The 144179-nt window shown below is 48.7% G+C and overlaps 1 protein-coding gene and 1 pseudogene across 1 annotated transcript; one reads left to right on the top strand and one right to left on the bottom strand.

The window, feature by feature from the left end:
• Positions 1-11886: 11886 nt before the first annotated feature.
• Positions 11887-91011, top strand: NSMF (NMDA receptor synaptonuclear signaling and neuronal migration factor; the record flags this gene model as incomplete). Its single annotated transcript, XM_077836223.1, has 16 exons — positions 11887-12128; positions 26813-26874; positions 43112-43582; positions 56664-56739; positions 65130-65135; positions 65897-65965; positions 72667-72719; positions 75605-75694; positions 77788-77909; positions 79581-79664; positions 81155-81188; positions 81535-81605; positions 83656-83735; positions 84901-85003; positions 86725-86800; positions 90914-91011. Coding segments are annotated over 16 exons (1737 nt in total), but the record flags the coding sequence as incomplete, so codon positions are not given.
• Positions 91012-142392: 51381 nt separating this feature from the next.
• Positions 142393-144179, bottom strand: part of LOC144276317 (28S ribosomal RNA) — a 2794-nt pseudogene continuing 1007 nt past the window's right edge.

A 144179-nucleotide genomic window follows, 5' to 3' on the forward strand; every position in this document is an offset into this window, starting at 1 on the left:
CTCCTTGTTCTGTCATCTGCTACCACGGAGAACAGTCTAAATCCATCCTCTTTGGAACCCCCTTTCAGGTAGTTGAAAGCAGCTATCAAATCCCCCCTCATTCTTCTCTTCTGCAGACTAAACAATCCCAGTTCCCTCAGCCTCTCCTCATAAGTCATGTGTTCCAGTCCCCTAATCATTTTTGTTGCCCTCTGCTGCACATTTTCCAGTTTTTTCACATCCTTCTTGTAGTGTGGGGCCCAAAACTGGACACAGTACTCCAGATGAGGCCTCACCAATGTCAAATAGAGAGGAACGATCATGTCCCTCCATCTGCTGGCAATGCCCCTACTTATACATCCCAAAATGCCATTGGCCTTCTTGGCAACAAGGGCACACTGTTGACTCATATCCAGCTTCTCATCCACTTTAACCCCTAGGTTCTTTTTTGCAGAACTGTGGCCCTACTTTAGCCTTTTTCCAGTCGTCCGGGACCTCCCCCGATCGCCATGAGTTTTCAAAGATAATGGCCAATGGCTCTGCAATCACATCTGCCAACTCCTTTTAGCACTCTCGGATGCAGTGCATCTGGCCCCATGGATTTGTGCTCGTCCAGCTTTTCTAAATAGTCCCGAACCACTTCTTTCTCCACAGAGGACTGGTCACCTCCTCCCCATGCTGTGCTGCCCAGTGGGTCTGGTAGCTGACCTTGTTCGTGAAGACAGAGGCAAAAAAAGCATTGAGTACATTAGCTTTTTCCACATCCTCTGTCACTAGGTTGCCTCCCTCATTCAGTAAGGGGCCCACACTTTCCTTGACTTTCTTCTTGTTGCTAACATACCTGAAAAAACCCTTCTTGTTACTCTTAACATCTCTTGCTAGCTGCAACTCCAAGTGTGATTTGGCCTTCCGGATTTCACTCCTGCACACCTGAGCAATATTTTTATACTCTTCCCTGGTCATTTGTCCAATCTTCCACTTCTTGTAAGCTTTAGTGGCTCCTTCACGGAGCTGTGAGCACGGACGTGTTTTTTCGCAGTTCACCCCCATCCCAGATACTTGCTCTTTTTGGAACGTGAGGGAAACCCTGGCACACGTATATTTAGAGTGTGCCAGTCTGCAGCCCCTTTTCTGGCTCCTCATGAATATTTTATTACGCTTTTGGCTACATTTTTCCCCTCACCTTTTCATTTACACACTGCCCATCCGTGGCCCCACAAAGTCACGGGATCTCCTGGTTAACCTCCTCCTAGCCCTAGCTGAAACAGCCATCTATAAAACCAGAGAGAGGAGGTTGGCCGATGAAGCTTCCTGCAACTGTAGGGCCATTTTCCGATCCTCAGTACACTCACTTATCCGGGCAGAGTTCCTCTGGTCGGCGTCCACCGACTCCCTTGACGCCTTCGAGGAGCGGTGGGCGCTGTTCGAGGTTCTCTGCTCAGTGACCCCATCCGGTTCCCTCCGTCTGACCCTTTGATTGAGGGGAAGAGTGAGAGACCCCAGCCCCAGCCATTGCTGCTGTGGATACCATCATCACCATCACCTAGGAGGGGTCCTCTCACAGGGGGGTGCACACCACCCCCCTACTGCCCATCCCGCAGCCCTGCCCATCTTGTTGGTCACTCTCAGGAGAGGAATAGTTGGTGACACTGGGCGTGGCACTAGGTAACTCAGGAGGGTGGAAGAGCATGAGTGTCGAGGAAGCCCCCCCGCTCTGGGCCCAGGCAAGCTTGAACACTTCTCTCCCCTGAAGCCTGCTGTGTTATACATTGCGTTTGTTTTTGTTTTGTTGCATAGTTTTGTTTTATCTTCTTTGGTGATTTGTGTAAGTGTGTTACGCAAATAATTTTTTTTCTGCTTAAAAAAAAACAAAACAACTTCTTGTAAGCTTCTTTTTTGTGTTTAAGATCCGCAAGGATTTCACTGTTAAGCCAAGCGGTTGCCTGCCATATTTACTATTTACTATTGCTCTGCCCTTAGTTGCTTCCTCCAGCACTTGCACCAGGAAATTGTCCCCTACACTTTCCAAAAATTTCCTGGATTGTCTGTGCACCGCTGTATTGCTCTCCCAGAAGATATCAGGGTCTCCCATGAGAACCAGGGCCTGTGATCTAGTAACTTCCGTTAGTTGCCGGAAGAAAGCCTCGTCCACCTCATCCCCCTGGTCCGGTGGTCTATAGCAGACTCCCACCACGACATCACCCTTGTTGCTCACACTTCTAAACTTAATCCAGAGACACTCAGGTTTTTCTGCAGTTTCATACTTGAGCTCTGAGCAGTCATACTGCTCCCTTACATACAGTGCAACTCCCCCACCTTTTCTGCCCTGTCTGTCCTTCCTGAACAGCTTATATCCATCCATGACAGTACTCCAGTCATGTGAGTTATCCCACCAAGTCTCTGTTATTCCAATCACATCATAATTCCTTGACTTTGCCAGGATTTCCAGTTCTCCCTGCTTGTTTCCCAGGCTTCTTGCATTTGTGTATAGGCACTTGAGATAACTTGGTGATTGTCCCTCTTTCTCAGTATGAGGCAGGAGCCCTTGCCTCTAGTGCTCTCCTGCTCGTGCTTCCTCCCGGTATCCCACTTCCCCACTTACCTCAGGGCTTTGGTCTCCTGCCCCTGGTGAACCTAGTTTAAAGCCCTCCTCACTAGGTTAGCCAGCCTGCTTGCGAAGATGCTCTTCCCTCTCTTCGTTAGGTGGAGCCCGTCTCTGCCTAGCACTCCTCCTTCTTGGAACACCATCCCACAGTCAAAGAATCCAAAGCCTTCTCTCCAACACCACCTGCGTAGCCATTCATTGACTTCCACGATTAGACGGTCTCTACCCAGGCCTTTTCCTTCCACGGAGGGGATGGATGAGAAGACCACTTGTGCATCAAACTCCTTTATCCTTCTTCCCAGAGCCACATAGTCTGCAGTGATCCGCTCAAGGTCATTCTTGGCAGTATCATTGGTGCCCACGTGGAGAAGCAGGAAGGGGTAGCGATCCAAGGGCTTGATGAGTCTCGGCAGTCTCTCCGTCACATCGTGAATCCTAGCTCCTGGCAAGCAGCAGACGTCTCGGTTTTCCTGGTCGGGGCGGCAAATAGATGACTCAGTCCCCCTGAGGAGAGAGTCCCCGAGCACCACCACCCTCCTCCTTCTCTTGGGAGATAGAATAGGTTGTAGATCCTTGATGATGCGTTGGAGAGGTTTTAGTTGGGGGCTGAAGGTGATGGCTAGTGGCATTCTGTTATTTTCTTCGTTGGGCCTGTCCTGTAGTAGGTGACTTCTGGGTACTCTTCTGGCTCTGTCAATCTGTTTCTTCACTTCAGCAGGTGGGTTTTGTAGTTGTAAGAATGCTTGATAAACAGACTCCAACGAGAGACTGCTGAATTGGAATTAATTTGCAAACTGGATACAATTAACTTAGGCTTGAATAGAGACTGGGAGTGGATGGGTCATTACACAAAGTAAAACTATTTCCCCATGTTTATTCCCCCCCTTCACTCCCCACTGTTCCTCAGACGTTCTTGTCAACTGCTGGAAATGGCTCACCTTGATTATCACTACAAAAGGGTCCCCCCCCTGCCCCCCTGCTCTCCTGCTGGTAATAGCTCACCTTACCTGATCACTCTGGTTACACTGTGTATGGTAAGACCCATTGTTTCATGATCTCTATGTATATAAATCTCCCCACTGTATTTTCCACTGAATGCATCCGATGAAGTGAGCTGTAGCTCACGAAAGCTTATGCTCAAATAAATTTGTTAGTCTCTAAGGTGCCACAAGTCCTCCTTTTCTTCATCCCTCGGACAGTGCATCTCATGCCTTCCAATCGGCGGAGTCTCCTTCTGCTCCCTTCCCTCAGACGTATCATCTAGTCCACTCTCCGCATTGGTACCTGTGGAGAGAACATGAAAACGGTTGCTTACCTGTATCTGCGTTGCTGGTACATGGACTCTCCCCTTTCTTCTTCTGGAGGTCACATGCTGCCAAATTTCTTCACCGTCCTCCTGTCCCCACTGCGCAGCCTGCTCTGAATCTTCAGAACGTTGTGTCCGTAGAAGCATATCCTGATGTCTGTCCGGGAAATCTTCAGTTTCTGTTATGCAACGCAGGGTCGATACCTGTTGCTCCAGACCTTGAACCTTCTCTTCCAATATGGAGACCAGCTTGCACTTTGTACAGACAAAGTCGCTTCTGTCCTGTGGAAGAAAGACAAACATGGCACATCCAGTGCAGGTCACAACAGCTGAACACCCCCCATCCATATTACCTTCCTTCTACGAGCTCACTCAGGAGTTGTAGTAACTACTCAGAGAAGCCGGCAAGATGTAAGCCTCGGTGGGCTCTTCCCGGGCGAACTCCCTCTGTTTCACTCTCTGCTGTTTGCCGCTCAGCTGGTTCGCAGCTGACTGGCTTTTTATAACAGTGAGGGCCACTCGAGGCTCGCCTGGAACGAAGCACTCCCAGTTCCCGCCCTTTTCAAACCACCAACCAAGCACACGGTCAAACTGTGCCCGCAACAGACACTTTATCTAACCTGCTCTTAAAAATATCTAGTGATGGAGATTCCACAACCCCCTGAGGCAATTTATTCCCGTGCTTCACCACCCTGACAGTTAGGAAGTTTTTCCTAATGTCCAGCTTAAACCTCCCTTGCTGCAATTTAAGCCCACTGCTTCTTGTCCTAGCCTCAGAGGGTAAGAAGAACAATTCTTTTCCCTCCTCCTTCCAACAACCTTTTATGTACTTGGAAACGGTCATGTCCCCTCTCAGTCTTTTCTTTTTCAGACTAAATAAACCCAACTTTTTCAATCTTCCCTCATAGGTTGTATTTTCTAGACCTTTAATAATTTTGGTTGCTCTTCTCTGGACTTCCTCCAATTCGCTCACATCTTTCCTGCAATGTGGCACCCAGAACTGGACATGCTATTCCAGCTGAGGCCTAATCAGCGTGGAGGAGAGCGGAAGAATTACTTCTCGTGTCTTGCTTACAACACTCCTGCTAATGCATCCCAGAATGATGTTTGCTATTTTTGCAACAATGTTACACCGTTGACTCATATTTAGCTTGTGGTCCACTATGGCCCCAGATCCCTTTCTGCAGTACTCCTTCCTCGACAGTCATTCCCCATTTTGTATGTGTGCAACTGATTGTTCCTTCCTAAATAGAGTAGAGTCGGGCCTTGATTTACATGGTGGTTATGCTCTTGAAAAAACACCGTGTAAATAGAAATCATGTAAAAAGGTACCATGGGTCTATAGGAAATAAGGGTTTAGGTTCCCGGTTCACAAGTTGATCTCCCTAATTTATCCAATATGGGGGAGTGGGGGGAGATCCAGTGATGGAGAACCACATATCTAATGTGATCTCCTGCAGATCACAGGCCTTAGAATTTCACCAAGTGCTTCCTACAGCAGAGAGAACTCACGTTCCCTGCTATATAAGTGCCACTATTGAGCCCAGTAATTTGTGGTTTGAACTAGAAAACAGCAGAAAAATCCTCAGCGGTCCAGCACACCACTATCATTTGTATTATCTGTGTGCCATGCACTTTACAGATTGGCAGGAATAGTGGGAGGTGTTCTGCTATGTGCCACGGCAGCGTACAGGGGCTTTAAATGCCCCTTTGCCAGGTGAGAATTCCCTGGCACAAGCCTTATGTAGGACAGCTGTGCAGGGCCCTCAATTTGGGAGGGCATGGGGCTGGGCATAGGTGCTGGAACTAGGGGTGCTGCTGCACCCCCTGGCTTGAAGTGGTTTCCATCCCATACAGGATTTACAGTTTGGTTCAATGGCTCTGAGTACCCCCACTATATATGTTGTCCCAGCACCCCTGGGGCTGGGAGCAGGAGGAGACAGAGCTGGGGACTAGCCCAAAGAAGGCAAGGGAGTGGTGGGGGTGGAAGTGGTAAAATAGAGCAGCTCCTGACTGTGCTATGCTATGCTGAGGGTTGCCTTGGACCATGGAGCAGCCCAGAATAGGAGACGACTCAAGAGTGGTTTAAAGCCACTTGTGCCTTCCCCGGGCTGCGCCTTTCTGTACTGAACCTCCTGGAGGCACAGCACAGCATCTCTGCCAGGGTGCCTGCCCTGGGGACTTTGATCTAAATAGACAGCATGCACATGAAGGGACAGGGCAGCAATGAAACCAGAGTGATGGAAAGGAGATGCGCAGTATTGCCAACTCTTCCTGTTTTATTGTAAGTCTTGGGATGTTTGAATTTTCTGAAAGCCCATCTCCTGGAAGATGGTGATTATGACAGAATCTCAGCTTTTCGTTTTAAAAAAGAACACATTTCTAGCCCTCATGGTTGCAGAGAAGAGCTGGGAAAGACAACCTGAGTAGCTTAATGGCTCAGTAAATAACAGATGAATAAAAAGAACACGAAATTTATTACTTTTGAAAAATCCAATGATTTTTAACCAGTCTCATGATTTTCTGGTGCCTGACTCCTAATTTCTGATCATCTGGGGCCGGCAGCGCTCGAAGTTGTGCTTCACTCAGCCTTTAACTAGTTGGATGTTTTAAAGTTTTTAAATATTTTTATAAACTATTACGTGTAAATACAACCATACTTTGATTTTATAAAGCAGGAACCCTATGGGGCACAAGTCTGTACAATGAGGGTGAGGTGTTGAGTTTTGTAAATAAGAACCAGAATGGGTGCTCCACAACCCTGTGTGCAGGAAGGGGTATGATGCTTTGGTATTATGTTGGATTGTGTTTGCTTTTTTAACAGTGATGCCAAGTTTCTGAATCATTTTTGGATGTTCCAGTGTGCGACTGGTAGGAAACAGGCCAGAGTGGTGAAGGCCAGCAGTTCTTTTGGTTTTGGTGTTATCAGCATTTCAAAGGAAGCAAAATATTAAAGCACAGAGATAAATCACAGGCAGGTGGTTTTGCTTAAAAATTATTTTTAAATGTCTTAAATATCTTGTACAATTTGGGAAATTGCACAGTCTTCAAAATTGTCCAGTGAAGGATCACTCGACCCTTCCTTTAAAAATCCTCAAAGGTTCTTTTATAATCTCTTGCTTGGCTTGGCTGTATCTGTATCTCCATAATCTGTGTCTGTGTTTCTCTGCATAACATGAAGAAAGACTGACGATTCCTGCTCAGCTTCACCATAGCTATGCCATGCATCAGCTATCTATTTGTTTCCAACAAACAGAGAGAAATGGTCCATGTCTTGATATCTAATCTCAACACAGATTGTTGGGTGTGTACAATGCTTCAAAACCCGTCATCAGGTAGTTAAACACAGAGACAGGGAACAATAAATAATACCCAAAAGGAAAAAAGAGGTTTGTGATGCTGCATAGACCCCTAATCATCACAAGAGAACGACCCATATCAAGAGAAAAGGCGAAGCAGTGCAATAAGTGGGAGGAGCAGGAGTGGCTAGCTAGAGGCACTGAGTTGCTCCAAATGTAACTCTGTATGCAGCCCTCCATGGGGGTGGCCAGAATGGAACAAAGTGCTAAGGGGAAATCTCTACTCCTGAGGGAATTCTGCGCTGCTGCACAATGCAGAATTTGGCAGAAATTAACGCCGCGCGTGCAGAATTTCCTTTCCCCCACAGAAATTGGCTGCAGCGCTGCTAGCTGCCACTGAACCTGACAGAGCGCAGTTTGCACAGAGAAGTCATTGCTGGGCGGAGAGGGAGAGGGAGCCTGAGGATTCCTGGCAGCTGCTGTTCCCAGCATGTCCTCAGGAAAGGAGAGGGTGGTGCACAGGAAACTCCATGCAAGGCTGGGACCAAGCATGAGGCTGTATCTCCCTCTGGATCCCTGGGCTCTAAGGAGGAAGGGGGTGCGGGTATCTGGGCCAGGGGGCCCCCATGGCTGGGATCTGGAGGGGAGGAGGTGCGGGTATCTGGGCAAGTGGGGGACCCATGGCTAGGCTTTGGGGGGGGGAGGGGGAAGGGTCTCTGGGTTGGGGGGTCCCATGGGTGGGCTCTAGGGAGGAAGGGGGTGTGGGTATCTGGGCCAGGGGGGCCTGTGGCTGGGCTCAGGGGGAGGAGGGAATGCAGGTATTTGGAACTGGGGCCCCCCATGGCTGGGCTCTTGAGGGGAGAGGGTTGGGGTGTATTGGCTGGGATGGGCCTCATGGCTGGGCTCTGAGGGCGAGGGATTTTGGGTGTCTGGCCACCTGACTGGGCCCGGGGCGGGGGGGGGGGGGGGGAAGGAGGCAAAGAAACAGGTCTGGGTTGTCATAGGGTTGTTTTTAACTCTCTACTCTTGGGGGAATTTTTGTGTGTGTTTGTATTGTTACAGACATACTTGCTGACAGGTATTTTGAAATAAATTACCAAAATAACTGAAACTGGCATGATTATGTAGTGTTATTTTGACAAATAAAATTTGCAGAATTTTGCAAAATTTTAAAATATTGTGGGCAGAATTTTAATATTTTTGGCACAGAATGCCCCCACGAGTAAATCTCACCAGCCTTTCAGGGGCCAGATCAGAGAGATGCAAATGCAACACAAATGGGCTGAAACGCTGACAAAAGCTTAACTAAAACAGTGACACCTAGTGGATAGTTAAATTGGCTACAATTGGTTTTGTGGGTGCCCAGCATGTTGTCAAATCAAGCCCATTTTTGTTTCTTAGATGGAGATAACAAAATTTACCCAGGCATCACAGCTTGGGGGTGTGAGAATTAATGACAGATATTAATGTTTGTAAAGAGCCCTTCAGAAATGTAGATGATATAAAGATTCATAGAACTTAAGGCCAGAAGGAATTTTTCTGATAATTTAATCTGACCTGCTGGAGGCCATGGGATTTCACCCAGAAATTCCTGCAATGGAGGGAAATATTCTTCCCTACTATGTAAGTGACTGCTACTGAACTAGCTCATAGAAATATGCTGCAGAAGGGCATAATATCGATTTATTTACACCCCCAAGACTTGAAGCCATTACTGCCTGTGGGTAAATTCATGTGCAGAAGCTGATATTTTTCTGAAAATTCATGAATTACAGCCGAGGGTAAAGGGTTGCCATTTCCTTCAAGTGAAATAAATGTTTTTATGGCAATAATTATTGATTTTGTAGAGAAATTTTGCAGTTTTTGCAACAAACACGGCCATTTTGCAGGAGAAAAATGCTGAAGTGGTTTCCCACCATTGAGCCTGATGTTCCTCGCACTTACAGTGGATTAAAGAGAGAGAAACTCCATTAACACCAGCAGAGTTTCACAAGTATAAAACTGGTGGGAGTGAATGGAGAATCAGATTAGTTGCATGGAGAAACTGCCGTTAATTTGTATGAAGAATTTCAGGCAGGAATGGAAAATGATTTGCCTTTTTGTGGGCAGATAAACAGGTGATGTTTTTAACAGCGAGCATGTGTTCTTTTCTTTGTGATTGTGTCATAATAATGCAAATTACAGAAAAATGTGCATACCCCAAGGTGCTTATCTTGTAGGTGCGTGAAGGGTGTGGCCTGGGGGGCACAGAGAGCAGGAGGTCCTGGGTTAGAAGTCTGGATGGCAATTAGAATCTCTCTGTATGGTTTTCACCTTTTCATTCTTATACAGTTAATGGACACATCGATTTATTTCTGTTTCGTGTGGATGAGGCTAAGCTGTGACATTTGCACCCAGGGATTTGGTTTGGGCCCAACTCTACTATTTAAATGAGGCTTGCTGCGCAAGGATAATTGGCAGAATTTGGGAGTGAGGACTGTTTGAGGAACACACAACCAGACCAAAGACACAGCCAAAGCAGTGATTATTAGACACATAGATATTGGGATACGGTGCAGAACTTGGGGGCCAGACAGACCCTTCCTAAATATGATAATTTGGATCTACATGCCACTTTTACAATAACTTCCTACTGAAAACTCTCCACCAGCACTCCGAGACCTTATGGCAGCTCCTGGTTTTGAGCAGTGATAGGCTAATGTGTTTACAGAGGTAACTGGTTGGCAGTTAGGGCCTTGCATGAAAAGAGGCAGGGAAGGTGACTCAGGAGGCTGGAGGATCTGGGAGCCATTCTTGTGAAGTGGTGGTTCCCTTCTTAGGGTCTGAGTGTGTCTCTCTCTGCCCCTAATACAACAAAGAGTTCAACTCGGGAAGATTCTGTGCCCAGCTGAGATCCCTTTATGCTATTGTGGGGCCAGAAGTGCTCCCTGGCATCGGTATCCCTACACTGTCTCACACACACAGGACCCTTGTGTGTGGTGGTATAAGGGAGTGCTGGGGGAATGGCTGAGGTGGGAGGGGGCATGGAACAGCTGAAGGGTGACTGTGAGGAAGCCACCATTAGCTCAGCCCCTTGTCCAGGAAAGTCTCACACACTTCCCCTTGCGCTGCTGGGAGCCCTTAGCTGTCATTGGACTTAATGGGAGTTGACAGCACTGAATGCTGTCCTTGTGGTATGTCTATACTGCAAAAAAGAAAAAGAAAAAAAGAAGCCAACTTGAGTTCAAATAGTAATGAAGACACAAAACTCCATTTTTAAATCTGAATTAGCAGCTCAGGTCAGAGCCGAAAGCTAACCCAGGTAAGAACACGCCTCTGTTTGCAACTGCATTCACTTCACGGGAAGTGGTGGTGCGACTCGTGCAGGCACACACATCTGTGCTAGCACAGGTCACACAAGTAGTGTAGACAGACCTGGCAACAGGGACTCCAGGCTAGCAATGAGAGTACGACCGGCTGGAGGCCCTGCCTATGTACTGTGGTTGCCAGGCCGCCACATGGCCAGCGCTACTGTTCGATCACATCACCCCTTGCAGAGCGGACGTACCCTTAGAGAGCACCAGGAGTAAGGTGGTTGGAGGCTGGCATGGGGCAGGTGCAGCTTGCGACTGTGACAGTCACTGGGCGAAGGTGAATTCCCCCGTGGGACCGAAGAGGTGCAGCTGCAGAAAGAGGCAGCAGGATAGGTTAGAATATTAACGGTGTTTCAGTGGCTTGTTTGTGAAAACCCCTTGTGCTCCGTCTGTAGCTCCCTCACCCCCTTCTCCTCAAGGCCAGGGGCTGGCTCTCAGGACTGAGTGTGGAGCTGGATGGCCCACTCCGACTGGGACCTGCAGGTTGGGAAAAGGCTGGCGATGGAGGCCTGGCCCCAGGCAGCAGCCGGACCACCTGCTCTGCTCTGCTCCGCAGGCCACTTTGACTTGGGGATGACTTCAGCACGACTTTAAAAAGGGGGTTGTTTAAAGATAAGGGATGAGTGGAACACCCCAAGCCTGCTCCTGGGGGGAATCAGGCAGGGCTCTCACCCCTTTCAAAGGCCCTGCACGCAGCGAGAAACACGCGGGGAGAGCTGGGGGCAGATTTCACACCTGGCCCCGGCTTTCTAATGGGCTGATTGAAACCCCTGCTCCAGCCACCCACTGCCAAGCCCCAGCTTCGAGGCCCAGGGCCCCGTCCACGGCAGCGCGCGGAGCCCCGGCCGGGCAGCGAGCGCCCCCGCCCCGTCCTGGGCAGGCGCGCGGCCCCAGGCGCCTGGAGCTCGCGCCGCGAAGTGAGACGCGCGGCGGCCGGGGTCGCGGCAGGTGCCCTGGCTGCGCCGCTTCCCGAGCCGCGTCCTTCTCTCCCGGAGCCGGTCTTCCAGCTTCCCTTTCTCCCGCTCGCGCCGCGGGGCGCCCCTTCCCCTGGAGGCGAGCCCCCGTCTCCCCTCCTTCCCATGCCGTCCGTGATGTCAGCACGGGGGGCGTGCGGGGGGAGCCTGCACGGCATATAGAGGGAGCGCCCTTGAACCTCCCATTCCCCGGCTCCCTGCAGCCATCCCTGCGCAGGCAGCCGGCGGGGAGCCAGGCAGCGGGTTTGCGGAAGCGTTTTACTAGCGAGAGCCGGGTCTGTTGTGCGTCTGTCTCCTCCAGGCTGCCAGGAGATGAATGGCGGGAGGCAGTACGGATACGGTGCCATGGCGGGGCTTGGCCCCTTGACTGCCAGCCTGGGATCCTAGTGCACATGGCTCCGCGGCAGGAGGAATAAAGCAGCGGATCGGGGCACGCTGCAGGACTTCGTGCCGTCTCTTTGTTACCGTTATTTCCCCTCCGCGTTATGGGCGGAGGTTTTGTGCAATGAATGTTGCCTCCAAAGCTTTTCTCCCAGCGAATATGGGCACAGCTGTATCCAAAAGGAAGACTCTGAGGAATGATGCTATGTCTTCTGTAGCAGCTAAAGTCAGGTGAGTGATAACCTCCGCCTAGACAAGTTACGGCAGGGGTGGGATAAAAATAACTACCCAAGAAGATTCTGGCCATGCTGGGAAGAAAACAATGCCTTGCTAAACGAAATGCTAACGCAAATGCAATGTGATGCATGGGGTGTGCAGTCTAAACGTTGGGCTAACTGCATTACAATATCAGCATAGAAGAAACTGGGGCATTTGCAGAGGGCAGGGTGTGTGTGTGTGTGGGGGGGGGGCATAATGAGACTCAGTATTGCAGGTGTTTGCATTTGCCTCCTCTCTTTCCTTCTGGTGAAATTCACTAGGCGAGTGGTGCTTGAACGTGCAAATATTTTAGATGCCTCGTTGTTTTTCCAGACACACACAGTATTATCTCTGCAAAGCAAACTAAACTGACAAGACAATCAGGCTTGTTTGTGTGGGCTGGGAGAGAATGTGATGCTGGTTTCTTTGGTCCCTTTATCTTCGGCTGACCTGCAAGCTCCAGTGGAGAATACTGCTTATTTATTTTTAGTTTTATTCTGGCTTTACAGTGGGTTTAAATAGCAAATGACATGAGGTGTAAGGAACCATCTGCCTAGCGGGAGGCCTGTCAAAAAAAATCACTCATGGGGACACACAAACAAACCTCAAGTAATTAATGGCACTGATTTGCAATCAGGAAATCACATTTGGTATATGAACTTTACATATATAATGACATAACTTTTTGTGTTCCTCAGAAACACCCTGTATGGCAAAATCTTGTACTGTCCCTTTGGTTAATGTATGTGTGAGTGAGTACCTCAAGGACTAATGAACAGTGCAGTTCACACTGCATTTAGTAAGGGTACATTAAGCTAATAGAAATAATGTGTCTCTCTCAACAATCCTTCTGTAGGGAATGGTTTCAGAGTAGCAGCCCTGTTAGTCTGTAACCACAAAAAGAAAAGGAGGACTTGTGGCACCTTAGAGACTAACACATTTATTTGAGCATAAGCTTTTGTGAGCTACAGCTCACTTCATCGGATGAAGTGAGCTGTAGCTCACAAAAGCTTATGCTCAAATAAATGTGTGAGTCTCTAAGGTTCCACAAGTCCTCCTTTTCTTTCTGTAGGGAATGTAACTAATGGCTACTTAGAGTAGGAACATTGTTCAATAGAAACTACATTGTACCTCTGCATTCTAGAAATGCTGACACACACAGTACCTATAGCCATATGGCAAATATTTGAAAAATGTCTAATATATGATAAATATTTGCTTATACTGTGCAAAACAGAAAGTTCACTTCTAAATGTCTGACATGCCAGCACATAAGATTGTACCATGCAGTTCTCTCAAGTGTCATATAACTGTTTTCAAATGAACAACCTTCAAAGAGTTAATTCATCTGTGAAGGTTGTACCCAGGGCATATTCCCCAGCTCTGCTGGCATCATCAATTGGTATTGCTCAATATGCCCTGTGCCAAATGCCCACCCCACCGAGGCAGGGGTTTAATGTTTTAATGAGCTAGTCATCAGAGTGGATCCTTTCAGTCCTTGTAAATGGCAAATACTTTGAGTTTGCCTGGTTTGGTTTGCATCATGCAAGCATAGACGATCGAGATACAAAAGGAGCACTTAAAGACGATAAAGTCATCGCGGAGAAAGTAAATAAATTCTTTGCTTCAGTCTTCACGGCTGAGGATGTTAGGGAGATTCCCAAACCTGAGCTGTCTTTTGTAGGTGACAAATCTGAGGAATTGTCACAGATAGAAGTGTCACAAGAGGAGGTTTGGGAACTGAGAAACTTAACAGTAACAAGTCACCGGGACCGGATGTCATTCACTCAAGAGTTCTGAAAGAACTCAAAAGTGAAATTGCGAAACTATTAACTATAGTTTTTAACCTGTCCTTTAAATCAGCTACTGCACCCAATGACTGGAAGATAGCTACTGTAACGCCAATATTTAAGAAGGGCTCTAGAGGTGATCCTGGCAATTACAGACCGGTAAGTCTAACATCAAATTAGTTGAAACAATAGTAAAGAATAAAATTGTCAGACACATAGAAGAACATAAATTGTTGCGCAAAAGTCAGCATGGTTTCTGAAAAAGGAGATCATGTCTTACTAATCTATTAGAGTTCTTTTTGGAGCGGGGTAAACAACCATGTGGACAAGGGGGATCCAGTGGACATAGTGTACTTAGATTTCCAGAAAGCCTTTGACAAGGTCCCTCACCAAAGTTTCTTATGTAAATTAAGTTGTCATGGGATAAGAGGGAAGATCCTTTCATGGCTTGAGAACTGGTTAAAAGACAGGGAACAAAGGGTAGGAATACATGGTAAATTTTCAGAATGGAGAGGGGTAACTAGTGGTGTTCCCCAAGGGTCAGCTCTAGGACTAATCCTATTCAACTTATTCATAAATGATCTGGAGAAAGGGGTAAACAGTGAGGTGGCAAAGTTTGAAGATGATACTAAACTGCTCAAGATAGTTAAGACCAAAGCAGACTGTGAAGAACTTGGAAAAGATCTCACAAAACTAAGTGATTGGGCAACAAAATGGCAAATGAAATTTAATGTGGATAAATGTAAAGTAATGCACATCAGGAAAAAATAACCCCAACTATACATACAATATGATGGGGGGCTAATTTAGCTACAACTAATCAGGAGAAAGATCTTGGAATCATCGTGGATAGTTCTCTGAAGACGTCCATGTAGTGTACAGCGGCAGTCAAAAAAGCAAACGGGATGTTAGGAATCATTAAAAAAGGGACAGAGAATAAGACGGAGAATATCTTATTGCCCTTATATAAATCCATGGTACACCCACATCTTGAATACTGCGTACAGATGTGGTCCCCTCATCTCAAAAAAGATATACTGGTATTAGAAAAGGTTCAGAAAAGGGCAACGAAAATGATTAGGGGTTTGGAACGGGTCCCATATGAGGAGCGATTAAAGAGGCTAGGACTTTTCATCTTGGAAAAGAGGAGACTAAGGGGGGATATGTTAGAGGTCTATAAAATCATAGAATCATAGAATATCAGGGTTGGAAGGGACCTCAGGAGGTCATCTAGTCCAACCCTCTGCTCAAAGCAGGACCGATCCCCGACTAAATCATCCCAGCCAGGGCTTTGTGAAGCCTGACCTTAAAAACTTCTAGGGAAGGAGATTCCACCACCTCCCTAGGTAACGCATTCCAGTGTTTCACCACCCTCCTAGTGAAAAAGTTTTTCCTAATATCCAACCGAAACCTCCCCCAACTGCAACTTGAGACCATTACTCCTTGTTCTGTCATCTGCTACCACTGAGAATAGTCTAGATCCATCCTCTTTGGAACCCCCTTTCAGGTAGTTGAAAGCAGCTATCAAATCCCCCCTCATTCTTCTCTTCCATAGACTAAACATCCCCAGTTCCCTCATCCTCTCCTCAGAAGTCATGAGTTCCAGTCCCCTAATCATTTTTGTTGCCCTCCGCTGGACTCTTTCTAATTTTTCCACATCCTTCTTGTAGTGTGGGGCCCAAAACTGGACACAGTACTCCAATGTCGAATAGAGGGGAACGATCACGTCCCTCGATCTGCTGACAATGCCCCTACTTATACATCCCAAAATGCCATTGGCCTCCTTGGCAACAAGGGCACACTGTTGACTCATATCCAACTTCTCATCCACTGTAACCCCTAGGTCCTTTTCTGCAGAACTGCTGCCGAGCCATTCGGTCCCTAGTCGGTAGCGGTGCAAATCATGAGTGGTGTGGAGAAAGTGAATAAGGAAAAGTTATTTACTTGTTCCCATAATCTAAGAACGAGGGGCCACCCAATGAAATTAATGGGCAGCAGGTTTAAAACAAATAAAAGGACGTTCTTCTTCACACAGCGCACAGTCAACCTGTGGAACTCCTTGCCTGAGGAGGTTGTGAAGGCTAGGACTATAACAGGGTTTAAAAGAGAACTGGATACATTCATGGAGGTTAAGTCCATTAATGGCTATTAGCCAGGATGGGTAAGGAATGGTGTCCTTAGCCTCTGTTTGTCAGAGGGTGGAGATGGATGGCAGGAGAGAGATCACTTGATCATTACCTGTTAGGTTAACTCCCTCTGGGGCACCGGCATTGGCCACTGTCAGAAGACAGGACACTGGGCTGGATGGACCTTTGGTCTGACCCCGTATGGCCATTCTTATGTTCTTATCTGCACATCTGACCACACGGCTGGTGGTAGCTTTCCCAGTGAGGTGATCTTCAATTCCCCCTGTAATAAAAACGCCATCCTGTGAAAAGCCAAACCTACCAAGTATCTCCATTTATTGGAATGTCTCAGGCCATTACATTTACCCTTTGAAAGGTTTTCTTTTCATGGTACTTGGCAGGGCCAACTCCAGGCACCAGCGAACCAAGCAGGTGCCTGGGGCGGCAAATGTAAAGGAGCGGCAGGACGTCGGGCTCTGGGGCAGCAATGTGCCTTCGGCAGCCACTCCATCACAGCGTATTTTGAGCTCGACGGCAATTCAGCAGCGGGGACGCTACTCTTCTTCGGTCACCAGTGGCAATTCGGCGCCTGCACCATCACTCCGCCTCTGTGTTTGGCGGCAAGGGTTTGGTTTTTTTTGCCACTTGGAGCCACAAAAACACTGGAGCCGGCCCTGGTACTTGGTCCATGCTATAGAATTTGGGTGTGTATTGCCCATCCCTGTTACCTTTTAATATGATAGACTTATGAGGAAAGATTAATAAAACTGGGAATTTTCAGTTTGGAAAAGATGACTGGGGGGAATATGATAGAGGTCTATAAAATCATGACTGGAGTGGAGAAAGTAAATAAGGAAGTGTTATTTACTCCTCCTCATAACACAAGAACTAGGAGTTGCCAAATGAAATTAATAGGCAGCACATTTAAAACAAACAAAAGGAAGTATTTCTTCACACAGTGCAGTCAACCTGTGGAACTCCTTGCCAGAGGATGTTGTGAAGGCCAAGAGTATAACAGGGCTCAAAAAAGACCTAGATAAGTTCATGGAGGATAGGTCCATCAATGGTTATGAACCAGGATGGGCAGGGAGAGCCTCTGTTTGCCAGAAGCTGGGAATGAGCGACAGGGGATAGATCTCTTGATGATTCCCTGTTCTGTTCATCCCCTCTGAAGCACCTGGCCCTGGCCACTGTCAGAAGACAGGACACTTCGGTCTGACCCAGTGTGGCCTTTCTTATGGCTCCTGGGAGATCCTGAAAAACGTCTCTGTTGCTTGATGGGACTTGGGATTTAAAAAAAAATATAGATGAGCTTCACATCTTACACTGACTGTGGAACATTGGCCATGACGATGGCAGAGAGCTGGCTCCATCCCTGCTGTGCCGCAAGCTGCAGCCCTCTCGAGATATTTGCCTTTTGTTTCTTGGTGGCTGCTGGGCTGATATTATGTGGACAATCATAAAGGGAATAGGTCCATTAGTAGCACTGGCTGCTTCCCCAGTCGTAGCCGTTCACAAGCAGATTGGAGGAAGTGAACTTTTCATAGGAGCCCGGGGGGCTCTTTTTGCTAGAAAAAATTACAGCAGACTTCTCTGTAGAGCCCAGTCGAGACTGTGCTGACAAATCGACTTAAGGCATCTTGTCACTCTGAAGCTCTAAGGCACAGCTTTAAATCCCGGTGATAGTGGGGTAAGAAGAGAGGAAGTGATGTGGTTAGAAATGGACAGTGCAAAAGGCAATATAGTTCAGATTATTTTAGGGCTGTCAAGCAATTAAAAAAATTAATCACTATTAATCACACTGTTAATAATAGAATACCATTTATTTAAATATTTTTGGATGTTTTCTACATTTTCAAATATATTGATTTCAGTTATAACACAGAATAAAAAGTGTACAGTGCTCACTTTATTTTTTATTACAAATATCCACTGTAAAAAAACCAAAAAAAATAGTATTTTTCAATTCACTTCATACAAGTGCTGTAGGGCAATCCTTTTATAATGAAAGTTGAACTTACAAATGTAGAATTATATACAAAAAATAACTGCATTCAAAAACAAAACAATGTAAAACTTTAGTGCCTGCGAGTCCACTCAGTCCTACTTCTTGTCCAGCCAATTGCTCGGACAAAGAAGTTTGGTTACAATTTGCAGGAGATAATGCTGCCTGATTCTTGTTTACAATGTCACCTGAAAGTGAGAACAGGTGTTTTCATGGCACTGTTGTAGCCAGCGTCACAAGATATTTACGTGCCAGATGCGCTAAAGATTCATGTGTCCCTTCATGCTTCAACCGCCATTCCAGAGGACATGCATCCAATGCTGATGATGGGTTCTGCTCAATAACAATCCAAAGCAGAGCGGACCGACGCATGCTCATTTTCATCATCTGAGTCAGATGCCACCAGTAGAAGGTTGATTTTCTTTTTTGGTGGCTCGGGTTCTGTAGTTTCTGCATCAGAGTGTTGCTCTTTTAACATTTCTGAAAGCATGCTCCACACCTCGCCCCTCTCAGATTTTTGGAAGGCACTTCAGATTCTTAAACCTTGAGTCGAGTGCTGTAGTTATCTTTAGAAATCTCACATTGGTACCTTCTTTACGTTTTGTCAAATCTGCTGTGAAAATGTTCTTAAAACAAACAACATGTGCTGGGTCATCACCCGAGACTTCTAGAACATGAACTATATGGCAGAATGCGGGTAAAGCAGAACAGGAGACGTACAGTTCTCCCCCAAGGAGTTCAGTCACAATTTTAATGAACATTCATTTAAAAAAAAATGCATCACCAGCATGGACGCATGGCCCATGGAATGGTGGTCGAAGCTTGAAGGGGCACATGAATCTTTAGCGCATCTGGCCTATAAATGTCTTGTGACACTGGCTACAACAGTGCCATGCAAACACCTGTTCTCACTTTCAGGTGACACTGTAAATAAGAAGCAGGCAGCAGTACCTCTCATAAATGTAAACAGACTTGTTTGTCTTTGCGATTGGCTGACCAAGAAGTAGGACTGAGTGGACTTGTAGGCGCTAAAGTTTTACATTGTTTTGTTTTTGAGTGCAGTTACTGGGCAAAAAAATCTACATTTGGAAGCTACACTTTCCAAATAAAGAGATTGCACTACAGTACTTGTAGAGGTGAACTAAAAATACTATTTCTTTTGTTTATCATTTTACAATGAAAATATTTGTAATAAAAATAATATAAAGTGAGCAATGTACACTTTGTATTCTGTGTTGTAATAGAAATCAGTATATTTAAAAATTTAGAAAAACATCCAAAATATTTAATAAATTTCAATTGGTAGTCTATTGTTTAACAGTGCGATTAATTGTGATTGATTTTTTTGAGTTAATCGCGTGACTTAACTGCGATTAATCAACAGCCCTAATTATTTTAGTTTATAAAGAAATCTGTCCATCAAAGCTTTCAATGCATCAGGGCCTTGGCAGATTTCTGGAATGTCTGCCCACAGTATGAGGCTAAATTGCACAGTGAATACTTTTTAAATATACATACTCTATAAAGAAAATGAAATTCTCTTCAGCATATAACAGCCCTGTGAGTTTAGCAAGAGGAAGGAAGCTGGAGTGTAGATGTCTTACTGTGGAAAATACAACTTTGGTCGTAGAATCTCAGGGTTGGAAGGGACCTCAGGAGGTCATCTAGTCCAACCCACTGCTCAAAGCAGGACCAATCCCCAATTTTTGCCCCAGATCCCTAAATGGCCTCCTTAAGGATTGAGCTCACAACCCTGGGTTTAGCAGGCCAACGCTCAAACCACTGAGCTATCCCTCCCCACAAATGGTTCAGATGATGGCATGGATTTTTGACAGATGGCTAATGCTGGGTGTATGGGAATCATTTTGGGGTGCCACTGTATGTGACTTCATGTCTGGAGGAGATAGGAGTTACCCAAATAATACAGGTGTCAGAGTAGCAGCCGTGTTAGTCAGTGTCCGCAAAAAGAAAAGGAGAACTTGTGGCACCTTACAGACTAACCAATTTATTTGAGCATAAGCTTTCGTGAGCTACAGCTCACTTCATCGGATGCATTATGCTCAAATGAATTTGTGAGTCTCTAAGGTGCCACAAGTTCTCCTTTTCTTTTTTCCAAATAATACAAATACTGTGGAATCCAGGATCGGGCCAAGAGACTCTTGCTCACTTTGGCACCTGCTGTATAGGTATGACAAGATGCTGTGGTGATTCTTATGTAGGAACTCTTTGATGCCCCTTGATCAGTTCCAGTTCACATGCTGGGATCAGGAAGCATAGCTGACTGGGCCTGTGCTGGGTGTTCAGCCAGTCAGGTCACAGCACTGGCTGTTCGTAGCTGTGGCCCGTGGACTGCCCCTACTGCAGAGATGCCAAACTGAAGGCATACGTGTGGGGAGGGAGGGCAGAAAACCTCCTGACAATCCCCCTGCAGAATCCTTCCTGAACTGCTCCATGGGGGGGAGGCGTGTTCTGTGTGGCAGTGGTTCTGCCCCCAAATCCTTTGGAACCAATCACCAATAGCGGGGGGCCTCTATTCCTCTGCCCTGGTTCTGTGGTTCTCTGACAGTGTAACGGGGGTTTCCACAGCAAGTGCTGCCCCCTGGATTTCTGCAGCATGGAGGGGCAAGGAAGTGAAAATTCAGCTCCCAGTTTCATTTCATGCTGCCACCTTTTCCACAGGGCTTTAGGGGAGGATGATGCTTGGTTCGCCAGCTCCATCATTGGCCCCTGCCCATACTCTCTTTATCTAGGGCGAGGCCTCTGCAGGGCAGGAGATGGGCCCCAGTAGTGGATTGTACTGTCCTCCACACAGAGAGGAGGAGACTCTGCATGTGGGCCTCCAGTCTCCTATGATTTTATGTATCGTAGAGTCATAGAATATCAGAATTTGTTTACTGTTGTGTGACAAGCATGATAATGTGGTCTCAGCAACAGGTCTGAAACCCCTGCAATCCCTTGAACCGTAAATTCAAATCCCAGCAGGTTTGACTCCGTGCTTCAGCTTTCCCAGATGGATTCATTAACTTCCATGCAATTTACTGCATGTTGGATCTTTTAAACAAGTATTTAAAAACCAAGGCCCTATCTGCTCTTCATGGACATCACCAGTACCTTGATAAGAACAGATGGTTGCCCTGGCATTCTTGGTCAACATTACCTCCTCTTCCGATGCAGTTGTAGTATAGGGTGTAATGATCCGGTGCGTTGCTCAGACTTATAATGTATGAAATATCTTGTATAAGTGTAACATAGAATCATTAGTATATTGCTCTATTCCTTGTTAGAGCAGTGAGTGGGAATAAAGTCTTCCCATGCCATGTCTTGGTGCATACAGTACCATGGCATATGGCCTTTCAGTACATATGAACAGAATGGAGGGATTTATGTTGCATGGCAGGTGGCCTCAGATGATTATTCTTAATGTGGACGGTGGCTCCCACGCCCAGCTCTCGTGTCCTTCACTTGCCATACAGCAGACCCACCTGCTCAGCTTGCTGTTGTGCTGCAAGTGAAGTCTTCACAATATACCAGTTTCTGCGGGTTCATGGATCTCATGATGTTTTCTTACAAATTTCCCCACTAAAACTGTGTCAATTCGATGAGCTTATGGCACAATACATATGAACATCCCTTTGCTGCCTCTACACAACTGCTGGCATGCACACTGGATACCTTCTCCCATGCTCAAGACCCCTTTTATGAGGTTACATGAGATACAATATCCTATAGTATAAAGTCCTTCCAGATTCACCGTATTGTACAGCATGCCAGCTTCTTGCCAACTGCTGAACCTGTCTAAATCTCCTATATTGTTTTGAACATTTCAATGTCTCTTTTAAAGAGCTGAGTCCAGTGCTGGTACCTATAATAACAAATAGCTGCAATAAGGAATCTGTTTTAACCAGCCAAAGGAAGCAGTGACAGACTTTGTATGAGTTCTGCCCTTGTCAATCTAGGCTAGGTGGAGGAAAATCTGAAGGAGTCTGTTGCTCTTGGACATTGATAGTACCCTGGCTACGCCTTCTGACACCTCTGAGTTGGGGCAACATGTTTAGGCTCTTTGCAGTCACATTATGTACCTGAGGCAAGTTTCCTTTTTTCATACTTGACAGTTAAATGCATATCCCTTGCTCTCTGTGCTCCAAGGTGTCCACCACTGCAAAGGGTTTTCTGTCCAGGTCATGGACAATTTTGGTGGGTTTGGAACCACGTTGGCTGTGTTCATAGTGCCAGAATTGAGGGGTGGGGGAAGTGGGGCAAACAAGATTTATTAATAATAAATGTTGCTAATAAAACTTTATTGTTTTTTTTGTTTGAATTACAAAATTAGAGCATGAGAACCCTGTAGCTGCCATGTGCTTGATTTTAGTAAAGTATTCAGTAGTGTCTTATGAAACTGTTATGATTTTAAATTGGCTTAGGTAGGAAAACTACCATGTATAATTGCGCATTGGTCACAGACTCTAAATAAAGAAAGGGTTATGATAAACTGCAGTGTATTGAGGAGTGGGCTGCCTGCGGCAGAGACTGGTGGTAGGTCTGGTTTAATTTAACTTCCCCATTAACAGTCTGAAGGAGGGAGTACCCAGTGCATAAGTGGCATTTGCAGATGGTGCTAAACTGCAATAGCTGTGAAAACTGGTGAGGGCAGAGAAATAACACAAAGGGTATGGCATAGATAAATTACACATAAGCTACACGAAATGGAGCTTGGCAAACTGCAAGCTAATACACCTGGGGAAAATATCTGAAACTCTCTGAGACAATGAGAAGGGATTTGATACCAGAAAGCAGGAATGCAGAAGGAGACCAATGTGTTAGTGTGGACAGCAAATTAGACAGGAATTTGAAATGGAATTGGCTGCAATGTATGCATATAAATGGTTGAATATTGTACTGATACTGTGCTAGTCTCACTGGTCGATAATCTGGTGATGGACAATGGTCAAGTGTCCATGCTGATCTTTTAGGTCAGTCCAAAGTGCTTGATACCATGGACGGTGACATTTTGTTGACATGTCTGCAGACCCAGCCCAGAGTGGACAGCAACATTCTTGAGTGAGGTTTTGAGTAATTCATTCAGAGGGGGTTTTTGAGTAATCACGCATGTGCCCTGATCACTCTCTCATGTGAGATACCATGGGGTCTATCCTGTTGCCTCTTCTGTTCCTGCTGGGGAAGATAGTGAGATGTTTGAGGTGAGGTCTTTGGAGCACAGCACAGGGACGGTTCCCCAGATTGGCCCCACGCAACAGCAGGGGCGGGGAGGTTCTTATTCATCTCTCAGCAGCTGTGCAGGGGCTGCTCACAATTTGGGCCTTAAGGAATGATGGAGATGAATTTGTCTAGACTGTAATTGACAAGTGAAGAGGTAAAATTCCAGGATATTCCCACATGTGGCATTCAGCATATAGTATGCAAATTCTTCAAAAAATAAAGAATGGGACCAGCTCAGATTTTAGGGCAGATGGACAATCCATACTGGGCATCAGCAGAGATTTCTGGGACACTGATTGGATTGAGGTGCACTTACATCTTTGGAACAAATTGGAAACGAAAGTTAATCGAAATAATTCCAAATTCTTTATTTATATAAAACCCCATGCACACGTAGCATAACAACAACTGGTGTGAGAGCTGACAAGCTCTTATTTCTCCACATAGATAATTTACATGGAATGAGGCAGAGGAAGAATTTCTGACACACACCAAACCAACCAATCCTGCAGTCTCTTCATTTCATGCATGTGGAAGGCTCATTATGTGTATACAAAGGAATGGCACCCTAGGGGCCTGACCCTGCAAATCCTTACTCGCACAAGTAGCCCTTGCTTATGTGAGTTACCCATTGACACCATGTGAACAAGGACTGCCTGTACAAGTAAGGATTCCTGGGATCAGGCCCCTAAGTTTGGACTTGTATAATGCAAGGGCCGTATTGTGGCTGACATCTGGATGGGTGCACAAGGGGGTGGGAGGGCACAAGGAGCCTTCACCCTGGTTGTGTTAAAAAAAGAACTAGATACATTCATGGCGGATAGGTCCATCAATGGCTATTAGTCAGGATGGGCAGGAATGGTTTGCCAGAAGCCTCTGTTTTGCCAGAAGCTGGGAATGGGCGACAGGGGATGGGTCACTTGGTGATGACCTGTTCTGTTCATTCCCTCGGGGGCACTTGGCATTGGCCACTGTCAGACGACAGGACACTGGGCTAGATGGACCTTTGGCCTGACCCAGTAGGGCTGTTCTTATGTTCTGATGCAGAGGTGAAAGCGGGCCGGTAAGGCGTACTGGTAGGAAGTGACTGCCGGTACGGGCCTGTACATAGCCGAAGTTCAAGCTTTAACGTCTTTGCCCCTTCCCCTCCTTCCCCCCCCACCCCGGTTGGTGGCCCTGCTGGTAGGTTTTAACATCTCTGCCCCTTCCTCCCCGCCCCCCAGGGCCACCAGTGGAGGGGCGGGGGCAAAAGGGGCAGCTGCGTCAGGGCCCAGTGATTTAAAAGGGCCTGGGGCTCCTGGCCACCATTACTGCAGCAGCGGACGGAGCCCCAGGCCCTTTTAAATCACTACCAGAGCCCCAGGTGGTGCGGGCTGGGCAGCATGGAAGGGCTGGCTGCGGGAGGCTGGTCCCCCAGCCCCACCACTCCTGCCTGAGGCCCGGTCCCTTCTGGGGGCCTGGAGCAGGGCCCCCGTACCAATAAGCCTTTTATGATACTTTCACCCCTGTCCTGAGGCACGGGTGAGTCACAGTAGCATCCCCTACATCCTCCTAAATTTTCAAGCTAGACAAATTCAGACAGGAAATAAGGCATAATTTTTTAACAGTCAGAGTAATTAACTACTGGAACCACATAGAATCATAGAATGTCAGGGTTGGAAGGGACCTCAGGAGGTCATCTAATCCAAAGCAGGACCAATCCCCAACTAAATCATCCCAGCCAGGGCTTTGTCAAGCCTGACCTTAAAAACCTCTACCTCATTCATACCAAGGATCGTGGTGGATTCTCCATCACTGACCATTTTTAAATCAAGACTGGATGTCTTTCTAAAAGATCTACTCTAGGAACAATTCTGGGGCAGGTCTCTGGCCTGTGCCATACTGAAGGTCAGCCCAGATGATCACAATCGTCCCTTCAGCCTTGAAATCTAGGAATATCCCAAGTGCAAGGGTGGCTTCCTGCTGGTGCCCCTTGGGGGGCTACCCTGACAATGGGGTGGGACTCTAGCTCTGCCCCTCCCCACCCCACACTGTAACAAAGGCACAGGGGAGAGAGCATGCTGCCCCCAAAACAAGCCTGTCTCAAAGGAACATTCTATCTTTGGACTGGACATGTGGGATGCATGACAATATCAAAGCCTTAGCACGCTACGTTTGCTATGTGTAGCTAAGCAGAGAACTAACCAAAGCCCTGCTGCTTTCACAAGTGGAATCAGCTCTCCAGCTCAATACATTTTGCATCCTGCAATGGTAAAGTTATTAATCCTTGGGAAATCAGATCACTTCCCTTCTTTATTGCTCTGATAGTCTCCATTTCCAGTGTCATATTGTTTGCAGCTCACAAATGGGCCTTTCATTCTTACCTATGCCAGGCACACTCGTGAATACGCTCTGGGGAGATAGTGTATATGTGCAGCGAGGAAAACTCCTGACTGCATGGGTGAAGGGCTGCTGCACTGTCTTGTCCATCAAATGGCAGAATAGAAGGGAAGTCAGGAGCTGAGAGTAAGTGTAAATTTGAGTACAAGTGCTGTTGCTTTCATAAGCAGCCTCTCATGGCAGCTTCACCTTGAGAGCCAGAGAGGCTTACTCTGAGGTCAAGCACTTTGAAGGAGAAAGATAGCAAAAGTACTCCAGCAGCGAGAGAGAGCTGTCCCCATTGCAGCTCACCTTCCTGCTGTGCTACCTACTTGTTGTAAATGTAATTATTGTCATGAGCGTGTTTGTTTATTTTTACTGGTCTTAATGACCTCTTAAACAATCTTGTTCCGTAGCACCAGGGGGAGTGTAATGGGTGCCCCATAGCTTGGGGTAAGGTGAATGGATGGCTATTCATATTGTAGGAGCTGGGGCTGCTAACATGCTGGAACATAAAGAAAAAGGATCAGAAGGTTGGTTGGGACTGGAATGTAGAGGCTCTCTTCACTAGGCTGCCACTCTGAATTTGACCCAAGCTGGTAGCTGTTACCATGTCAGGGCCATTTGGCAGCTCTCGGAAATGAGGCAGTGCAGCCCAGTTCCAAGTGGTCAAGTTTCCAAGTCATAAAAAACAAGGCCATATTGTACAACAGTTGGTTCCCTTGTTTGCAGTCTCACCAGAGAGGCCAAAGGCTGAACAAACCATGGAGCTGCACTTCCATCTCACTCCTAGAGATGTTCCAGTCCGATACAAGTTGAGGCACCCTTAGCCATCATAATGACAGGTTTCAGAGTAACAGCCGTGTTAGTCTGTATTCGCAAAAAGTGTATGCATCCGATGAAGTGAGTTGTAGCTCATGAAAGCTCATGCTCAAATAAATTGGTTAGTCTCTAAGGTGCCACAAGTCCTCCTTTTCTTTTAGCCATCATAGTGTACTTGTGTTGGCATCAGCTGGAAGTAGAAGGAGGAACAAGGGGACTTCTGGGAAATAACACTCATTAAAATGCTCTTTGTGATTGCAAATAGCTGTTCCAACACTAACCTTTACTCCTCTCTTTTTGTATCTGCTGCTGTGTGTTCCCTGGCATTTGGATTTTCAGGGCAGCAAGGGCTTTTGGAGAGTATCTTTCACAAAACCACCCTGAGGGCAGAAACGGCTCAGGTAAGAGAAATCTTGTGTGTCCTTTATCCTGATGTGTGGATGGTGCTCATGTGTCACAGTGGACTTGGTAAGAATAGGGCAAGTTGTAGTGTTAACCACATTAGTTGGTTGAGATAAGCTCGCTCCTCGGGTTTACCTTCACCAACGTGTTAAAATTACAGTTACCTACTCTCCACTAGGATTTTAGCATGTTAGCTAATGTGTTAAAATAAAAAGACACCTGTGTAGTGTAGACACCCCTAGAGGTGGTCCCTTGTAAGCGTGTAGATGGGTGTGGTTCTCCTTCGCGGTCGGTCTCTGAGGGAGGCCACGCCCCTTTGCTACAGTATTACAGATCAGTGTTGAGGCATTTTGATGGGAGAAGCTTGCCCGGCTGTTCCCTAGGGTGTCCCTGTTCTGTAGAGAAAGACAAGAGGCTCCAGAGCTGCAGATACAAAACATTTCACTCGCAGCGCAGCCATTAAAAGCCCCCATGAAGACATCAGGCTCCTCTGCAGGGGAGGAAGTTTTTAATGGGACGTAAAGGCCTACGGACATAAAGGCCTACAGAAGTAGGACGTAAAGCCCTAGGACGTAAAGCCCTAGCATTTGCAATTTGGGGCCTCAGAAACACAGCTGACGTTTTGCACGTGTGGGGAACTATCTTTTGTCCCCAATGTATGAAATAATACATCCGCTTTTGCCAGACAGTCAGGTAACTCCCTGCTTAGCCAATGCTGACAACCTACAGAACTGGCTGGCCTGCTGAAGTGCTGGTAAGAAGTGTGATGTCCCTTTGCATTTGTTAGGTATGATAGTCTCAGACAAAATAATGGCTCTGGAGTGCCGATGATTCATAGGTACCATTGTGATCAGTGTCTGCTTCGGGGCTGCATGCTACGGAGAACAGGCAAGTGCCTTCAGCACAGTTGCCCTGACACTGAGCTAGCAGGAACAACAAGCAGTGATGGTGTTAGTATCCTCAGCATCACTGCACGTGGGGGAAAACGGAACCAATGGAGGCTCCTTATTCTCAGAACCTGTAACACGTATATGTGTACTTACAGTGGTGCATGTTCTTGGATCCATATTAGCCTTGAGGGGAAAAATCTGAGTGCTTGTGAACCTAAGTATCTGTCTGTGGGCACAGATCAGACAGTGAAAGGGTCAAATAAATGTACTTGTGCCTGCGGCCCTTATGGGAAAACCTTAGAGAACTGAATAGGATCTAAATCAATAGGGTTCAATAGAAATTGGTCTAAAAGCCCGTAGAATATAATAGAGAAGGGTGGCCAGCTTGAGCCTGAGAAGGAGCCAGAATTTACCAATGCACACTGCCAAAGAGCCACAGTAATACGTCAGCAGCCCCCCATCAGCTCCCCCACCCGCACTCCCAGCACCTCCCTCCCACCGGCAGCCCCGTCGATCAGCACCTCCCCCTCCCGATCAGCAGTTTCGTGGCATGCAGGAGGCTCGGGTGGGGGGGAGCGAGAGTACAAAAGGCTCAGGGCAGGGGGCAGGAAGGGGTGGAGTGGGGGCAGGGCCTGTGGCAGAGCCAGGGGTTGAGCAGTGAGCACAATGGAAAGTTGGCACCTGTAGCTCCAGCCCCGGAGTCGGTGCCTAGACAAGGAGCCACATATTAACTTCTGAGCATGTGTCTCCGGAGCCCTAGGTTGGCCACCCCTGTAATAGAGAATACAATCTTTTCCATAGATTTGTTAATCGTCTTATGAAATTCTATATAATTTTAGCATATTCTGTAGGATATGATGGAGCAAAAATCATTACAGTAGGAAGGTTATTCTGTTAAATTCAATAGGGTTTTGTGGGTGCAAAATGTGGCCACAGGTTTCCGTTGTCCCCACAAGCAGAGAGGTCAGATATCAGCCTTTCCGCAAATGTTCTCCATTCTATGGGTTTGATCCTTGAGCACTCTGAGGGCTTTGCTGGATTAAAGCCAAACTGTGTGCTTAACTTTAAGATAATGAGTATTCTCTTTGACTTCAATGGAATAAATTAAATGCTAAAAGTGAAGCACATAGAATCATAGAAGATTAGGGTTGGAAGAGACCTCAGGAGGTCATCTGGTCCAACCGCCTGCTCAGAGCATAACCAACATCAACTAAATCATCCCAGCCAGGGCTTTGTCAAGCCTGACCTTGAAAACCTCTAAGGAAGGAGATTCCACCACCTCCCTAGGTAACCCATTCCAGTGCTTCATCACCCTCCCAGTGAAATAGTGTTTCCTAATATCCATCCTAGACCTCCCTGCACTGCAACTTGAGACCATTACTCCTTGTTCTGTCATCTGCTATCACTGAGAATAGCCGAACTCCATCCTCTTTGGAACCCCCTTTCAGGTAGTTGAAGGTTGCTATCAAATCCCCCCTCACTCTTCTCCTCTGCAGACTAAACAATCCCAGTTCCCTCAGCCTCTCCTCATAAGTCATGTGCCCCAGCCCATACTTTATTGCTTTGCTGGGTTGGGTCCAGAGTGCTCATCATCTTGCAGGATTGAGCCTCATGTGTATGTGAATGCACAGCGTGTGTGTGTGCACTAGGTGTGTGGCTGTGTCGTATATGTATTGGCACACCGAGAGTCTTCACTTGGTGAGACCTGCAGGCTTTGTAGTGTGAAAACCAGGGTTCTAAAAAGGGACCATAGGCAGCTCTTTATATTGTTGACTATTTATACTGGGATAGTATAGGAAACCTCAGTCAGAATCGAGGCGCAGTGTGCTAGGCACTTCACAAATGCCTAGTGAAAGACAGTCCCTAACTTAGAGTCTACGGACAAAATAAGTGTGGGAAAGGGGGTAGGGAGGACCAGTATGGCAGTGGTAGAAACACCTGGCTACGTAGACTAGCTGTGCGTGCAGCGTCACCACTTAACTTCCAACACTGCTGTTATGATGAGAGAAGCCATGGTGGGGAGAATTTATATTCTATTTCCTTGAAGTGACAGTAGTCAGCATTGCTGTTGTTTACACTCCTTCACTCATTGGGACATGACTGATTTGGAATTATAAGAGAGGCCACATGTATGATAAATCCTCAATTTAGAGAAACTGTTTCACAAAACTCCTACTCTCGCCCCATTGTATGAATCCACCCGGGTAGCCCTTCAAAAAGGGGACTCACACAGCCATGCACATGCTGCTGGATAGATGTTTTAGTAGCACAGTGCTAGGTTGAGATAGAGCTGAGGCAGCTCTTTCAACCCTTGCTTAACAGAATAGGAGAATCCTTCTCATCATCCATTGAAATCCCAACCAAGTCAATTACAGATTTTTTTTCAGCTGTGTTGAGGGGTCTCCCTGCACAGCAGAACTCTCCTGAGCACCCTGACTCATTCTCCTGGATGGGAGTGCCTAAGTATGTCTTGGCTTTGGAGGTAGATAGATTTATTTATTTATTTATTTATTGCCATCTGCAAACCATACTCCTCACTTGTTTCCTCTGGTGGGAATTTGGCAGCTTCTTTCTGCAGGAGAGAAAGTTTTCAATGCCCTCCTGCCTATACGTTCTTCCAAATACAGCCCACGTCTCACCCTTAAGGCATGAACTCCAACAGTCCATGCTCTTTGAAGAGCGCTTGCGAAACTCTAACACATTTTGCCATCTTTCATCCATTCTCCTGAAACAGCTGTGTGGTTGGTCTCTGCTCCCTTTCTCATGAGTGCTGATTACTAGGATTGTGTGTTGATTTGTTTGTGGTTACTGAGATTGTTGTGTTTGATCAGAAACTGCCTCCTTTCTCGCTAGCCTGCTCCTATTGTCTAGTGCCAGAGCCTATGACACAGCAGTCACTTTGTGGGCATGGTTGTGACATCTAGGCTGTTCTCAATGGTAGCAGATGACAGAACAAGGAGTAATGGTCTCAAGTTGCAGCGGGGGAGGTTTAGGTTGGATATTAGGAAAAACTTTTTCACAAGGAGGGTGGTGGAACACTGGAATGCGTTACCTAGGGAGGTGGTGGAATCTCCTTCCTTAGAAGTTTTTAAGGTCAGGCTTGACAAAGTCCTGGCTGGGATGATTTAGTTGGGGATTGGCCATGCTTTGAGCAGGGGGTTGGACTAAATGACCTCCTGAGGTCCCTTCCAACCCTGATATTCTGTGACATCACAGAATGGATCAGATGAAGGCTAAACTGGAGTTTATTTGCAGGACTTGAAGTATTTGCAGTATTTGAAATACGCGTTCATGTTTCATATATATGTCAGGAACCCTGTTAGAGACAGCATTGGCTCCTGACAGCTATAGGAAACATGAATGTGTATTTCACTGCAATATTTTGGGTCTAGATTTTCTATAGATTTATATTTTTCACTTATTGTGTCACCTGAATTTCCTTTTCTTCCTCTTCTCTCTTGTAATTCACCCTGTTTTTATTGTTCTGCCTGCCGGACTCTTGGGTTTTAACTGCCCCCCTTTCTTCAGTCTAAATTGCTCCTCTGTCACCTTCCTCCTATGTTCCACCTTTACACCCACTCCAATCGGCCCTGCTTTCTCTCTCCTAAATTCACTCCCCTCTACCCTGGCTGGAGTCCCAGGAGGGCAGAGGGAGACGATAGGAGCAAGAAAATGTCCCTAGGATCAGATTAGTCCTGCCCTTTCCCACTAGAGTCAGGGGGAGCCAGAGGCACTCAGATACAGCAGTGATAAAAGCCTTCCTGGGTAGACACGTGGATAGCAGGAACCTCCTCTCCCCTAGAAGCACTGTGGACAGGGTTTCCTCTTGCTCTGAGGGAGGAAGCGCTGGCAATGGTGCAGACTTCATGCTGAAGGGCAAGCAAATAGGAGTCTTCCAGCCAGGACACCTCTTCCTTTGCCAGGTGCAGCTAAGCCTTCAACTCTGAGGCAGAAGGCGGGAGCCCCAGAGACTCCCCATCCAGACACGAGCTCCTCCCCTGAGATGCCAGCAGCACTGACACCCTCTGAATTCATCCCACCCCACGGTCTGACTGACACTTCCTTTTGGTTTTGTGTTGACGGAGCCTGGGGCGGGAAAGCGGCTGAACCTGTGGCTTTGGCGGTTCCAAACTGTTGCTTCGTGTTGCACCAGTGACCTGATAATCTATTGTCTTTCAGAGGTAGCTTCTGCCTTTGGCGTGTGTGTGTGTGTTCACGTGCGTGTGTCTGGAGAGTGTGAGTGTGTTCACGTGTGTGTGTGATAGGGCAGGGAGCTGGGAGTGCGATAGATCATTGCAAACCAATTGTATATCAGCAGGATGGGCCAGCTGCCACTGTCTGGATGGTGTGGCAAGCTGTGATTCATTTGGAAGGCTTTGGTTGGGGTGCTGTTTGCAGTGCTTCTGCAGTTGACAGATGCCCAGCCCTCAGGCACTGAAGCTGTGAATGGTAGGTAGAGTCCTCCTTCCCTGTGGAATTAAATTCCCGTCGTAGGTATCGGCAGACAGGATTCTGCAGAGTACCGCAGTGTGTAACTTCAGCAAGAACGATTTTTGTTGGAGGAGTGGAGAGTGTTTATTACCACTTAAAATTTTTGTTAGTGGTTTTGTTTTGGGAGGTGGATCCCTGCTAACTAAACATGGGATTTGGTAGCTTCATGAGAGTGAGCTCTTGGGTGACTGGCAGTCCAGGTATATGTTACCTGCTTTGTGTCTTGTTGTGAAGGTGTTTTTCCAGGTGGGTTTAGAAGGGAGCAGGCGGGTCTTCTCTGCTGTTGGACAGCTTGTCTTAGCTGTCACGTTGCTCATGGGAATAACTGGCCATGCTGCATTTGGTTATTGCAGGCATGGGAACATGAGCCATTTTTCTACCATTGCTGCCATTTTGGAATAGGCCAGCTGGCCTATTAGATGATGTGTTATTGGTAGAGGATGAAGGTTCTGCAACCCTGTGGGCCACTGAGATATCTTTCTGGTGGTCCTTGGACGCTATGAGGGAGGGTTGGGCCCATGCTGGCTGACCTAATGTAAACTTCATGCATAGCCTCATGGCTGAGAATATAATGCGTGTTGTGTGTGTGTGTGTGTGTGTGTGTGTGTCTTTCTTTTGTCAACCTGTCCTCCTCTTCCTGTCTCCACCTCATCCCTGGATTATCCTGATTAGTCAGGAGATACCTGGTACAGGAAGACTCCCAAGATGAGCAACATTTTGTGGGCTGCACTAGCATTTTGAACCTCAAAACCTGCTGATCCTCATGAGGTCATTGCTACCAGCTGGAGGCTTTTCATGTGAAGCCCTGGAGTGGAGTTAGTGCAGAATAGATTGTCCTCTGGAGTAATGATCTACAAGGGAGAGTAGGGGAAAGAATATGTTAACCGACAGTCACTCACAGAGGCAGATGTTTAAAGGCTGCACACGTGAAAGTAGTAAAGAAATAATCATTCCAAGTCTTACCGCTCTGTGGGGGGTGAGCGCCTCTAGACTTCCCAGAACTCCCTTCGGGACTCACACAGCAGCAGTGTTGGAGCCCCAGGTTGAGATGTTTGCACAAGAACACATGGGTACAAACTGGCCATGAATAACTTTAGGTGGGAAAGAGAAGGATTCTGACCATCAGAGGAGGCAGGTTTGGAACAGCCTCCTAACCGGCAACAGGTGGTAGGGGAACAACCTAGCTAGCCTTAAGGTAGAGCTTGAGAAATTTATGAACCATAGAATATCAGAGTTGGAAGAGACCTCAGGAGTCATCTAGTCCAGCCCCCTGCTCAAAGCAGGACCAATCCCCAATTTTTGCCCCAGATCCCTAAATGGCCCCCTCAAGGATTGAACTCACAATCCTGGGGTTAGCAGGCCAATGTTCAAACCACTGAGCCCAGAAGAGGATGACCACAGGTGTTGCAGTTCAGCAGAGATGTGTGATGGTTCAAGATTGGAATTGCAGGGGGTATTGTGTGTCAAACAAGATTGAAGAGTGTTCCCAGAGTTCTCTGAGTGGAAACTTGCTCAGTTTACATTCTGCCTGGTTCTGACTGGTCCCCATCACTCTGCCGGATTCTTTCAGATGCAGCATTTATCTCCATAGCTCATGAACATTCATTTGCCCTAACATGAACAGCATGGGTGCATGTTTGAAAGAAGCTGCAGATCTAAGTTCTCAAACCCTGCTGTTCCTTCTCATCTCACAAAGTTAAGGGCCCAGAGGCAATAGCTGTCCCTTCATTTAATGGCAAAGCTATAATATAGCTGGAGAACTATAATAGCTAGAGAAGCGTAACTGCAAAAAAAGGAAACACACATTTTCTGAAATTGGAGGTGGTAGTTATTTCCTCTTTGCTCCCTAAAACAGTGGGGTTTATCTAGATGTCCATCTCTTCTTTGTCTCCAGTGCTGGGTTTGGGATTCTGGATCCAGGACACTTTCATCCTCAGTTTGGTTGCTAACAGATTTGCTCCCTTTTATCTCCTGCTGTCCTCACTCAGTGGGCCAAAATCTGCTCTGACATAGAACCTGTACAACTTCACTGAAGTCAGAGGCTGATACGGAACAGAGTTTGGCCTGATATATGGGGCCAGTTCCCCAGCTGATGTAAATTGGTGACAGCCAGCTGAGAATCTGGTCCTGAGTCGGTACAACAGTGTGCTCAGTGCAAGAGCAAGGAAATGCTGTTTCTGCTTTTACAGAGACACTGTCAAATAAAAGGGCATTTAAAGGATCAATTTAAAGGAATATGTCACTGGGTCAGACAATGCACTCAGTTTGACCTATAGTGGGTTAAAATTATTTTATGCCGAGAGAGTCCTCTGGAGTCTAAGTATCTGGTTTTTAGCGGGTGAAAATCCAAACTGCGCTGACAGTGACAGAAGTATTTTTGTTCTGTTTCTGTATCCAGTCAAGGGATTTCAAATGGGTTAACAAATGTTATTCAGATAATTATGCTGGTGTCATTGGCAATGTCTAATCAGTGATGCTCATGGTGTGAGAGCTGTGTGGGCCTGTGTTCCATGCAAATTGGAAAAAGAAAGACTGCTCTTTGCCAGGTAGGAATGAGCAAAACCACTATGGAAAGAAGTGTCATGTCCAAGCTTCTGAGGAAGGTGTTGGAGTGAATAAACCAACGCTAGTGGGCTGGGAGACTGGATGGATCACAGGGCTGATAATGAGGATATTGAACATGTGACGGGTTGGATCACAGCCCTTGGGGCTGCCAACTGATATGCCAAGACTACTTCTGCCCCTGCTTTCCCTGCCACCTTGGGACTCCAGCACCCTGTCTCACTGAGCCAGACACGTCAGCCTGCTCCAGCACAGACCCAGGGTCTGAACCACATGCCCCAAAGCTGAAGACTTAACTGAAAGCAACTTAAGAAGTGTTCCCATCCTTAACACTCAGATCCCAACTCCCAAAGGGGTCCAAACTCCAAATAAATCTGTTTTACCCTGTATAAAGTTTATACAGGGTAAACTAATAAATTGTTCGCCCTCTATAACACTGATAGAGAGATATGCACAGCTGTTTGCTCCCCCCAGGTATTAATACATACTCTGGGTTAATTAATAAGTAAAAAGTGATTTTATTAAATACAGAAAGTAGGATTTAAGTGGTTCCAAGTTTGAACAGAACAAAGTGAATTACCAAGCAAAATAAAATAGAACACGCAAGTCTATGTCTAAGATAACTGAATATGGATAAAAACCTCACCCAGAAAGCTTCCTTTTACAGACTAGTCTCCTTCTAGTCTGGGTCCAGCAGTCACTCACACCCCCTGCAGTTACTGTCCTTTGTTCCAGTTTGTCTTGGGTATCCTTGGGCGTGGAGAGGCTATCTCCTTAACAAGCTGAAGACAAAATGGAGGGGTCTCCCAGGAGTTTAGACTTTCTCTTGTGGGTGGACACCCCTCCCTCCCCCTATGTAGAATCCAGCTACAAGATGGAGTTTTGGAGTCACATGGGCAAGTCACATGTTCCTGCATGACTCAGTTTTTACAGGCAGCAGCCATTACTTACATGCTACCTTGAATGTCCTCAGGTAGATTTCTTGTGTGGATTGGAGCCTTACAAGATTCATTGTCCTTTAAGTGTTTCTTCATTGGGCACCTAATTTGCACATTCCTTTCTCAAGAAGCTGACCAAATGCTTTACACAGGCTGCTTAAAAATCAAGCCAGTACACAGCCAATATTCATAACTTGGAATACAAAATTGATACATGCATACAAATAGGATTAATAGATTCAGTAAATCATAACCTTTACAGAGATATGTTACATGGCATATGTAGCATAAAACATATTCCAGTTATGTCATATATACATTCATAGGCATATTTCCATAAAGCCTTATGGGGTGCAACGTCACAGAATATTCAGCCTCTTGATGGCCTGTTCAGATCCAGCTCCTGTGGGTAGCTGTTCTGAAGCCTCATGGTCTCCTGTTCCCAGTAGACAAGTGTCCCCATTAAAAAGACCACCACAACTGACACTACCTGGCGTCAGCAACCTCTGCAGGAGTGGCCAAGCACAGACTAGACGTGGAGGTGGAAGGCTAGGTCCTCAGTTGGTGTAAATTGGTATCGCTCTGCTAAGTGCTGTGAAGTGATGCTGATGAACAGCAGCTGGGGTCTGGCCCTGAGATTCAAACTCCATGTGTCATGCCATTGCATACCAGTCAGTGTTACCAGACAGCCAAACTGGATCCAAAGGGAGCAGTAATCGGGCTGAAAAGGAATCCACTCTAGGAGCCCTAATCTGCCTGCTCCAATGTAATTAAGTAGATGAGATTCTATCGGGCATGCGTTTATTGTGCGTGGGGGAAAAAAGCAGGGAGAACAGGAGTGATTAACAAGTCAGTTTGCACCATTCCCATTTGCCTAGAGAGAGAGGAGGGCACAATATCAGGTTTCCTGAGTCACTGCCCTGGGGCTGGCATAGCTGTTGGCGGAGCAGCTGGTTGTGGGAGAGGTGGCAAAAACAATGTGGAGATGAAATGAAACTGAGCAGCAGTGACCATGAAAAGGGTGTTAACAGAGGTCTGCTTCAGATAATTCTTAGAAGGCAGTTCCAAAAAAGCTCCTAGTTATTACTTCTCTGCTCCCTGCCATGAACATCACCACAGCTAATATTATATTCAGCTTTGGAGGGAATTAGCTTTGCCTCCTGTGTCAGCTCTGACTGCTCCCCTTGGGAGAACAAACCATAAACCCAGAACTCTGTCATAACCAAGCCAAAGCCACCACAGTGCTCATCTGCCTGGCAACTGAACCTCATTTGTCACAGGAGCAGAGGAGAAGACGTAAAGGGATTGCAGTTGCAAGATGGACTCTTCAAACACCCAATGGGCACACAAAGCCACAGGACTACTGATGCATAGTGGGAGGAATGATCCAGCACACAGACTCAGCATACCTGTAATGAGCGTGGATTCATTGCTGAGCAGGGCAGTGATTTCATGTAATTGATGGATGCATGAAAAACCCCCAGTTTTTACGTTTTTATTAACTTTCCTTTGTGGATTTAAACTTTCAGTTGAAAAAGAATTAATTGAATGTTCCTATTCCCTTGGCAAATGAAATTGTTTTTCCTACATGTAGTTATGAAAGATGCTAAGCATTTGGCTAGGAAGAGAAATAATTAGCCACCCATTTGCTTGAGAGAGGCAGCCCATGGGGGTGGCCTATAGAGATGTACAATATTTCTGTGTGAAAACTCCTTGCTCTTTAGAAGTCAAATCACTTTTTAATCAGGGAAAAGGAGCAGATGTAGGAAAATCCATCCATTCACCCCTCCAGTTACAACTTTAACAAATTCCATCACACTTTTTAAGAAGTTAGAACTAGGACTGTTTTCACAGGAATTTTAACGCCACAATTATTTCAATTTACAGGTTAAATCATATGTCAGGCCAGTACTGCTGTCATTTACACTGGTGTAAATCTGGAGTAACCCAACAGACTGCAGTGTCAATAACTGAAGTTCTGAAAGCAGAATTTGAGACTGCTTAGAAATTCACACTATTAACACCAATATGCAGGCTTGTCTGACAGACACACAGGGTGGGCCTATCAATGAAGTGTAAATAACTAATTTAATATCATAAGGATGTGATTAGGGCTGTCAATTAACTGCAGTTAACTAAAAAAATTTAATCATGATTAATTGCACTTATAACAATAGAATACCAATTGAAATTTATTAAATATTTTTGGATGTTTTCTACATTTTCAATATTGATTTAAATTATAACACAGAATACAAAGTGCACAGTGCTCACTTTATATTATTATTTTTGATGACAAATATTTGCACTGTAAAAATGATAAACAAAGAAATAGTATTTTTTAATTTGCCTCATACAAGTACTGAACTGCAATCTCTTTATCGTGAAAATTTAAATTACAAATACAGATTTTTTTTTTGATTCCATAACTGCCCTCAACGTAAAACTTTAGAGCCTACAGGTCCACTCAGTCCTACTTCTTATTCTGCCAATCGCTAAGACAAACAAGTTTGTTTACATTGAAGGAAGATAATGCTGCCTGCTTCTTATTTACAGGTTTCAGTGTAGCAGCCATGTTAGTCTGTATCCGTAAAAAGAAAAGGAGTACTTGTGGCACCTTAGAGACTAACAAATTTATTGGAGCATAAGCTTTCGTGAGCTACAGCTTCATTGGATGCATACAGTGGAAAATATAGTGGGGAGATTTACCCAACCAGGGGTATTCTATCTGATACCCAAGATCCATAAACCTGGAAATCCTGGATGCCCCATCATCTCAGGCATTGGCACCCTGACAGCAGGATTGTCCAGCTATGTAGACTCTCTCCTCAAGCCCTACGCTACCAGCACTCCCAGCTACCTTCGAGACACCACTGACTTCCTGAGGAAACTACAATCCATCAGTGATCTTCCTGAAAACACCATCCTAGCCACTGTGGATGTAGAAGTCCTTTACACCAACATTTCACACAAAGATGGACTACAAGCCATGAGGAACAGTATCCCCGATAATGTCACCGCAAACCTGGTGGCTGAACTTCGTGACTTTGTCCTCACCCATAACTATTTCACATTTGGGGATAATGTATACCTTCAAATCAGCGGCACTGCCATGGGTACCTGCATGGCCCCACAGTATGCCAACATTTTTATGGCTGACTTAGAACAACGCTTCCTCAGCTCTCATCCCCTAATGCCCCCACTCTACTTGCGCTACATTGATAACATCTTCATCATCTGGACCCATGGAAAAGAAGCCCTTGAGGAATTCCACCATGATTTCAACGATTTCCATCCCACCATCAACTTCAGCCTGGACCAGTCCACACAAGAGATCCTCTTCCTGGATACTATGGTGCTAATAAGCAATGGTCACATGAACACCACCATAGAGTGGAAACCTACTGACCGCTATGCTTACCTACATGCCTCCCAGCTTTCATCCAGACTACACCATACGATCCATTGTCTACAGCTAAGCTCTACGATACAACCGCATTTGCTCCAACCCCTCAGACAGAGACAAACACCTACAAGATCTCTATCAAACATTCTTACAACTACAATACCCACCTGCTGAAGTGAAGAAACAGATTGACAGAGCCAGAAGAGTACCCAGAAGTCACCTACTACAGGACAGGCCCAACAAAGAAAATAACAGAATGCCACTAGCCATCACCTTCAGCCCCCAACTAAAACCTGTCCAACGCATCATCAAGGATCTACAACCTATCCTGAAGAATGACCCATCACTCTCACAGATCTTGGGAGACAGGCCAGCCCTTGCTTACAGACAGCCCCCCAACCTGAAGCAAATACTCACCAGCAACTACACACCACACAACAAAAACACTAACCCAGGAACCTATCCTTGCAACAAAGCCCTTTGCCAACTGTGTCCACACATCTATTCAGGGGACACCATCATAGGGCCTAATCACATCAGCCACACCATCAGAGGCTCGTTCACCTGCACATCTACCAATGTGATATATGCCATCATGTGCCAGCAATGCCCCTCTGTCATGTACATTGATCAAACTGGACAGTCTCTACATAAAAGAATAAATGGACACAAATCAGACGTCAAGAATTATAACATTCAAAAACCAGTCGGAGAACACTTCAGTCTCTTTGGTCACTCGATTACAGACCTAAAAGTGGCAATTCTTCAACAAAAAAACTTCAAAGACAGACTCCAAGGAGAGACTGCTTAATTAATTTGCAAACTGGATACAATTAACTGAGGCTTGAATAGAGACTGGGAGTGGATGGGTCATTACACAAAGTAAAACTATTTCCCCATGTTTATTTCCCCTCCTACTGTTCTTGTCAACTGCTGGAAATGGCCCACCTTGATTATCACTACAAAAGGTCCTCTCCCCCACCCCCACCCTGCTCTCCTGCTGGTAATAGCTCACCTTTCCTGATCACCCATTGTTTCATGTTCTGTGTGTATATAAAATCTCCTGACTATATTTTCCACTGTATGCATCTGATGTAGTGAGCTGTAGCTTATGCTCTAATAAATTTGTTAGTCTCTAAGGTGCCACAAGTACTCCTTTTCTTCTTATTTACGTCACTTGAAAGTGAGACCAGGCGTTCGCATGGCACTTTTGTAGCTGGTGTTGCAAGGTATTTACGTGCCAGGTATGCTAAACATTCATATGCCCCTTTGTGCTTTGGCCACCATTCCAGAGGACATGCAGCCGTGCTGATGATGCTTGTTAAAAATAATAACGGATCAATTAAATTTGTGACTGTACACCTTGAGGGGAGAATTGACTCCTGCTCTGTTTTACCTGCATTCTGCATGATATAGCAGTCTCAGATGATGACCCAGTATATGTTCATTTTAAGAACACTTTTGCTGCAGATTTGACAAAACACAAAGAAGGTACCACTGTGAGATTTCTAAAGATAGCTACATTCAACCCAAGGTTTAAGAATCTGAAGTGCCATCCAAAATCTGAAAGGGACGAGGTGTGGGGCATGCTTTCAGAAGTCTTAGAAGAGCAACACTCTGATGTGGAAACTACAGAACCCAAACCACCAAAAAAGAAAATCAACCTTCTACTGGTGGCATCTGACTCGGTTGATGAAAATGAACATGTGTCAGTCTGCACTGCTTTGGACCGTTTTCAAGCAGAACCCATCATCAGCATGGACGCATGTCCTCTGGAATGATGGTTGAAGCATGAAGGGACATATGAATCTTTAGCGTATCTGACATGTAAATGTCTTGCAACGCCGGCTACAACAGCGCCATGAAAACACTTGTTCTCACTTTCAGGTGACATTGTAAACAAGAAGCAGGCAGTATTGTCTCCTGCAAATTGTAACCAACCTTGTTTTTCTGAGTGACTGGATGACCAAGAAGTAGGGCTGAGTGGATTTGTAGGCTCTAAAGGTTTACATTGTTTTATTCTTGAATGCAGTTTTTTTGTACATAATTCTACATTTATAAGTTCAGCATTCATGAGAAAGAGATTGCCCTGCAGTACTTGTATGAGGTGAATTGAAAAAAGTTATTTTTTTTACAGGGCAAATATATATAATCAAAAATAAATATAAAGTGAGCACTTTACACTGTTTTCTGTATTGTAATTGAAATTAGTATATTTTAAAATGTAGTAAACATCCAAAAATATTTAAAATAAATGGTATTCTATTATTGTTTGATAGCTGGAGAAGAAATGGAAGGCTGCAGTTGAAGAGCTCCTTTCGCTGGTGTCTTGCTGCTCCACCTCCCCCAGTCAGATGGAGGGACCCAATGGGGGGAAGGAAAGTGGGGCCAAGTGTAGGGATGAGGAGATGGGGTGGATGATTCAATGGAGCAGACTTATTTGCAGATGCACCACAGCAAATCTTTGTCCTAAGGCTACTCCATTCCTCTAGGCCAGCTCCTGCACTCTCTGGAGGGTAGTTACGGGGCTGGCCGGGCCCTGAACTCTTTTAGAGATTCTTTCTAATCACAGCTCAGCCACTAGAGGAAACATTTTCATTAAAAGTCTAATGAAGCAAAGGTTTGGATTTGGTTTTTATTGTCTATGTTAGATGTTAATATCTCCTTGCGCTTCTCCTTCCTTCAGTTGGGAAGCAGCTAGGGGACTCATTAAAAAGTAATTGGCAGGGAATACACCTTCTTTGCCCAACCCCCCCACAAAATGATTAAACAACTCTTGTGGGGAAAAAAAAGAAAGGGGCTGGCAGATGGGTGGAGACAGCTGTTGGGTCTGTGCAAAGAATAATGCAGAGATTTCCTGGCATTTCACTTACTGCATGTGCTCTGAAAGGAGATTACATCTGTAATTCCCCTCCACATGCTGAGCTTCTCTCTCTCTCAGCTCTGGCTACATTTATGCCATGCAAGGAGTCATTGCTTCTTCCTTTCAGTGCAGCTTCTGTAAGGATGCAAACATGGTTTACAAACAATGATGACTGCTTGCTGGTGGTGTCACCTAGAAAAGGTCTTCTCATCGCAGCTGGGGATTGACTCCTCTTTGGATTTGCTGTGCATGCAGAAAATCGGCCTGAAATCTTTGATGCTTCCCCCCTCCTTCCGTTTGTTTTTAAATAACAGATGCAGAAAACAATTCAGTGCAAGAAGAATGCCCAGACCAATAGCTTGTTCCCAGAGTCCAGAGGACATACACTCTGCAAATATGGATGCCCATGTCTATACACCTGACCTAGGCAATCCCTGCTTTTTGGGAACAGTCTGAAGCCATGTGCACTGTGGCAGTACCAGAGCCAAGCTGGATGGTGTGTACATATCTGTATGCCATTATTCAGAATGCCCTTCCAACTCTCCTCCCTCTCCCATGGTCGTTGCTGGGGTCTGCTCTGTGGGAATAGCTGAAAGGTTTGGGCATGCTTTTGGGTTCATGCATGCCTTTGGTGTTTGTTCCTCAAGCCAGGGGCCATACCTATGAACCTCCCTCACCTAAGTAGCCCCTATTTAGATGGGCAGCCCTGTTGAAGTTAATAGGCCTGCTCAGTTGAGTAAGGACTGTTCCAGGGAGTAAGCATTTGCAAGCTCAAGACCAGAATCATGAAGATGTTGGTTCCCCTGCTGTCAGCTTCCAGCCCTTTCTTGTGTTTGGGACGTTTGCAAGGAAATAAAATAGGCACAACTGCAAGAAATGCCTCTTGTTTCAGCACCAGTTGTCGAGATTTACGAGGGCAATGGGTACACATTCTACTGCCTAGTTTCACAGGTGTATCTGCCCTCCTCTCTTTCTCCCCCTTCTACACAGATAACACAGGCTACAGCTCCAAAGCACCTACTATGTCAGGGCCTGGGGCAAGCCAAGGGTCTAAGCGATAAATACCAAGTGTACCCTCTGTTTCAGATCACCTGTTAGCGGACTCCTATGAAGACTCCCCTGAGATGCAGCAGGCAGCTCAGAACAAGCGCAGGCTGTCTGTCATCTCAGATGGCAAGTTTGAGAGGAGCTTCTCTGAGGAGCAGGCCGAGAAGATTCCGAGTGAGGGGCCGAAGGCACGGGTGTATACTATCTCTGGTGAGAGGCCGATGCTGTCGGACCATGAGAACGAGAGCATGGAACTGGTGGTGATGAAAGGCACCGGCCGAGAGGATTGCCATCATGGCCAGCCCCTGCAGAGTGCTGGCAGCTCTCACAACATTGGCAGGCATTGCAAAGGCTGGGCAGGCAGTCGGCAGGGCTCCAAGGACAGCCCAGCCTGTACTCGGTTGGCAGCCCACTCCCAGCACTCCTTTGACCTGGAGCAGCACCAGCCCAGCGAGACAGGATGGCGTCGGAAAAAGCTGGAGAGGATGTATAGTATTGATCGAGTGTCTGGTAAGTGAGTGTGGATGCTGTGTGCACGAAGGGTACAATGGTTCCTATTGACATGGACTGCTGCACCTCTCTCCTGGCTTCAGAAATGAATCTCCAGGAACAGTGATTGGCCTAGAGAACTTGAACCAGTATCCCTTGGGCTTCCCCTTGAGTGCTTTGCTAGTATGTGGTGCCGGCACTGGGCAGAGGGAGGTGGCAAAACAGTGAGCATAGAATAAGTCAGGAGGATGCACAATTGGGATCTTCTGTTTGGCAGCAGGAGCAAGCTCCTCGGAGTGGATAGCGGCCAGCCTCAAACGCTCCTGATGTGACCAGTGGGAGTCCTGCTGTTGGCTCAGCCCCCAGCCTGGCAGCAGCAGCACTAGTTGATGCCGCAGAGGGTCGATAAGGAAGCCTATTGCACCACCTCATAAACTCTGCATGGTGATGCTGTAAAGTGTCTTTGATGGACGCTACCTTGGGCAGACACTCTGTAATATGCTGCTTCCCTGGAAACACTATTGTGGGTGGAGTGACACAGTTCAGTCCTCCTTGCAGAATGACACCATATAGTGCCTTTCGCTGGACACACCAGAGTGATATGCAATTGTACTTCTTCCCTCCTCAGTGCCCTATTTGCTGCTCACACCGTGAGCATCTTCAGGCAAAATGATATATCATGTCATCATCTGGGGCTAAGAAATTCTTTGATTTCTTTAATATCTAAAGCTTTCCTAAGAACATAAGAATGGCCACACTGGGTCAGACCAAAGGTCCATCCAGCCCAGTGTCCTGTCTACAGACAGTGGCCAATGCCAGGTGCCTCAGAGAGAGTGAACCTAACAGGTAATGATCAAGTGATCTCTCTCCTGCCATCCATCTCCACCCTCTGACAAACAGAGGCTAGGGACACCTTTCCTTACCCATCCTGGCTAATAGCCATTAATGGACTTAACCTCCATGAATGTATCCAGTTCTCTTTTAAACCCTGTTATAGTCCTAGCCTTCACAACCTCCTCAGGCAAGGAGTTCCGCAGGTTCACTGTGCGCTGAGTGAAGAAGAACTTCCTTTTATTTGTTTTAAACCTGCTGCCCATTAATTTCATTGGGTGGCCCCTCGTTCTTAGATTATGGGAACAAGTAAATAACTTTTCCTTATTCACTTTCTCCACACCACTCATGATTTTATGTATCTCTTTCATTTCCCCCCTTACTCTCCTCTTTTCCAAGATGAAAAGTCCTAGCCTCTTTAATCTCTCCTCATATGGGACCCGTTCCAAACCCCTAATCATTTTCGTTGCCCTTTTCTGAACCTTTTCTAATACTAGTATATCTTTTTTGATATGAGGGGACCACATCTGTACGCAGTATTCAAGATGTGGGTGTACCATGGATTTATATAAGGGCAATAAGATATTCTCCATCTTATTATCTGTCCCTTTTTTAATGATTCCTAACATCCCGTTTGCTTTTTTGACTGCCGCTGCACACTGCATGGACATCTTCAGAGAATTATCCACGATGACTCCAAGATCTTTCTCCTGATTAGTTGTAGCTAAATTAGCCCCCATCATATTGTATGTATAGTTGGGTTATTTTTTCCCAATGGGCATTACTTTACATTTACCCACATTAAATTTCATTTGCCATTTTGTTGCCCAATCACTTAGTTTTGTGAGATCTTTTCGAAGTTCTTCACAGTCTGCTTTGGTCTTAACTATCTTGAGCAGTTTAGTATCATCTTCAAACTTTGCCACCTCACTGTTTACCCCTTTCTCCAGAACATTTATGAATAAGTTGAATAGGATTAGTCCTAGGGCTGACCCTTGGGGAACACCACTAGTTAGCCCTCTCCATTCTGAAAATTTACCATTTATTCCTACCCTTTGTTCCCTGTCTTTTAACCAGTTCTCAAGCCATGAAAGGATCTTCCCTCTTATTGCATGACATCTTAATTCACGTAAGAGCCTTTGGTGCGGGAGCCTTTGGTGAGGGACCTTGTCAAAGGCTTTTTGGAAATCTAAGTACACTATGTCCACTGGATCCCCCTTGTCCACATGGTTGTTGACCCCCACAAAGAACTCTGAGTGAGCTGTAGCTCACGAAAGCTTATGCTCAAATAAATTTGTTAGTCTCTAAGGTGCCACAAGTACTCCTTTTCTTTTTGCGGATACAGATTAACACGGCTGCTACTTTGAAACCTCTCATAGATTAGTAAGACACGATCTCCCTTTACAGAAACCGTGCTGACTTTTGCGCAACAATTTATGTTCTTCTATGTGTTTGACAATTTTATTCTTTACTATTGTTTCAACTAATCACATTTTACACCTCAATTCGTACGCAGTGTGTTTCATTTAATGCAATGTTTGTACATCAATCTCTTTCTCTAGTTTATGTCAGTAAGAAGGAAGATGTCTGACTGTGGCAAAGGTGCTGGCATTGTTTTCTTGACTGTTTTTACAAACAGCCTTTAAGAGACAGGTGCCAAGTTAACTACAGGAGGGCTCGGGCCTCGTTTGCAAGGAGAAGAAAATATAAGGGAACTCAAACAATGGCTTTTCCCCGGATCCTGCCCTTGGTGGTGTGCGTGCAAAATGCCATGAGGGTTAGGTGGGGGCCACATTTTCCAACCTGGCTACCTGAAGTTAGGCACCAAAATTCATACGTAGACTACTGTAAAGAAAAATAAAAAATCCCCGGATTTTTCAAGGAGCTGAACACCACAGCTCCCAATACTATCCATGGCCAGTGAAAACCAGGGCACCTTTATTTGGTATTATCATAGGGTACCTATGCTTAACCTTAAACCCCACATTTGAAAACGTTGGCCTTAATTTATTATTTCGGTTTCTTCAATACAAAAAATGAGAAGAGTTTTCCTTCATTTTTGTCACACATGACTCTGCCCGGGTACAGGATTGTTTTGTGTGTAATGACAAAGAGAGAAGGGTTGTGTGAGAGCACAATAAGAATGTAGTTTCTGTGGCTGGTCTTATCAGAGAGAGAGCCCAAATTCTCTTTGGGATTTGGTTTTGTGTAGGTAGTAATGGGCGTACACTGCTAATAATTTGGGTCCAGTGTGAGCTGCCAGAGCTGGTTTGAGTTGGGAAGGTAAAGGGGTAACATTTTAAACTTGATATATTTATGTCTTTAACCATTTTTTTGAATATTAAAGAATGCACTTTGCTGGAATGGAGCTCTTACAGATTAATCAATATGAATCAATGGGACAAAGCCCCAAGAATGGTAGGTTGTAAAATGCAGTTATCAATGTCACATATTGGGAAAAAAAAAAAAAAAAACCAAAATCCCCAAAGCCAAACAAATGCTGTACTTGGAAGATTCCATTCTTCATTTTGATCTTCTCAAACTTTCCCTCCTTAGACTTTAAGAGAGATATTTTCAGCTATGCAACCTTGTGAGGGGAAATGGCCTCTGCTAAACAGACAAATAGCCTCTGCCTTCCTGAAACTTTACTTCTGAGAATGAGAATAGTAATAAGACTGTTTACGCAGAAGAACTAGAACCGACTGCATGGCATTGGGCCTGATCTTGCAAACCCTTACATTAATAGTGCTTTCTCATGTGAGTAGCACTGCTTACAAGAGTAATAATTACACAAGTCTGCAAGAGATTTACAGGACCTTGCTCTTAAACCTCAGCAAAAACAGCAACTTCACATTTCTTGACATTAACTGCATCAGTTTTCCTCACTTATATGTGAGCTTATTGAAGGCCAGTTGGCTTCTGTCACTGCTCTTGCTGCTTTCTCAATGGCAGGCAGAAACCTCAGTCACTCGCTCATCTGTCTCTCATTCTGCAATTCAGAGACCTACTCCTGTTCTTTGCAGAGAGGGGTCCTGTGACTTGTCTCACAGCCTGAAAGTTCACATCAGATGCTGCCCTGCTGTAAACAGCCAACAGCTGTCCTGTGTGAGAGTGATAGGATTAATAGCATGCTCCATATGCACCTTGTAAGAGGTTTTTGATAGAGAGATGAGGGTCTGGAAAAATAGAAAAATTTGGGGAAAAAATAGGGTTTTTTTCTGTTCCCCTCCGCCCCCCCCCCCCCCCAAAAAAAAGCCTTGTATGGGAAAAATTGAAAAGAAACTGTTACCTGGAATATTTTCATAGAATCATAGACTATCAGGGTTGGAAGGAACCTCAGGAGGTCATCTAGTCCAACCCCCCGCTCAAAGCAGGACCAATCCCCAACTAAATCATCCCAGCCAGGGCTTTGTCAAGCCTGACCTTAAAAACTTCTAAGGAAGGACATTCCACCACCTCCCTAGGTAACGCATTCCAGGACTTCACCACCCTCCTAGTGAAAAAGTTTTTCCTAATATCCAACCGAAACCTCCCCCACTGCAACTTGAGACCATTACTTCTCGTTCTGTCATCTGCTACCACTGAGAACAGTCTAGATCCATCCTCTTTGGAACCCCCTTTCAGGTAGTTGAAAGCAGCTATCAAATCCCCCCTCATTCTTCTCTTCTGCAGACTAAACAATCTCAGTTCCCTCAGCCTCTCCTCATAGCTCATGTGTTCCAGTCCCCTAATCATTTTTGTTGCCCTCCGCTGGACGCTTTCCAATTTTTCCACATCCTTCTTATAGTGTGGGGCCCAAAACTGGACACAGTACTCCAGATGAGGCCTCACCAGTGTCAAAGAGAGGGGAATGATCATGTCCCTCGATCTGCTGGCATTGCCCCTACTTATACATCCCAAAATGCCATTGGCCTTCTTGGCAACAACGGCACACTGTTGACTCATATCCAGCTTCTCGTCCACTGTAACCCCTAGGTCCTTTTCTGCAGAATTGCTGCCTAGCCACTCGGTCCCTAATCTGTAGCAGTGCATGGGATTCTTCCGTCCTAAGTGCAGGACTCTGCACTTGTCCTTGTTGAAGCTCATCAGATTTCTTTTAGCCCAATCCTCTAATTTGTCTAGGTTCCTCTGTATCCTATCTCTACCCTCCAGTGTATCTACCTCTCCTCCCAGTTTAGTGTCATCTGCAAACTTGCTGAAGGTGCAATCCACACCATCCTCCAGATCATTAATGAAGATATTGAACAAAACTGGCCCCAGAACCAACCCTTGGGGTACTCCACTTGATACCGGCTGCCAACCAGACATGGAGCCATTGATCACTACCCGTAGAGCCCGACAATCTAGCCAGCTTTCTATCCACCTTATAGTGCATTCATCCAGCCCATACTTCTTTAACTTGCTGACAAGAATACTGTGGGAGACCGTGTCAAAAGCTTTGCTAAAGTCAAGGAACAACACGTCCACTGCTTTCCCCTCATCCACAGAGCCAGTTATCTCGTCATAGAAAGCAATTAGATTAGTCAGGCATGACTTGCCCTTGGTGAATCCATGCTGACTGTTCCTGATCACTTTCCTCTCCTCTAAGTGCTTCAGAATTGATTCCTTGAGGACCTGCTCCATGATTTTTCCAGGGACTGAGGTGAGGCTGACTGGCCTGTAGTTCTCCGGATCCTCCTCCTTCCCTTTTTTAAAGATGGGCACTACATTAGCCTTTTTCCAGTCATCTGGGACTTCCCCCATTCGCCACGAGTTTTGTAAGATAATGGCCAATGGCTCTGCAATCACAGCCGCCAATTCCTTTAGCACTCTCGGATGCAACGCGTCTGGCCCCATGGACTCGTGCACGTCCAGCTTTTCTAAATAGTCCCTAACCACCTCTTTCTCCACAGAGGGCTGGCCATCTACTCCCCATGCTGTGCTGCCCAGTGCAGCAGTCTGGGAGCTGACCTTGTTCGTGAAGACGGAGGCAAAAAAAGCATTGAGTACATTAGCTTTTTCCACATCCTCTGTCACTAGGTTGCCTCCTTCATTCAGTTCCCTGAGGTTGTCAAAGTCTGCTTTTCTGAAGTCCAGGGTCCGTATTCTGCTGCTCTCATTTCTTCTTTGTGTCAGGATCCTGAACTCGACCATCTCATGGTCACTGCTGCCCAGGTTTCTCTCAGAATGACCACTGAAAGAGAAAGGAAAGAAGGAAAAATCTGAGCTATGCTAGCATTTCCCAGAATACATTAGCAACTGTTTAAATTATATTATACTGGTTCATCGGATGGCTCGTTATGTCTACAATTTTAACACTTATGGCATATATGATAATGCACTATTAAAGAATCTGGTGTTACTAATTTAAAGTTTGGATATATATACAAATTTACTGTTGGTCCTTAATATTGTATTTTAACTAAATTATGAACGTTAGTTTTCTGGGCTTTTCTCTACAAATATGAATTTCTTCTGTGTCTGCATGATAATGTCAGGTGAGCGCTATTTACATCCATTTTTCTGAGCCCAAAGAACATGACGTTCCTTTTTGTTTACAACAATATTGAGGCTTTCTATTTTCAACTTTTTGTATATTTTTTTCTGTTCACCTTAGTGTGCAGCTGCAACCCTATCCCTAATACTAGATATATTTGTCATTATTATTCAGATAAAAACTAAATAATTTTACTTATTAAATAAATAAGTGTAACCCTTCTGCCTGTTGGAATTGGCAGCAACAAGGGTTGGGTTCAATATCTAGGGGTTTCTCTTCAACAGTATAACACAAAACCCACTCGAGCCCCCGCCCAGTAACCTGGGACAATTACATATCACCCTCTCGGTGCCTCTAAGAGGCAATACTTCCCCTCTCACAAGCACAGAGTCTTTGTGTGGAAAAGAAACTTTTAATAAAAGGAGGGAACTAACCCAGCATTAATTTGGGAAAACACCACAAACAGGGTTCATAAACATACATCATAAGCAAAAGACAGATCCCCAATAAGTTGGGCAGTGTCCTTTTCCATCAGGTTCTTAAGTTCAGCAACCAAAGGTACCTATAACATGCCTGTCCCTTCTCTGCACCCCATTCACAGTTGTTGTCCTAAGTCAGTGCAGACCCAGAGTCCAGAGGTACATCTGCAGAGTTCACCTCCTGCCTTGGGTAGAGGGGGGATAAGAAGGCACTTCACTCGCTCCGCTGCCTGGGCACTTGCCACTCCTCTTTGCCAGCCACCCTGCTGATCGGTGCTCTACGTCTCCCTGCTAGCCTCTCCACTGGTTGCCTTGCCGGCCAATCACCACACCTCTCTGCTGGCCACCCTGCCAGCCGCTTGCCAAGCCACCTGGCTGTCTTCAGGTCCCACAACTTAACACAGCTCTCAGTAATGCCAGCTGTTAGTGGGGAGCCTCATTGCTGGTGCACACTGGGCAATCTCTTGCATCAGAGACACTGTCCCAAAGCAGGTCTAATGCTCAGACCCAGCTATCAGTGATTTCAGCTCTGCGTATGACAAGACTCTCAACTGAGTCTAAATTAGCTCTGTTATTACACAGTGGAGAGAGGCAAGGTCAAGTGATGTCTGGAGCCCATACCACCAAGCACAAGTACCTATCCACACTCACTGGGCTTCGGACCCCATGTATCCTGCCTAGCAAGTGCCATTTAGTTGAGAGTGAGTCCCTAAATCACACTATGCCAAGTACAGTTCTGCTGCCCCTGATTCACACAAGGATAACAACCCTTTGTTACTCCTGCCCCAATAAGAAGGAGACTGGGGATCCAACACCAGCCAAAAGTGACCATTTGGGCAAGCAATCCCATCATGCTGAGCACCTAGGCAGGGTGGGTGGGCTGTGCAAACAAGATCAGCTCATGAAGTCCTTTTCCACAGCTCACCACTAGATGTCAGGGGAGAGCTCATTCAGCCTCTGCTTACCTAAATACACCAAACAGAACTTTTGATGTACTAACTAAATTATAGATAATACATTTCTCATTCTTAAAAAAGTAAATAAAGTTTAGCTTTGATAAGCAAGTAACTACTGCACATATTTTGTTTTTTCCCAACATTTCTATTATTTTCCAGAACTCCCCTGAAAAAACCTGCTTTTCCCCCCTGCCTTCAAAATTTCTGGAAATTTGACACCCCTAGTTTTTGATGGTTGATTCTTAATTGACAGTTTATCATGATCTTGCCAAAACCTTCAATGATCAAACCCCATTATATATATTGGCACCACATCCTGAAAGTTTTTTCAGATCTTGTCTAGGCTAAAGGTTACTTCAGTATAACTTATGTCACTTAGGGGTGTGAATAATCCATATGCTTGAGCAATGTAAATTACACCGACCTAAGCCTGGCATAGATAGCACTACGTCAGTGAGAGAGCCTCTGGCGGAAGCAGAAGTTATTAAACCGATGGGAGAGCTCACTCCCATCAGCTTAGAGCAGAGGTGAGCAAACTACGGCCTGCGATCCACATCCAGCCCGTGGGCCCATCCTGCCCAGCCCCTGAGCCCCCGTCCCATCCCCTGCTGTCCCCCCTCCCCCGCAGCCTCAGTGCACCGCGCAGTCAGCACTGTGGCCCGCCACTTCTGCTGAGCAGTGCGGGTGGTGTGGCTGCGAGCTCCTGCCGCTCTGAGCAGCGTGGTAAGGGAGCGGGGGGAGGGGGAGAGTTGGATAAGGGGCTGGGGGTCCCAGGGGGCAGTCAGGGGACAGGGATCAGGGGGAGGTTGTATAGGTGTTGGAGTCCCAGGGGGGCGAGGGGCTGTCAGGGGACAGGGAGCAGGGGGAGGTTGGATGGGGCGGAGGTTCTGGCGGGGGGGGTGTCAGGGGACGGGGAACAGGGGGGGTTGGATAGGCGTGGGCGTCCCGGGGGGGCCTGTCTGCGGGCGGGGGTGTGGATAGAGGTCGGGGCAGTCAGGGGACAGGGAGCAGAGGGGGTTGGATGGGGGTGGGGTCCTGGGGGGCGGTTGGGGCAGGGGTCCCAGGAGGGGGTGGTCAGGGGACAAGGAGCGGGGGGGTTGTCGTCCCTACCCAGCCCTCCATACCGTTTGCAACACCGATGTGGCCCTCGGGCCAAAAAGTGTGCCCCCCCCGGCTTAGAGCATCTCCACAGCAAGCTGCGTCGGTGCGGCTGTGCTGCCCTAAGTGCTGGAGTGTAGATGTAGCCCGCGCAAGCTACAATTTCACACTTGCACCCTAGTGTTACAGCCGAAGGCAAACCCAGGGCTACAGAGTGGAAATGCAACAGACTTCATGAAATGTTGCATAGCAAATCATTCACACAGGGCAAGAGCAAAAGTTATTGGAACTGTGCCCCTAGCAACGAGTGGAAGCAAGAAATCTATTCCCTCATTTCCCCAAAGGCTTGAATTTTAGTTCTGCTCTTGCCCTGCACTGTAGGGATTCCTGGTGTGAATTAATGCTGCAATATCATCGTGCTGCCTCGCAGTTCAGTCTAAACCAGTCTCATCCCCTTGGTATCTGAACTCCATTCTCGGGGGTTAGGGGCTCTTGTCTCTTGTGCAGCTGCTGATGTGATGCTGCCACTGAAAGAAATGTTGAGACATTTCAGGCAATCTGGCCGGCTAATGCAGAGGAATCATAGAATCATAGAATATCCGTGTTGGAAGGGACCTCAGGAGGTCATCTAGTCCAACCGCCTGCCCAGAGCGGGACCAATCCCCAACTAAATCATCCCAGCCAGGGCTTTGTCAAGCCTGACCTTAAAAACTTCTAAGGAAGGGGATTCCACCACCTCCATGGGCAACGCATTCCAGTGTTTCACCACCCTCCTAGTGAAAAAGTTTTTCCTAATATCCAACCGAAACCTCCCCCACTGCAACTTGAGACCATTACTCCTTGTCCTGTCCTCTTCTACCACTGAGAATAGTCTAGAACCATCCTCTCTGGAACCCCCTTTCAGGTAGTTGAAAGCAGCTATCAAATCCCCCCTCATTCTTCTCTTCTACAGACTAAACAATCCCAGTTCCCTCAGCCTCTCCTCAGAAGTCATGTGTTCCAGCCCCCTAATCATTTTTATTGCCCTTCGCTGGACTCTTTCCAATTTATCCACATCCTTCTTGTAATGTGGGGCCCAAAACTGGACACAGTACTCCAGATGAGGCCTCACCAATGTCGAATAGAGGGGAATGATCATGTCCCTCGATCTGCTGGCAATGCCCCTACTTACACATCCCAAAATGCCGTTGGCCTTCTTGGCAACAACGGCACACTGCTGACTCATATCCAGCTTCTCGTCCACTGTCACCCCTAGGTCCTTTTCCGCAGAACTGCTGCCTAGCCATTTGGTCCCTAGTCTGTAGCTGTGCATTGGGTTCTTCCGTCCTAAGTGCAGGACCCTGCACTTATCCTTATTGAACCTCATCAGATTTCTTTTGGCCCAATCCTCCAATTTGTCTAGGTCCCTCTGTATCCTATCCCTACCCTCCAGCATATCTACCACTCCTCCCAGTTTAGTATCATTCGCAAATTTGCTGAGAGTGCAATCCACACCATCCTCCAGATCATTTATGAAGATATTGAACAAAACCGGCCCCAGGACCGACCCCTGGGGCACTCCACTTGACACCGGCTGCCAACTAGACATGGAGCCATTGATCACTACCCATTGAGCCCGACGATCTAGCCAACTTTCTACCCACCTTATAGTGCATTCATCCAGCTCATACTTCTTTAACTTGCTGACAAGAATACTGTGGGAGACCGTGTCAAAAGCTTTGCTAAAGTCAAGGAACAATACATCCACTGCTTTCCCTTCATCCACAGAACCAGTAATCTCATCATAGAAGCCGATTAGATTAGTCAGGCATGACCTTCCCTTGGTGAATCCATGCTGGCTGTTCCTGATCACTTTCCTCTCATGTAACTGCTTCAGAATTGATTCCTTGAGGACCTGCTCCATGATTTTTCCGGGGACTGAAGTGAGGCTGACTGGCCGGTAGTTCCCAGGATCCTCCTCCTTCCCTTTTTTAAAGATGGGCACTACTTTTTCCAGTCATCTGGGACTTCCCCCGTTCGCCACGAGTTTTCAAAGATAATGGACAATGGCTCTGCAATCACAGCCGCCAGTTCCTTTAGCACTCTCGGATGCAACTCGTCCGGCCCCATGGACTTGTGCACGTCCAGCTTTTCTAAATAGTCCCTAACCACCTCTTTCTCCACAGAGGGCTGGCCATCTTTTCCCCATGTTGTGATGCCCAGCGCAGCAGTCTGGGAGCTGACCTTGTTCATGAAGACAGAGGCAAAAAAAGCATTGAGTACATTAGCTTTTTCCACATCCTCTGTCACTAGGTTGCCTCCCTCATTCAGTAAGGGGCCCACACTTTCCTTGGCTTTCTTCTTGTTGCTAACATACCTGAAGAAACCCTTCTTGTTACTCTTAACATCTCTCGCTAGCTGCAGCTCATGGTGTGATTTGGCCCTCCAGATTTCATTCCTACATGACCGAGCAATATTTTTATACTCTTCCCTGGTCATATGTCCAACCTTCCACTTCTTGTAAACTTCTTTTTTATGTTTAAGATCCGCTAGGATTTCACCGTTAAGCCAAGCTTGTCGCCTGCCATATTTACTATTCTTTCGACACATCGGGATGGTTTGTCCCTGTAACCTCAACAGGGATTCCTTGAAATACAGCCAGCTCTCCTGGACTCCTTTCCCCTTCATGTTAGTCCCCCAGGGGATCCTACCCATCCGTTCCCTGAGGACATCATTGCCAATTCAGACAACATCACCTCTAAATAATTCCCTATGCCTATGACCATCCTCCAATTTTCACCGTACAGTAGCAACAACTGCACTGACTCTAGTCATTTTGTGGGGGTTAATAATTAAGTGAATCCATCAGCTGCAATTTAGGTCATCTGCTTATAGCAACTGGTCTCCAGGAAAAAGCACTGTACCGCTGTTGTTTTTTGGTTAGATTGATATTTACAACTCTCAGTTTACACTGCAACTCTCAGATTGGGTGGATTATGACCTGCTTTAAGAAAAGGAGAACTTCATGCTTATAAACAAAAAGTTTACCCTGCCAGATGAGCCTTGGAGTCTGAAATCCACTCTCTAATTACCAAGCAAGGATAGCAGACACTTCCTGGATGCCACTGCTCCTCAACCCTGACATACTGGAACTATTCTTAGGAGTGAAAGTATAGCTCAATCCTCCTGTTCACTCTCTCTGCTGAGGCTGGGGACCGGTGGGGGCAATTAATGTCTTTTGTGATGTGGACACCAGTTTACCGGGAAGTAGATGGAGACTAGCAGCTCCCTTCATCCAGGCTATTCCAGGACCTGTTGTCAGATGGTATTGACTGTTTTCCTGGTTTGAATCTGAACCAGTGACCTCAAGCTGAAAGCCTCCATAGCATAATGACAGTCCATCACACTATCAGTCCCTGAGGCATCTACTCAGTAGGAGCTCTTCATCTAATCGTGGGATAGGCAGGAATTCAGAACCCACCTGATGGCTGTGGGTTTAAGGATCACAAACAGATATAAACTGTTTAAGATCTGTGCTCCGTTTTGCATTGGTTTCTGTTTGCGTGTCTGGGACAAGCAGACTCAATGCTCAGTAATGATTTTGTTCAAGCTCTTTGTCATTAGCAATGATGTGGAGATTGATGTCCTGTTGCAAGGGAGCTGGGAAAAAAGCAGCCATTGGTTGATGCAGGATAGTTTATACACAGAGGGGGCCAAATGAGTTCTGGGGTGTCTCAGGTGCCTCCAGTCTTCCTATCGAATGTTCCATTTGAATTCTAAAGGGGGGACAATCCAGATATACATGGCCTAGAACTGGTGACATTGCTTCCCAGTTTTCCTATCTCAAGAGGCATCTGTCTCCCTAGGATAGCTTCCCTTCAGAGTAACACATTAGGCAAACACATTGGAGAAGGTACAGTCCAGTCCATAAAGTACATGGCAGTTACATGTGCACAAACCGACACACATGCACAAACATCTCTAATGTCCCATTTAGCACAGGGCACAGTACTGGTGAGGCTCATGTGTATTTCAAGCTCAGCTGGTCTTTCACATTACTACAGAAGGTAAAAGATCATTTCTGTAGGCATGGAAGAAGTAGCAAATTGTGTTCAGGATTCTTTCCTATGAATGGAAAGAAATTGCCAGCCTTCAAGCATGTTTGGTTGTTGAGAAGAAGTGCAGTGGGAGACTGTTTTGGAAGATGTCCCCATCACTAACTACATCTGTGTGAAACCCATTTATGTCTGGTGGACACTCAGTGTTAGCTCTGTCTCTTCCAGGTGATGTTCCCATACGGACCTGGTTCCCCAAGGAGAACCTCTTCAGTTTTCAAACTGCTACTACAACTGTGCAAGCGTAAGTGGAATGGCTGTTGCTGCACCAATCTTTTTTCTCATAGTTAGTGTGGGCCCGTGCACGACAGCGTCGGAGGGTGTCGAAGCTTCAGACAGCCAAGTTCTGTGGCTGGCACAATGGTGTGTTTGGGTGGGCAGGGCGGTGAGTGTGGAGCTAGACCATAACACAGTCCTTTTCTTTCTCCCGTCTTCCCTTACTTGCTTATTCAGGCTCGTTCACTACTTCAGTCATTCATTCGCTCTCCCTTGTTTACTCAGGTTAGGTCTACGTTAGATCTACTATACTAGGTCTACTATAGCACCCGTCGGCATAATTACTCCACCTTGGCAAGAGGCAGAAGCTAGGGAGGGTGTCTTTTTCCCACTCCTGAGCGATGTAAGTTAGATTGACTTAAGTGGTAGTGTAGACACGCCCTCTGACTCATTCATTCCCCCCTTTGTTAACTTCTTTCTTGATTAGCTCTCTAATTTATGATGTGCTTCCTCTGCTTGATGTGTGGGCAACACACCCTGGCTTGTGGCCTGTGGAGAGAGCTGTCGGTGAAGTTATTCCTGCAGGAGTATCAGCCCAGGCACTTCTCAGTTGCTTCTTTTGCTGCTGCTACCTCAGCTGAGGCCATGGGACTAGGTGGCTTTTGCTCTTGTCACTGCTGGGGGAGGCCCTGGGTTCCACAGCACTGGCACGAGGCCTGCGAATGAGCAAGAGAGACAAAGACTTAAACTAACCAGAGTGGAGAGATCTGATCTGAACTAGGAGCAGCTTTGTTCCCTTCCAGCCTGCACTTGGGCTCAGGTGCCCCCAGACTATTGTGTGTTGGGAGGAAATTGCCACTGGGAGGCCGAGTAGAGCTGGAATTGGCTCCCATCAAGGCCATTGACAGGAACATTTTTCTTTCCTTAATGAAATCCCTGAAGTGTTTCCCATTAGGCTGAAATAACAAGAGTATTCCAGTGACATGTGATGGAGAGGGAAACTGAGGGAGCCTTTTCCCCACTCTAATGCTCTTCCCCCTCTCCTCCCGCGCATTCCCCATCTTCACTGTCCCCTTCTCTTCCCTCTCCATTGCTCCCTCTTCTCTCCATTTCTCCCCCTCTCTATGTGAGGGATTGCAGGTCTCAAACCCGGTCCATAGGCAGTGCTCAGACCACGGTTGCCACCTGGCAGCTCACCAGAGCCCATGGAGAAGGGGTCTAGTGGAGCTGTAGCTCACCAAGGGCTCCAGCTACAAAGCTCCTGATTAGGGGAGATGTCCAGCGTCACCAAATGGCCTGGACACACTACTGAAGCCAGAAGGAGGCACAGGAAGTTGCCTGAGTAACTAGGTGAATCCAAAGCTAGCTACCAGCATGGACCCAGCTTACTAGCCTGTCTTCTGAGCCCTGCTTTCCCACCAGTTCCTGCCCTCCTCATCCCAGATCCCCATCTACCCGCGGTTTCTGCTTTCCTGTCTTGCTCCAGGTCCCTGCTCCTGTGCCCTAGGCCCAGCTGCCAACTCCAGCTCTGACACTTGGCTTGACTCCAGCTCAAGCTCATCTCCTGACTCTTACTCCAACTTCAACCCTTGGCTTGTCTTCTGACTCTGTCTCTGACAGCCTGTTTGGTTCCTGGCTCCCACCTCTATCCATTACGCCTGGCCGCCCATTATCCCAGTCCTGACAGCTTGCTCGGGCCACTATCCACTCCCCCTAGTGGGCCCAGCTGAGGATGGACCTACGGAAGTTTCTCAGACCCCCGGAGCCATCCGTGCTGCACAAGCAGGCGATCTGCCTCCAGACAGGCAGCTGAGCATTGCAGGCATAGAACTTGCAGCTGGCTGCTGAGAATCAGGACTTGTGGGAGCAAGCCCATCAACTCCAAGCAGAGAACCCTGTGCTTCGGGGTCCACGTGGCTGTGCTGTCACCCAGGCTGGAACCTGCTCTTCCACTGCCTGAGTGCTTTGATGGGAACTGCTCCAAATCTCGAGGCTTCCTGAACTTCATGAGCTCTTGTTCTTGCTTCATCCGCAGACATACTCTTCTGACAAGGCCAAGGTGGGCCAGGTGGTCAGCCTGCTGACTGGGGAGGCGTTGGATTGGGCCTCCACCCTGTTGGTAGCCAGCAGTCCTCTGTCAAACTGGGATGCCCTCCAGTAGGCAATATCAACCATTTTTGACAGCTCCAACCACACCTCCCCTTCCCTTTGGATTCCGCTCTGCCAGTTGAATGCATGCAAGTAGAGTTACAGAATCATAGGACTGGAAGTGACCTCCAGAGATCATCTAGTCCAGTCCCTTGCACTCATGGCAGGACTAAGTATTCTCTAGACCAAGTAGACCTGGTGCACTGGCAACTCACCCCTGAGGAGAGGCATGGCAAGTGATGCCACTGTGTCAAGCTGGGCCATGCTATCTCCAGTTGCCCCATGAGGAACCGAGACTGAAGCAATCTGTGAAACAAGCCAGCCCAGGCTAAGTGAAGATGGCTAGCTTGGGCACCTGGCAGAATGGTCCCCTGATCCCTGAACTGGGGTCCCGACAGGAATGTGTGCTGGCTCCTGGCGCCTGGCACTGTACCCACAAGTACCACGTGAGTTACAAATCCTGCGACACCCTCAACCACTTCCTCTGCTGTGGGCCCTCTTTGACTTGGGTGCAGCAGACAACTTTATCAATGCAGAAGCCGCCAGGTCACTACAGATTGCCCTGTGGTCCAGACCTAGTAGCAATAACTGACAGGTCCATCTTATCCTCCATGCCAGTGGCCACCGAAACTGTCCCTCTCGAAGTTCCTATCCACAGGCATTGAGAGATCTTACCGTTCAGTGCCATCCATTCCCAGCACTTCCCTCTGATCCTGGGCATCTCATGGCTGGCTTTCCACATGCCTTATCCACTGGCATGAACTAAAAGTCAGCTTTCTCTCAGAATGCTACCAGCAGCACTGCTTGACCGTAGGAAATGGGCAGCAAACGGAACTTTCCCTGCGGATCCCAGTCCTTAACTCCAACCCAAATACAGTGATTACCATGAGAAAAAAAGACGCAGACACCTTTCTCCAGCACAGAGACTGTGATTGCCCAGGGTAAGAGTTCTGTTCAGGCATACACATACCAAGTCTGAACTCTAACCATATGCTCTGCACAGCTATCTTTTAGGAGAACCTAGCCGTGGGTTTATTCATGAATCCACCTCACGCATTTAAAAGGTGGTCGCTTCTGACGAGGCATGGATTATTGGAGGCTGAATCCGTTTATTATTAGAAACCAATCTCCATTACCACTGATCCCCAAGCTAATGGACTACATGAGCACTGCTTGGGTGTACACAAAGCTAGGCCTCTGGGGAGAATATAATCTGGCATATGTTAGAGCTGGGAATGAATGGAAGACTGCCTTTCAAATCTGTTATAGTCACTTTGACTATCTCGTGGTGCCCTGTGGTTTGACAAGCATGCCTGCGATGTTCCAACATTTTATTAATGACGTACTCCAGGACATTCTGGGCCAATGTGTGGTAGCTCACCTGAATGACACACACATTTTTTCAGACAATGCTGAACAACACATCATGTACATCCGTTCCATCCTGAAGAGGCTGCACTAACATGGCCTCTATGCTAAACTAGAAAATTGCACCTTTGATAGTCCCCCCAAAGAATTCCAGGGGTTCATCCAATCCCCCACTGATACTGAAATGGACCCGTTCAAGGTAAAGGCAGTCTTCGCATGGGCAGCACATGGTACATTTGAGTCCTACGGTGTTTTCTGGGGCTGTAAACATCTATTGGCAGTTCATCCCAAGGTTTTCAAATGGATTGCCCCTTTCATGACTCTGCTCTGCAAAAACACTAGGTTCCTCTGGTCTCCCGAGGCCCAGCAGGCCTTTGAGCAATTAAAACTCGCATTTACCATCACTCATTTATTGGTCAACCCTGATACCGCGCAAGCCATCATAATAGAAATGATGCTTCCAACCTGGCCATAGGAGCAGTGCTATCCCAAAGACATGGACCTCAACTTTTAGTCCAGGAAAGTCACACATGGAGCAAAATTATGAAATTTTGGAGAAAGAAATCTTGGTAGTTCAGTCTGCCTTTGAAGAGTGGCACCACTTATCTAGAAGGGGACTGGTACCCTGTCCAGGTGTACACTGATCATAAGAACCTGGACTATTTGCATAGGGCTAAGGCCCTCTACCAACAACGTCAGTGGGCCTTATTCTTTTTGTGCTTCTGTAATCTCCTATTGTACAGGACCCAAAAATAGCAAGGTCAATGCCCTGTCCCAGAAGGGAAAATGTTATACTGATCCAAAGGGCTCAAACCCTAAAACTTCCTGCATCCTCAAATCTCATAACTTTCTGTGCCTGGCTCCCCGCCAAGACCTGTTTAACCCTCACACAATCAGGGTCAGCCATAATTAGGGAACCCCACAATGTCCAAGGTGGGGTAACTTATGTGAAAGGTCATATATACATTCCCCCTGGACCTCTGAGGACTACAACCCTACAAGCATGTGACAACTCGCACCCACTCCAAGATAACACACAATAATCCCCTCAGACTCTTTCAACCCTCGAGACTCCACCTGGCCCCTAGAAGTCATTGCCCCAGATTTTGCAGTAGAACTACCATAGTCCAGTGGGTTCATGACTGTTCCAATAGTCATGGACTACTTCACAAAGATGGCTCCTTTTGTCCCCTGCATTGGTCTACCCTTTCCCAGGAAGCCTCCCAGCTCTGGGTGGATCAAGTTGTCTGCCTCCAGGGCCTCCCAGAGCACATCATCTCTAACCATGGTACTCAATTTATTTCCTGCTTCTGGCAAGAAGCTCTCCAGATTTTGGGCATCTGCTCCTGTCTCTCCTCTGCCCATCACCCCCAGACAACTGTCAAACAGAACCAACCAGATCCTGAAGCAGTATCTTCATTGCTACATAAACTTCCATCGGAATGTCTGGTCCTTGCTGAAATGCTGTTATGTTCAGAGTTCACGTACAATAATGCAGAACACCCCTCTAGAGAACAAAGCCCTTTATTTTCAAACTGTGGGTTCCACCCTCAGTTTTACCTGGAGCTACCACAACTTCTCAAACCCAGCAACCCTGGATTGGGTACAACAGAAATGTCAAACCCAAGATTATCTAAATGTTCACCTGGAAGATGCCAAGAGCTACAAATAATATGGGACTGTTGATGACAGGAGGGCCTGTGTTTTCAGTAGGCCAGAGGATGTGGCTCTTAATGAAAAACCTGCACACGGAAGGCTATCTAGAAAATTGGACTTCCACTTCCTTGGCTTTTACTGAGCTCACCTGCAAATTAATCCAGTCACATCACTCAATTTAACACATTCCCTCTGAATACACCTAGTTTCCTGTATCTCTTCTGAAACCCTACATTCAGGACCCATTCCCTCATCGATCCTCACTCTACGCGCCCCCCCCCCCGCCCCAATACGTGTTCAATGCCACTGTGAGTATATTGTCCACGAGATGCTTGAGGCCAGAATCAGATGCGGGGAGACTCTGGTATCTTGTGGACTGGAAAGGCTGCAATCCTGAAGAAAGTTCCTGGGAACTGGCGGAGAACATCCATGCCCCTGACCTGGTAAATACCTTCCACAAAAATTGCCCCTGGAAACCTGTCTCGCTGCTACCTGGGGTGGGCGAGGGGCCATGTGAGGGATCATGGGTTTGAATGCAGGCTGCGCTCAGAGTACCGCTGCAGCTCAGCATCTCACTGGAAAAGGGGACTAATGGAGCTGGAGCTCTAGCTCACCAAGGGCTCCACCTACAAAGCTCCTGTTTGGGAGGAGATGTCCAGCCCCACCGATTGGCCTGGATGCTCTACGCTAACCAGGAGGAGGCACAGGAAGTTGTCTGAGCAACTAGGTGAATTCCTGGCTGGCTGCCAGTCGCCACAACTCTACCTATTGGCCTAACTCCTGAGCCTGCCTTCCTGGCTGTTCCTGATTCCTGCCGTCCTTATCCCACATCTGCATTTCCCCCTGGTTCCTGCTTTCATGCCTCGCTCCAGGTCCCTGCTCCTATGCCACACCCCTGGCTCCCAACCCTGGCTCCAACCCTTGGCTTGACCCCGATTATGGCTCTGGCTCTGATCCCTGACTCCCAACTCTAATCATTAAGCATGCCTGCCCATGCCCCGTCCTTGCACCCTGATCCTTTCTCCACCTCGGTACTGAGGGGTTAATTCCAGCTCTGAAAAGAAGCCATTTCCTGGGATGTTCCTGAAGCCACATCAGAAATGTCAGGGGCCAGCTCTCTGATGGCAGGTAGATGCCCAAGGAAGTGGTGAGGAGTAGGGTCAGTACAGGAGGAACGAGTTGCTGAGGTATGGAAGAGGTCCGGACCAGAGAACAGTTTTCACCCACCACCTGAATTGGGCCCTGCATCGTTTGCCTGGCATATGAGCCTATACAGGGGAAACACTTCCTGATCAGAGCTGGTTGGCAGGTTCTGGTTAAGAGCCGTGGGTGGGTTCAGATTGCATTTTTTGGCATGCTAGACTCACCCCAGGGGATGAGTATGAGCTTCTTCATTCTGTGTCTGCCACCTTTGCTATGCTCCTGTCCTCATACAGCTTCTTTGCCCTTCTCGTCCTTCATGACCCTTCTTAAGGCTGAGAAGGCAGGGCACGTGGAACCCCTCAGCACCACCTGCCATCTAATGCTGCTGCCACAGGCAGGCTGGGCATGTTAGAAATAGCTTAGATAGATAGATAGATAGAGATAGATAGAGATAGGCAGGTTTAAGGAGCCCCAATGTGCTGTCTTAGAGGCTAATTTCATGGATTCTCACTTCACTGTTTGCAAATAGCAATTGATAAATATTTGCAATAAGCTGTTTTTCACAGACTTACTCTAATAAACCAAAATGCCCACAAAGCAAGCAGGCATTTCCTCTGCCCCTGGGAGCATCCTCCACTGTCTCCAGTCATCTTCGCTACGTGACATGGGAATGGTTAGACTGCTGAGAGTCAGAAGGGACCCCTCCGAGCTTTTCTGAAAACAGAACCCTAGAAATGGAGCTGTGAGAGTCTGAATCAATCATCTTTCTGTGAGGAAAGCTATTTTAAGGACCCTTTCTGGAAAGGACCCAAGGAAATGTGGCGCTATCTTGATTAAAATGTCTGGGTATTCAACTCTGTTCCTTAAACCCAAGGAGATCCCAGAGATGTCTCTGAGTCCCCAGGCTCCATTTCCAAGGACGGTGGTGTTAGAGTAATACGCACATTGTCTGCTCCTGTAACCTGTGAGATTTATAGTACAGCCATGTTGGCCTTCCTCTGGAGAATATAAACGCTGCAAGCCAGGACATGCCTTCGTCCCTTTGTGGGGAAGCGGCCACTTGAGCCCAATGGGTCACATTCAGGTGTCACACTGCTGTAAGCATATCCTATGGGCTTTAATTTTTATTATTATTTATTGCAGGTAGGGATAGCTCAGTGGTTTGAACATTGGCCTGCTAAACCCAGGGTTGTGCGTTCAATCCTTGAGGGGGCCATATAGGGATCTGGGGCAAAAATTGGGGATTGGTCCTGCTTTGAGCAGGGGGTTGGACTAAATGACCTCCTGAGGTCCCTTCCAACCCTGATACTCTATGATTTAATGTGTTTATTGTAGTACTGCCTCAGGACCAACCAAGAAAGGGGCCCCATTATGCTAGGTGCTGTATCGAGAGTAGCAGACAGAGCTGACAATTCTAAACACACTGGCAGATTGACCCATCACATGATGGCAAATGGCATGGCAGTGCCATGGTTTATTTTTTGGTGGGTTGACATATGAGGGGATCAGTTACTGGAAAGAAAAGGGAAGAGAAGAGGCCGAGAGGGTCCTTGAGCGGAGAAGAGGGTAAGAGGGGCAGGTGTGGAGAGAAGAGACTGTGAGGGAAGGCAGTTGGAGCAAACATCCAATCAGCACAGGGCAGGGACAGTCTGGGCAAACCCACAGAAGTTCTCAGAATGTCCAAAGGTCCCTGCTTTGGCTGCTTCTGCCAGCGACCGACCAGCTGGGGGCTCTGGCTGGCTCCTCTCTGCAGCCCACATAGCGAAGGCGCGGAAGGCACCACCTGGGACTTGTTGCTCCCAGAGCATGGGGGGTTTCCCCTGCATGGTTCTGGCTCCAGGGGAATGTGGTGGTCTTGGCTGGGCCCGATTTTACTCTTCCCTGCCAGTTCAGGGGTGACTAGGTCACATGCTGTCTCCAAGAGTCCAGATTTCACAATCAGGCTCTGACTTGGAGATCTTTTGAAGAGGCCATTTCCTCCCATCCCTCAGAAACATTTGCCCCTCTCTAATGAGGATTCAATATGCAGAATGCCCGGCAGTGGCTGAGCACTAATGCACGTCTCTTCTCTTTTCCTTTCTCTGGTTCTCCTGGGATCTCTAGCATCTCGTAAGTACAGCCTTTGTTTCTGTTTCCTTGTTTGTTGACCTCTTGGACAGAACCCCCCACCATCTCATTTTTCTCTAGGGCTTCCCCTGCTTGAAGGCTGTATGGTCAGCTTGCCAGATGATTGATGGCTGCACCTGGATGTCTAAATAGAACAGATTTCAGTCACCCTCATCTCTAACATGGAGACTACAGGTCCCAGCATGCTCTGTCCTAACTTGATCCAGGCAAGAACAGGTGTTGCCATAGGTGCTAGATCTAGGGGTGCTCGGGGGAGCTGCCTCACCCTCTGGCTTGAAGTGGATTCCATCATACAGAGAGGGTTTACAGTTTAGTTCAGTGGCTCTCAGCACCCCCCCGCCCCCTACAAATTGTTCCAGCACCCCTGGGTGTTGCATGCTGGATCTGTAGTCTCTAAGGTCCAAATCTCCATGTTAAGAGTGAGGGCTAGTGTCAGCCATTTTGCAGGCCATACTTTGGGTATCCTTGTGCTAGCTTTGGGAGCAGCCACCTTCCCAGCCTCCTGTAATAACTGTAAATAACCAGTACACAATGGTTTGATGGTCTCCTCTCAGCCAGTCTCTGACTTCTGTGTGGTTCCATGTGGCCTGGGTCTCTTCCGCAGAGCCAGCCTGTTGTGTTGGGAGGGTCATGCCTCTCTCTCTCTGTTGTCTGGTGAGAGCTTGCTCTCTCTGTCTGTCTGTTTCATGTCATCTTCAGTTCAAAGCTGTGTAGTTGGTTAATGGCTTAAAATGGTTTCCCAGGGCATTCAGGGGCTACGCAGAGAGGAAGAGACGGAAACGAGAAAATGATTCGGCAGCTGTTATTCAGAGGTAGGGCCTGTTTTCCTGTAACCTTGCCTGGCGTTGCGTGGGCCTGTCGGGTGTCATCAGTGACGCTTGATGATGTTGAACGTGGTTGTCCCTTGTCTGTGTTGCTGTTTTAGTGAGGATGCTAGAGGGGGCCATGCTGAAAGTCTGCAGGGCAATGAGTCTGTAGTAAGCAAGTTAACCAGTCTCCAGTCTTCTTAAAGGGACACTGTCAAGTACTTTAAGCTCCAAATCAAAACAGACAGGATCTTAAGGCTCAGATATGTAACAATGTAGGTGCATAACTTACAGATACAATGAATTATATTGCTACAGAAACTGTGTGATGATGGCCAGTTAAATGCCTAGCAAGTCATTTCCATTTACAGTTTTTGAACTTTCTAATGTCACAAATGCACCAGCACGTGTGTATTTTTGGCAACTGGATGGGCAGGATAAGACTCTGAATTAATGACAGCTGTGAAAAACAGCCATATTCACTGCAGTTCTATTCAAAACAGAGGGAGAAAAAAATCAATGTTTCTGCAACACAAAAGGAAGAAATTGGCAGGGAAGAGAAGGCATTTTCTAGTGTCTAAAATTTTCTTTTTTATCAGCAATGGAGAGAAATGAGAGACAATTACAGACCCTATAAATGACTAGACAGTGTTTCTTTAAAAAGGAGATGGCTGAGAGTTCTCTAGATGGCGATATTTCTGTGTTAGAAAAGAGAGAGTCATCACTGTTCACCCAGCCTGGCAGTATTTGAGCTGTGCACCAGCCATGGATGTACACAGAGGTCAGGTAATTCGGTTACTGGGCCCTACCCTGAGTAGTTAGAGGAGAGAGTAAATGGAGGGTAGAGTGATGCGGTCTTTGTGGGAGTATGCAATGCATCTCCTTACCTCCCACAGACCCTAGGGATCAGGGCAGGTTGTGGGGTCCAAGTTAGTTTGCATTCTCTCTTGTGGTGGAGAAGAGAGAGGATTTGGTTGCAATGAATAAAGTAGATTCATTACTGAGGCTGCAGGACATAGCCAGGCCCCTGTGGTTCTCTCTGGCTCTTAGTTCCCCGGCTAACTATGCTGCCTGCCCGGAACTAAGGGGTCAGTGCCATAAAGTGGGGCTCTCTATTCAATCCCAGACCCTCCTCCATCTCAGAGGCTCACTCCAGAGTCCTTTCCACTGTCAGGAGGAGGTGTAAGGATGGGAGCTCCAGCATTGCACTAACCATGAAAATGCGTCTGGTGCATGGGCAAAAACACTGCCGCGGCTGCTGGACTTGCACCTTGGCATTGTACGTCCCTGTTTACAGGGGCATGTGCAGTGGAGCCCTGGGGCTAGAGACTGCCTCAGGCAGCAACTGCAGGGGATTGGAGGGGTCCGTGGTGGTTGCACAGGTAAATGTCAGGATTGTCGGGCTTAGTCCAGAAGAGCTGGTCTGTAAAAAAGCCTTATTGAAGGCACAGGAACAAACCATCCCAATGTGCAGAAAGAATCGCAAATATGGCAGGCAACCAGCTCGGCTTAACAGAGAAATCTTCGGTGAACTTAAACTCAAAAAGGAAGCTTACAAGAAGTGGAAGTTTGGACAGATGACTAGGGAGGAGTATAAAGATATTGGTCGAGCATGCAGGGGTGTAATCAGGAAGGCCAAAGCACACCTGGAGTTGCAGCTAGCAAGGGATGTGAAGGGGAACAAGAAGGGTTTCTACAGGTATGTTAGCAACACAAGAAAGTCAAGGAAAGTGTGGGCCCCTTACTGAATGAGGGAGGCAACCTAGTGAGAGGTGATGTGGAAAAAATGGAAGAATGCTCTTTCTGCCTTGATCTTCGCAGACAAGGTCAGCTCCCAGCCTGCTGCACTGGGCAGCACAGCATGGGGAGGAGGTGAGCAGCCCTTAGTGGTGAAAGAACAGGTTAAGGACTATTTAGAAAAGCTGGACATGCGCAAGTCCACAGGGCCGGGTGCACTGCATCCAAGAGTGCTGAGGGACTTGGCTGATGTGATTGCAGGGCCATTGGCCATTATCTTTGAAAACTCATGGTGATTGGGGGAGGTCCTGGATGATTGGAAAAAGGCAAATATAGTGCCCATCTTTAAAAAAGAGAAGAAGGGGAATCCAGGGAACTACAGACTGGTCAGCCTCACCTCAGTCCCTGGAAAAATCATGGAGCAGGTCCTCAAGGAATCCATTTTGAAGTACTTGGAGGAGAGGAAGGTGATTGGGAACAGTCAACATGGATTCACCAAGGACAAGTCATGCCTGACCAACCTGATTGCCCTCTAAGATGAGATAACTGGCACTGCGGATATGGGGAAAGCGGTGGACGTGATATGCCTTGATTTCAGCAAAGCTTTTGATACAATCTCCCACAGTATTCTTGCCAGCAAGTTAAAGAAGTATGGATTGGATGAATGGACTATAAGGTGGATAGAAAGCTGGCTAAATCGTCAGGCTCAGCGGGTAGTGATCAATGGCTCAATGTCTAGCTGGCAGCCAATATCAAACAGAGTTTCCCAGAGGTCAGTCCTGGGGGCTTCATTAATGATCTGGATGATGGGATGGATTGCACTCTCAGCAAGTTCGCGGATGACACTAAGCTGTGGGGAGAGGTAGATACACTGGAGGGTAGGGATAAGGTCCAGACTGACCTAGACAAATTAGAGGATTGGGCCAAAAGAAATCTGAGGAGGTTCAACAAGGATAAGTGCAGGGTTCTGCACTTAGTATGGAAGAATCCCATGCACTGCTACAGGCTGGGGACGACTGGCTAAGGGTCAGTTCTGCAGAAAAGGACTTTGGGGATTACAGTGGACGAGAAGCTGGATATGACTCAACAGTGTGCCTTTGTTGCCAAGAAGGCTAACAGCATATTGGGCTGCATTAGTAAGAGCATTGCCAGCAGATTGAGGGAAGTGATTATTCCCCTCTATTCGGCACTGGTGAGGCCACATCTGGAGTATTGTGTCCAGTTTTGGGCCCCACACTACAGAAAGGATGTGGACAAATTGGAGAGAGTCCAGCGGAGGGCAACAAAAATGATTAGGGGGCTGGGGCACATGACTTATGAGGAGAGGCTGAGGGAACTGGGCTTGTTTAGTCTGCAGAAAAGGTGAGGGGGGATTTGATAGCAGCCTTCAACTACCTGAAGGGGGGGTCCAAAGAGGATGGAGCTCGGCTGTTCTCAGTGGTGGCAGATGACAGAACAAGGATCAATGGTCTCAAGTTGCAGTGGGGGAGGTCTAGGTTGGATATTAGGAAAAACTATTTCACTAGGAGGATGGTGAAGCACTGGAATGGGTTCCCTAGGGTGGTGGTGGAATCTCCATCCTTAGAGGTTTTTAAGGCCCAGCTTGACAAAGCCCTGGCTGGGATGATTTAGTTGGTGTTGGTCCTGCTTGGAGCAGGGGGTTGAAATAGATGACCTCCTGAGGTCTCTTCCAACCCTGATCTTCTATGATTCTATGAAAATTCCTCAATCCACACAGACCTGCCTGCTGTGTAGTGTGGGAAATTGTACCCTGGGATGGGCTGCATCTGTCTCAAGAATCTGTTGGACGGAATGCCTCCCAGGGTATGGAGTTGTGGCAGTAGAGACTGGTGGCAAATTGGTGCTGGCAGTGGCAGCTATATTTAGGAAGAGAAATAACAAATAGCGTCTCTTTCCATTTTTAACTTAACTGCTGCTTATTGCATTTGGATGGATGAAGAAGGATGTGGATAAATTGGAGAGAGTCCAGCGAAGGGCAACAAAAATGATTAGGGGTCTAGAACACATGACTTATGAGGAGAGGCTGAGGGAGCTGGGATTGTTTAGCCTGCAGAAGAGAAGAATGAGGGGGGATTTGATAGCTGCTTTCAACTACCTGAAAGGGGGTTCCAAAGAGGATGGCTCTAGACTGTTCTCAATGGTAGCAGATGACAGAACGAGGAGTAATGGCTTCAAGTTGCAGTGGGGGAGGTTTAGATTGGATATTAGGAAAAACTTTTTCACTAAGAGGGTGGTGAAACACTGGAATGCGTTGCCTAGGGAGGTGGTGGAATCTCCTTCCTTGGAAGTTTTTAAGGTCAGGCTTGACAAAGCCCTGGCTGGGATGATTTAACTGGGAATTGGTCCTGCTTCGAGCAGGGGGTTGGACTAGATGACCTTCAGGGGTCCCTTCCAACCCTGATATTCTATGATTCTATGATTCTAAGAGATTTTTGACAAGTTAAAAGATCAGATTGTGTTGTGTTGGTGAGTGCAAGTATTGATAATTTGCCCTAAGCGCCCACACCACGAGGCCTGGGTAGGGCTCATCATATCTCAGGTGACTTCCGCTCCTCCAAGGGTAAATGCTGCTGCTCCTTGACTCTTCGGCTGCTCCTTATGGATAAGGACAGAGGTCAGACACGAGACAGAGTGACACATTTGCACAAGTCAGTAAGGATGGAGAGGCCCAGACTGCTTCCTTGAAGGCAGCTAGGTGGGATCATGTCACTCCTTTCCAGAGCATTTCTTTCTAGAGGGGCAGAAGAAGGGGTCCTTTTACTACCACATTTACTCTCCTGATCTCCCACAGGCTTTGTGTCATGGTGACCTTCCCTCCAGCTCTGGAGAGTGGGATATAGCTCCCACAAGAGCCTGTTAGTGCTGCTCTCAGCACTGCTCAGGGGATGTTTCTGGAGCGCAGCCCAGAGCTCTCACTTAGGGACAGATCATGCTGTCCTTGTAGTTTTCAGCACAGTGAGAGAATGCTATCATATTGCAAAGCCCTGTTCCCAGGGGGCTGGGCCCACCCTGCAAGGGGAGCTGAGCATTTGATGGAATGTTTTTGCTAATGCCACAGCTGGTTACAGCAGACTGAGTGGTTGAGATTAGCACTGAGTGGTTCGAGTGCATGTTAGCTCTGGCAGGGAAGGGCAAACATTTGGGCGTTAACCTGGTACAACGTAGGTTTGAAAGCTGCATTTTACTGGGCTCCCTTCCAGAAATGTGTCCATTTCCTTTTGAGAATGACATGTTACACTGACATCTCACGTGTAATCAGATCTGACACCTCTGGCCAGGCACTGGCCAGTTGCCACAGGGATCAGGAAGGAATTCTGCCCCCACTCCATATTGAGCACTGCAGAATAGCCAGGGGCAGTATGTGTTTAGGAAGCCACAAGTCTAGGTCAGAGCCGGGGACTGGATACCCATCTAAAAGGGACCTGTGGCCTGACCCAGGATAGTGAATATTGTGACCTCCCGGTAAAGCTGATCAGTCCTGCCAGATACCAGATGAGAGTAATTTACACACCAAGGAGCCAGACAGAGAAGCAAGTTGAAGTAGAATGGAGACTTTTCTTTGCCCCCTCCCACATGTGTGAATTACACCCGCTGAGTCCCCTTGGAGCCAGCTCTGACGTACTGCTCCATGCTCACTGTGGTGAGCAGGTGAGAGCCTCAGTGGGTCCGTGTCAGTCTTGGGGAACCTAGAGATGGCACGGCGTACCCTCGGGGCTCCGTCTGCGTTTGGGCCTCAGCCTTGGTCTCTCTCGGGGCGTATTTACAGAGACCGCGGCAGCAAGCTCCCAACCTGGGCCAATAGAAGTGGTCTAGAGCCCTGACAATGGCTGTGTAGACTGCGCCTTGAAGTTGCGACTCAAGCTGAGGCTTGAGCTCTGAAGCATGGGGAGGGGGCTGGGCTCCCAAACTCAGCCCCCACTCGAGCTGTAGCTTAAAGTGCTGTCTACACAGCTATTAAGAGCGCTAGCCTGAGCCCCTCTATCGTGCAGTGCTGGGAGGCTCCCTGCCGTGGGCTGTGGAGCTATCCTCTCAGGGCAGCTGCTGACACTCAAGTCTGATTCGTGTAGAACTGAGTCTGGGGTGATTTCCCCTTGGGGAAGTTGCCATGTATCAAGGTGCCATCCTGTGGCATCCTTTACCTCTGGGGTCTCTGCTTTCTCTGTATCCCCACCCATCCCCTGGCCTGTGAATCCCAAGCAGGAGGGTACATGCTGAGAGAGGCACTATTAGCAAGTAGAGGCGAAACACCTGCCCATAGGGAACCTTCCTGCTTCATGACTGTCACATTCTGGGGGCAATCCAGACCAGTGAGGGGTTGTCACCACCTGCCCTGACCCTGGAGTGGAATTTAAAGACGGAAGAGGCCCCTGGGGTCGGCGCAGAAACCTACCTGCCTAGCGTTCAAGTCACTAATGTCAGTGAATGTTACCACTGGAAGCACCCCCACATGTGCTTTGGGAATGGACAGAGCTGTGAGTGTGGCACGAGCATGGGGGGTGAAGAGGACCTCTGCACTCCTGCTGTAGTGTCTGGGGCGGGGAGGCGTGGAATACCTGCCTTTGGTTTCCAAGTGGATGGGAAGAGTTGGCAGCTCCTCGAGCCCTTTACCAGCTAAGGGCTCTGGGGCTCTGGGGCTGTGGGGAGATAGGTGGGGAAACGTGACTCAGGGAGAGTGGAGGCAACAGCCCAGAGGAAGCTGTGTGAGGATGGCTGATGCACAGCAGCTCTGTGGCACCGGGATTGAAAGGGAACACAGCCGCTTCCCTCAGCTGGCAGACGAGCCCCACCCTGGCCACTGAACAAATGTAGCTGGAGTTGCTCTGGGAGTTCTGCTGTGCATGACTGCACTTAAATGCCTGGAAAAGGGGAACCCCCCCGCTGCTACTGCTTGGGCCAGTTGGCTACTGACCCCAGCGCTCATCACTGGGTTTATGTTCCTTTTCTTTCAGGAATTTTCGGAAGCATTTGCGCATGGTGGGGAGCCGCCGGGTGAAAGCACAAAGTGAGTGAGAAGCTGCAAGGCGTGGCCGGGAGGTGGGAGGCAGAGGATTAATGCTGATGGGACATGGGGCTGGAGAAAGGTGCTGAGGAACCATATTCCTCTGTAATTAGTCATTGTTTTGCTGTCTGTTGTTAGCAGAGAACTGGAAAGCACCTGGCACAGGCGCTGGGAAGGGGTTTTCCTCCCTCACACTGCTGTGTGTAGAGAAGAGAAGGCCAGCTGGTCTCCCAAGCCTCCATACACACCAATGTATCATAGAATATCAGGGTTGGAAGGGACCTCAGGAGGTCATCTAGTCCCACCCCCTGCTCAAAGCAGGACCAATCCCCAAGTTTTGCCCCAGATCCCTAAATGGCCCCCTCAAGGATTGGACTCAGAACCCTAGGTTTAGCAGGCCAATGCTCAAACCTCTGAGCTATCCCTCCCCCCATGTATGACACTGGCCTTTAACTGTGTTTGCATAGCATAGCAGGCAGCGTGACGTGACATAGGCCCCTTCCCCTGCCTGGGTAGGAGCCCCAGCGTGCAGAGTCCATGTTGTTGTTAGGGCCGTGCAGGGGCAGTCAGGAAGGGGTCCGCAGCTCTGGGTGGGACACAGGTGCATGTGTCTCCTGTACGCGCTAATGCTAGAGATGGGTACATAAGAGGGCTGCACTGCACTGCAGGGTTAGACTCCCTAATTAAGTCACTCTGAGAGACATGCTGCAGGTAATGAGGGCTGCCAGGCTTCTCACTGCTTCATGGGGCACAGCTACAAACCCAGGACGCTTTGTGTTTTCACAGGGCTGAGCTGTCCCTTTTCCACCTCTCTCCTCCCATCCCGCTCCCTGCTCCCCACCTGATGCCCTCACCTCCTGCCTGCCCGAATTTAAGCTAAGAGGAAAACCCAGCTCTGCCACTGTAGTGTGACTAGTGGGCTCTGGCAGCTGGGGAGTGTGACAGTTTGTGCTTAAATAAAGAGAGTTACATCCAGGGGGCCTGGAGGGTGACGGGAAGGGCTTGGTGACAAGACAGCCATCAGATGGGATGGCAAACGTATGGGCCGGAACCCTGTCCTGCGGCCAGCAGTTCCCTCTGCACTTATCAAGGCAATCTGAGTTGCAGCTCAGATGTTGAGCACAGTCCCCTGGCCCCTTCTTTCACCCTCCTTTTTCCTAGTAGTGGCCATTTATACGCACCATGGTGGTGGGGGCCCACGAACGCCCGCACGCCAGACTCAGAGGGAGTTGCTTTCCAGCTTTCTTCCCCCATCCCTTCTGCTGGTGCTGAGCCCTATGGTACCTTCTTTCTCCTCTCCCCTACCACTGAGCCCAGTAGCACTTGCCCCACAGAGAAGGCTGCTTTCCTACCAACCCTCCCAGCTGTTGCCACTGCTGAGCCCAGGTTCCGGGAATCACCTGCTTCTTTCGCTGCCTCCAAGACCAGGACCCAGAGGGAGAACCCCTCATGGGGAGGTGTGAGATGGGTAGGGATGCAGAAGGAAAAGAGATGTGAGGAGCATGACCAAATGGGCCATGTGTGGAAGGGAGGAGGTGGAGGCAAAAGAGGGGAACCCCATGAAAGATGGCTGGTCTTAGGGGCTGGTGAGCTAGTCAGCAGCAGAGGGGAGCGTTGGACGATGCTTGGGGAAGTGGTGCCCTTTGCAGTCACACTGCCACATTTTTCTCTTGCCAGTGAACCGTTTACTCCCGGCCCACAAGCCCTATCAGCAAGGGCAGCTCAGCTCTCAGCCCAGCATGTGTGTGCCACCCATGATGGCCTGCTCCAGTTTTCTCCTGGGGGCTTCTCCAGGGAGGCCATTGCCTTTGGGGCAAGAATCGAGTGCGCAGCACACAGTCATCCAGGATTTACTAAGCTCTCAAGAGCTGAGCTCCCCTTCAGGCAGGTGATACCAGTTGTGCTCCCTCTTGGTGCTGTTGTGCTGCTGGCCAAGGCCTGCCGAGAATGACCCACCACTCCGGGGGGCGCTGTCTTCCCAATATGACCCTTCCCCTCCTTGTGTCCACACTGAGGGCATGTCTACATGCCGTCCTGGTGAGTAATTGCCGCGTGAGCTGACATACTTGAGCTAGCTTTAACCTGGCTCGGTTACCGGAAGAGTGAAGCTACAGCAATGTGCACGTTGGCGTGGCCTGTATGAGACTGCCTAAGCCCTCCGGGAGATTACCCAGGGTCCAGCCCGTGCTCCTCCGCTTCGGCCCCTGAACTAGCCAGATTAAAGTAGTCTGAGTGTGTCATGTCAAACTGCAGTCACGCCCCAATAGCCGTCTAGACGCTTCCTTTGACAAGTAGTGTAATAATGAACAGTGTTAGCGCCCTTTGAAATGGATTGGGAATGCCTCATCTCAGAGCTGTTGTTTCAGGCTCTCTGCAGACTCAGGCAAACAACATTGCGGATGACACTCAGGTCATGTTTTCAAGGGATATGTTTTAAAAATGAAAGCTGAGGCTGCGGAACAATTGCAAAGCTTATATGTGTCCCTCTACCTCCCAGCTAGTCTTTTACATCTCTCCCAAAGGTGTGCCCCCCACATCTTGGGAAACACCCCAACACATAACAAGGATCTTCTCATACTCTATAGTGCATGTGCCTGGAGATGTTGGAACTATAATTAATAAATTCAAGTTTGGGCAATAACATTTAGGGGCAGATTACCAAATTCCTCTTCTATGTCTCACTCACCAGCATGCACTTGTGTGCAGAAATTAACACCTCTGCATGCCATCATCCATAAGCTGGGCACTTGTTTGTCACATGGAAGAACAAATAAGCAAGGGTGTTTGTGATCTTTAGCTTTGATGGAACCCTGCTGGGTGTTTTGTTTTGCTGGCAGAGCAGCGGTGGCTTTGGAGTCTGTTAATGTCCTGGTTTCGTTTTATCCTAGCATTTGGTGAGCGGCGAGAGAGAAGCTTCAGCAGGTCTTGGAGTGACCCAACTCCCATCAAAGCTGATTCCTTCCATGACTCTCGAGAAAGTGAGTTCTGAGACCTTTGAGCTTCTTCCCATGGCCAGAGCTGCCAACCAAGGCATGGACTGGAATCTCCTAGGAGTGAACTGTCCATCGTTCTTGCCCCCTGTGATTGCTTCCTTTCATTAGAGCGAAGTAGTTAACGCTCCGCATATGCACACGTAGCCTTACTCTGATGCTCTTTGGTTGCAGAATGAGTGCCCAGCAAAGTGTGGCCCATAGACTTGTCGCCACTTCCCGTGTTCCATGAGGGCCAACCACGGCACTGCACTGCCATGTTCACACAAGTCAGCACTCCAGGGGTCAGTCGATCGCAGTGAGGCAGGCTGGGGCACATGCGGGCCCCGCACTTAGTGCCTACCTATCCCAGGCTGGCAGGAACTCGGAGCACAGGAGAGGTGACCCTTGAGATGTGTCTTTGGTTAACAGCTCCGCAGCTGGCACAGTCTGGATTTAAAGTTTTACAGCAGAGATGGTCTCCTGGAGGGACCTGGGCTCCCATGGCCCTGCAGAGGATTCACATAGGTAACCCCGCCCACACTGTGTAAACGCTCTGCATAGGGGATCAGATGCTTGGGTGCAGATGTCCCCAGGGATCCCCAGTGTCCTCTCCCTGCCTTTATAATGGGGCTGTTGTTTTGTCTCAGCATGTTAGAAATAGTCCAGAATGTGGTGAAACCACTGCAAACCCTTGGATTCCCATAGATTACTGACGTATTCCAGGGTGGAGGAGTTATTCTCATGATCAGGTAGGCCTGGGCCTTCCTGTTCTAGGGGTGGATCATATTGTGTAATCGTTAAACTAATAAGCAAGAAACCAACTCTCCAAACCCAGAGGGCATCATGGGAGAGGGTGGGTGGGGAAAGTGCTAGAAGGACCAAGTTCAAAACATGACTTGATTGTTCCCAGGCAATCTGAATTCTACCCCTTCCCCAGCCATCTCTGATACTAATGGAAAGGGGGCATTTCAGAAGGGGTATGTTCTCCTCTGCACCTGTCACTGACTCTCTGGCTCCCACAGGCCAGCACTGGCAGCTTGGCTCTCTTGCCTCAGTCGGTGGCTTCAGGAACCATTCTTAGCCTTTCGTGTGCGATTATTTGATTTTGATTTTGAAGTATGTTTTCCCCAAGGAGCATCAGACAACATGAGGCAGTGATTTATGGGAGCAGATCGAGGCCGGCACTGCTGTGCTGCCAAGCCCCAGTCAAGCCCTCACTCCATGGAAGGATGATTCTAGTAGCAGCGCTGGGGTTTCGGGGCACAGCTGCTGGGTGACTTTAGAGGGCTGCACCATTACAGTCTGGTGGGGCCTAAAAGTCCAATGAGTTTCTTTGACCTGCCAAGAAACTCTGAATCCTGGGGTGCCACGTTGCCACAGCCTGCCTGCGACACGCCAGTTCAAACTCCGTGGTTTCGTGAACCGCAGGATTCCAGCTCCATGTGGGTAGCATGTGGGAGCTGAATCTAGCACTGACTGAGTAACTCCAGAGTGACTGAATGCAGCGCCCAGGGAGCACGGCCCTCAAGCTGCCGCTGAAATAAGGGAGCTCTGGGCATTATTGCTCCTTCTCAGGGTATGGCAGCACCGCGGTCAGGAGTGGGCTTGCAGCATGTGCAGACAGCCCCACACTCGCTTCCATCGAGCTAGCTCGGGCACCTAGAGCGGTGAAGTTGCAGCAGCATGGACGCTAGCATGGGCTCGTTCCCCGAGTCCTTCCCCAGGGTCCCAGACGAGCTGGGCCAGGCTGCGCTGCAGCCCATGCTGTCGTGGCTTCCCTGCTATGTTTAGTCCTGCTAGCTAGATTCAGGCCAGCGTGGCTCTGCCTGCGAATGCTGCAGGCAGCCCCCAGTTGCAGCACAGGGAGACCCTGTCATTATCGGTCAGGTTAAATGGCCCGAGGTCGGGGGTGAAGCACTGAACCCTTTGGAATGGTACCTGTGGTGACCTGTCACTTTGGGAATGAAGGTTGTAAGTCTGGTGGTGTGTGATACATTGAACAAGTTAGTCACCCTGCCAGGAGGATAGGAGTGGAGAACGCAAGAAGCTCTGTGGCCTGGTGCCTGGTGTAATGCTTCTGTCCTGCTGTTGTCTGGCAGGCCATGATCTTCAGGACTACTGCTGTGCTCTGGATGATGACTTTGACTTGAACTGGGAAACAGAGAAGGAACTTGAAGCTATGGCGTGTGATGGAGATGACTTTATTCCACCAAAAATAATGGTGAGGGCTCTTCCCACCCCTCACCTTCCCTTGCCCATGAACCTCGTTCATCTTTTCACAGCTGATGATTAGGGTATTCATGGAAGAAAGGCAGAACCTCCAGTTCTGCCTCACAGCTCTTCAGATCTCTCTTGGGGCTATTCGGGGGTAAGAGAGGATGCCATTTGTGATGAGGCATGGAAAGGAAATGACCCAGCTTGGTTCTCACATCCTAGGGGAAGTGTGCAGGGCTGGCAGTTAGAAACACTCTCGCCTCCTCATTTGACTTGTACACTGCAGCTCCACAATGCCCTTTGTGCACTTTAACCTGTTCTTATAGGCTAGGCCCTTCAGCCTTCCCTCCTCTTTACTCCTGTTCTCGCTGGTCTGGTTTAGTGATGTCCTTACGGAGGGTCAAATCCTGACATCCTTCCTTAGCCCCCACTCAGGCAAACAACGGTTGACTGAGCAAAAATGGAGTACAGAACTCTGGGTTTGACCCCTACTCAAGTGGCTAGTTGGGCAGCAGAACCATTAGGGCACTGCTGATGCTTCATCTGAATGGGCCACTGCTCTGGCATGCCATTGGGTTGCTGATACAGAGGACAGCGGTACTAAGTGAGGTTGTCTTTTCTTGGACTCCTCCATTTTATTCTTTCCCTGGAATCCCCCCACCAAAGCAGATTATTTTCCTAGTCCAAGGGGTGGGGGTGTCAGGGAAAGACATCTCCCCATCGGTTTAACAGGAAGTGGAAATATGGGGCCTGATGCTTTAACTTACTGTCTGGGTCTAGGTAAGGAGGGACTTGAGTTGTGTCAGCGGAGCCATGACAGGGTGTGACATCTACCGTGAATGCGGCTGGAAGAATGAATCTAATTACAGATGCACTGGTAGCAACAAGCAGAAACTGGCATCTTGTCCTTAGAATTCATGCCCAATTGAGGCCAAAAGAGGCCCCTTGCACATGGTACGTTTGCCATGTTCTCCCACTCTGCTGTTGACTTCTGCAAATGCGCCCACTGAGCTTTGTCCCTGGGCTGATGCTCCAGGCACTCCCTTAGTTAACATTTCACTGGTGAAGCTGACTAGCCTCCCTCAGTGCTGTTGATGGCTGGCTTGCTGAGCTGTTCCCTTGCTACAGCCGGGATGCAAAAGGACAGGCCAGGAGTGGAGAGGGCTTCTTAGTATGGCTGATGAAGTGATCAGGCAAAGAGCCCAGGAGCTACAGGAGGCCTAGCAGAGGAATGGCCAGGATATTCCGACTGAGCAGGGATTTCGCTTTAGTTACCAGCAGGGGGAGGAATCCCAGCTTTCCATGGATACCAGTTATAAATTTTGGCTTGAGGGTCTAGTTGATACCATGTCAGGAGGGTGCCTTTAAGCCAAGGCCCTTGCTGTAATCACAGCTGTATTGCATAATGTCTTTGGCTGCCTTTGGCCATACCACTGTTTTCTAGCTGGGCGAAGGGTCCCTGCTATTTGCTTTCTGAAGTTCAGAGAGGGAATGGAAATAGCCTCTTTTAGCAGCTTATTACTGACCTGAAAGAAGAAATATTTGCATCCAGGGGGATTATGAAGACTTCTTATGGAGAAAGGGTGCAGACAGCATCGCTCCCGGAGTACAGTGCTTGCCCACAGTCCCTTTGTATCTCTGCTCATGACCCATTTCTATTTCTTATTTCCCTTTCTAGCTTATTTCTTCCAAGGTCCCCAAAGCTGAGTACATCCCGACGATTATCCGCAGGGATGACCCCTCCATCATCCCCATTCTCTACGTGAGTAGCCTAGCTCTTTGCATATTCATTGGGTACTGGAATGCTGGGTTGGCTCACAATTGGAAATGTGTTTAGTGATTGTATCCTAGTCCCTAGATGGCATCAGAATGCCTCAGAAGAACCATCACACAACTGGGTAAAGCTGGCAAATACCTGATCAAGAGAGGCCCAGAATTTTGGCAGCAGACATATTAGGTCAGGATGCAGGTTCATTGGCAGAGCTCTGTAGGGAGCCCAGGATTGGAATAGTGGGGTGACTGCAGGACAGGATGAAGGGCATCATCCGAAGCATGTGTCTAGGGACCTGGGATGAAAATAACAAGGAGGCTGTGAGCTGGGACTGAGGAACATCGTCCGTGCTGTATGGCACCAGGAGTTGAATAGTCAGGGTTGCAGGTTGGGACTGAGGCACATTAGCAGAGCTCTGTGTGTTGGAAGGCTACAAAGTTCTTTGCTGCATTTGACCCGTTCCTAGACAATTCAGGACTCCACGTATCTCTGCAGTGGACCTCTGTCCTGGGCTCACCCAACACATTTCCCTATTCAACACACAAACAATGTGCAGTATTTACTTTTTGAAGTCCATCTACTTCCTGTAACTTACAAATTTTATGTTTATTGTCACACATGGGTCTTAACATAAGGGCAATGTTGCCTGTGAGGTTGACTGAGACCACCAGTTGGTTTAATTGAATCCCAAAGTATGTGCTTACCTAGTGTAGCACTGTTCTGTCGCATGAGGAAATCTCTTTAAACGATGAGTATCTAGCACAGAGGTGGGCAAACTACAGCCTACAGGCCACATCCAACCCACAAGACCATCCTTGCCTGGCCCTTGAGCTCCTGGCTGGGGAGGCTAACCCCTGGCCCCTCCCCTGCGGTCCCCCCTCCCCTGCAGCCTAAGCTCACCCTGCGGACAGCGCGGCTGGTTCCGGCTGTGAGCTCCTGCTGCTCTGAGCAGTATGGTAAGGGAGCAGAGGTGGTGGCGGGGGGGGGGGAGTTGGATAAGGGGTAGAGGGTCCTGGGGGGGCAGTCAGGTGACAGGGATTTGGGGCAATTGGATGGGGTGGAGGTTCTGGGGGGGCGCGGTTGGGGGACGGGGAACAGGAGGGGTTGGATAGGGTATGGGAGTCCCGGGAGGGCCTTTCAGGGGGCGGAGGTGTGGTTAGGAGTCGGGGGGGGCAGTCAGGGGACAGGGGGGTTAGATAGCAGGTGGGGTCTGGGGGGCGGATTGGGTCGGGGGGTCCTGGGAGCGGGCAGTTAGGCGACAAGGAGCAGGGGGGTTGGATGGGTTGGGGGTTCTGAGGGGGGCAGACGGGGCGGGAAATGGGAGGGAGAAAATAGGGGGCAGGGCTGTTTTGGGGGCACAGCCTTCCCTACCTGGCCCTCCATACACTTTCGCACCCTGATGTGGCCCTCAGGCCAAAAAGTGTGCCCACCCCTGATCTAGCAGCCCCTAGGTTTGAAACACCCTTTCTGTTCGGTTCCAGGATCACGAACATGCCACCTTTGAAGATATTCTAGGTACGTGAGAGTTATTTTCTTTGTCCCTCCCTCCCCCCTCCCCCCGAGTTTCACGTGAGCAGTAACTGGTAGCTCTCCAGCGGCTGAGTGCATGGGGGATTTCATTGTAATCCAGTGTTCTGTTCTGTTCTTTGGAAGAAGCCATGGATTCCTGACTCCCAAAGTTCTAAAGTCTGGGGCCTATTTTGAAATTAGTGGGACTTGTGGGTGCTCAGTGCCTCTGAAAGTCAGGCCCATGATGCCTTACAGAATAAACACAAATGAGAGCTAGTGAAAATCTCCGTAGAAGAGCCAGCGTTTCACCTTCTATGTGGCTCACTCATCTTCCCTTCACTGTTTTGTGCAGAGGAAATAGAGAAGAAGCTGAACATTTATCGGAAAGGCTGCAAGATTTGGAAAATGTTGATTTTCTGTCAGGTATGTGAAAGGCATTGAGGCCCTTGGCACTTTGTTAAAAGCCAGTATTTTCTCCAGAGACAAATTAACTCCAGAAAACAATATTCCAAAGCCAGCCTGCAGCAGGCTTTTATTAAAGCAATCGCATCTATTCAATTCCCATTTCTCATTTGTCGACCTTTGAGCATCCTCACCTTACTGTGATGGCAGCAAAGGAAATTTGGCTTAGTGCAGCAAATGCAGGGTTTGGCAACTTTTCAACAGCTTTCTAGCAAATCCATGCAATCTGACTTCAGAAGGAAGCTCACAGACAAAGGGGCAGGGATTTGGAGCTTGATAGTTATTGATTACTTTCATAAAGCATCCTGCAGCATTAATACAGGAACATAGGAACTTCTATACTGGATGAGGCCAGGGTTCCAGTCCTTGCCAATGGCCAGGACCAGAACTTGCCGTAAGCAGTTATGGAGTGATTTGCCCAAAGAGAGGTTTCTGCTGAGTCTCTTCATTCCCTGGAGCAGGAATGTGGCAATCCAACCAAACTTTTGAGATTTTTGTTTTTAATTCTTGCTGACATAACTGTGGGTTTTCTCACTATCCATATAAATGTCCAATCCTCGTGTCTTCTACAATTAGAGTAATGATGGTTTTCCATGCCTCCTTGACTCTGTTTGCCCATTATTTCCCAACCCCAAACCATCAGAGATCCTTAAAGTAGCAATACCAGTCAAAAAGAAAAGGAGGACTTGTGGCACCTTAGAGACTAACCAATGTATTTGATCATAAGCTTTCGCGAGCTACAGCTCACTTCATCGGATGCATTCAGTGGAAAATACAGTAGGGGGATTTTATATACACAGAGAACATGAAACAATGGGTGTTACCGTACACACTGTAAGGAGAGTGATCAGGTAAGGTGAGCTATTACCAGCAGGAGAGAAAAAAAATCTTTTGTAGTGATAATCAAGGTGGGCCATTTCCAGCAGTTGACAAGAATGTGTGTGGAACAGTAGGGGGAAAAATAAACATGGGGAAATAGTTTTACTTTGTGTAATGACCCATCCACTCCCAGTCTTTATTCAAGCCTAAGTTAATTGTATCACTCCACATGCATAGCAAAGAGGGAATATTCTAAGCTAAAAGTTTGTGGACAACCTAAAAGCTGAAAATGATTCAGCAACTCCTAATGTAACGGCCGTGCTCCCGAAACCCAGTGTGGTTCTCACATGAGACGGCAGCTGAAAACGGGACCAAGTTCACACCAAATTCACGGCAGGATTCTGTGCAGCTGTGCTGCAGGTGCACAGTGGGGAAGCAGTGGCCATAAGGAGCCTTCCCCATTGCATGTGGCCATGGAAGAGCTGGGCACAGCTGTAGCCCCAGTACTGTTGGGAGCACAAGGATGGCTCTCTAATGGCTCCCCTAGGGATGCCTGGTGCTCCAGAGGGGTGTAATGTAGGCTGAGCCAGGGCTCCATTCCCAGCTGACTGGCCATCTACAGGGAGAGATCTGGGGATCCCTTGCTGAGGCAGACTGCCTCCAATGCTGCTCCTGGTGGGGGATGGGCAGACTGTGCCAAATCCTGAAGCCTTGGCTGAGTTTTCACTCAGCTGTTACTCACGAAAATGTCCATTGAAGTCAATAGGAGTTTTTCCTGAGTAAGGACAGAGTGAAAACTTATTTGTGACACGGATACAGGTGCCCTTTGAATTCCTCATCACCATATGGTGAGAATGCTGCACATCTGTGAGCCACACAGCTGGCCCCGACTACTATATTTGCCAATCGGTTAACCAACATCTCTGAGGCCAAGATCCCACCTAAGGTGAGAAGTGGAGGCCAGGGCTGTTTATCCATCTGCCTGGAGCAAAGTCAACCTGCTTTATGACTTTAGTGTCACTCACAGACTGGAGAATGTCTGCTCTGCCCCCTCCAGTGCTTCTCAAACAGTACCGCAGAAGCTTAGTCACTAGAGATGGAAAAAGCCAGTCCATTTCTCTGAGGCCAGGGCAGCTACCATCTCTCTCTCTTCTCCATGGTGTGCTACTGTCTCTCTCTCTTCTCCATGCAGGGAGGTCCTGGCCACTTATATTTGTTGAAGAATAAAGTTGCCACCTTTGCCAAAGTGGAGAAGGAGGAAGATATGATCCTGTGAGTCGCTTTATTTCCCAACCCTGGGTGCCCTTTCTCTGGTCTATTTAATGTAGATGGAGGTGGGCAGGCTAAAGTTTTATTAATAGATTCATTGTGATAATCTAGTCTGACCTCCTGTGTAATATGGGCCAGAAAGCTGCCCTGCATTAATTCCTGTTTGAACAGAAGCAGAGCTTTTAGAAAAACATCCCAGCTTGAATTAAATATTGCCGGTGGTGGAGATCAACCATGACCCTTGGGACATTGTTTCAATGGCTAATTCCCCTCACTACTGTGATGTACACCTCAGTTCCAGTCTGGATTTGTCTGGCTTCCGCTTCCACCCACTGGATCTTGTTACACCTTCATCTGCTAGACTGAAGAGTCCATTATCAAATATTACTTCCCCATGTAGCTAGCTAGGCTGTGACCAAGTCAGCCCTTAACCTTCTCTTTGTTAAGCAGGCTAGCTTGAGCTCCTCGAGTCTCTCACTTTGTCTACTGGCATTGTCTGTCTGGGTCTTTACTCACTACAACTGCTTTCTGCTGCTTTATTGCCCTCAGCATGAACCAATGCTACATTGTCTTTTTAAACATGTTAACACTGGTAATATCATGCAGCACAATTGTCAGGAATGGGAGAAGGGGAGAAAAGAGGAAATCGGAAGGGAAAAGATAAAAGAAAAGCAAATCTAAAAATGCTGGGAACTATGAAGATGTAAAATGTAAAAGGTTTGGGACCAGCATTGAGGGGAGAGGAGTCCAACTGTGCTGCCCTGCTTGGCAGAGGCAGAGATGAGGGTGAGAGTTCAAAGAATTATTCTATGGGGGGAAATTCCAACATTTGCAGCAAGTATTATTCACAACAATCAACTGGCCAAGCTCTGCTTTGGGAGCTCACCACTGTGCCATCCCAGTAGAGCATCAGCAACCCACCACATGTGAGTGCAGGTGCCCTATGCTGCTGCAGGCAGGTTCAACCCACCTTACAGGCATGGAACAGGTAAGGCAGGGGGGATTTCCATGGGAAATCTTGTAAATGAGCTCAGGGAGAGAGGCTTGTGTCTCCCGCAGTGTGGTCCCACTTTGGTCTCCCTGGACAGCATGTGTCCACTGTCAGGGTGCCTGACTGCAGAGGGGGTGGATTTTAAATGGTAATTTTGTTTTCTCTTATTACTTCCAGCTTCTGGAAGCGGCTGAGCCGACTGATGAGCAAAATCAACCCTGAGCCAAATGTCATTCACATCATGGGCTGCTATGTTCTGGGAAACCCCAATGGGGAGAAGGTAAGCGGCCCTGGGCCATGGCCAGAAGCTCTCTATGGGCAGGTCAGCTGGTGTGTCACAGAGTTGGGAGATTTGATTAAAGGGCTTTCCTCTCTAATATCGAGGGGCATGTTGCCCTTTCCCCAGCCCCTCTTCTCTAAGGATTTGTCTTCTTTGCAGACATGTGCTGTACATCCCACCTCAGGGAGAGAGCAGCTCAGCTGGTGTGTGCTTTTGAAAGGATGAGCCACCCTGTGGGCCATATAGTAGATAGGCAGGTGGGGACTGTTCAGTTTGGCCTGTGAGAGCCTTTCAGGAAAAGTGAAGAATGGGAATACAAGCCCCTTCCTTGAAGCCTTAGACAAAGGTCAGAGAATCATAGAAATGTTGGGCTGGAAGGGATCTCGAGACCTCATCACTTCCAGCCCCTGTGCTGAGGCAGGACCAAATAAACCTAGCCCATCCCTGACAGGTGTCTGTCCAATGTGTTCTTAAAAACCTCTAGTGACAGGGATTCCACAAGCTCCCTGGGAAGCCTATTCCAGTGCTTAACCATCCTTCTAGATAGAAAGTTTCCCTAATAACTAACCTTGCTGAAATCTCCCTTGCTGCAGATTAGGCCCATTACTTCTTGTCCTACCTTTAGTGGATGTGGGAAACAATTCATCATTCTCCTCCTTGTAACAACCCTTCACATGTGTGAAGACGGTTGTCAGGTCCCCGCTCAGTCTTCTTTTCTCAAGACTAAACGTGCCCATAGGGTAGGTGCCCCGCACTGGACACAGTTCTCCAGCGGAGACCTCACCCATGCTGAGTGGGACAGTCGCCTCCCATGGCTTACATACAACACGCCTGCTAATGCACCCAGCGTGATATTAGCCTTTTTCACAACTGCATCACACTGGTGGCTCAGACTCTGTTTGTGATCCACTATAACCCACACATCCTTTTCAGCAGTGCTACTGTCTAGTGAGTTTTCCCACCTTCTGTCCCTACCAATAACCAAAAGGGCTGATGGAGTTAACCTGGGATCTTCAGAGGGAGCTAGGGTCAACGTGAGCTGGGCATCTAACTCCCTTAGGTGTCTTTGAAAATCACAGCCGTATTCAGCTGCCCATTATAGGCAGGATTCTTCCAGTGGTTGTGTGCGTGGGCTCTATTGTCCAGCACAGGAACTGTGAGCTGCTGGGGCCTGGGTGGAGCAGGACCCTGCCTAGTGGTTGTGGTGGCAGTTCAGCGTATTAGTGAGCACAGATCCAGGAGTCCCCTACCAGTCAGAGGGTAACACTGGAGTCAGGGTCAAGAAGCCAAGCAAAGGTTAGGGCAAGGAGGCCAGGCACAGACTGGAGTGGGGAGGAGTCAGGTTGGAAGCAGGGGCTGGAGCGAGGGCTAGAGAAGGAAGTGGAAGCCAGCACAGCTGCAGCATGGCATGCCTTAAGCAGCCACTGTGCTGCGGCCACGGCAAGGCTCAAGTAGCAGGCTGCTGGCTCCCCGGCCCGATCAGGAAGCATGGCCATTTGGCAAAGACTGGCTGAGCTTGCTGGGTTGCCTAGCGACCAGGCTGGGAGCCAGCTGTTCTCCTGACAGGGGCTGACCCAAAGGTTTGAGTTTGACTATTCTGAAGAGTGCTGAGTTCTCTCCTTTTCCATTGCCCTGTGCCTGCCCATCCGTTGTTTAATTTGAAGCACCTGGAGTTCCTCTTTTGATTCAGCTACTAACTTTTAAATCTCATCTCATTTCAGCTATTTCAGAATCTGAAAAACCTAATGACTCCTTATAGGGTTGTCTTTGAGTCGCCACTGGAACTTTCAGCTCAAGGTAATTTCTTCTGCTATAAACTTGAGTGTGCACTCCTCCAACATCACTGCCTCCTCCATGGGCCCCTTTCACAAAGGAGCACTCTTCAACTTCCTGAAGCCCTGCCCCAAAAAGCCAAGTCACTGAAACCTTCTCCTGTTTGTATGGTGGATTCCTCCTGGTCTGGCTTTTCCCCTTTCACATTTCCTCCCCTTTTTGCCTTTCAGTTGCACCCTTCATTGTGTTTGTAGCTGGACAGTGCTCTCCAGAGCTAATGCAGATCAACAAAAATGGCCTGTAACAAGAGCCGAGCTAATAATTGATGTTTTAGTTTGATGGCAGTTCGAAACAATTGAAAAAAAATTCAGTTTGTGTTGAATCGAATCTGTAAATTTCCAAATTTTTGGTGACTCAAAAGAAGTCCATTTCAGGTCTGTGCCAAAGCAGGGACTTGAACCTTGAGCTCCTACAGGAGGTGAGTGCCCTAGCCGCTGGGCTTAAGGGTGGGAAAGTAGCACCTCTTCCTCTAGCTATTTTGTGACTGACTGAAGCTTTGTGTCAAATTTGTAAATGTTTCAAGTCAACAGAAACTGCATTTTTTTGTCAAATAAACTTTTCTTTCAAAAAATGTTGCCCAGTTCTACGTGGAGCTAATACTGACCCTTCTGGGCAGAGGTAGCTTAGGAGATTCGGTAAGTTACCAGAGCACGCTGAGGTCAATAGGAGAGAAGCACATGCACATCTGGGAGTAGAATCTTTTCCTTAATGATGCACGTGAGTATTTCTCCTCCAGAGGATGCTAAACAACAACACTAGTTCTGAACAGACTGCCCATGCTAACAGGAAAGCTGAGTGGAAACCATCTTTTTATAGTCTCTTCTTGTCCGTAGTTTGAGACACTTTAGAGGCTGTAGACACATTTTCTTTCCTTGTATGGTTGATATCTGGTTTGTGGCTTCTAGCCACCTGCTCTGTTTGGTAGATTTTCACAGTTTAAACAGTCACAGATACAAGGGATGCATTGTTGGCCTTGCTGAAGTTATCCACTGTGGTTTGCCATTGCCAGAATCATAGTGATTAAGACCAGAAGGGACCATCAAATCATCTAATCTGACCTCCTGGATATCCCAGGCCATTGACACCTCCCAGCACCCGCACAATCAACCCATCAACCAAAGTGAGACCAAATATTACGGCCCTCAGGAGACTAGACTTCTGTGCCACAGGCAGAGAATAGCAGGGACTGAGGTGCACCAGTGCTTAAGGTCCCTGCAATGGCAGGGAACTGATTAAGTGAGACCTACCCAGATAATCATGGCAAGTGACCCGCACCAACATGCTGCAGAGGAAGGCAAAGAAAACCCCAAGGTCACTGCCAATCTGACCTGGGGGAAAATTCCTTCCCAACCCCACATATGGCAATCAGTTAGACCCTGAGTATGTAAGCAAGAACCAGCCAGCCAAGCACCTGAAAGAGAGAATGTTTGATGTCATCTCAGAGCCCTGGCGCTCCCTGTCCAGTGTCCTATCTCCAGATGTCACCATCCCAGATACTTCAGCGGAAGAAGGTTTAAAATAAATCCGAATGCCCTGAGGGTGGAAAAAATCCCTTCCTGACCCCTGCCGGTGGCTGGCTGAAAACCAGAAGTCAGTCCCAGGGCTGCTGAGCCCTACCCCCCACCATCGCAAGCAACCACATCAAACAATTTCACTCATAAATTTTGTCCATCTCTTTCTTAAAACTAATTAAGTTCTTTGCCCCCACAACTACTATTGGGCGTCAGTTCCAGAACCACCTCCCTCTGATGGTTAGAAACCATCTTCTAATTTGCAGACTGAATTTGTTCATGGCCAGTTTATATCCATTTGTTCTTGTGCCAGTACTGTCCTTTAGTTTAAATAGCTCTTCACCCTCCCTAGTATTTACCCCCCTAATGTATTTAGAGAGAGCAATCATATGCCCCTTGGCCTTCCTTTTGCTAGACTGAACAAGCCAAGCTCTTCCAGTCTCCTCTCATAAGATCGGTCCTCCATTCCTCTGATCATAGTAGTTCTTCTCTGCACCTGTTCCAGTTCACATTCATCTTTCTTGAACTTGGGTGACCAGAATTGTACAGAGTATTCCAAACAAAGTCTTACCAGTGCCTTGTACAATGGCATTAATACTTTTCTCTCTCTACTGGGTATGCCTCACCTGATACATCCAAAGATTGCATTTGCCTTTTGTCCAGCTGCATGACATTGGTGGCTCATAGTAGTCTTGCAATTGACCCAACACCCAGCTCTCTCTCCTCCTCTTGTAGCAGAAATTCTTATTAGACCCTAAGTGCATGACCTTGCAATGTGTACTATTGAATTTCATCCCATTAATGCCACTCCAGTCTTCAAGGTCATCCAGATCTTCCTGTATAAAAATCCTCCTCTGTATTGACAACGCCTCCCAATCTTCAGCAAATTTTATTAGCACACTCTTACTCTTTGTGCCATGGTCATTAATAAAAATATTGAATAAGATTGGTCCAAAGACTGATCCTTGAGGAACTCTACTATTAACCACCCTCCAGTCGGATACTTCATCTTTCAGCGTATCCTGTTGCCTTCTCTCCTTTAGCCAGTTCCTTATCCACCTTACAATTTTTGTAATGATCCCCATCTTCCCTAATGTAACTAATAGTTTACCATGTAGTACTGTGTCCACGTGTTTTAGATCTATTTATTTGTATTACTGCAGCTCGTAGGAATCTAGGCACTGTACAAATACAGAACAAAAAGACAGTCCAGTCCCTGCCTCAAATAGCTTACAATCTGCAAGAAGCTGAGCACCCTAACTCTGTTTGACATTAACAAGATCATCCTCAACTCCCACTGACTTGAGTTGAGGGTCCTCAGCATTTTGCCAGAGGCACTGTGCACCTCATAGGAGGGGCCCTGCATTTTCAAAGTGCATGCCTAAGTTCCACAACAAAACCATGCAGTGGCACATGGCCTTGTGCAGAGAGTTAATTATATCAATTCAATAGAAAAGATTGTGTCTTCTACACACAATACATGTTGTTGTACGTAGTGCCCTGCAGAGCAGTTCTTGGCTCTGCAGGAGAGCGGGGCTCGAGAATGCATTGCAATTTTTTCATCTCGATAAATCTAGGACACACAATGTAACCACTTTAATCCCTGGCTACCTGTCATGCAGACATTTCAAACTGATCTTAATCAGCTGTAAAAGAGAAAAGTCCCTCCCTCTGTTTTGCTTTTTAGAATCTAGGTTTGTTTGTTTTTCTTATGCTTTGTGGGGATTTGGGTTTTGTGAAGCTACACTGGCCACCTCCCTTGCATGGTTTCTGTAAAGTGACTGTCCTAGGGAAATACTTCAGTCAACCAGGTGCAAAAAGGATTCACACCAGTAGCGAAACCACCCAAGTCCACATTTCCCCCCAAAGTGTTCTGCTGAACTTTTCACTATGGCAAAAGGCAGATCTGGGTAGCTAAAGTGAACTTTTGCCTTACCAAACTTGCTGCAGCCATAGAGATTGGAGATCTCATAAGCATGAAGGAGAGGGGCCTCTGTTACTGCCTGACAGGTTTGACTGTACCTTCTTTTGGTCCATAACTTTCCAGTAGGTCAGTGTTGAGTTCCCTGCTGTCATTCTCGCTAGTGTCTCCCAGAGCTGGAGTTACAGAGCTGGAGTGAGTTGTATTGTGACTCTCAGCAGCCACTGATGGTCACCTTTGCTGGCAGTCTGTACAGAGAGGCCAAGAACAGAATGGGACATGGAAACAGAGCTGTATCTCAGCTTCTGGGTGCGGGTGGGTACACACTGGCAGGCTGTTAGGAGAGGAGCCTGCCTTGCTGTTGTCTGGGCTCTCCAATGTTGAGTATGAATAATATGATCACCCATTTTTGGGGTTGTCAAGGCAACACCTTTTATGGGCAGTTTCAGATTGGGCAAATGATGCCATGAGTGAGTGACAGCTGTCAGCAGTGTCCCTACATGAGACTCTCAGACAGACTCTCCTGTGCACATCCATGAAACAGTGAGAACTGATCTTTTTTGGCTGCTGCAGGCTGCTTGGTCTCCGCTTCACCCAGTGCGTCACTGGGGTAACCTCTGTGCTTTGTTCTGGTTCTCATCCTAGGGAAGGAAATGATTGAAACTTACTTTGACTTCCGCCTTTACCGCCTCTGGAAGACTCGCCAGCATTCCAAACTGTTGGATTACGATGACATTTTATGAGCTGGAGAAGCCATTGCACGAGGAGGGTGATCACCAGTGTCTCACAAGTCATACTTGTGGCAGAGACTTTTTTCATTGGCACGGGGAGCCCTGCAGGAGGCAGCAGTGCCAAAGAGCTGGAAGGAAGGGCTGTCAGGACAGAGACTTGAAGGCGAATGATGTGACTCCACAGACACTGCCCGCAGAGCCTTTGTCTCTCAGAGGGAGCTGTGTCAAATGGGAAATTTCCTTGCAGGACTGAGCTGTTTCAGGTCATGATGGGCCAGAATCAATTCCAGGTCCTTTTAAAGACATTTAAGGCTCAGGTTTTCTTATAAAAAATTTAAATAAATAATCCTTGCACTATAGTAAAGCAGTGACTTGAAGCCCAGAGCAGGAAGGGCATTGTACTGATGGGTGCACCCCAGCGGCTCTCTTGGCTGTGCTAGGGACGTTGGAAGGCAAAGAACGCCATACTTAATCCTGCAAGCTTTGACAGGCAAGGTTCAGCAACCTAATGTCAATACACATTGAAGTACAGAATTAAAGTTTAACGTATTTTGGTTTAATAGAAAATAAGTGCAATTTTTATACACAGAGGGGAAAACCCTCCCAATATTTAATTAGTTACAAATAACACATCAATAATCAATAGATGAGGTATTTTTTAGTCTGCTTGAAAATATATTCAAAATCGTAATATATCTTCTGTAGACATATTTAATCACCAGCAATATGATTTTAATGTTACTTAGCAGACCCTGCATGTCTGCTGCATTGATCAATCCTGTTTGGTTTTGGTTTTATTTTTAATTTCAGAGTAGTTGTGTTACACTAATTGTATGTGCTCTTATGAATGTATGTTGCCCCTCCAATTAGACACAACTTTGTTACTTTATCTCGGCTACTTGCAAAACTGTATGGTTTTAGTTTTGCTGTAAGTTTAGGTTAGAAATACAGTACATGACTGAGTGGAATCTTCATCAGTTTCATTAAGATATAACAATGAAGTAGAAATTAATAGCTATGGTAATTGTTCACTCAGTATATTGTTACATTTTAGAAAGATGAGCTCTTCTTGCAGACTGCAGGATGGAATAGAAGATTATTTGAGAATGAGAAATCCTCCGAGGGGGTTTAGGTGTTTGAATTAATAGAATGAAATGTTTCTTGAAGTATGTAGCACTGGTGAGTAGCATTTTGAATCTTTCCCACATTCCCCTACCTGCCAGTTGTTGACTTGCAAACCACAGTTTTCTCCAGCAATTTATTGAGCCGTTCGTAGTTCTCAGCTTTCCCCTCCAAATCATTTTTGTCTGAGACACACGGCTTATACAGCTCTCATCTGTGAGTAGCTATGGTTTTCAAATCTGGATTTGTGCTGAATATCTTTAAGGATATACTGTGGAATTTATTGACTTTTTTTTTTAGTCTTCTAGTCTCCTGAATGTCTAGGGGCTAAATATTACTGTAGTCTGCACAGGTTACCCTGGCCATTTGGGGCAATTATATCCTTTCTCTTTCAGAGAGGTAAAATATACAGGAGAATAACCATGGAGGGTTAGCTTGGGCTCCTGATGTGTTCTTTTGTAAAAGTACCTGGCTGTGCAGTGCAGAAAAAAAAATGTATAAACCTTTTGAATCGTAAAAAAAAAAGAACATTAATTCTGATCTGTGGAAAATCCCCTTTCTCTTTCGTGCCCCATGTGTTGTTTTAATACTGGGGAGCAGGCCACTGGCTAAAACTGCTGACCCATGTACATTAATGACCTTTTATGTCAAATCTTTATGAAATAATCCACGTACAGTAAGTAGTGGGGGAGAGGGAGACAGTTTCTGATCATTAGAAATCACCATGACGAACCAAATAGTTCATCAATATCTGCTTGCGAATGACATGGCCCCAGCGCAGCCAGCTGTCGAGAAAGGTGAGCACATTGCTCTGCCTCTCCAGGAGGCCACCAGGATGCTCTGATGGCTGCTGGTCATTGGGGGCGCAATTCTTCTTCTAGTTGATTTATGCTCAGATTTGCAGACTAAGAGGGTTCTTGGCACCACCATAAGTGGTTTTGGAAGAAAATGTCATAGCAGATTTGTTTAAAGCTATATGTCACTGAACTAACATTTGGCATGTTAATATCTCTCTGCTCCTCAGGAGGAGGTGGGAATTGGATATTCTGTGACAGCCTAGAAATGAAATGACAGTGATGGCATTAAGATGTTGACGCAAAAACACATCCATATTTGACTCTGTCACTGTCCAGTTTGCTTGCGTGATTTGGGTTGTTGCTTACAATGTTAAGTGAAGAATGATAAAATGCTCTCTCGTCTCAAGTAAAGCCCCACTTCAGTGAATGTGGTAGCATAAATGTAGCATTGTGGAAACTATTGAAAATACTATGTGACTCTGAAAGGGCCTTTAATATATACACTTTGATCATTTATCTGTATAACTATTGTATATCTATTATGATTGAGCACTTCTAGAACTAGAGTTGCAGTAGAAAGGTAGATTATACGGTTGCATAACCTATCCTATATGGAGATGTAAGTTTGAATGAATGTTTCAGACTGTTTTACTGGTTCAATTGACTGTATAGTATAGTATATTGAAAATAATGAATGCATTTCTCTCTTTTCCAAAGATCTATCCCATGTAGTTTTATGGTATTATGACATGAGCAGATTCTTGTATTTGCAGTGATCATTTGACTAAAGGGATGAAAAAATGTTCTAAAAGCTATAATTGGGAGGACAGTATGGGAATTTTATACCTCCTGCCTATCAACCATTTAAAGTCTTGTGTGCTAATATCACTTTGGAAGTTAATTCTGAAAGGAAGAAATTGTGTTTTCATCCACTCCTAGCTGGCTAAGAACATAAGAAAGGCCATACTGGGTCAGACCAAAGTTCCATCCAGCCCAGTGTCCTGTCTGCCGACAGTGGCCAATGCCAGGTGCCCCTGAGGGAGTGAACCGAACAGATAATGATCTAGTGATCTCTCTCCTGCCATCTATCTCCACCCTCTGGCAAACAGAGGCTAGGGACACCATTCCTTACCCATCCTGGCTAATAGCCATTAAAGGACTTAACCTCCATGAATTTATCCAGTTCTCTTTTAAACCCTGTTATAGTCCTAGCCTTCAGACTTCAGACTGGCTGATCCTTTAGAATGCCTGGTGGAACAGGAAGGAGTCAGCAGGATATAGGATGCAGAAAAACTTTGTCGCTATTTAGGCCTTAGAGGAAAACATAGATAATGTGACATCTTCCATTGGAATCAACATGTCAGCAGGTGCACACAATGGGGCCTGCATTCACCAGTCAGTATATCGTATGCACACAAGGCGAAATCCACCCTATGCAGGGGGCCAGCTTCAGTTCTGTGCGCCACTTCAAGCCCACCTAAGCTCTATGGAATGGGCTTTGGGTGGTGCATAGGCCATGTATTGGCATGCTCTGTTGTGTAGCCATTGCAGCACGATGAGATCCCAGAGGTATGTTTACTGACTTATGTGCACATCCTAAAGTGTGTCATTGCACCTATAAAATGGTTCTTTTCAGTTTAAATTTTTTTTTAGCTATAAATCTGTATTAAGCCATGCAATCTGTTCCCCAAATTGGTCCCCTTTCTAACAGTACTCTTATTTATAATTGCTCTTTGAAACTTTTCGTGGAGCCCACTTCTAATAAATGTGGTTGTAGTGCAACTCAGTTTATAGTGGACTCAGGGGAAAGTCCCTAATTGCTTAGCTACTTTTCATTTGGCTGTCGGCCCTTAAGAGCTGTGTCTGCAGCAAGCTTTTAGTGAAGATTTCCCACTGAAGGGAGCATGCTAGTATAGACCCAATCACAGGGATTTTAACACCTGGTTTGTCTAGACCTGCTGTGATCAAACAGTGGTAAAATGCCAGCATCCAGGTTATTCTGGTCCTTGTTCTGTGGAAGTGCACCTGGGCTAGTGCAGTGGCTGGCAATTTTAACAAAGATCACACACCGGCGTGTGGTAGACACAGTTTATTGAGAAACATCACTCCACTCTAGTGAGCGTGTGTGCATCCAACAGTTATCAGTTCCCATGTAAATGTTCAGTACAGCTTTCTAATGGGATTGTCATCTCCCCCTCCTCCTCTGCTCTGGCTGAGCAGGAGAAAAGTTTGTTGGGCCCTGGATGGAGAAGTAGGGAGGAGTCTTGTAGAAGCTGCTTCCAAGAGAAAACTAAGGCTTTGTCGACACTAACGCTTTTGTCAGTCAAACTTTTGTCAGTCAGAGGTGTGAACCCCCCCTTCCCTCCCCGCCCGGTATCAGTTTCACCGACAGAAGTGCCGGTGTGGACAGTGCTCTGTTGGCAGGAGACGCTCTCCTGCTGGCGTAGCTACTGCTGCTCGTTGGGGTGGTTTAATGATACTGGCGGGAGAGCGGCTCCATGGGAAACCTTACGGGGCACCGCTGCAGCAGTACAGTCTGTAGTGTAGACAAAGCCCAAGATATGGGTTTCCATAGAAAGCCACCCCACTCCCACTGCAGCTACCAGCCCCCCCTCATGGGGCGGGGAAGGGGGTTGGCAGGCAGGCCCTCTCTCATTACAGTGCAACTCCACTTACAGTGACACTTCTGTGTGGGAAACCGACCAACCACTCGCCCTGCTGCCACATGAGGGTTCCCCTGCGCATGAACAGGAGAGCCCACCGAACTCTCCTCTCCCCCACCCCTACCCAGGGACCTCAGGAGTGGTTTGAGCCACATCCCCCGCAGTCTGCACTCAGCCCAGCTTTGCCTCCAAGGGCTGCTGCTTCCCTGGGTGAGACTCCAGGAACGAGTGAATTCTTCTGGCTCAGCTCAGCCTGGGTCTCCCCTCTTGCTTGTTCGGGGCTTGTCTGAACCCAGTTCTGCCTCCTGTGATGCTCCTTGGGAGAGATGGTGTGTACACTATGTGTGTGTTTTTGTAGACAGGCCGCCTCTCTCCAATTGTGTGTGAGATACGCATGTTCCCATTTGTTCCCGTCTGCTCTGCTCCACCCAGCAGAATGCAAGAGTTCTCTTCGTGTCTCCTTGGCCTCTCCAGCATAACTGTTCAGTCACCGCATGGTAGTGTGTCTCCAGAAAAGGCAAACACGAAGACACATCCACAAACTCCTCTTCTTAACTCAGCCTAACTAACCCCGCACCACCATAGCAAGGCCCATCTTGGCCTGAACACTTCTTTGGGATTCACTGTTTGGGGGTCCAATACAAGGTGGCCTGTTGCACAATAATGAACCCTTCTAGGTCACTATAACAGGAATGGCATTGGCAGGAGCTGTCAGAACCATGCATCAGAGATTTTAGAGGAAGTCCCTTCCTTCCCGGATCACAAATCTGTTTGTTTTGAGGATGCTGGGTGAAATCCTATCTAAATGACTCCCTTCCCCTTCATCCCCATTTGAGTTCAGGTGAGTTGCACAGGTGTAAATGGGAGCACCTTCTGGCCTAGTGTTGGCTGGTGTCTATTTTGAATTTGTTTCCCATCAGTTAAACAAAAATTACAGGAGGCAAAGATCACTGAAAACAAAGTTTGGCACTAAACTAGAGTAGCACATGCACATGTGACCCCCGAAATGGTTTATTCATCTTGTCCCTGCCTTGCCTCTTAAAATAACTGTCCAACTCTATGAGCGTTCGTGATCAGAATCAGAACGTCCCTCATTCAAACCCTGCTGGATGGACTTGTTACAGGAGGCCTGGACTGATGCAGCAAACATCTGCTGAAGCCGAGGTTTGTTGCAGCCCCAAAGCAGTAAACCAGGGAGTTCACCCACTGCGAGACAGGCAGCCAGGGGTCTACAGCCTTAGATTCGGGGGGCTGAATGAGACACCATTGTCTAGTACGAATTTTCCTCCAGCTGTTCTGTTGGAGGAGGAAGTGCAAGCCAACGGCAATCAGAAACCAGTTCACCCACAGCTATGGGTCAGTCTGACTGCTGATAGCTTTGTCTAGCTCCTGGGAGTTTAATACATACATGTGAGACTTAGAGATGATGGGCCTGATTTTGAACTCAGTTACACCACTGTCAACCTGCTGTGAAACCAGTGATGATAAGTTGTGTGAGATCGGAGTCAGGGCCCTGGGTATAAAAGCTAGAGTGCAATCTCTTACCTGTGCTGGAGAGACACAACTGGAAGTTTTGATTCAGACATATGATACATGGGAGAGAATATGTGAAATAGTGAATTTAGAGGTGAAAATAATCGATATTACGTTCTAAGAACCCATGTGAAGGAAAATTACATTGCATTTTCTTTAACTATTTAGTAAAGGTCAGAGTTCAAAGATAATGATTGCTATTCCATTGCTTTTAAAATATATTTAAAATTGGCCAATGAAAGGAAAAAGATTGGTGTATGAGTCTCTTACCTTTGGTAAGAGACCCATACCATGGGAGTTGAGGGCATTTGGTTACCATTCCGTTAGCACTCACATTTCTTCCTTATGTTCTATGTTGCAAAGTGATGGTGTCTTTAACTGATCCCGATATTTGGCTGCTCCCTCTGCAGCTGGGGCCCAGTCCAGCTGTCACTGAACTAATTGGAAGTCTCTCCATCAACTTCAACGGGAGCTGTGTCTGGGTCTCAGTAACATGAAAACTTTTGCATAGAACCTCAAGCAGCTGCTGGAGAGTTTTGTTACTGTGTACAATTGTGAGCCCTTCATGAGACTCCCCTTCTGGAGTTTATATAGCAATAATGTGCCCGTTTCTCGTCCACAGTTCCCATTCCCCACATGATATACATGTTTTTTCGGCTTTTGAATGTAACCTTTCGCCTACGGCTGTGCAAATCAGTTTGTGGAGTTCTACTGATATACCCAGCTCTCTCCCTATGGGGAGAAAAGTTCAATGTTATTGCATTGACAGGCCTTTGGCAATTGGCTTTAAACCCTTAAACCATGGCTGGTGTTGGGATTTACACACAATTGAATAGAAGATGGGGGAGCTGGAGTTTTGACTCAAACTCTGACACAGAGGTCGCATCCCTCTTCAAACATCCTGGTCACTCTTACGTGAGGGTTTCAAGGGACGCCACCCCAGAGATTAATCCTCAACTTTGAGATGTCATAAAAATGACCCAGGTTAGCGTAGGAGAGGGGGACTGTTGGTGAGTGGGGAGAACTACACACATGCATCTGTATAAATAAGTTAATGCATGTGTACACACACATGGAATCCTGCCATTGTTTCTTGTAACCAATTATTTCCCTCAAAACCACAGACTAGTTTGTTATCAGAGCTGCTAGCGCAGCCTGGGTTCCTGGCATTGATTTTCCTTAAAGAAAAAAGCCCCAAGCAATGATTGGAAAAACAATCACAGGTCTACAAAGAATAGAGAGAGTAATCATAGCTTATGTCCTTTTATATTTGTGTATATCTGTTAGGAATATGGAGGAGGTGGGCAAATTACCTTTCTCCCAGTAGGAAGGAGAAAAAGTAAATACAATTGTCAGTGTTAATGAAAGCAACAAAATCTAATATATAACCATTTACTTGACAATGCCATGTAAAAGATCAAATGCGTAGGACCCAATTCTGTATTGTGCTGAGTGCCCTTAACTCCCACTGATTTCCATGGGAGTTGAGGGCATACAGCTTCTTGCAAAAATCAAACCTTTCCAGAGGAGGAGTGTATGTATCCAGCTTCCCACATGTTTAAGTCATTGTGTGGCCTCCTCACCATGGCACTGAACAAAGCAGATAGCAGTAGCTGAGGATTTCATTTCAGCAGGCAGGCAATAGATTTGGGGGAGTAACAATCTTTCCTTTTCCCATCCCATTTCAACTGAAAATTACAGTTGGATCAATCCCATGCAGAGAGCTCCAAACTCTTCACCCCCAAATTTCCAAAAATGACCACTGCTGCTCTCGAGTGCCAATGTCAGACAGCTCAGGTGCACAAGTTGGCTACCGAAGATCTGAAGCACCCAAAATTAGTGGAGAGTTTTGAAGTGTGGGTCTTGCCTCTGTGGGGGATTCAAGCTGCGTTTCAAAGGACAGATCCTGGGCTCTGAGCCAGCAGGGCAGATCTGCCAAAAGGCTGAAAGAAGAATCTTTCCGAGCACCCCCCACAACCTTAAATGCCGTTTGTGATTGGTTACACCGGCCTCCTTCCAGGTGGGCTAGATCTACCATATCCACTGGGTACATTCACATGTTTCTTTGGGACTATTTGCTGCTTTGTGTATGATAACCATGTTTCAAATACATGAAAGTTTATAGGTTTTAAGATGTGATTTAATAAAAACAGACATTTTGGCGAAAGCAAGAGAAAAGCTTTTTTCTTTTCATACAGTCTCTCTCTGCCTGGTTACTAACACGATAACCAAGTGCTACGTGACAAATCTGCTCTTTGGTGCCCAGTGAAGGTTTAAAGACTTTTAACATTTCTAAAATTGCAGCAGTCAAAGAAGTGCTGCAGCAGAAAAGCAGGGCTCTTACAGAGGGGAGACAAGCCCGAGTGCTGGGCCCCAGGGGCCGGAGCTGTTGTGTGACAGCATTAAACGATCTATAGAAAAGCATTGGTCCTTTTACCAACCACATGGCCATGTGAAGGGCTAAGCGGTGACAGCCCTTGTGGTTCTCCTGGAGAGACAGATGCACTTCTCAGCTGCACAGCAGCTCCATGCACAGGTGGGTGATTCTCTTCAGAACCACAGTACCTAGCTGCATCCTCCTGCCACCTTTTGACCTTTCAGCCAAAGGAGACTTGTCACTGTCTTTGTCCCTAGGTCCAAGGTGATCGCAGTGACAATACAAGGGGGTCCCTTTATAGAAACCCCCAGAGCCCTTTTGTTTGAATTCCCCTGCTCTCCACCACTATGTCTCTAGTGTAGACTTGTCTTTCCTAAACCAACAATTCACACTCCACCCACTTGGTGGTGCTGTCTGACCACCATCCCCAGTCCCCGAGAGCCTCAGAGCCAGCAACAAGAGCTAGGAATGAAACCAGTTCCCACTCCTGCAACTCAGGGGAAGAGGGGCCAGGACTAAGAATCACGCCCACAGCTCCCTTGGGTCAGTGGGCAGCATTAACCACTAGGCGAACAGTGTTGCCAGCTGGCTTGCGTGTGTGTCCATGCCGTGTGCTGTCCCGCTCTGCCCAGCGAGTTGGCCCAGCAGACGTGGACAGCACTGCCTAGTGTGGGGAAGTGCTGGAGGCTGGAATGTTATTGCCCCCGTAGCGCTGCTTAGGCTGCTCAGGGCTTCTGTCCTTGCAGCTTCAGCGTGATGAGCAGAGAGCCTGCTGACCTGCTGCTCTTCAGCGTTACTCAGGAAGAAAGACCCCAGCCACAGCTCAGCAACAAAGGCACTCGGCCAGGTTCACTGCCCCTAGACAGCCTCAGCGCCCCGGCTCTGTTGTTACAGGTACACTGACACGGGAGTGCCCGGATTAGGGTGACCATACATCCTGCTGTGGGCGGGACAGTCCCTTTTTTAAGCCTTGTCCCAGCTGTTCCAACTTTTTTGGCAAAAATGGGCATTTGTCAGTTAGCAAGAGTAAATGGGATAAATGACCACTGGTGTCAAAAAAGCGGGGTGCGGAGGAATGTGTGCAGGGGACACTGGCGACCCCAGTCTCGCACAGCGGGGCAGGCAGGGCTCGGGCCAGCCCTGTGCTGTGTCTCGTTTTCCCTTTGGGAAATATTGTCACCTTAGCCTAGTAGCAAGGAATGGCTCAGCTGGCAGCGGGAGTTTCTGCCATCCCCTAGGCCACACAACGAATTAAGGTGAAAACCACTAGCATACACATAGACACCACCAGACATATTTCCTGACATCTGTCTGTTACCGCCCCTTGTTCCTGATATCTTGGACAAACCATCCATCCTGTGCTACAATGGGATGTATCGCTAGCTGGAATATGCTTACGTAAATATCTAGTGCCTAGGACACTAATAACAGCTTTCCCAAGTTCATGTACTGGGCAGTGAATCTGCTTTAAGCCATGGCCTGACTTTGGGGCCTCAGCTCTTGCACCAGGTTCCATGCTCCAGGCTCTACTCCAAACACAAGCTCCTTTCTCTCCATTTTCAAGGTTCTTTTGCTTTATAGGTTTCAGAGTAACAGCCGTGTTAGTCTGTATTTGCAAAAAGAAAAGGAGGACTTGTGGCATCTTAGAGACTAACCAATTTATTTGAGCATAAGCTTTCGTGAGCTACAGCTCACTTCGTCGGATGCATACTGTGGAAACTGCAGAAGACGCTATATACACAGAGACCATGAAACAATACCTCCTCCCACCCCACTCTCCTGCTGGTAATAGCTTATCTAAAGTGATCACTCTCCTTACAATGTGTATGATAATCAAGTTGGGCCATTTCCAGCACAAATCCAGGTTCTCTCACCCTCCGCCCCGCCCGACACAAACTCACTCTCCTGCTGGTAATAGCCCATCCAAAGTGACCACTCTCTTTACAATGTGTATGATAATCAAGGTGGGCCATTTCCAGCACAAATCCAGGTTTTCTCACCCCCCCTTTCCAAAAACCACACACACACAAACTCACTCTCCTGCTGGTAATAGCTTATCCAAAGTGACCACTCTCCTTACAATGTGTATGAAAATCAAAGTGGGCCATTTCCAGCACAAATCCAGGTTTTCTCACCCCCCCCCAACTTGATTATCATATACATTGTAAGGAGAGTGATCACTTTAGATAAGCTATTACCAGCAGGAGAGTGGGGTGGGAGGAGGTATTGTTTCATGGTCTCTGTGTATATAATGTCTTCTGCAGTTTCCACAGTATGCATCCGATGAAGTGAGCTGTAGCTCACAAAAGCTTATGCTCAAATAAATTGGTTAGTCTCTAAGGTGCCAGAAGTACTCCTTTTCTTTTTGCTTTATAGTAATTTTAACTGGCCTCCCTGAGGGTTATTTACCATGCCCAAGGCAGCATGCTAGAGCAGAGGTTTTAAACCTTTTTTCATTTGCAGACCCCTATAAATATTTCACATGGAGGTGCAGGGCCCTTTGGAAATCTTAGACATAGTCTGCGAACCCCCAGGGGTCCACAGGTTGAAAACCACTGTTCTAGAATAATACAGCACACAGCTGCTGCACCACAGCCGAGTTGTCGGCTTTCTGGGCATACTGGTGAGCTCGTCTGTCTTCCTGGGTTATTGCGAAAGGTGATGGGTCACTGCAAAATTTGGGAGAGGACAGTTGAAGTTTTAATGTCTGGTGTGTTAGCTCCAAGGTGATTGTGGGAAGTTTAGTTGGTGAAGGCACAGGAAACTGGAATATCTGAAATTCTGTTGCAGAGTTTAATTTTTGCCTTTGTTAGATGGTGTGAGGTGCCCCGCCTCCAGCAGCAACGCCGGCCTATGGTGAAATATATTGATCAGCAGCACTTCCACTCTGCACAAACACGACTGCCACAACAGAGAAAGGAAAACAGGGACTCTGCAAGGCAGGTTAAGACCACACCCAGCTCTAAGGTGTTGGGCCCATTCTCTGCTGCCCTCAGCCCCTTTGTGTTCTGTCCATAGAGAAATACCTCTGATGTGGGGCCTATCTGTCCTGTAGCACCTTGTACTTAGGGAGGCATTGCAAATACTCCCTGCCTCTGTTTCCGTTCTCAGGAAGCCACTAACTTCAGCCACTCTTGCCTCAATCATATGAAGAGTATTAGGGCCTGTTTGTCACACAGTCTCAGACAAAAGGGGCCAAATAAACAAAACTTGCTGCTGCAGCCTGCCCTCTCAGCATTGTTCCCAGTCCCTTCAGGGTTCTCTTTGTCTTTTAGTCTCTCCTTAGGGCAGGAGTCCCCAGCCCTCCCGCTGCAGCTGGGTAACTCAAGCAATTATTATCCCTCTTCTTACCAGAAGGCCCCAGAACACCTCCTTGAGCTGGGTTGTAATTTATCTATCTCCCTCAGCTGGCTCCACTTGGCCCTCAGAGGGTTCCCTGGCTACACCCTGCTAACTCAGGGCGCTGCAGGAGCCTTCTTACTCCTTTCATGCATGTAGGCATCTGCTCTGCTATGAAAAAAGGAGGCAGCATTTATGCTGACCCCTTCTCCCAGCTCATTCCTTATCGGCTGAGTGAGACAGGAGCTCTCCCCATCCTATCTGCGGGGCTCCAGGTCTTGCGCCCTTAAAGATGCAGTAACTTCTTTCAGGGACCTCTTTCCTCTCTCCCCATAGCTCCTCACGCTTTGTGTATCAGCCCCCAAATGGTTAAAGGGCCATGCCACATGCTGGGGAGGACTGACCAGCAGGCAGTACTGCCTGTAAGAGGCAGACTGCCCTGTCACAACCCTACTGTCACCCATCTAATAATGGACATGGGTGGAGCCCTCTTCTGTGCTAGCTGGTCTCAGCTGCTGGAAAAGCCTCTGTGGGAGAATCAGCAACTGGCTGTAACTTTTGCTGGAGTCCAGCCCCCAATAAAGTGAGTTGCGTAGTTGACACACCCTTTTCTCTCTCCTTTTGGCTGAATCTGTAACTGGGCCTTTGTCACAGAATCATAGAATATCAGGGATGGACGGGACCTCAGGAGGTCATCTAGTCCCACCCCCGGCTCAGAGCAGGACCAATCCCCAACTAAATCATCCCAGCCAGGGCTTTGTGTTTGCTCCTGGGTAACAGACACAAAGTAGTTTACATCCAGTCTAGCCAGCATATTGTGATTAACTATTTAAGGTAATGGCACATCTATAAAACAATGGGCCATGGAAAAAGGTTATTAGGGTTGGAAGGGACCTCAGGAGGTCATCTAGTCCAATCCCTGCTCAAAGCAGGACCAATCCCCAAATAAATCATCCCAGCCAGGGCTTTCTCAAGCCTGACCTTAAAAACCTCAAAAGGAAGGAGAATGCCACCACCTCCCTAGGTAACGCATTCCAGTGCTTCACCACCCTCCTAGTGAAAAAGTTTTTCCGAACATCCAACCTAAACCTCCCCCACTTCAACTTGAGACCACTACTCCTTGTTCTGTCATCAGCTACCACTGAGAACAGTCTAGATCCATCCTCTTGAGCAGCGGGGGACAGCAGAGCAGCAAACAGCAGGAGTTTGCCTGGGAGTTCGCCTGGGGTGAGCCCACTGAGGCTTACACCCTAACGGCTTCTTTGAGTAATTACTGCATCTCCTGAGGAAGCTCATAGTAGGAATGTAATATGGATGGGGAGTGTTCAGCTGTTGTTACCTGCACAGGATGTGCCATGTTTGTCTTTCTTCCACAGGACAGAAGCGACTTTGTCTGTACAAAGTGCAAGCTGGTCTCCATATTGGAAGAGAAGGTTCAAGGTCTGGAGCAACAGGTATCGACCCTGCGTTGCATAAGAGAAACTGAAGATTTCCTGGACAGACGTCAGGATATGCTTCTACAGGCACAAGGTTCTGAAGATTCAGAGCGGGCTGCGCAGCGGGGACAGGAGGACGGTGAAGAAATTTGGCAGCATGTGACCTCCAGAAGAAGAAAGGGGAGCGTCCATGTACCAGCAACGCAGATACAGGTAAGTAACCGTTTTCATGTTCTCTCCACAGGTACCATTGCGGGGAGTGGCCCAGATGTTACGTCTGGGGGAAGGGAGCAGAAGGAGACTCCGCCAGTTGAAAGGCATGAGATGCACTGTCCTAAGGTTGGGGGTTCCACGACCACCACTCCCAAGAGAAGGAGGCGGGTGGTGGTGGTCAGGGACTCTCTCCTCAGGGGGACTGAATCATCTATCTGCCGCCCTAACCGGGAAAACAGAGAAGTCTGCTGCTTGACGGGGCTAAGATTCGTGATGTGACGGAGAGTCTGCCGAGACTCATCAAGCCCTCGGACCACTACCCCTTCCTTCTTTTCCACATGGGCACCAATGCTACTGCCAAGAATGACCTTGAGCGGATCACTGAGGACTACGTGGCTCTGGGAAGGAGGATAAAGGAGTATGAGGCACAAGTGGTCTTCTCATCCATCCTCCAAGTGAAAGGAAAAGGCCAGGGTAGGGATCGTCGAATTGTGGAAGTCAATGAATGGCTATGCAGGTGGTGTCGGAGAGAAGGCTTTGGATTCTTTGACCATGGGATCGTGTTCCAAGAAGGAAGAGTGCTAGGCAGAGACGGGCTCCACCTAATGAAGAGAGGGAAGAGCATCTTTGCGAGCAGGCTGGCTAACCTAGTGAGGAGGGCTTTAAACTAGGTTCACTGGGGGAAGGAGACCAAAGCCCTGAGGTGGTGGGGAAGCGGGATACCGGGAGGAAGCACAAGCAGGAACGTGTGAGAGGGGAGGGCTCCTGCCTCATACTGAGAACGAGGGGCGATCAGCAGGTTATCTCAAGTGCCTATACACAAATGCACAAAGCCTGGGAAACAAGCAGGGAGAACTGGAGGTCCTGGCAAAGTCAGGGAATTATGATGTGATTGGAATAAGAGAGACTTGGTGGGATAACTCACATGACTGGAGTACTGTCATGGATGGGTATAAACTGTTCAGGAAGGACAGGGAGGCCAGAAAAGGTGGGGGAGTTGCACTGTATGTAAGGGAGCAGTATGACTGCTCAGAGCTCAAGTATGAAACTGCAGAAAAACCTGAGAGTCTCTGGATTAAGTTTAGAAATGTGAGCAACAAGGGTGATGTCCTGGTGGGAGTCTGCTATAGACCACCGGACTAGGGGGATGAGGTGGACGAGGCTTTCTTCCGGCAACTCGTAGAAGCTACTAAATCGCACGCCCAGGTTCTCATGGGCGACTTCAATCATCCTGATATCTGCTGGGAGAGCACTACAGCGGTGCACAGACAATCCAGGAAGTTTTTGGAAAATGTAGGGGACAATTTCCTAGGGCCAGTGCTGGAGGAACCAACTGGGGCGGAGCTCTTCTTGACCTGCTGCTCACAAACCGGGAAGAATTAGTAGGGGAAGCAAAAGTGGATGGGAACCTGGGAGGCAGTGACCATGAGACGGTCGAGTTCAGGATCCTGACACAAGGAAGAAAGGAAAGCAGCAGAATACAGACCCTGGACTTCAGAAAAGCAGACTTTTACTCCCTCCGGAAACTGATGGGCAGGATCCCCTGGGAGAATAACATGAGGGGGAAAGGAGTCCAGGAGAGCTGGCTGTATTTTAAAGAATCCTTATTGTGGTTACAGGGACAAACCATCCCGATGTGTAGAAAGAACAGTAAATATGGCAGGCAACCAGCTTGGCTTAACAGTAAAATCCTTGCTGATCTTAAACACAAAAAAGAGGCTTACAAGAAGTGGAAGATTGGACAAATGACCAGGGAGGAGCATATAAATATTGCTCGGGCATGTAGGAATGAAATCAGGAAGGCTAAATCACACCTGGAGTTGCAGCTAGCGAGGGATGTTAAGAGTAACAAGAAGGGTTTCTTCAGGTATGTTGGCAACAAGAAGAAAGCCAAGGAAAGTGTGGGCCCCTTACTGAATGAGGAAGCCAACCTAGTGACAGAGGATGTGGAAAAAGCTAATGTACTCAATGTTTTTTTTGCCTCTGTCTTCACGAACAAGGTCAGCTCCCAGACTACTGCACTGGGCAGCACAGCATGGGGAGGAGGTGGCCAGCCGTCTGTGAAGAAAGAAGTGGTTCGGGACTATTTAGAAAAACTGGACGTGCACAAGTCCATGGGGCCGGATGCGTTGCATCTGAGAGTGTGAAAGGAATTGGCGGATGTGATTGCAGAGCCATTGGCCATTATCTTTGAAAACTCATGGCGATCGGGGGACGTCCTGGACGACTGGAAAAAGGCTAATGTAGTGCCAATCTTTAAAAAAGGAAAGAAGGAGGATCCTGGGAACTACAGGCCAGTCAGCCTCATCTCAGTCCCTGGAAAAATCTTGGAGCAGGTCCTCAAGGAATCAATCCTGAAGCACTTACATGAGAGGAAAGTGATCAGGAACAGTCAGCATGGATTCACCAAGGGCAAGTCATGCCTGACTAATCTAATTGCCTTCTATGACGAGATAACTGGCTCTGTGGATGAAGTGAAAGCAGTGGATGGGTTATTCCTTGACTTTAGCAAAGCTTTTGACACGGTCTCCCACAGTATTCTTGTCAGCAAGTTAAAGACGTGTGGGCTGGATGGTGGGTAGAAAGTTGGCTAGATTGTCGGGCTCAACGGGTAGTGATCAATGGCTCCATGTCTAGTTGGCAGTTGGTATCTAGCGGAGTGCCCCAAGGGTCGGTCCTGGGGCTGGTTTTGTTCAATATCTTCATTAATGATCTGGAGGATGGTGTGGATTGCACCCTCAGCAAGTTTGCGGATGACACTAAACTGGGAGGAGTGGTAGATACGCTGGAGGGTAGGGATAGGATACAGAGGGCCCTAGACAAATTGGAGGATTGGGCCAAAAGAAATCTGATGAGGTTCAACAAGGACAAGTGCAGAGTCCTGCACTTAGGATGGAAGAATCCAATGCACCGCTACAGACTAGGGACCGAATGGCTAGGCAACAGTTCTGCAGAGAAGGACCTAGGGGTGACAAGAAAAGGAGTACTTGTGGCACCTTAGAGACTAACCAATTTATTTGAGCATAAGCTTTCGTGAGCTATAGCTCACTTCATCGGATGCATTCTGTGGAAAATACAGATGATGTTTTTATACACACAAACCATGAAAAATGGGTGATTATCACTACAAAAGGTTTTCTCTCCCCCCACCCCACTCTCCTGCTGGTAATAGCTTATGTAAAGTGATCACTCTCCTTACAATGTGTATGAAAATCAAGGTGGAATTCCACCATGATTTCTACAATTTCCATCCCACCATCAACCTCAGCCTGGTCCAGTCCACACAAGAGATCCACTTCCTGGACACTACAGTGCTAATAAACGATGGTCACATAAACACTACTCTATACCGGAAACCTACTGACTGCTATTCCTACCTACATGCCTCCAGCTTTCACCATGACCACACCACACGATCCATTGTCTACAGCCAAGCTCTGCGATACAACCGCATTTGCTCCAACCCCTCAGGCAGAGGCAAACACCTACAAGATCTCTATCAAGGATTCTTACAACTACAGTACCCACCTGCAGAAGTGAAGAAACAGATTGATAGAGCCAGAAGAGTTCCTAGAAGTCACCTACTACAGGACAGGCCTAACAAAGAAAATAACAGACGCCACTAGCCGTCACCTTCAGCCCCCAACTAAAACCCCTCCAACGCATTATTAAGGATCTACAACCTATCCTGAAGGATGACCCAACACTCTCACAGATCTTGGGAGAGAGGCCAGTCCTTGCTTACAGACAGCCCCCCAACGTGAAGCAAATACTCACCAGCAACCACATACCACACAACAGAACCACTAACCCAGGAACCTATCCTTGCAACAAAGCCTGTTGCCAACTGTGTCCACATATCTATTCAGGGGTCACTATCACAGGGCCGAATCACATCAGCCACACCATCAGAGGCTCGTTCACCGGCACATCTACCAATGTGATATATGCCATCATGTGCCAGCAATGCCCCTCTGCCAGGTACATTGGTCAAACTAGACAGTCTCTACGTAAAAGAATAAATGGACACAAATCAGATGTCAAGAATTATAAGATTCATAAACCAGTCGGAGAACACTTCAATCTCTCTAGTCACTCGATTACAGACATGAAAGTTGCGATATTACAACAGAAAAACTTCAAATCCAGACTCCAGCGAGAGACTGCTGAATTGGAATTCATTTGCAAATTGGATACAATTAACTTAGGCTTGAATAGAGACTGGGAGTGGCTAAGTCATTTTGCAAGGTAACCTAATTCCCCTTGTTTTTTCGTACCCCCCCCTTCCTCAGACATTCTTGTTAAATCCTGGATTTGTGCTGGAAATGGCCCACCTTGATTATCATACACATTGTAAGGAGAGTGATCACTTTCGATAAGCTATTACCACCAGGAGAGTGGGGTGGGGGGAGAGAAAACCTTTTGTAGTGATAATCACCCATTTTTTCATGGTTTGTGTGTATAAAAACATCGTCTGTATTTTCCACAGAATGCATCCGATGAAGTGAGCTGTAGCTCACGAAAGCTTATGCTCAAATAAATTGGTTAGTCTCTAAGGTGCCACAAGTACTCCTTTTCTTTTTGCAAATACAGACTAACATGGCTGTTACTCTGAAACCTAGGGGTGACAGTGGACGAGAAGCTGGAATGAGTCAACAGTGTGCCCTTGTTGCCAAGAAGGCCAATGGCATTTTGGGGTGTATAAGTAGGGACATTGCCAGCAGATCGAGGGACGTGATTGTTCCCCTCTATTTGACATTGGTGAGATCTCATCTGGAGTACTGTGTCCAGTTTTGGGCCCCAGGCTACAAGAAGGATGTGGAGAAATTGGGAAGAGTCCAGCGAAGAGCAACAAAAATGATTAGGGGTCTGGAACACATGATTTATGAGGAGAGGCTGAGGGAACTGGGATAGTTTAGACAACGGAAGAGAAGAAAGAGGGGGGATTTGATAGCTGCTTTTAACTACCTGAAAGGTGGATCCACAGAGGATGGATCTAGACTATTCTCAGTGATAGTAGATGACAGGACAAGGAGTAATGGTCTCAAGTTGCAGTGGGGGCAATTTAGGTTGGATATTAGGAAAAACTTTTTCCCTAGGAGGGTGGTGAAACACTGGAACGCGTTACCTACGGAGGTGGTGGAATCCCCTTCCTTAGAAGTTTTTAAAGTCAGGCTTGACAAAGCCCTGGCTGGGATGATTTAGTTGGGGATTGGTCCTGCTCTGGGCAGGGGGTTGGACTAGGTGACCTCCAGAGGTCCCTTCCAACTCTGATATTCTATGATTCTTTGGAACCCCCTTTCAGGTAGTTGAAAGCAGCTATCAAATCCCCCTCCTCCCACCCATTCTTCTCTTCTGCAGACTAAACAATCCCAGTTCCCTCAGCCTCTCCTCAGAAGTCATGTGTTCCAGCCCCCTAATCATTTTTCTTGCCCTCCACTGGACTCTTTCTAATTTTTCCACATCCTTCTTGTAGTGTGGGGCCCAAAACTGGACACAGTACTCCAGATGAATCATAGAATCATAGAATCATAGAATATCAGGGTTGGAAGGGACCTCAGGAGGTCATCTAGTCCAACCCCCTGCTCAAAGCAGGACGAATCCCCAATTAAATCATCCCAGCCAGGGCTTTGTCAAGCCTGACTTTAAAAACTTCTAAGGAAGGAGATTCTACCACCTCCCTAGGTAACGCATTCCAGTGTTTCACCACCCTCCTAGTGAAAATTTTTTTCCTAATATCCAACCTAAACCTCCCCCACTGCAACTTGAGACCATTACTCCTTGTCCTGTCCTCTTCTACCACTGAGAATAGTCTAGAACCATCCTCTCTGGAACCACCTCTCAGGTAGTTGAAAGCAGCTATCAAATCCCCCCTCATTCTTCTCTTCTGCAGACTAAACAATCCCAGTTCCCTCAGCCTCTCCTCAGAAGTCCTGTATTCCAGACCCCTAATCATTTTTGTTGCCCTTCGCTGGACTCTCTCCAATTTATCCACATCCTTCTTGTAGTGTGGGGCCCAAAACTGGACACAGTACTCCAGATGAGGTCTCACCAATGTCGAATAGAGGGGGATGATCACGTCCCTCGATCTGCTCGCTATGTCCCTACTTATACATCCCAAAATGCCATTGGCCTTCTTGGCAACAAGGGCACACTGCTGACTCATATCCAGCTTCTCGTCCACTGTCACCCCTAGGTCTTTTTCCGCAGAACTGCTGCCTAGCCATTCGGTCCCTAGTCGGTAGCTGTGCATTGGGTTCTTCCGTCCTAAGTGCAGGACCCTGCACTTGTCCTTGTTGAACCTCATCAGATTTCTTTTGGCCCAATCCTCCAATTTGTCTAGGTCCCTCTGTATCCTATCCCTGCCCTCCAGAGTATCTACCACTCCTCCCAGTTTAGTATCATTTGCAAATTTGCTGAGCGTGCAATCCACACCATCCTCCAGATCATTTAGGAAGATATTGAACAAAACCGGCCCCAGGACCGACCCCTGGGGCACTGCACTTGACACCGGCTGCCAACTAGACATGGAGCCATTGATCACTACCTGTTGAGCCCGACAATCTAGCCAACTTTCTACCCACCTTATAGTGCATTCATCCAGCCCATACTTCTTTAACTTGCTGACAAGAATACTGTGGGAGACGGTGTCAAAAGCTTTGCTAAAGTCAAGAAACAATACATCCACTGCTTTCCCTTCATCCACAGAACCAGTAATCTCATCATAGAAGGCGATTAGATTAGTCAGGCATGACCTTCCCTTGGTGAATCCATGCTGACTGTTCCTGATCACTTTCCTCTCATGTAAGTGCTTCAGGATTGATTCCTTGAGGACCTGCTCCATGATTTTTCTGGGGACTGAGGTGAGGCTGACTGGCCTGTAGTTCCCAGGATCCTCCTTCTTCCCTTTTTTAAAGATTGGCACTACATTAGCCTTTTTCCAGTCCTCCGGGACTTCCCCCGTTCGCCACGAGTTTTCAAAGATAATGGCCAATGGCTCTGCAATCACAGCTGCCAATTCCTTTAGCACTCTCGGATGCAACTCGTCCGACCCCATGGACTTGTGCACGTCCAGCTTTTCTAAATAGTCCCTAACCACCTCTTTCTCCACAGAGGGCTGGCCATCTATTCCCCATGTTGTGATGCCCAGTGCAGCAGTCTGGGAGCTGACCTTGTTCGTGAAGACAGAGGTAAAAAAAGCATTGAGTACATTAGCTTTTTCCACATCCTCTGTCACTAGGTTGCCTCCCTCATTCAGTAAGGGGCCCACACTTTCCTTGGCTTTCTTCTTGTTGCCAACATACCTGAAGAAACCCTTCTTGTTACTCTTGACATCTCTCGCTAGCTGCAGCTCTAGGTGCAATTTGGCCCTATTGATTTCATTCCTACATGCCCGAGCAATATTTTTATACTCTTCCCTGGTCATATGTCCAACCTTCCACTTCTTGTAAGCTTCTTTTTTATGTTTAAGATCCGCTAGGATTTCACCGTTAAGCCAAGCTGGTCACCTGCCATATTTACTCTATTTACTATGAGGCCTCACCAATGACGAATAGAGGGGAATGATCATGTCCCTCGATCTGCTGGCAATACCCCTACTTATACAGCCCAAAATGCCATTAGCCTTCTTGGCAACAAGGGCACACTGTTGACTCATATCCAGCTTCTCGTCCACTGTAACCCCTAGGTCCTTTTCTGCAGAACTGCTGCCTAGCCGCTCGGTCCGTAGTCTGTAGCAGTGCATGGGATTTTTCCATACTAAATGCAGGACTCTGCACTTGTCCGTGTTGAACTTCATCGATTTCTTTTGGCCCAATCCTCTAATTTGTCTAGGTGCCTCTGTATCCTATCCCTACCTGCCAGCGTATCTACCTCTCCTCCCAGTTTAGTGTCATCTGCAAACTTGCTGAGGGTGCAGTCCACGCCATCCTCCAGATCATTAATGAAGATATTGAACAAAACTGGCCCCAGGACCAACCGTTGGGGCACTCCACTTGATACTGGCTGCAAACTAGACTTGGAGCCATTGATCACTATCCATTGAGCCTGACGATCTAGCCAGCTTTCTTTCCACCTTATAGTCCATTCATGCAGCCGAGACTTCTTTAACTTCCTGGCAAGAATACTGTGGGAGACCATGTGAAAAGCTTTGCTAAAGTCAAGGAATAACAAGACCACTGCTTTCCCCTCATCCACAGAGCCAGTTATCTCGTCATAGAACGCAATTAGGTTAGTCAGGCATGACTTGTCCTTGGTGAATCCATGCTTCCTGATCACTTTCCTCTCCTCTATGTGCTTCAGAATTGATTCCTTGAGGACCTGCTCATGATTTTTCCAGGGACTGAGGTGAGGCTGACAGGCCTGTAGTTCCCCGGATCCTCCTTCTTCCCTTTTTTAAAGATGGGCACTACGTTAGCCTTTTTCCAGTCTTTTGGGACCTCCCCCGATCACTATGAGTTTTCAAAGATAATGGCCAATGGCTCTGCAATCACATCCGCCAACTCCTTTAGCACCCTCGGATGCAGTGCGTCCAGTCCCATGGACTTGTGCTCGTCCAGCTTTTCTAAATAGTCCCGAACCGCTTCTTTCTCTACGGAGGGCTAGTCACCTCCTCCCCATGCTGTGCTACCCAGTGCAGCAGTCTGGGAGCTGACCTTGTTCATGAAGACAGAGATAAAAAAAGCATTGAGTACATTAGCTTTTTCCACATCCTCTGTCACTAGGTTTCAGAGTAACAGCCGTGTTAGTCTGTATTCGCAAAAAGAAAAGGAGTACTTGTGGCACCTTAGAGACTAACCAATTTATTTGAGCATGAGCTTTCGTGAGCTACAGCTCCGATGAAGTGAGCTGTAGCTCACGAAAGCTTATGCTCAAATAAATTGGTTAGTCTCTAAGGTGCCACAAGTACTCCTTTTCTTTTTGTCACTAGGTTGCCTCCCTCATTCGGTAAGGGGCCCACACTTTCCTTGGCTTTCTTCTTGTTGCTAACATACCTGAAGAAACCCTTCTTGTTACTCTTAACATCTCTTGCTAGCTGCAACTCCAATTGTGATTTGGCCTTCCTGATTTCACTCCTGCTTGCCCGAGCAATATTTTTATACTCTTCCCTGGTCATTTGTCCAATCTTCCACTTCTTGTAAGCTTCTTTTTTGTGTTTAAGATCAGCAAGGATTTCACTGTTAAGCCAAGCTGATCCTTCATCTCTTGTCCTTCATCTCATGTCGAGAAGAAATCCACAGTCAGAGTGGTTTCTGTGCCCGCCGCAGGGCTAGAATCTAGTGTCCAGGCTGAAGGAGGTTGGGCAAGTCCCAGTACTGTTGATGCTGCCCCACCACAGCCTTCTCAACAGCTTTCCGCCAGAGTAGATGAGCATGGTGATGAATGGAGACCTGCTCAACAGCAAGGAATGGATCCTGGTACCAGGTCGTTGATGTGTAGCCCTCATGCAGTGGTTGGGGGAGCAGCAGCTTGCATCTGGTGATAGAATTGGGGTGTGTCACAGCACCAGTCAGGCTCCCCCGGCTCGCGGCTCACCAGATTGCTGTGAGGAGACCCAGCTGCTGGCTCCCTGGGTGTTTTAACCTCCACAGTCTGAACAGAGCCCAGGCACTGTCCCTGCGTATTGATTCTGGAAAGCTGTGTGTGCAACTTATGAATTCTGGCTGATACGTGGAAGTTACCATGCAGTTATTATTATAAAACTGCTGCATCATGCAAAGCCACTGTGTTGTGTATCCATGTAGGGTTTATTTTATTTGTATAGCTCTGTATATTTATTTTGTGATTAAGTAAAGAGCAGTAATGTATTAGAATTCTGTGCAGTGCCTGCGTGTTCTGTGCTACGCCTGCCACATGCCCCTTATGTCTACACTACCCACCAGATCGATGGGCAGCAATCGATCCAGTGGGGATCGATTTATTGCGATTAGTCTAGATGCGATAAATCGATCCCCAAGCACTCTCCTGTCGACTCCTGTACTCCACTGCTGCGAGAGGCGCAGGTGGAGTCAATGGGGGAGCAGCAGCCGTCGACTCACGGCGGTGAAGACACCACGGTAAGTCGATCTAAGTATGTCGACTTCAGCTATGTGATTCACGTAGCTGAAGTTGCGTAACTTAGATCGATCCCCCACAGTGTAGACAAGGGCTTGAAGCCAGCTTACACTGTTGGTGGAGTTCGGGAGAGGATGTGTTTAAGCGCCTGGAGGGAGTCAGTGCAGTCAGCCTTGGTTTCAGAGATTGGGCAGGGGCCTGGATGCGTGCAGCTCTTGGGACATTGTGGCTGTCAAGGTTCCTCCCCCCCTCTGAACTCTAGGGTACAGATGTGGGGACCTGCATGAAAACCTTCCCCAAGGTACAAATTAATTTTACCCTTTGCCCTTGGATTTCCACTGCCACCACCAAACTTTATCTGGGTTTACTGGGAAACGTAGTTTGGACACGTCTTTCCCCCAAAAATCCTCCAAACCCTTGCACTCCCCTTCCTGGGGAAGGTTTGGTAAAAATCCTCACCAATTTGCATAGGTGACCACAGACGCAAACCCTTGGATCTTAGAACAATGAAAAAGCATTCAGTTTTCTTACAAGAAGACTTTTAATAGAAGTAAAGGAATCACCTCTGTAAAATCAGGATGGTAGATACCTTACAGGGTAATTAGATTCAAAACATAGAGAATCCCTCTAGGCAAAACCTTAAGTTACAAAAAAGACACACAGACAGGAATAGTCATTCTATTCGGCACAACTCTTTTCTGAGCCATTTAAAGAAATCATAATCTAACACATAGCTAGCTAGATTACTTCCTAAAAGTTCTAAGAATCCATTCCTGTTCTGTCCCCGGCAAAAGCAGCATACAGACAGACCCAGACCTTTGTTTCTCTCCCTCCTCCCAGCTTTTGAAAGTATCTTGTCTCCTCATTGGTCATTTTGGTCAGGTGCCAGCGAGGTTACCTTTAGCTTCTTAACCCTTTACAGGTGAGAAGATTTTTCTTCTGGCTAGGAGCGATTTTAAAGGGATTTATCCTTCCCTTTATATTTATGACAGTGGCATATAGAAGATCTGCTCCTGGAGCCTGTGTCTAGGGACCCCAAGATGGGGGCAGAGTCTGGGCTTTGTTCAGACTATGGAAGCTTAAGAGACTGTAGCCAGACAGCCAGCCCCCCCCCCCCTCAGACCAGCATTGCTGGAAACACAGGAGGAAGCCGGAACAGGGCACTTAACATATATTCCAGCACAGCCTTTGAAGCTGTGAAAGCACAGGTGTGCCTCTGGGGGCAGATACAACGATTAAGCTCACAGCAGGCAGAGGCCCTGTGACAGACATGGCTCTTAGCCCCTACTAAATAGCGTGATGCACACACACCAACATCCTAGTTGGGAAAATATTTACTCTGATAAAAGAAATGTCCAGTAGTCAACACTTATTGTTTCTCTCCCTTGCAAGTGTAAACTACTCTTGCGAAAGCTGGCGTCACCCAGACAGACCAGCCTCAATTTGGCATAAGAAAGGAGAAAGAGAATAAAGGAGTACAGAGGTATAAGTAGGGGACCTACAGCACCATAATTTTTGAGTGCTTTTCACTATCTATCTGCTGGTCAGATAAGTGACAGCCTCCCAAGGCTTCTGCAGCTAAGAGGGTCCCTACGCCTTGTCCCTTATTCGTCTTTCCGCGGAATTGAGTGACCGATCCTGGCTTGGCACCGCTGGAATCGAGAGATGCAAGGAGGGTAAGAAGCACCCACACCTGATCTCCTATCTTTAGTGTACACATATTTTGAAATAGAGCTCTATACTTTGTTTTCTTTCTTTGGGATTGTGGCTTCAGTTTTGTAACTTGTTTGTGTGTGTAACATCTCTACATTTAAATAAGTAGGCACTAGCAATTTTGTAACCACATGATTAGAATCTAGCTTAATAAATTTTGGTAACCATTTATGCATAAGCCTGACTTGTTTTCTCTGGTTTACTGTAAAGCAGCCAACACAATGAAAGAACCTCAGCCGTTTTGGCTCTAAAGCCTGGCCATTAGGTGAGAGTACTAAGAGCCTAGCGTTGAGTTGTGCCGCCTCCACGGGGCAAACTCTTGGGGCACCTGTCAGTCAATCCTGGCTGCCCGCTGCGAAGGAGCTGTGAGCTCTAGCAGTTAAAGTCACGGGTGTGGAGAGGCTCTTAGTGCTGCCATTGGGGCACCTGTCAGTCAGTATTGACTGCCCGCTGCAAAGGAGCTCTGAGCTCTAGCAGTTAAAGTCACGGGTGGTTAGGACCTTGGGGCATCCGTCAGCCTAGCCCGGGCTGCCCGCCGCGAAGGGACAGTGCGTCCTAGCGGTTAAAGTCACGGATGGTATAAACGGGCATAGCTGGCACCTCACCAAACATCCTTGGCCGTCGGCTAACAGAGACCCAGGGATCCAGTGGCTGGCTCTCCCTCAGCAATGTGGTAGGCGTGGAGCCCCACCAGATCTGGGACAGGGTGCTTAGGGGAAGGAGAACAGCAAGGACACTTTATGCTGCACGGGATTTTAGTCTGTGCACTTACTCAATGATTCTGCTCACAAGCTATTGGCAGAAATGGAGCTAGCCAGGATCTGGCTTGTGTACAAAGACAACAGTGGTAAGGTGAATGCAGTGCTGTTTTAAGCGGACCGTCCTAAAGACTAATGCTCCTTAGGCACGGGATAAGGACAATGCAGCACTGACAGCTGCAGGGCAAGAGTCTCCTCACCACAGCCCCTGGCCAACATGCCTCATCCATGCCCAGAACAGGGCAGTGCTAGAACAGGTGTTCAGCCCTTCTGCTCCTCTGGCCTCTTGGCTGGGCACAGAGCAGGCACCTGCACAGAGATAACCAGTTCATTTGCCACAGTCCACTTAAGCCATCAGTTGCTCTTGATTTTTGGTCACTTCTAACTAGGGTTGCCAACTTTATATTTGCACAAAACCAAACACCCTTGCTCCGCCCTCTGCCCTGCTCCTCCTCCGAGGCCCCGCCCCTTCTCCGAGGCCCTGCCACTGTTAGCTCAATTCCCCCACCCTCTGTCGCTCACTCTCCCCACCCTCACTCACGTGCTCATTTTCACCGGGCTGGCTCAGGGGGTGGGGGTGCAGGAGAGGGTGAGGGCTCTGGCTGGGGGTGCAGGCTCTGGGGAGGGTCAGGGGTGCAGGCTCCGGGCAGTGCTTACCTCAAACAGCTCCTGGAAGCAGCGGCATGTCCCCCCTCCAGCTCCTACACATAGCTGTGTTCAGGCAGCTCTGCGCACTGCCACGTCTGCAGGTGCCAGCCCTGCAGATCCCAGTGGTCATGGTTCCTGGCCAATGGGAGCTGTGGAGCTGGTGGTTGGGGCTGGGGCAGCGTGCGGAGCCCCTTGGCTGCCCCTACGCTTAGGAGCCGGAGCGGGGACATGCCGTTGCTTCTGGGAGCCACACGGAGCTATGGCAGGCAGGGAGCCTGTCTTAGCCCTGCTGCGCCGCCGACTGGAGTCGCCAGGGTCCCTTTTTGACTGGATGTTCCAGTCGAAAACTGGACACCTGGCAACCCTACTTCCAACCCTTCGAAGCACAGAGCTTTGCTAGCTAGGTGCACCTGGCCCCTGTATAAATGCATTCCTCACAGGCCGGTTTAGTTCAGCTGAGCAGACTTTGCATACTGCTCTACACACCAAATGGTACCTCTGCCACTAGCTTCAAAAGGACAACGGCAGCCTACTTAGGACTGAAAGGGTATTTTTTCCTTTACAACGGGAAAAAAGAGATAAAAGCACATGCCTTCTGCTGGTTAGACGCTGCAGCTCTGTTGTGTTGTTACAGGGCTCGCCTTTGGCTGAGGCCTTTAATTGTTCCTTTTATTTCCTATCTGCCCTGGCTGCTGCAGCAGCAACAGCGAGTTTGCACATGTAAGGGGACTGTTGGCCCCTTGCTAAAACTCAGTGTGGTTTTTGGTTGGCCATCTCCCAGTACCAAAAGGAAGGGGAAGGGAAGATGGGAAATCAGGACCCCCAGGAGCAATGGGGAGAGGCCAACGCTCCAGGTCAGCCTGATTGACAAGGTGAGCGGGCTAATGAGGGAGTCAGGAGACCAGGGGGGTCCTGTCCTCCATGTGAGCTGGAATTGCCTGGGTCAGACAGCGCTGGACTGAGCTAAGCAGAGAGGAGGGGCCCAGGCTGATCTGGGGAGCAGGGCCGTGTCAGCCAGAGAAAACCAGAGAAGCAGCCCAGGGAGCAGGCCAGTGCTGGGAGCAGAGCCACAGCAACGGGAGCCAGAGGAGCAGCCCAGGGAGCTGTGCTGGAGGCAGAGCAGGAGCCGTGCTGAGGCAGAGTGGAGCTGGGGTTGCAGCTGGAACTGGTTGCTGTTTAATAAATTGTATTTGCTTTGAACTGTATGGAACGATCAGTGGGTGAGGGAAGCATCCAGTGCAGAGAGAGCACCCCGGAGTGGGGACACCCTAACCTCTGTCCTGAGTAACCACAACAAGGTGTGTGGGGGTCGAGCCCCCCAGGAATCCTGGGCCCAGCCTTGTTGGGGTTACGAGGACTCTGTCATACTGGAGAGTGGAAGGGAGCCCTCGAGGTCAGACAGGCCTCTGGGTAAAGTGAGTGGGAGCAAGGACTCAGATCCTTTCGCTAGCCCATTCCACCAGGGTAGTGTATAAGCCAGGAAAGTTCCCCACAATAGCGGGACCATTCCCCCGCTTACACACTGGAAGGACCAATATACTTCAAATGGAGAAAAGCACCGCAATGAAAAGGCCCATTGTGGTTTTCCCTATTTTGGATTGTCCTTCCAGTGATTGCAGTGTCTCCAGACAGCACGGTGTGCAGTGAGGATGGGGGGAGGATTGGAGTCCCTTAGGGACGAAATGTACAGCCACCTGCTGGGCCTTTTCAGAGCCAGCCACCCCATCACTAGAAAACCCACAATCCTCCCCTCTCATTAAACACTCGCCAGGGAAGCTGTTTCCAAAGCCAATGTGTGTCTGTCCCCGGGGTACATGGACAGCACTTTGCTCCTCTCAGTCCTACCGTGAATTCTACACATGCAGACAAGGCACACAGCTCCCGCCTTGCCCAGGGAAAGAAGAGAGGGTCTGGGGAAGGGTGGCCTCCTTACCGAGGCAGCAAAGCCTTGTTTACAGGCAGCTTACTCTGGATTTCCCAAATGCCCATGTTTATCTCAATGCTTTTCTGTATTAGTAAATGCTGCCCCTGCTGGGCAGCAGGAATAGATGCATGACACAGCTGGCATCGCAGAGAATTGGTGGGGTAATACATATGACTGTAATATTGGAAGGGCTGGCCCTAGACCAAATGGCACCCCAGGCAAGGAGTGTCCCTGGTGCCCCGCTCCATTTGTTAAATTTCTGAATACCATATTTTTAATTGCCTTTGTAACCCATTTCACAACTTCGATGCACAATTTGCATGATTTATCCCTGTCCTGTAAGACAAGACGTTTTCACGCCAGGGTCTGTAAATCTGCATTTATTCGTGCCAAGAAGTAACAGCATTTCTTTCATAGTGTTGCATAAATAGGGGTTCAATAGACATCTCCGGTGTCTCATGAAATACATCCTTTATGAGTCTCTACTTACACTCTTCAAGTCTTAAAACACATGTACAATTACACAATAAAACAAGGTTCACAATATTGCAGCTGGGCTCGCACTCCACTTAGTTATTATAGCTCACTGACTGACTGGCGACACCCCGCCCTCTATAGATCCACAAGAGCATGGCTGACAACGTTCTAGGAGGGTCAAGGAAAGCGTAGTTCTCAAAGTCTGGAAAGTTCCACAAGATTCTACAAAGGTCCAGAACATTCTAAGTTAGTGAAAAATAAATCCACATATGGAATACCTGAAACAAGTTACTTCAAACATTCTATTTTCCTTTTTGTTGCTAACAAAACAACACCCTGAGCCCAGCGTGCCCATAGCCTGGCATGCCAGTCAGTTCCCTGCGTTGCCTTCCCCTGAATCTGGGCCAGAATATTGGTATAGAGGTACAGCTTGCCCAGGAAGGATAGGCAGGGCAAAAAAGGAGGAGGTGTGGCTTTGTATAGCAGGGATGTACACTTGCACTGAAGTCAAGATAGAAAGTGGGAAGGAGACCTGTTGAAAGTCTCTGGATAAGGATGAAAGGGGTAAAAAACAAGGATAATGTCATGGTCGGGGTCTACTACAGGCAACCTAGCCAGGTAGAAGAGGTGGATGGGGCTTTTTTTAAACAACTAACAAAATCACCCAAAGCCCAGGACTTGGTGGTGATGGGGGACTTCAGCTACCCAAGCAGCTGTTGGGAAAATAATACAGCAGGACACAGATTATGCAACAAGTTCTTAGAATGCATTGGAGATAATTTTTTTATTTCTGATGGTAGAGAAAGCTACTGGGGAGAGGCTACCATAGAATCATAGAATCATAGAATATCAGGGTTGGAAGGGACCTCAGGAGGTCATCTAGTCCAACCCCCTGCTCAAAGCAGGACCAATCCCCAACTAAATCATCCCAGCCAGGGCTTTGTCAAGCCTGACCTTAAAAACTTCAAAGGAAGGAGATTCCACCACCTCCCTAGGTAACGCATTCCAGTGTTTCACCACCCTCCTAGTGAGAAAGTTTTTCCTAATATCCAACCTAAACCTCCCCCACTGCAACTTGAGACCATTACTCCTTGTTCTGTCATCAGCTACCACTGAGAACAGTCTAGATCCATCCTCTTTGGAACCCCCTTTCAGGTAGTTGAAAGCAGCTATCAAATTCCCCCCTCATTCTTTTCTTCCGCAGACTAAACTATCCCAGTTCCCTCAGCCTCTCCTCAGAAGTCATGTGTTCCAGTCCCCTAATCATTTTTGTTGCCCTCCGCTGGACGTTTTCCAATTTTTCCACATCCTTCTTGTAGGGTGGGGCCCAAAACTGGACACAGTACTCCAGATGAGGCTTCACCAATGTCAAATAGAGGGGAATGATCATGTCCCTCCATCTGCTGGCAATGCCCCTACTTATACATCCCAAAATGCCATTGACCTTCTTGGCAACAAGGGCACACTGCTGACTCATATCCAGCTTCTCGTCCACTGTAACCCCTAGGTCCTTTTCTGCAGAACTGCTGCCGAGCCACTCTGTCCCTAGTCTGTAGCGGTGCATGGGATTCTTCCGTCCTAAGTGCAGGACTCTGCCCTTGTCCTTGTTGAACCTCATCAGATTTCTTTTGGCCCAGTCCTCTAATTTGTCTAGGTTCCTCTGTATCCTATCCCTACCCTCCAGCGTATCTACCTCTCCTCCCAGTTTAGTGTCATCTGCAAACTTGCTGAGGGTGCAATCCACACCATCCTCCAGATCATTAATGAAGATATTGAACAAAACTGGCCCGAGCACCGACCCTTGGGGCACTCCGCTTGATACAGTTGCCAACTAGACATGGAGCCATTGATCTGGATTTTATTTTAACAAATAGGGTTGAGAATTTGAAGGTGGAAGGCAGCTTGAATGAAAGTGATCATGAAATGATAGATTTCATGATTTTAAGGAAGGGTAGGAGGTAAAACAACAGAGTAAAGATAATGGCTTAACCAGGAGATCTTCAATGAGCTGAAACTCAAAAAAGAGTCCTGCAAAAATTGGAACGTAGGTCAAATTACAAAGGATGAATATAAAAAAACAACATAAGCATGTAGGGATAAAATTAGAAAAGCTAAGGCACAAAATAAGAATAAACATAAAGGGTAACAAAACACATATTACAAATACATTAGAAGCAAAAGGAAGACAAAGAACAGGGTAAGCCCATTACTCAATGAAGACAATAACAGAAAATGTGGATATGGGAGAAGTGCTAAATGCCTTTTTTGTTTCAATTTCACCAAAAAGGTGAATAGCGATGGGACATCTAACATAGTGAATGCCAGTGAAAATGAGGTAGGATCCTAGGATAAAATAGGGAAAGAACAAGTTAAAAATTACTTAGATAAGTTAGAAGTCTTCAAGTCAGCAAGGCCTGATGAAATACACCTGAGAATACTCAAGGAACTGACCGAGGAGATATCTCTATTAGCAATTATCTTCGAAAAGTCATGGAAGATAGGAGAGACTGGAAAAAGGCAAATATAGTGCCCATCTAGAAAAAAGGAAATAAGGACAACCTGGGGAATTACAGACTGGTCAACTTAACTTCAGTGGCCGGAAATATAATGGAGCAAATAATCAAGCAATCAATTTGCAAACACCTAAAACATAATAAGATGCTAAGTAACAGTCAGCATGGATTTTTCAAGAACAAATCATGTCAAACTAACCTAATAGCTTTATTTGACAGGGCAACAAGCCTTGTGGATGGGGGGAATCAGTAGATGTGACTTTAATAAGGCTTTTGATACTGTCTCGCATGACCTTCTCATAAACAAACTAGGGAAATACAACCTAGATGGAGCTACTATAAAGTGGGTGCAAAACTGGTTGGAAAACTATTCCCAGAGAGTAGTTATCAGTGGTTCACAGTCAAGCTGGAAGGACATAACAAGGGGAGTTCCGCAGAGATTGGTCCCGGGTCCAATTCTGTTTGATATCTTCATAAATGATTTAGATAATGGCACAGAGTGTACACTTATAAAGTTTGCGGATGATACCAAGCTGGGAGGGGTTGTAAGTGTTTTGGAGGGTAGGACTAAAATTCAAAATGATCTAGACAAACTGGAGAAATGGTCTGAAGTCAACTGGATGAAATTCAATAAGGACAAATGCATAGTACTCTACTTAGGAAGGAACAATCAGCTCCACACATACAAAATGGGAAATGACTGCCTAGGAAGGGCTACTGCTGAAAGGGATCTGGGGGTCATAGTGGATCACAAGCTAAATGTGAGTCAACAGTGTACCACTGTTGCAAAAAAGGCAATCATTATTCTGGGATGTATTAACAGGAGTGTTGTAAGCAAGAAACAAGAAGTAATTTTCCACTCTCCTCCATACAGTTCTCGGAACCATATTTCAGGAAAGATGTCCAGAGAACTGGAGAAAGTCCAGAGAAGAACAAAAAAATTATTAAAGGTCTAGAATACATGACCTATGGGGAAAGATTGAAAAAAATGTGTTTGTTTAATCTGGAGAAGAGAAGATTGAGAGGGGACATGATAACAGTTTTCTAGTACGTAAAAGGTTACAAGGCAGAAGATGAGAAAATTGTTCTCAAACTCTGAGGCTAGAATAAGAAGCAATGGGCTTAAATTGCAGCAAGGACCATTTAGGTTGGAGATTAGGAAAAACTTCCTGTCGGGGTGGTTAAGCACTGGAATAAATTGCCTAGAGAGGTTGTGGTTGGAGGTTTTTAAGAGCAGGTTAGACAAACACCTGTCAGGAATGATCTAGTTATTACTTAGTCCTGCCATGAGTGAGGGTATTGAACTAGATAACCTCTTGAGGTCCCTTCTGTGGTAAGATGAGGCCCTGAGGCCCAGTATGAGACATGAGGCCTGAACTAAAGTAATGGTCAAGACTTTGCTAACAAAAAGCAAAGTTAAGCTGTGAACCAGAGGCAGGCCCTGCTCTCAGAAGTTGGCAAGAAGAAGGCTGCTAATTGCACGTATACATGTGCGAGGGTAGCACCAGAGCACTCCAGTACGAACACATTCCACAGAGATAATGAGGAACAAGCTGACCCATCTTAAAGACAGGGTCAAAAGGACAATATGATGGATAGACTTCTTTGTTCAAACCAACCTGTATCAGGAGAGAGGCAGCACCCCCAACACGCAGAGGGGTTCTACCCTGATACGTCAGGAGTGATGTGTAATTTGTTTGTACCTGTGTATAAGAATACATCCCTGGAATGGTGTCTTTGTCTGGCCTAGGGGGCAGTGGAGAATCCCACCACTGACTGAGCTGGTCCATTGTCAGGGGGCACATATTCATCGTACGTCCTGTAGAGTCTGCGGAGAACTATTACTGTGCTTTGTTTGACAATAAACCTGGACAGGTGCCTTCATACCTTATCAGAGTCTGTGGTCATTGGGGGTTCTCTTGGGGTCTGCTGTGTCAGCGATCTGCAGAGCCAGGGCAGCACACACAGGGAACACATGCACGCAGCCGACTGTTATCAACATTGAACAGAGCAGAGCACCACACCAGTGACGTCTGATGACACCTTCCAGTCCCACAATTCTATGATTCTGTGACAGGAAAAGGAGAGAGAATTATATCATATAGTATGTTTCAATAGCCCCTGTCCCCCCAAGTCCATTGCAAATTGTATCTGTTACAATAACTGGAAATGCATTCAGTTCTGGGGTGGTATATGGAAGCTGTGTAACAGTGCACAGCAATACTATGCAAAAGGTTAGGAGAAAAGCTGAGAGCAAATACTATCTTTGATGTTGATTATAGTTTTTATTGAGTAATAGTTCAATGGTACTCATCACTGCATTCAATGATCACAATATTTTGCACTGTTGTTACACCTTCGATCCTTTATCAAAATACATGATAAACAATGAATTAAGCCTCATAACCGCCCTGTGACTGGATCACTACTATGAGCTCCATATTGCAAATGGGGAAATGGAAGTGCAGAGACATTAAAATGACATTGAAAATCACACAGGGTGTCTCCACCAAGCTGAGAACATAACCCAGTGCCTCTGGCTGGTACTCCTATGCTAAAACCACCAGATGATTCATTCTTTCCTCCATCAAGGGGCATATAGGGAGGCACAGAGGAGTCACCCATATGGGCATTTAGCCAGGACTCCAGGGTTAACACACCTACTCTTATCAAAAGTGCAGAAGGATCCTCTTTAAAGCCTGCCAGTGCACAGGAGTAACATCTGAAATGTAAACAGGACATACCACTCCTGTGCTCTTATATGAAAGGAGAAAACAACAGGACTCTTTCTGTTTCTGCTCTCTTATGCTATCTTATGCACTGGGTGCTCTGAATTTTAAATTCTGCTGACATTTTGCAGGAAAGATAAAAGACAAAAAATGTGCTTTCCTAAAGGTGACATCATCTCAACCCTCTGTTTTCAAATCAAATCTGTCTGATACATGTAGGCCCCCCTCTGTTTTCTGTACAGTCTGCTATTAAACTAAACCAAAATATTCATACAGTAAACGTCCCAATGACCAGGTAACCACAGTGCTCAAAACTATCACATAGCAGCCCCAAATCCATCACATGTACTACATCCTGCTTCTGTCTGAGTACAGAACAGAAATATTTATTGAACACTTCTGCCTTTTCTGCCTCATTATTAACAATTTTACATCTCTTTAGTAATGGGTGTAGTCCATTGTGTAGCCAACGAGTTTAGTTTATTACCTATTTATTGTGTACTGTTATGATTAATCAATGTTATATTATATATAGTTTCATTGTATGTTAAATAGAGTTGATTTGTAGGATTATAGAAGTGTAAGACTGAGCAATATTTAGATATAAGTAAGAGAAGCTGAAACGCAAGAACCTGTAGGTCTGAGGCCTGCAAGATGTTAGCGTAGCTATTTTAGGCCTTGGAGATAAGAAATGCTGACACAAGTAAAAGACCGAAAAATAACCTGATGCCCTAAAATTATGGGGAAAGAGACACCAAGGGGTAATATTGCAAAAATTTAGCCAGAAGATTAATTTTAAATCATAAAAATGTGGTAATAGCAAATCTTGTCTCCAACATGTGTCTTAATCACAGGCTGCAGGTGGTGCCTCAGAGTTAATGAGAATAAAGAGAACCTACATAGCCTATAGAATTCAGGGTCCATTATGTTTCTAGGGGACACAGACCAATAAGAAAAAGAGGGTTAACACTTTCATGTACATGCACAGCATGTAGATACAGACAGACTCACGTTATAAAAAGGAGTGCCAGAGCAGGAAAATTTAGCTGCCTATGGGAAAACTCCAGCAGGGACCATCCCTGTATTGATGATCAGTCCATGAGAGAGCCATCAGACTCCAACACCATCTCGGAGGATGTGAGTATGTCTGTAGATATAACTGGTGTAAGGATATCTTTAGGAGTTGTATATGCTGGGACATTCATAACTTTGTTGGCAACTTTAATAAAACTGCTAAAAGATAGTGGACCTTGTTCTTGTGATTGTCTCTGTTACTTGCCTATGGTTTCATGTGTTCCTATGAGGTACCGCTGCAGACTGTTCTACTTGGCCCACGATATCCCCCTTGTGGGGCATCAGGGCATCCAGCACACCAGGCAGAGGCTGCTGCAGGACTTTTACTGGCCCGGGGTCTCTGATGCAGTCCAACAGCACTGCAGGTCCTGGGACTCCTGCGAGAGGGTGGGGAAGGCCCAGGATAAGTATAAAGCCCTGCTGAGACCTTTGCCCATCATAGAAGAGCCTTTCCAGAAGGTGGCCGTGGACATCGTGGGGCCCCTCAGCAGGGTGACCTGGTCAGGGAAGAAATACATTCTGGCGGTGGTAGATTTCGCGACGCGCTACCCTGAGGCGGTGGCCCTGTCCTCTATCGAGGCAGACACTGTGGCAGACGTGCTGACCATTTTCAGCAGAGTGGAGTTCCCCAAGGAGGTCCTTACAGACCAGAGGTCTAACTTCATGTCAACCCTGCCCCAGTGCTTGTGGGAGAAGTGTGGGGTCTGACACACCTGGGCCTCGGCGTACCACCCTCAGTCCAATGGGCTGATGGAGAGGTTCAATGGGACCCTAAAGATGATGCTGAGAACCTTTATGGACCAGCACCTGCAGGACTGGGACAAGTATTTACCCCACCTGCTGTTTGCCTACAGGGAAGTGCCCCAGGAATCCACAGGGTTCTCCCCTTTCGAGTTGCTATATGGGAGGAGGGTGAGGGGACCCCTGGACTTGATGAGGGCCGAGTGGGAGGGGAAGGCCTCTCCTGATGGAGAATCAGTGATGAAGTATGTCCTGACTTTCTGGGAAAAGCTCGTGGAGCTCATGGGCTGGGCCAGGGGAAACCTAGCCAGGGCGCAGAGGAAGCAGAGGTCTGGTATGACCGCTCAGCATGTGCCCGCTCCTATGCCACCAGGGACCAGGTGATGCTCCTCATCCCCATGAGGAAGAACGAGCTGCAGGCTGCCTGGGACGGCCCCTTCAAGGTCATCAGACAGGTAAACGAGGTGAACTATGTAGTGGAACTGTCCAACCAGGCTCACAGCCACCAGGTGTATCATGTCAACATGATGAAACCGTATTGGGACTGGGAGAAGAAGGTGCTGGCTGTGTGAAGGAGAAGGGAGAGGATCCTCTGGTGGGACTCCTCCCTGAGGTGGTGGCTGACCCCTCGCTTGAGTCAATTCCCCTCTCAGACCAGCTCACCCCTGCTCAACAGGCAGAGATCAGAGAGGTGCTGCCTTCATACCGGCAGCTGTCCTCCAACCAGCCTGGGCTCACTAACCTGGCTGTTCACCGGGTGGAGACGGGAGCCAACCCTCCCATCAGGTGTTCCCCATTCAGGGTCACTGGGAAAACAGCCCAGGACCTGGAGAGAGAGGTCAGTGACATACTGGCTTTAGGGGTGATCCAGCCATCCTCCAGCCCTTGGGCCTCACTCATGATGCTGGTCCCCAAGAAGGATGGGGCGATCCGATTCTGTGTGGACTATCGGAAGCTCAATGCCATCACCATGTCCAATGCCTACCCCATGCCTACGACTGATGAGATCCTAGACAAATTACGGGGCGCCCGATTCCTCACTACCATGGATCTTACCAAAGGCTACTGGCAGGTGCCCTTGGACCCAGAGGCCAGGGCGAAGTCTGCCTTCACCACCCCAATAGGGCTCTTCGAGTTCCTGGTCCTGCCTTTCGGCCTCAGGGGGCACCTGCCACCTTCCAACGCCTGGTGAATCAGTTGCTCGTGGGGATGGAGGATTTTGCTCTGGCGTCATTGACGATATCTGTGTCTTTAGCCAGACCTGGGAAGAACATGTGTCCCAGGTGAAGAGGGTGCAGGGTCATCTCCAGGATGCAGGCCTGACCATAAAAGCGGAAAAGTGCAAGGTGGGGGTGGCAGAGGTGTCTTACCTGGGCCACAAGGTAGGGGGGCAGCCACCTACAGCCAGAACCGGCCAAAGTGGAGGCAATCAAGGACTGGCCCACTCCCCAGACTAAGAAGCAGGTCCAGGCTTTCATTGAGATGGCGGGGTACTACTGGAGGTTTGTGCCCCACTTTAGCTTCCTGGCAGCTTCATTCACCTAGCTTTGTAGAAGGGGAAAGCCGGAGAAGGTGGTCTGGACTGAGCAGTGCCAGAAGGCTCTCTGTGCGCTGAAAAGGGCACTTATCCAGGGCCCGGTGCTAGTAAACCCTGATTTTAACAAACCCTTCCTGGTGTTCACTGACGCCTCAGACATGGGACTGGGTGAGGTTCTGATGAAAACTTATACCAACGGGGAGAGACACCCTATTGCACACCTGTGCAAGAAGCTGCTGCACCGGGAGCAGCACTGTGCGGCCATAGAGAAGGAATGCCTGGCCATGGTGTGGGCCCTCAAAAAATTGCAGCCGTATCTATTGGGCGGCACTTCACGGTGTGCACTGACCATTCGCCCTGACGTGGCTGCACCAGATGAAAGGGGCTAATGCCAAGCTGCTGAGATGGAGCCTGCTCCTGGGGTATGACATGGAGGTGGTCCATGCCAGGGGGAGTGCCAACGCTATAGCAGATGCTTTATCTCGGCGCGGGGGCCCTGAACTTCCCCAGGTCACTGGCTAAGTGACCTTGCTCCATTCAGACTCGAAGGCTGGAGAGATGTGACGAAGTGGGGGAGTTTCTTGTTCTTCCTTGTTTCCTATGGGGGATTTTCTTGGTTTTCCTATGGTTTGCATGCAGAGGGGGTGGGACGCGGTTTCCCTAGGTGCTACAGGTTTAATGAGGTGATGGGAGAGGGAGTTTGTTGTTACAGAGGAGCAGTGAGGGAACTTGGGTCCCCAACCACTGGCGTGGAGACTGGAGACCCCAGTAACTGGTGACCCGGAGGCCCAACTCAGGAGTCACAGCCAGTTCTGGCCAGTGGGGGAGCTCTGGGCTGGAGGCAGGTAGCAGGCAGAGCCCACCTGGATGTAGGGGAGACTTGGATGTGCTGTGATGAGGGAGTCCAAGCCTGAGGCCCTGAGAGTTTCCTGTGCTGTGTTCAGAACTCAATAAACCCTCCTGTTTTATGCTGGCTGACAGTCACTCCAGTCTAGAGAACAGGGTTGCATCATCCCCTTTCGGGGGTGGAGGCACCAGGGGTCCAGAGCGAGTGGACTCCCTGAGGGGGTCCATGGCGAGAAACAGGTGTGCTAAGGCTCAGAGAGGTGTGGCTCCAGGAGGTAGAGGGGCTTAATTCCGAGACAGAGCGGACCCCCCAGGAGAAGGGCTGTGTCACTGAAAGGGGCACCCCCCACAGACTGCACGGGGCGAAGAGTGGGCACGATCTGTGAGTCCATGACAGGAACCATGGTGTTTTGGCCATTTAATAAATTCTTAAAGAATTCCCAATATTCATTCCCATTTGATGTCTAATTTTTCCTCCCAATCTAGTTTTCTTATAATTGACTTTAGATTTGGAAATTAGCTCTCTTGAAGCACTAACTATCTATACTAATGGTTGGGACTGCCCTCTTTTTGCCCAAGCAGCTATCAAATCCCCCCTCATTCTTCTCTTCTGCAGACTAAACAATCCCAGTTCCCTCAGACTCTCCTCATAAATCATGTGCTCCAGCCCCCTCATCATTTTTGTTGCCCTCTGCTGGACTTTTTCCACATCCTTCTTGTAGGGTGGGGCCCAAAACTGGACACAGTACCCCAGATGAGGCCTCACCAATGTTGAATAGAGGGGAACGATCACATCCCTCCATCTGCTGGCAATGCCCCTACTTATACATCCCAAAATGCCACAGGCCTTCTTGGTAACAACGGCACACTGTTGACTCATATCCAGATTCTCGTCCACTGTAACCGCTAGGTCCTTTTCTGCAGAACTGCCGCCTAGCCATTCGGTCCCTAGTCTGTAGTGGTGCATGGGATTCTTCTGTCCTAAGTGCAGGACTCTGCCCTTGTCCTTGTTGAACCTCATCAGATTTCTTTTGGCCCAATCCTCTAATTTGTCTAGGGCCCTCTGTATCCTACCCCTACCCTCCAGCATATCTACCTCTCCTCCCAGTTTAGTGTCATCTGCAAACTTGCTGAGGGTGCAATCCACACCATCCCCCAGATCATTTATGAAGATATTGAACAAAACCGGCCCAGGACCGACCCTTGGGGCCCTCCACTTGATACCGGCTGCCAACTAGACATGGAGCCATTGATCACTACCCGTTGAGCCTGATGATCTAGCCAACTTTCTATCCACCTTATAGTCCATTCATCCAGCCCATACTTCTTTAACTTGCTGGAAAGAATACTGTGGGAGACCGTGTCAAAAGCTTTGCTAAAGTCAAGGAACAACACGTCCACCACTTTCCCCTCATCCACAGAGCCAGTTATCTCGTCATAGAAGGCAATTAGATTAGTCAGGCATGACTTGCCTTTGGTGAATTCATGCTGACTGTTCTTGATCACTTTCCTCTCCTCTAAGTGCTTCAGAATTGATTCCTTGAGGACCTGCTCCATGATTTTTCCAGGGACTGAGGTGAGGCTGACTGGCCTGTAGTTCCCAGGATCCTCCTTCTTCCCTTTTTTAAAGATGGGCACTACAGTAGCCTTTTTCCAGTCATCCGGGACTTCCCCCGATCGCCATGAGTTTTCAAAGATAATGGCCAATGGCTCTGCAATCACATCCGCCAATTCCTTTAGCACTCTCAGATGCAACGCATCCGGCCCCATGGACTTGTGCACATCCAGCTTTTCTAAATAGTCCCGAACCACTTCTTTCTCCACAGAGGACTGGTCACCTGCTCCCCATGCTGTGCTGCCCAGTGCAGTAGTCTGGGAGCTGACCTTGTTCGTGAAGACAGAGGCAAAAAAAGCATTGAGTACGTTCGCTTTTTCCACATCCTCTGTCACTAGGTTGCCTCCCTCATTCGGTAAGGGGCCCACACTTTCCTTGACTTTCTTCTTGTTGCTAACATACCTGAAGAAACCCTTCTTGTTACTCTTAACGTCTCTTGCTAGCTGCAACTCCAGGTGTGATTTGGCCTTCCTGATTTCACTCCTGCATGCCCGAGCAATATTTTTATACTCATCCCTGGTCATTTGTCCAATCTTCCACTTCTTGTACGCTTCTTTTTTGTATTTAAGATCAGCAAGGATTTCACTGTTAAGCCAAGCTGGTCGCCTGCCATATTTACTGTTCTTTCTACACATCAGGATGGTTTGTCCCTGTAACCTGAATAAGGATTCTTTAAAATACAGCCAGCTCTCCTGGAATCCTTTCCCCCTCATGTTATTCTCCCAGAGGATCTTGCCCATCAGTTCCCTGAGGGAGTCAAAGTCTGCTTTTCTGAAGTCCAGGGTCCATATTCTGCTGCTTTCCTTTCTTCCTTGTGTCAGGATCCTGAACTTGACCATCTCATGGTCACTGCCTCCCAGGTTCCCATCCACTTTTGCTTCCCCTCCTAATTCTTCCCGGTTTGTGAGCAGCAGGTCAAGAAGAGCTCTGCCCCTAGGTGGTTCCTCCAGCACTGGCACCAGGAAATTGTCCCCTACATTTTCCAAAAACTTTCTGGATTGTCTGTGTACCGCTGTATTGCTCTCCCAGCGGATATCAGGATGATTGAAGTCTCCCATGAGAACCAGGGCGTGTGATCTAGTAACTTCTGCGAGTTGCCGGAAGAAAGCCTCGTCCACCTAACCCCCCTGGTCCAATGGTCTATAGTAGACTCCCACCTCGACATCACCCTTGTTGCTCACATTTCTAAACTTAATCCAGAGACTCTCAGGTTTTTCTGCAGTTTCATACTTGGGCTCTGAGCAGTCATGCTGCTCCCTTACATACAGTGCAACTCCCCCACCTTTTCTGCCCTGCCTGTCCTTAGTTCTCTCTGTGTAGAGGGCTAAGGCCCTACGCATGTCCAGTGAGTGCAGCCTGCACTCCCTATCGGAGGAGTGCGGCTTGGGACAAAACACTGGGAGGAAGATGTCCTGGGTCATGTGAAAATGGGAGACAACCTTCGGGAGAAAAGCCGGATGATGCCTGAGCTAGATCTTATCCTTATGGAAAACTATGTAAGGGGGCTCAGACGTGAGGGCCCTGAGCTCCGAAACCCGTTGAGCCGAGGTAATTGCCACGAGGAACGCTACCTTGAATGAGAGATATAACAGGGAGCAGGTGGCCAGAGGTTCAAATGGCAGGCCTGTGAGCCTGGAGAGGACTAAACTGAGGTCCCAGGCAGGGACAGGCTGACGTGTGTGTGGGAAAAGCCTGTCCAAACCCTTGAGAAAGTGACTGACCATAGGGTTTGCAAAGACTGAGAGACCATCTGAGCTCGGATGGAAGGAGGAGATAGTGGCGAAGTGGACCTTTATTGATGACCGGGACAAGTCTTGATGCTTTAGGTGAAGGAGGTAGTCCAGTATAAACAATATGGAGGTGAGGAGCGGTGACTGACTACGTTGCTTCGCCCAGGTGGAGAACCTTTTCCACTTAGCCAGGTAAGTAGCCCTGGTGGAGGGCTTTCTACTACCCAGGAGGACTTGTCTGACCTGTTCCGAACAAGACAGCTCTGTGGCACTTAGCCATGGAGCATCCAGGCCATAAGGTGGAGCGACTCCAGATTCGGGTGCCGGAGTCAGCCCTGGTCCTGCGTGATCAGGTCGGGAACCAGCGGTAAGGCGAGTGGGGCCACTATGGACATTTCCAGGAGCGAGGTGAACCAGTGCTGCTGCGGCCATGCTGACGCTATTAGTATGAATCGAGCCCGGTCCTTGCAGATCTTGAGGAGCACCCTGTGGACTAGGGGGATGGGTGGGAAAGCATACAGCTGGCAGCCCTCCCACGAGAGGAGGAAAGCGTCCCCGATGGATCCCGCACCATGGTTCCCGAGAGAACAGAATGTCTGACATTTCTTGTTGCCCGGAGTGGCGAACAGTCTATCTGGGGAGAGCCCCAGAACTGGAAGATTGAGTTCACCACGTCTGGCCAAAGGGACCACTCATGGCCATGGAAGGTCCGGCTGAGGCTGTCCGCCAGTGTGTTTCACACCCCTGGGAGGTATGAGGCCTGCAGGTGGATCGAGTGCTCTATGCAGAAATCCCACAGCGCAAGGGCTTCCCAGCACAGGGGAGAGGAACGTGCACCCCCCGTTTGTTGATATAAAACATCGCTGAGGTGTTATCCGTGAGGATTGAAATACATCTGCCCATTATGTGCATTTTGAAAGTGTAGCAGGCCAGACGCACTGCCCTCAGCTCTTTGACATTGATGTGAAGAGCGAGGTCCACCGGAGACCAGAGGCCTTGGGTCTTGAGGTCCCCTAGGTGAGCCTCACAACCCAGATCAGAGGCATCTGACACCAAGGTGAGCGAGGGCTGAGGGCTGGCAAAAGGCACCCCTGCGCAAACCATTCAAGGGTCAAGCCACCATAGGAGGGAGTCCAGTACCAGGCGAGGCAGGGTTACGACCCTGTCCAACGCATCTCGGGCTGGTCGGTACACCGACGTCAGCCAAGACTGGAGTGGGTGCAGCCTGAGCCTGGCATGCTGCACCACGTATGTGCAGGAGGCCATGTGTCCCAGCAGCTTTAGATAGTTTCTTGCCAACGTCGTGATGAACTGTCTGAGGCTCTGTATGATGTCCTGAAGTGTGTGAAACCTGGCCTCCAGGAGGTACGCCCTGGCTTGAGTAGAGTCCAGGACCACGCCTATGAACTCTATCCTCTGCACCAGGGACAGAGTAGATTTCTCCTTGCTCAGGAGGAGACCTAAGTAGAGGAAGGTCCTCCTTATAAACTCGACCTGAGCCTCCACCTGGGCTCTTGAGCGACCTCTGATCAGCCAGTCGTCGAGGATGGGAAAACCTGTATCCGGCGCTTGCGCAGGAACGCCGTGATGACTGCCATGCATTTTGTGAATATTCGCGGGGCAGTAGACAGCCCGAATGGGAGGACAGCAAACTGGTAGTGGTCTCTGTTCCCCACGAACCTGAGGTAGCATCTGTGATATGGGACTATTGCGATATGAAAATACACGTCCTTCAAGTCGAGGGTGGCGTACCAGTCTCCTGGATCCAGTGAGAGATAATGGAGGTTAGTGAGACCATGCAAAACTTGAGTTTCTTTATGTGCTTGTTGAGCTGTCGCAGGTCCAGTATGGGTCTGAGGCCCCCCCTTGGCCTTCGGTATGAGGAAATACTGGGAGTAAAAACTCTTGCCCCTTAGCTCCTGAGGAACCTCCTCCACTGCCCCTACCGAGAGGAGGGACTGCACCTCTTGACACAGAAGTTGCTCGTGAGAGGGGTCCCTGAAGAGGGACGGGGAAGAGGGTTGGGGGGGCAGGAGGGTACAGAATTGGATGGAATATCCCCTCTCTACTGTTGGGAGCACCCATCGGTCTAAAGTAATTTGAGACCAGGCATGGTAGAAAGGGGATAGATGGGACAAGAAAGTAATATGGGAAAGATCCAAAGGTCGTACTGGCAAGCTGTCCTTGACTGTACCCTCAAAAGAGTGGTCTAGAGCCCTGTGGGGCCCTGGGCTGGTCTGAGCTTTGTCCAGAGGGAGGGCATTGCCTCCTCCGAGTGCTCCTGTTCCGCCTATGTGGAGTGTCCTGGCGGTTTTGGGGTTGGTAAGGATGAGGGGCAGGTTGAGGCCAAAAATGTCATGCTGGGTAGCAGGCATGTGAAGCCCCAGCGAACGAAGGGTAGCCCTCGAGTCCTTCAAGCTGTGAAGTCTCTTATCCGTCTTCTCGGAGAAGAGAGCTACACCCTCGAAGGGAAGGTCTTGAATGGTCTGCTGGACCTCGTGGGGAAGACCAGAGTCCTGTAGCCAGGAGTCTCTCCTCATAACCACCCCTGTGGCCAAATTGCGGGAGGCTGCATCCGCCATGTCCAAGGTCGCTTGCAAAGATGCTTGGGAGACCAGTTTCTCCTCCTCCACGAGTGCAGAGAACTCCCCCTGAGCTTTCTGGGGCAGAAGTAAACTTAGCCATAGACAAGAAGGTGTTATGCCCGTAGTGGCTTACTATGGCCTGCTGTTTAGCTATACGAAGTTGCAGGCCTGATGTTGAGTAGACCTTCCGGCCAAATAGGTCCAGTTTCTTGGCATCCCTGTTTTTAGGGGTGGATCCTTGAAACCCTTGATGTTCTCTCTGATTGGCCGCGTCGACCACCGAAGAGTCTGGAGGAGGGTGCGTGTAAAGATATTCATACCCTCTAGAGAGAACAAAGTAGCGGCGCTTGGATTTCTTGGCTGTAGGTGCCAGAGAAGCAGGAGTTTGCCATGATTTCTTAGATATTTCAGTTATCGACCTGACAAATGGCAATGCAACCCTGGATGGGCTGGAGGGAGCCAGGATGTCTATGACAGGGTCTAAATCCTCTTCCACCTCCTCTGCCTGAATCCCCAGGCTGTGGGCAGCCCGCCTCAAAAGCTGTTGAAGAACCCGGTTGTCCTCCAAAGCTGGGGCTATCGAAGTCCCCGTGACCACTTCATTGGGTGAGGATGAGGAAGAGAGAACCGGAGGTGGGCCCAGTTCACTGCCCTCGTCCCACCCCGGGGTCCCTCGGCACGCGGTACTGGGGCTGTGGAGCCGGTACCGATGAAGAACTCTGCACCGCAGCCGGTGTCGGGACAGATAAATCCGGTGGGACCGAGACCATCGGGGTTGGTAGGGACGGAGCTGAGGCTTCCTCCGGTGCCTTCACCTGGAGAGCCGGTGCCGGAGCTGGCTGAGGTATCAGTGCCAAAACCATGTGTGTCGGGGGGGCCACTCCAGTCGAGGGCGGCGCCATCATCGTCCGTGCCGGCACTGAGTGTGGCACGAACGACGCCAAGGACACCGACACCGTTCTGGAGCGCGGACCATGGACTTGACCCTGGCTCTGACGGTACGCCCAGGGTGTCCAGAAGGGCCATTGGGCAGGTGGTTGCCACTGTTGCTGCCACAGTGCCGGGTATGGTTGGTGACTGCGCCGGGACCGGGACCTTCTGCTCCGCAATCTGCTAGATTGAGCTGAGTCTACCTCCGCCTCCGAGGCCTCTGAATAAGACGACCACGGAGGAGCAGTCCCCTGGGTCACCAACGAACAACGACTCGATTCCGGGGAGCTGTGTGCTTCCAGCATCTGTGCAGGCGGTGCCGGAGATGGAGACCGACGGGCCTTCATGGTTGGCTTACCCCTGGAGTGGAACAGGGGGCGTGCGGTTGCCTGAGATTTGTCCCTCCTTTGGGGGGAGGACAGCACCAGGAGGCGCATCAGGTCCATTGCTGCCTCGAATGCCTCCAGCGTCGATGGGGGTTGTATGTCCACCAGATGGTCCAGGGACCGAGGAGGCTTCAGACTCGACTGGACCCCGGCCGGGGCAGGAGTCAATGAAACCCTGGGTGGAAGCGAGGCGGAGGCGGTCTGTCCCGAGCCACTCACGGACGGCACCGGCCCCTTCGGCTTCAAAGGGGGCTCAGCGGGGCTCGGTCCCCGGAGCCAGGGGCCGGGGCGGGGAAACGGGGCACAGCGGGGCTCGGTCCCCGGAGCCAGGGGCCGGGGCGGGGAACCGGGGCTCAGCGGGGCTCGGTCCCCGGAGCCAGGGGCCGGGGCGGGGAACCGGGGCTCAGCGGGGCTCGGTCCCCGGAGCCAGGGGCCGGGGCGGGGAACCGGGGCTCAGCGGGGCTCGGTCCCCGGAGCCAGGGGCCGGGGCGGGGAACCGGGGCACAGCGGGGCTCGGTCCCCGGAGCCAGGGGCCGGGGCGGGGAACCGGGGCTCAGCGGGCCTCGGTCCCCGGAGCCAGGGGCCGGGGCGGGGAACCGGGGCACAGCGGGGCTCGGTCCCCGGAGCCAGGGGCCGGGGCGGGGAACCGGGGCTCAGCGGGGCTCGGTCCCCGGAGCCAGGGGCCGGGGCGGGGAACCGGGGCTCAGCGGGGCTCGGTCCCCGGAGCCAGGGGCCGGGGCGGGGAACCGGGGCACAGCGGGGCTCGGTCCCCGGAGCCAGGGGCCGGGGCGGGGAACCGGGGCACAGCGGGGCTCGGTCCCCGGAGCCAGGGGCCGGGGCGGGGAACCGGCGCACAGCGGGGCTCGGTCCCCGGAGCCAGGGGCCGGGGCGGGGAACCGGGGCACAGCGGGGCTCGGTCCCCGGAGCCAGGGGCCGGGGCGGGGAACCGGGGCACAGCGGGGCTCGGTCCCCGGAGCCAGGGGCCGGGGCCGGGAACCGGGGCACAGCGGGGCTCGGTCCCCGGAGCCAGGGGCCGGGGCCGGGAACCGGGGCACAGCGGGGCTCGGTCCCCGGAGCCAGGGGCCGGGGCGGGGAACCGGGGCACAGCGGGGCTCGGTCCCCGGAGCCAGGGGCCGGGGCCGGGAACCGGGGCACAGCGGGGCTCGGTCCCCGGAGCCAGGGGCCGGGGCCGGGAACCGGGGCACAGCGGGGCTCGGTCCCCGGAGCCAGGGGCCGGGGCCGGGAACCGGGCTCAGCGGGGCTCGGTCCCCGGAGCCAGGGGCCGGGGCGGGGAACCGGGGCACAGCGGGGCTCGGTCCCCGGAGCCAGGGGCCGGGGCGGGGAACCGGGGCTCAGCGGGGCTCGGTCCCCGGAGCCAGGGGCCGGGGCGGGGAACCGGGGCTCAGCGGGGCTCGGTCCCCGGAGCCAGGGGCCGGGGCGGGGAACCGGGGCACAGCGGGGCTCGGTCCCCGGAGCCAGGGGCCGGGGCGGGGAACCGGGGCTCAGCGGGGCTCGGTCCCCGGAGCCAGGGGCCGGGGCGGGGAACCGGGGCACAGCGGGGCTCGGTCCCCGGAGCCAGGGGCCGGGGCGGGGAACCGGGGCTCAGCGGGGCTCGGTCCCCGGAGCCAGGGGCCGGGGCGGGGAACCGGGGCTCAGCGGGGCTCGGTCCCCGGAGCCAGGGGCCGGGGCGGGGAACCGGGGCACAGCGGGGCTCGGTCCCCGGAGCCAGGGGCCGGGGCGGGGATCCGGGGCTCAGCGGGGCTCGGTCCCCGGAGCCAGGGGCCGGGGCGGGGAACCGGGGCACAGCGGGGCTCGGTCCCCGGAGCCAGGGGCCGGGGCCGGGAACCGGGGCTCAGCGGGGCTCGGTCCCCGGAGCCAGGGGCCGGGGCGGGGAACCGGGGCACAGCGGGGCTCGGTCCCCGGAGCCAGGGGCCGGGGCGGGGAACCGGGGCTCAGCGGGGCTCGGTCCCCGGAGCCAGGGGCCGGGGCGGGGAACCGGGGCTCAGCGGGGCTCGGTCCCCGGAGCCAGGGGCCGGGGCGGGGAACCGGGGCACAGCGGGGCTCGGTCCCCGGAGCCAGGGGCCGGGGCGGGGAACCGGGGCACAGCGGGGCTCGGTCCCCGGAGCCAGGGGCCGGGGCGGGGAACCGGGGCTCAGCGGGCCTCGGTCCCCGGAGCCAGGGGCCGGGGCGGGGAACCGGGGCACAGCGGGGCTCGGTCCCCGGAGCCAGGGGCCGGGGCGGGGAACCGGGGCTCAGCGGGGCTCGGTCCCCGGAGCCAGGGGCCGGGGCGGGGAACCGGGGCTCAGCGGGGCTCGGTCCCCGGAGCCAGGGGCCGGGGCGGGGAACCGGGGCACAGCGGGGCTCGGTCCCCGGAGCCAGGGGCCGGGGCGGGGAACCGGGGCACAGCGGGGCTCGGTCCCCGGAGCCAGGGGCCGGGGCGGGGAACCGGGGCACAGCGGGGCTCGGTCCCCGGAGCCAGGGGCCGGGGCGGGGAACCGGGGCACAGCGGGGCTCGGTCCCCGGAGCCAGGGGCCGGGGCGGGGAACCGGGGCACAGCGGGGCTCGGTCCCCGGAGCCAGGGGCCGGGGCCGGGAACCGGGGCACAGCGGGGCTCGGTCCCCGGAGCCAGGGGCCGGGGCGGGGAACCGGGGCACAGCGGGGCTCGGTCCCCGGAGGCCGGGGCCGGGGCGGGGAATCGGGGCTCAGCGGGGCTCGGTCCCCGGAGCCAGGGGCTGGGGTGGGGAATCGGGGCTCAGCGGGGCTCGGTCCCCGGAGCGAGGGGCCAGGGGAATCGGGGCACTGTGGGGGCGGGGGAGACAGGTTCCCCCCCCCCCATGGTGCTGGTACCAGTTCTTTCCATCAGGCTGGGAGGGGCGGGAAAAGCAGAAGCTGCTGAGCCGAGCTCCTCCTCCAGGCTCCAGCAGCAGCTGCTGCTCTTCCCGCCCCCCTGTGGCAGGGGCTGGTTACTGCAGGTTTCTACCAGACATTCAGGTAGAAAAAAGAAAAGGAGGACTTGTGGCACCTTAGAGATTTTAGAAATTAACCAATTTCTCTGAGCATAAGCTTTCGTGAGCTACAGCACCCTATGAAATGAGCTGTAGCTCATGAAAGCTTATGCTCAAATAAATTGGTTCGTCTCTAAGGTGTCAGAAGTCCTCCTTTTCTTTTTGCGGATACAGACTAACACGGCTGTTACTCTGAAACCTGTCAGGTGGAAAAGTTTCAGAGTAGCAGCCGTGTTAGTCTATATTCGCAAAAAGAAAAGGAGGACTTGTGGCACCTTAGAGACTAACCAATTTAGTGTCTAAGGTGCCACAAGTCCTCCTTTTCTTTTTTCAGGTGTAAAAGCAGACCCCTGGCAACCCTAGTGCAGTGTCACTCAAGGGCCACAAGTTACCCTTTAGGGGCCGACTATTGAGCCTCCCATGTTCTCCTGCAGCTCAACTATTAAGCCTTCCTCTGTGGCTTCTCGTGGCAGGGAGCAGCATCCCCACTGGGGTTCACTTTGAGAGACAGCCTGGCTGGAAAGAATTGTGGCCACCAGGTCAACCAATTTGGTGTAATGGGCCTGGTTCCTGAGAGAGCCAGCGAGGGCCATCCTGCCTGGGCCCAAGTCCCTGTGGGCCTCCAGGCGCAGATGGGAGCAAAGGAGGTGGCTGTAGAGGGTCACCCTGCCCTTCTGCCCCAGGAGGGAACCAACCTCCACCCTGTGCTGAGGGCACCTTTGATATCCCACTGAAGGTTTGCCCTGGAGCAGAGCTGTTGGGGAAAGAGACAGAGTCTTGGGTCAAGGGCTAATTTTCAGTAGGTGGTAGCAAGGTAGCTGCTTTGCTACGCATGAAACCTTGATCAAGAACCAGGTAATCTTTAGCACCAGCTTCCCCACAAACATGAGAAGCACTCCGGGTAAAAGTCAGCTTCCTTCTGGCAGTGCTCCAGGCAAATGAAAAATCCATAAGAGTACGGATACTTCACCAGCAGCTTGGAGGTTCCCCATTTTTTCTACACCTTTCATGTCTCTTCACAGTGCCAAACTACAGTCAAGCTCAACATGGCCTTCTTTTCCCACTGATTTTGCCACTGTCATTCCCTAGGCTTTGGTTTCACTAGAGAGGAGGTAGGGACAGCGGGACTCTCAGTCATCCATTCTTGTGCATCACTAATTAGATGATGAGGCATTTGGCTATTTTTGGGGGTTATTTTGGGTCCCATCTCCCCAGGTGGCCCATCTCCCATATTGTACAGCCACGTGAGCACTCATGATCTGTTGTGATCATCACGAGATTCTGTAGAAAATGGGAGACGGAGAAAAGAAGTAGGACACCATATGAGGCAAATAACCTCATGAAATCAGTATTTTCAGAACCTTCCTAAGCCACCACAAAGCATTCACTGGTCTGGTGACTCCCAGCCCAGTCCTCTATTCCAGATTCAGCTAGTGACTTCATAAACCAACTTCCAGTTCTGGCATCACACTCAAGGATATCGTAGCTGCAGAGTCCTCCTCAGTAACAGTTCACAGAGAGCCACTATTGGGCCAGTCGAAGAGACTTCACTCACCCTGTCATGTCATCAAGTCTCCACAGCCCTGAACACAGCGGTTCAAGCACCTCATCGTCACCTCAGATTTCACTTTGGACAGTCTTGGGGAGTGTACAGAAGAGTGGGCTCTGCTCTTGTGGGGTCCACCATCCCAGCAACGTTAAGTGGCAGTTCTTAGTGCTTCAGGCAGCGAATCCCAAGGCTTCAGACTATGCCAGAGTGGACAAAGAGACAATGTAGACAAGAACCCCCGGTGTTCTTAACCCAATGGTCATAGGGCAGCTTTTCATGGCCTTATCACACAGGTTTGTGTGGTCTCAGCTACAGGGTTTAATGCTTATCACAACTCTGCAGGAGAGGGCTGCTTGTTCTCCTCCACGAAAGAAAGCGTTACCGGTGGGCAACCCAGGGAGGCTGAGGTCTCTATAGTGCTGCCCTGGTAACTAGATCCCATTAAGAGAATCAGTGGAGAACATTTTATTCTTACCCTAAGAGGCTCAGGACTCAACTGAAGGAATCTGCAGACCTCAAGAAGGGAGGTGCAGCCAGCTTAACCAGCTGGACCACCAATATCCCAGCCACAAGAGGAGACAGCCCCCGTCCCTCCTGGAAGTCACTTCTTACAACCTCAAGCATCTAACTCAGCATAAGGAGAACCCTTAGGAGGGTCCTGCTGTTTACCTGTGATTCGTTGATTCTTCACTCTGACATGCAGCGCACAGGACAGAAATCACCTAGCATCAACACCCACAGCGGGCCTTCATAGTGCTTTGTTTTAATTGAATAGTAGGATTCCCCAGTCCACACCAGTTCTAAGTCAGTGCAAGGTGCTGGCTGAGGCAGAATGCCACCTCCACTCCTGTCCCCATGGAAGGAGAGAGGAGTGTGATGCCCACTGCCGCTGGGGCAATCCACAGGAAGGGCTCGGCTTACATCCAGAGTTGCCAACTTCCCCTCTCCCCGCCCAGGAGAGGGCGGTGCCTCATCTAGCCGTGGCTCACACCTAGCCCTGCTTTGTGCCGCAGCCTGACTGACCCAACCCTAAGAGTCGAGCCTTATCCCAAAGTTACAAATCCAGTTTGCCAACTTCCCTTACTTATGTTGTTCTAATATGCTAGAGGCTGTTCACTTTGGAGACCTGCTGTGAGTATGGGTACGGCCTGGCACGACATTGACACCATCTCCCCCAGTGAGAGCTCATGTGATGCCACCAGAAACATGATGCATTCCAAGGCTCCAGCCCCCCTCTCAGGGTGAACCCATTCCAAGGTGCCCTGCCTGTCACAAAGAAAAGAGAACTCTCCCTATGTCTCCCACAAGCTTCACCGGGATTGGCTGAATTACCACACTGGATGTCTCATGGCAACCATCTCTGCCCCTCTGCATTCAGGGATCTGAACCTGATTCCCTTTCTATTGGCTGAGGGCAACAGAGACCATCGCCCATCCCTTCAGAATGGCACTCACCTATCTCTTAGGACTGACTGACCATGTTCAACTGCTGTTTACATGGAACCCTTCAAAGTTCTCCTTTGAATATTTGCTACTACCACCAAGATCTGCACCTGCAGCAGTTCCACCCAGGCCCATGGCCTAAGCTTCAAGGCCCGCTGAAGCAGCTCGCCTACTTGTCGCAGCATAGTCCCCACAGCTCTCATTGCCAGCAACGGCTGGGTATAGGCCCAATGCTCCAGTGCCTTCTGTTTTCAGGGCTAGTTGATTTTGGGGCTAGGGGAGTTGTTATACATTCTTCAGCAGGGTCGAACTTCCATGCCCACCATCCTGCTCTCTGTATCAACCAACACCTTAACCCGGCATTCGGTTCCCCCCGCAGTGCCAGTTCTACTTACCAGAAGTGGCCCACAAGGCACTCCCATTTCATGTCCGGCTTCATGCCAGTGAGCCAGGCTTCTGTCAAAGTTTGAGCATAGGTTGAGATTGTTTCTGCCCCCAGACCTCTATTCATTCACTTTACTGATAAAACTGCAGATATAGATGTGTGCCAGCTATCCTGAGGGAAACTTCAGAGGGAACCAGCTACTAGATGGTTCAATTAGTCTTTCGCCCCCTATGCCCAGGTTGGATGACTGATTTGTACGTCAGGACTACTACAGACCTCCACGAGAGTTTCCTCTGGCTTCATGCTGCTCAGGCATAGTTCACCATCTTTTTGGGTCTGTGATGGGGTGTACTCCCCACACTGGCCCTGCAAGAGCTGAATTGGGCCAAGTTGTCCCAAACAGCTAATTAGGCTGCAATATGGGAGAATTAAGCCTGGAAGGAAAGCCCTAACTGGGGGAAGCTCCCCTGCCTGGGAACAGCCAGGGTTTATACAGTCAGGAAATTAGAAGCGGAGAGGGCTGCAGGGAGGTAGTCTGCAGTAACACCCTGGAAGAAAGGAGGTGTGTTGAGGACAGGGGGCTATAGAGACAACTAGCCCAAGGTTACTCCTTGGGTGGAAGGAGTTCGGAGGCTGGCAAATCCACAGGAGTGGGGAGAGCCAGGAGGTGAGGAAGAGGCTCAGGGAAAGGTGGCAGGGTGCAGGGGGGAAGCACACCATGGCTGCTGTTCGGAGAGTCCCTGAGCCGGAACGCAGAGTAGAGAGCAGGGCCTGGGTTTCCCTGCCAGTCACTGATGGGGTGTTGCCCAGGGCAGTGAATGTGAGGGATGCCTGAGACTGCTGGTGAGCAGGGACTTCGATGCACATCCCTGAAGGAGATACCACACATGACCTGGCCAGAGGGCTGAGTCATGAAGAGGATGCTGCAGTTCCTGGAGTGAGAGAGGGGCCACAGGCAGAACATAACCGCTGGAAGGGGCATCGACCTGGTGCGCTATTCGCCAGAGTGACCATCTGCGGTGAGTACAGCGCCCATCATAGGGTCCTAGCATGTACACTT

Source organism: Eretmochelys imbricata, chromosome 16 (genome assembly GCF_965152235.1).
Source record: "Eretmochelys imbricata isolate rEreImb1 chromosome 16, rEreImb1.hap1, whole genome shotgun sequence".
Taxonomy (NCBI): domain Eukaryota; kingdom Metazoa; phylum Chordata; order Testudines; family Cheloniidae; genus Eretmochelys; species Eretmochelys imbricata.